General features: G+C 34.5%; 8 protein-coding genes across 10 annotated transcripts in view; 4 read left to right on the forward strand and 4 right to left on the reverse strand.

The window, feature by feature from the left end:
- Nucleotides 1-13423: 13423 nt before the first annotated feature.
- LOC125829121 (agamous-like MADS-box protein AGL29) lies at nucleotides 13424-13828 on the reverse strand. Its single transcript, XM_049508384.1, has one exon. The coding sequence runs from the start codon at nucleotides 13826-13828 to the stop codon at nucleotides 13424-13426; it is 405 nt and encodes a 134-aa protein (XP_049364341.1).
- A 7868-nt stretch (nucleotides 13829-21696) lies between these two features.
- LOC125829122 (uncharacterized) lies at nucleotides 21697-24172 on the reverse strand. The gene is made up of 2 exons (XM_049508385.1): nucleotides 24153-24172; nucleotides 21697-22105 (listed from the first exon to the last, which is right to left on the reverse strand). Exons 1-2 carry the CDS (start codon nucleotides 24170-24172, stop codon nucleotides 21697-21699), a joined length of 429 nt encoding a protein of 142 aa, XP_049364342.1.
- Nucleotides 24173-33121: 8949 nt separating this feature from the next.
- On the forward strand, nucleotides 33122-33598 carry LOC125829123 (uncharacterized). Its single transcript, XM_049508386.1, has one exon. The coding sequence runs from the start codon at nucleotides 33122-33124 to the stop codon at nucleotides 33596-33598; it is 477 nt and encodes a 158-aa protein (XP_049364343.1).
- Nucleotides 33599-33604: 6 nt separating this feature from the next.
- Nucleotides 33605-34225, forward strand: LOC125829124 (uncharacterized). The gene has a single exon (XM_049508387.1). The coding sequence runs from the start codon at nucleotides 33605-33607 to the stop codon at nucleotides 34223-34225; it is 621 nt and encodes a 206-aa protein (XP_049364344.1).
- Nucleotides 34226-46525: 12300 nt separating this feature from the next.
- Nucleotides 46526-65234, reverse strand: LOC125829010 (flowering time control protein FCA). Of its 3 annotated transcripts, none has more exons than XM_049508291.1 (18): nucleotides 64724-65234; nucleotides 60352-60422; nucleotides 59683-59761; nucleotides 56070-56152; nucleotides 55941-55992; nucleotides 55756-55823; nucleotides 55244-55310; nucleotides 54142-54221; nucleotides 53988-54055; nucleotides 53789-53851; nucleotides 53544-53706; nucleotides 52044-52127; nucleotides 51392-51949; nucleotides 50900-51085; nucleotides 50606-50812; nucleotides 50488-50523; nucleotides 47671-47716; nucleotides 46526-46935 (listed from the first exon to the last, which is right to left on the reverse strand). In XM_049508291.1, exons 1-18 carry the CDS (start codon nucleotides 65034-65036, stop codon nucleotides 46880-46882), a joined length of 2280 nt encoding a protein of 759 aa, XP_049364248.1. In that variant the 5' UTR covers nucleotides 65037-65234; the 3' UTR covers nucleotides 46526-46879. The 3 variants fall into 3 exon arrangements, with proteins under 3 accessions (XP_049364248.1, XP_049364249.1, XP_049364250.1); XM_049508292.1 differs by having other exon boundaries at nucleotides 46526-46971; nucleotides 64724-65205; XM_049508293.1 differs by lacking the exon at nucleotides 64724-65234 and adding an exon at nucleotides 64481-64523.
- A 6000-nt stretch (nucleotides 65235-71234) lies between these two features.
- On the forward strand, nucleotides 71235-71861 carry LOC125829125 (uncharacterized mitochondrial protein AtMg01280). The gene has a single exon (XM_049508388.1). The coding sequence runs from the start codon at nucleotides 71235-71237 to the stop codon at nucleotides 71859-71861; it is 627 nt and encodes a 208-aa protein (XP_049364345.1).
- Nucleotides 71862-127753: 55892 nt separating this feature from the next.
- LOC125829127 (uncharacterized) lies at nucleotides 127754-129370 on the reverse strand. Its single transcript, XM_049508389.1, has 2 exons — nucleotides 128659-129370; nucleotides 127754-128565 (listed from the first exon to the last, which is right to left on the reverse strand). Exons 1-2 carry the CDS (start codon nucleotides 129368-129370, stop codon nucleotides 127754-127756), a joined length of 1524 nt encoding a protein of 507 aa, XP_049364346.1.
- Nucleotides 129371-144136: 14766 nt separating this feature from the next.
- The window catches only part of LOC125829020 (galactokinase), a 6034-nt gene continuing 5991 nt past the window's right edge, over nucleotides 144137-144179 (forward strand). Inside the window, exon 1 of the mRNA XM_049508302.1 lies at nucleotides 144137-144179. This exon is cut by the window's right edge and continues 188 nt beyond it. The gene's annotated coding sequence lies outside the window, so the exon portion shown is untranslated.

A 144179-nucleotide genomic window follows, 5' to 3' on the forward strand; every position in this document is an offset into this window, starting at 1 on the left:
CAAACTTAAATGCTACAAAAGGGGTAATAAAGGAAAGAGTAGCCCCTGAATCTAACAAAGCATAAACATCGAGATCAAAGACTCGTAACGTACCAATGACTATATCAGTAGAATCTTCCTGATCCTGGCGACCCTGAAGAGCATAGAGCCTGTTTTGACGTTGTCTGCCACATGTACCAGAAGAGTTACCTTTCTTAGTCGGGCGACCTACTGGTGCTGGTGAAGTTGTAGACTGGGCTCGATTAGCATTACCTCTTTGACCCTGTTTAGAAGGACAATCCTTCAACCTGTGACCAGACTGCCACACCCAAAACATCCTTCTTTTCTTGCAAGACACTCGCCCGGATGGTTCTTACTACATTTCAGGCTAGTTGGGTAGGTTATGGTGCCTGAAACACTTCCCTAAGACTTAGAGCTCGACGCCTTACCTTTCTAATAGTTACGAAACTTGGAGGATGGTACACTAGCTGATGAAGGTACTAGAGTCGAAGACTTCTGCTGATATTGCAAGCAATTTCCACCACCCGATTTCTGTTGGGAATAGTCATAGTTACTTGTCCTGGCTTTCTTACTCTCCTTAACTTGTTCCCTAAGCTTATCACCCTCAACCTGTTGAGCATGAGTCATAAGCCTAGAGAGGCTCATATCTCCCAGCAACATAGCATTCCTACATTCTGTTTTCACCAAGTCTGACACTCCATAGAGAAACTTGTTCATTTGGGCCCTGGAATCTGCCACCATGTGAGGAGGATAACTAGAGAGTTAGGTAAACTTGAGCCCATACTCTTTGACTGTCATGCTACCTTGCCTTAAGCTCATAAATTCCTGAGCTTTTGCCTCTCTTAGCTCTATGGGGAAAAACCTTTCAAGAAAGGTCTCACTAAAGCAATCCCAAGAGATAGGAGCTGCATTTGTACCCGTGTTCTCCTTCCATTGAGTATACCAGATATGAGCTACATCGTTAAGTTAGTAAGATGCTAACTCAACCCGATCATTCCCAGTTACTTGCATCACTTCAAAGATCTTCTTGACCTCAACAATGAAGTTTTGGGGATCTTCTCCAACCTACAATCCTAAAAACTCTGGCGGATTCATCCTAACAAATTCTCACACTCTGGCAACAGCTGACCCAACATTAGCATTTTCTGGAACTAGAGCCCACTGGTTATTCTGGTTGGCCACACTCTGAGCTAACAGCTAAATGGTGTTCCTGAACTCTGCATTCAAGACTTCTTGATCTGGGACTGGAGGAGCTGCATTTGCCTTCCTGGCATTCGCATTCCTGGCGTTAGCTCTATGAGGAGGCATGATCACTGAAACTTATTACGTCGAGTTAGAATGGAATTAGATCATACCTTACGCACGATAAGAGTAACAAGAAAATGAAGATTTTTCCTAAAACACTTTGTAGCCTCCCTCTCATTAGATGTGGTGCACTTCACTCCCATAAAAAGGACTCAACTTAGTGCAGATTTTCAGACATCCTAGAACATTTAAACCTAGTGCTCTGATACTAAGTTTGTCACCCCCCGAGCTACCCCCGAGACTCAGACACGGGACCTAGGAACACAAGTGACCCCAACCTAACCCTGTTGGCATAATCATGAGCATACTAAAGATAAACTGAGAATTAAAACTGATGAGGAAGCTAATCATAAATAAATCTGAAATGATGGGGGATACCCATATACTAAAACTTAATATCAAATCTGAGAGTTTAATACAAAAGAAACATCAAACTCAAATACTAAGCTGAATCTAACTATGTTTGAAATAATCCTCTAAACTGACTAGAAATACTGGGACAGGCCCCAACTAAGTCTAGTAAAATTGAAACTAAAAGACTAAAATACTGAAATGATAACATGACTACTGTCCTCGAAGAATAAGGACTCGCCACTGATACTGTTGAACTGAAAATCAGGAACCGATATAAGCGTGATCTGACTGCTGAGGACCTGAACCTACATCACGAGAAGATGTAGCACAGAGTATGCATTAGTACTTGAAAGGTACTGAGCATGCAGGATTGAGTAAAGCTGAACTAAACATATAACTGAATAAGCAATAAAGCAAGAGCATAATCTAAACATGTCATAGATACTGAATACTGAGCTAACTGAATGTAATGACCAATTTATAACATGCTGAGACTGAAATACTGAATATACTGGTGAATGGTCAATGCAATAGAATCTGACTGAACTATGGGAGCTACTAATAACTGATAATAAAACCACATGAGCTAAATGTGGAGTTCGATGTATATGCCCCATCGAGATGACCCAATATACCCGGCCAAAGGTATAGAGGCATGCTGGCGTGATCACTAAAATGATGACCACAGAAAGGACTTACAACCTACGTGGCTCATTGTTCTGGGACTATTCGGGTACGCTGAACCCTAGTCCAACTCGGTATTATGCTACTCCCAATGGATTAAGTGATTTATATATTATGACTGAATTTCTGTGATATACTGGATAGCTCAAAATGACATGCAACCGAGAATTCACATTAGTAAACTGATAATGACACATTCCAAAACTGAGGCATGTATATCTTAAATAACTGAAATATCTGGCCTAGCATGTATAATTCAAGAACTAAAGAACTTCATACCTAGGGTTCTGAAATTATACAATAAACTGAATAATAACATAATAATCTTACTTGGATCATTCTAACAGCTAAAAACCCAACAATTCTAACATTCAAGAAACCCTAGGTCTAGATAATATGGAGGGAATCAAGAAAATGACTGAAATCTAGGGACCCAATGGGTGAAAGAAACCCATTAGTGAAATCTCACATACCTGGTGACAAATTCCACAGAGAAATCTTTCGATTTCGTGGATAGAACTGATGGAATCTTGTTGCGTTCTTGAACTAGGGTTGGTCACCTCTTTCCCTTCTTACGCTTCTAAATTTCTATGTTTTTGATGCAAGATCTGACTTAGGTAAGTTCTAGTTATTTTTCTAGGCTAAAACTAATCAAAACCACGTGGTTAAAACAATATAGTTTAGAGGTCTAATGAAATAGAAAAAGACCAAAAGACCCCTGCCTTAAAGTTGTAGACGAGCTGACCACGACCCCTTTCACAGACTGTGAAATGGACCACGGACTGTGAAGGCCCTCGTGGTCTTCACTTGATCCTGTGGTTTTGAAGGTTCTGGGGTCAGATCCACGAACCCCTACCATGGCCCGTGTGGAGGACCACAGACCGTGAAGGTCCTCGTGGTCCTCACTTGGGCTGAGGTCTGGAGGCTCAGGTTCGAGGGCTTACTAACTAGCTCATCACGGACCTTCCCACGACCCGTGTGAAGGACCATGGACCGTGAAGGTCCCCGTACTCTTCACTTGGGCGTGGGGGTCTAAAGGATGGCAAAGGGAAGGCCACTACCTAAACTTGACAGACGCCACCATGGCCCGTCGTCAAGACCACGGCCTGTGAAGGGTCTCGTGGTCTGATGTCTGGGCCTGTTGGAGTTCAAGTCATCACCACGAGCAGGTCAACGGACCGTGGTCCCTATCACGGTTCGTGAACCCTATCGTGGTCCACTGCTTCAGTAAGTTCTTCAATTTTTTGCTGGGTCTGGTTTCGAGGTCTTTCAGAATATCTAGACAAATATCATCACCCTCATGTTGCCATTCTTTTGATCAGGACACTCATCTCAAATTCAAGCTTAATGTTTATTACTAAGCCCGAATATCACTATGATTGCTCGCCTACTACACAAATTCACCACTATTATGTGCAAATTTTAGAAACACTCGTCCACTAGGAACTTATAACAAGTAGTTAATCCTCACTTCTTACTATTAATACTTTTAATTTACTATCGCATTTCCCTTCAAAAACTTGAATACTATTCATTCATTAACTATACATCAATGCCTAATTAATTCTTTGAATTTTATGGGCTTTCCCTCAAAATCATAAGCCTAGCTTAGATCTATCACCTAATGAATACTCCTACTCTTCTATTCAACACTTACACTTGGTCATTTCCTACACAATGACACTTCATCACCAACTCATTTCTAGCTATAACACACTCTACCTCATATGATAGGATCTTCACTACTCATCAGTTCTGAGTCTAACCATAAGGGAAAACTCTTAATTAGTAACTTACTAGGTGCATGACTATAGTAAGATAGCTTGCCTCATCACTATCTCCCTTTCTTAGATTACTGAACCTCTGCATACTTTCCTCTAATTCTGGGCACTTTCACTACTAGTGCTCATGATCTCGTAACTCATGTTACCTTTTCGGGCAAAAATACTACCCAAGATCTAGTCATACTTTCTCATAAGGATCTTAACTGAAACAAGGCTTAAGGAAAAGAGTACAACTCAGTTTTTGCTCAACGCATGATTTATATAATATGAGTGCATTCTTTATTCAACAAATAACTCACTCATGGGCTTCTTTCAAGACCCTCTGGAGTCTCATGACTTCCTCAATATTTCTACTAAAACAACTCATCGATAAAGGACTGACTATTATGTTCAACCACCACTAGTATGATGGGTAGTCAAATGAACGAATCTGTGAAACGGATGAGTATGAACAAATCTCTATGACTTTGTTGTATTGAATGATCTAGAGTATGAAAGAACGGAAACTTTTCTTAAATGTCTGTAGTCCCTCATTTATAGAAGTGGGGCCCTCACAAGCATAAACAAAATCCTACTTGACACGGCTTCATAGACACCCTAGGACACTTGAACTTTGTGCTATGATACCAAGTTTGTCACGACCCGAGCCTACACCCTAGACGTGGCCGGCACTAGAGAACCATTACTGGTCCACAAGCGAACCCTCATCATGGCTGACTACAAGCGGAAGACTAACTCAAGCTTACAAAGCTTAAAAACTGAATAAAAATAATATATTCAACTCTCCATAAAATAGGCAACTTAAGTCTTTAAAAGATTTAATAAAATAAATGAAACAGACTTCTCAAACTCTATTATCTATCTATGAAGCCTCTAACTGACAAAGATGGAAGTCGGGAAAAGACCCAGGACATCCTAACAACTGATATAATTGAAAGTACAAGTGGCACCCTCCAAAAACAAGGAGGCTCACCAAAGCTAACTAAAACTGCATGTGGTATCAACGAAATGCCTGTTGATGATCCTGAGTACCTGTATCTGCATCATGAAACGATAAAGGCCAAATGGCTCATTACATTGAATGTACGAGAATGTAAGTGGAATTCTAAAGTATAATATAAACTTGAACTTGATAAAAAGGAATATACTTACCTCTTCTCAACTCACTCAACTAAACCCAACTCAAGAATAAGATACTTAAATCAATGATAAGATATTCAACTTAGTTAAATAAGGCTCAACTCAACAATAAGATATTCAACTCACTGAAATAAGGCTCAACTCAATTATCAAATACTCGACTATAGGTACTCAACTATGGAAACTCAACTCTAGATACTCAACTTTGAATACTCAACTCTAGATAGTCAACTCAATATAAAGCAAAACTACAAATGCAATATATGGAAAGGTTTTAAAACAATAGAAAGCAACTTAATGTATTGAAAAATACAATAGTAACTCAGTTTGTATTCAAGGATATAATATAACCTATGTTCGTATATGAAAATACAAAATAAACTTTGTGTATATAAGAATACAAAATATCTTCTGGGACTTTCTCTAACCGACAACCATCACTTATGCGCTATGTGATGATACATCGTTTTTCCTCACGCTGCAACAGTTGTCTTATACCTTGTCAGGGGTGTAGATACTGACTACTAAGTGGATCCACTAGTCTATATTAAAAAGCAATAAGAATCATCTAAAAAATATGACTCTTTTCTACCCACGTTGGCAATATGGTTTATGGGGGTTGTGAGTTGTCTGAAACTCTTCCATATCGGTGCTCAATACTACTCCAAAAATATAACTAGCTCATATGTTTAAAAACATAACTCTGTCTGTGGTTTGAGATAATTACTCAAAAACTAGCACAAAGTCACTATTGGAAATCAGTGTTTCCACTCTTGCTTAAATATGAAAGCATTTACTTCTTACTGAAAAACTAGCTCAAAGGCTCTATTGGAAATAAGTGTTTCCTTTCTAGTTTAAATGTGAAAACATTTACTCTTTACTAAAAAACTAGCGCAAAGGCTCTTTTGGAAATCGGTGTGTCCTTTCTTTTTTAAATGTGAAAACATTTACTCTATGGGAATACATAGTCCCCATATACTCTTTTGAAGTAATGAACTTCACTTTTTACTCTTTACTCAAGTCTTAAAAAAAGTTTACAGCATTTGCAAAAGACTTTTTAAAATAGAGTTCATGCTGAATTACGTGAACGACTCAATTCAAGGTATTTAATAACCATAAATTGAACACAATATTTGGAACTCAAGAACTTCAATGATACTATTCATTTCAAGAACGCTCAACTCAGAGGGTTTATGCTGACTTATGAGAATGAACTTCTCAACTCAAGAACTAAAAGATATTATTCATCTCAAGACTGCTTGACTTATAGGGTTTATACGGAGTTATGGGCATGAACTACTCAACTCAAATGACCTTCATGGGTAACATGTAGTAGCCCCATGAATAGGAATATAATCACAAAATGATTAGGAACTCAATACTCAAGACTTAGAAGTTGAAGATACTACTCCTCTCAAAGATACTCAACTTATGGAGTTCATGCGGAATTTATGGGTATGAACGACTTGACTCGAGGGTCTACATAACAATATGGAACTCATGTATACAACTTTTCCAATTCTCATACTTACTTTCTAAAAACTTAGTTCAAATCGATGGTTGATCTCAAAGGATTCACAATTGAACTCAAAAGCTTTCTTTAACTCTACTCTTAACTCTCTCTTGAATGTGAATAATGAATTCAAGAGTTAAGGTTCATGATATGAAGGATCTTGTAATGATAAAGTAGACTCATGAATACATTATCCTCATTGTCATACTCACTTGCTCGAGTCTTGAAACAAATTATTAGAAATTCTAGAAGACTCAAAGGGTCTTTCTCAAAATGTTCGAAAGAACTCTCAAGGCTTAAATCTTCCTTGAATTTAAATTATGAATTCAAGGTTATGATTCATGTTATGAATGATTTCTAGATGTTTAGAAGTAGCTTAGAATAGTTAGAATTTAAAGAGAGTTAAGGTACACTTTAAAAGAACTGAAACAGAGCAACTGAGTGCAACCTGGACGGGGCAGGCGACCTTGTCGCATTGAGTGGCATGGGCCCCAGCCGCTAAATGACAGAACATAATTTGGGGTGCACTGGCTAGGACGAAATGACAATCCCCAACTCAAAAAACTCGACAAATTTCTTTGCTCGTTTTCTCACCCTAACTCGCCTAGAATCGAACGGTTTCTTCCCCAATCACTTATATTCGATTACTTTACATAATTACTCTCTAATCTACTCAATAAAGCCCTAAAAACACTCATTTTCATCTCAAGAAATCATCAAAACCCCAACAAAACAAGATTTAGGATGAACTTTAAGCACACTTCTCAAGAACTCATCAAGAACTCTAATCTTTCAACTTCAAGAATGAAATTTTGCTGAAAATAACATGATTGGCGTGTGGGTGAATATACCCAACACTATGGAAGCTTACATACCTCTTAGGAATTAAACTCACGAATCTCGACGAACGCCTTGATCCTTTCATCTTTTCTCCTCTTTTCTCTTCTTGAACTCTCAACTATAACCGTAGGCGTATATTAGGATTACAAAAATGAACCTAATAAGATTAGACCTATAAAACCTTACTAAAAATAAATTAAATCTGATTGGGTAGGGAAAAGACCAAAATAACCTCATTATTTTTGGGTAACTTTCCTTAACTAGACAGCCTGAGTTCAAAAGGGCATATCTATCTCATAAAAACTCGAAACTTAGTAAACTTGGTAGCACTGGTAAGATAATTCAAAAAAATTTCATTTCCATCTTATGGCACACCTAACTCATCTTGTACTAAGAGTTATGGTCGTTTGAAGGTTACCCAAAACTCATAACTAAAGCATAACTTGCAAAATTTCAAATTTTTGGAACTCAAGGTGCTACATCTAGTGAACTTAACACTTAAGAAATTTTAATTCCTTGGTAAAATCTCACTCACTACGAAGAACGGTTCAAACCTTAGTTTGAAAATTTTTCTAGGTGTTACACTTTCAAACATCAGCCCATGACTTTTCCAATTTCCTTCATAGCTGCAAATCATCAACATTTGATTAGAAAAGTACAAAGTTAGGCATTGAGAACACTAATTCTTGAGCTAAATAGACCTTAAATGAGTACAAATCTACCACTCATCAGTAACCGAGCCATTCTTAGTGTACCGGTGTGGTACACACACCAACAATATGTGGATATCCTCATACAAGGCATGGTACCCGAGCTAACCATTAGTATATACTAGGCATTATATTCGATCCAACCATGGGGATATCTTGTACCATGCATGGTACCCGAGCGAACCCAACTATTATAGACAATCATGCAAAATCACATATCATATTGAAAAAGACCACTGTAAAACTATAAATCACAATCATGTAATTGCTTGAGAAATTACCTTTTCTATGAAATGACACTTTTTCCCTTCCCCTCGGTGTTATCATGCTTAGTATGTGTTGTGGGAATGGTGATTGATGTCACTGATGCGATCGGATGAGATTTTGATGGATATTAGCCTTTTTGTTGAGTTTTATTAAAATGGTTGATTTTGGTCAGCATTATGAGATCCGAGCGTTGGATGGTGGTTCTTTCATTTTTGTTTCATTGAGAATGTCAAGTTTTGTCTAGTAAGGTGGTTGGTCAGAGCTTTGAGGCATTAAGTTATTATGTGGGTATTTAGGTGAGAAGTTGACCTTTATCCTAAAGAGAAGTCTGAGAGGGTATTTATCACTCATTGATCCCTAAGGTTTCTCAATTCTCCAAAGTTTAGTTTCTCCAAATTTGATTAGGTTTCTATTCAATTCTTCGTGGGTTCTAATTGTGTTGATCCAATTATTTGATTTTGATATTATTATAATTGTTTTGATTTTATAGATAATGAATGAGGCTTTTAACTTAGAAAATACACCTTCTTTTTCTTACTATAAAAGTGGGAACTCCAAATTAAAAGGTTATATATATGTTTCCTTAATCTATGTGTATCTTTGTTTTATTCAATTGTGGGAAATACAAAGTTGGTTGTCATTGTTAGCTATATCTTCCAAATAAGTACATGACCATGTAGAAGAAAGATCACTTAAATTTGTCATCAATCATTTGTAATAGTAGTATTGCTTTTTTTTATATAGTTCTGGTCTTTGCTTTCTTGGCTAGGAAACTTGATTCCCTACGTCAACAAGATGATACTGGAAATTAAGAGGAATTTGATAGGAATATAACCAGAGCAATAAACAAATAGGCTCTTGAAGTAGTTGTTACCATAGACAGTACTCAAAATATAGCACCACATGATCAAGATGCCACAATACCTGTCAAACTCACCTGCTTTGTTGTAGGAGGGAGATGAGAAGAAAATGTTTACAGGCATATATATTTTCATTCATTACTCATCTTGTTAAGTTCAAAGATAAACATTTTTATTGATGGTGTATCATCGCAAAATCATCAGAAGTTTTCTGTCATCTTGTTCCACAAGTTCTCTTCAATGTTTTCCATTTCAGATTCAAAAAGGCGGGGCGAAGAGAAAGAAACTCTTCTTATCAACTATGTGTTAGTGCTTACTCTCTTTGCTGATGATTATCGTAGTGATCCATCTGACATAGCCAATCATTTGAAAATTAATGTTGTAGCATTGTGGCCTTTCTATGAGTACTTATGTTGCAAGCTTGTTCATGAGAAAATGTTGTGTTGGCTACACTTCTTGTTCCACTTGTATTTACAAGTGTAAGGAGGAAGAGAAGGAGGTAGATTCAGTTTTTACAGTAACCTCAGACATTGAGAGCCCAAGAAATACCAACATTCTCAGATCATCCCTGTTGTCAATTTTCTCATATTTGTTTTTAATAACTATTTAGTGAAAGTTGAAACTTGAATTTCTGATATGACGAACGGTAATGCATGGTCTATATAGCACATCTGATCTGCAGTTTCTCCCGTTAAGTTATGTTAATATGCTTTAACCTATTTTCTTAATAATGGTCTTCAATTTCTTTTTTAAGATCTAAGGGATTTGGGTTTTATTTTCAGCCTTTTCCCTTTTTGATTTACAATAATTTGGTATTTTATAGCCAAACTGTATTAAACTAATTACTATTCTCTTTCTATCTCTCTCCAAATAGTCTCATTTGAGGGATAAAAAAGAATATGAATATTGTCTCTTATTCCCTTTCTCTCTCTCCAACTTTCATTACGTATTTATTTAAAGTTGAAACTTGAATTTATGATATGAAAACTTGTAATGTGTGGTCTATATATCACATTTGACTTGCAGTTTCTCATGTTAAGATAGTCAACACAAAAAATGAAACCTAGATAACACAAAATTATGAAAATGAAATTTGGAAAAATAAGAAAAGAGAGAATATATAATGTAGATGGAGGTGGAGAAGAAGAGGCAATTAAGTAATTGAAGTTTTGTGAATGATGTTTCTTTCTTTAGATTTTTTTTATCTTATATGAGAAGGAGAAGTGGAGATGGTTTCAAAGAGAGGATTAAGTGAATCCAAATTTATATGTGGCTACATATGGTTAAGTTAAATCTATAAAGTAGTTTTCGGGTACATGCATCTCATTCTATTTTTCTTAGATTTGTTAGAATGATTAAATTCTATGAAAATATGTGTTACATGTTCATGGTGGTCTTATATGCTAACTGTGATGATAATGATTGTGGTGGTCTTACATGTTTGGGGTAGTCTTACATAGTTGAGACATTTGATCCAAATCGACACATTTCTCTATATGTTATTCTTTCATTTATAAACAAGGAAAAAAGAGAAATAACTTGTGACTCTTTTCTTCCTACTTTATATCTTCTTTCTATTTTCTACACATTTACTTATTTTATCATAAATTTTGGATAGTTTTTTTTTAAGCGTGCAGAGAAAGGTAAGGACTTCTCTAGATGATTGGATAACACAATATGTACAATTTTACTGACAAATATTAATTAACAGCTAAATGATGAATAAACAAAAATAAGACATTCAAATTAAACACAGAAGAAATAGAAAACAAAAACACAAACTGACTTTGCAAACTTAATCCTAAGAGGAATTATATGCAAAAGGGATCCTCATTTTTGTGACCGAGTATGTGGCTCGTTTTTGTGAGCATTCTAGACATGCTATGACTATTGTTCCTGATGAGGTAGAAAGAGTTCACAAGTTTGTGAGAGGGTTTGCTTTCTCCACCAAGTCATATGTGTTCCAGAAGCTAGAAAGGGGGCTTCCTTCCAGCCCATTGTGAGCACCGCAAAGGAGGTGGAGTTGATGCTTGAAGAAAAATTTGGAGAGCCTAAGAGGGCTAATTATTCTAGTATGTTTTCTGGTGTCTCATTCGGAGGCAAGGGTTTACACCGAAGTAGTGCCTCCTTTCACTGTCGTGGGCCAGTTTATGCATTTTTGCAAGCAGCTGAAACTTGAGAGTGAGTGGTCAGCCTGAGGATCTTATTGTTCTGGCCGAGGTGGCCATGGTATATTATATGGTTCACAGTAGCAATTATCCATATCGAGGTCTTGCTATGGTTATCGATATCTAGGTCATATGATTTGATAGTGTCTTCTATAGACTCACTCAGGGACCCAGCGTACTTATTAAGCTACTCCAACTAAAGATTCAGCACCTCCAACCAGGGGTCGAGGAAGAGGTATTCCAATAGAGGTGGCATGACTTATGGAGGGGTGCTACAACTCTAGAGGGTGGAGGTCGGGGTTCTACTCAGACTACAGGTGGTAAAGAGGGCTAGTGTTATGCTTTTCTAGGGAGACATGAGGCTTCTGATGATGTGATCAGGTATTGTCCCAGTTTGCCATCGACCTATATCTGTATTGTTTGATCTCGAGTCTACTTTCTCATAGATGTTTACCTATTTCGTTGTCGGGTTTGATATGATGTCTAATTGCATGCCAATGCCTATTCATGTTTCTACACCAGTGGGTGAATCCTTAGTGGTTGATCGAGTGTATCGATCTTGTCTTGTTTCTTTGGCTTTGTATGGTACTTGGGTAGACTTGATCATTTTAAGGATGGTAGACTTTGATGTTATTTTCGGTATAAATTGGTTCACCATGCATCATACTATTCTGGATTGTTTTTCTAAGAATGTGACTTTAGCGATGCCAGGTGTCCCGAGAGTTTAGTGGATGGGTGCTAGTGGTTCTTACCCTAGCAAGGTTATTTCCTTCATTAAAGATCAACGTTTGGTTGATAGAGGGTGTTTATCCTACTTAGCTTTCATTCAGGATACTAGTGTTGATCCACCTTCCATGGATTATGTGTCTGTGGTTAGAGAGTTTTTAGATGTGTTCCTTACTGATCGTTCAGGTGTTCCTCCAGATAGGGCTATTGATTTTTCCATTGACTTAGAGTCGGGGCTTGTCCTAGAAACTTAATTTAGTAAAGGCTATCAGATAGTCAATTTAGCTTCGACTTATGTTTCTTCATATGCTTGTCTGCTTGAAGGTGTGTGATCTTTAATAGACTAAATCAGTTTAGCATCCACATTCATTTATTTCCAGTTGTTACTTTTGCGTTTCTTAGTGTCATGCCAAACCATGGTTTAGCTTGGGGTCACTTGTGGCTCTAAGTACCGAGTTACGGCTACGGGTTAGTCTAAGGTCGAAATACTAATTTATTAAATTAGTTCATATGAAATTTAAGCCTGAAAAAAAGTGGAATATAGAAAAGTTTCTCTAAGGCTGATGCAATTGTTTTGGGTGCAATACATACTTGTATTGGGTGCTTATGTTTTCCAGAATTAAAAAAAATAAGATACTCTATTTTGTTACATCCTTGTATCGAGTTGAAAATTCAAGCACAGTCCCTTTTGGAATATGGAATATACTAATAAAAACAATAAATATTAGATAAACTCATATTATAGAGATTCAGAATCTCACAGAGTTAATGTTGATGTAAATTGTAAATGCACTAAACTTGTCAAAGATGGAAATATAAAATAAAATAAATGACTTAATAATAAAGGCAGTCATATTAGCATACTCGATCACTGATAAAGACTTCTTCAAGTATAGCTCTAGCATCAAGAACTTCAGTTAACAACTCCATGAGAATTATAAGTTCAAGAACTCTCATCTTCTTCTGGCTCGGGGACAATATTTAAATCAAACTTGAAATGCTCACCCAAAATAGCACTTTTTGTTTCATTTAAAATTTTCTTTACCCGCAACAGCATTACCACCCTCTTCTCCTACATGTGTTTATCTGGAGGTATTTCTGAGCCAGGGTGCTTAATCTTATACATTAATATTCGTCTTCTTTCTTTCTCATTAAATATTTGCAATTCTTTGAGAAGATCATAAAGTTCCTTAAATCCAATTGATTTGCCCTCAGCATGATCACGTTGGCGATCCTCTAGTTTCCCTTTTAAAAACTTATCAATTATATCTTCAATACTTGTGGAACCGCAAGAAAATGGTTTTCCACCGGGTGAAAAAAGCATAACGCCAACTTCATATCCACTCCGATTTGCAAGCTTTTCTGCATCTTGGAACAAGGTTTTTTTCCTTTTGGAAAAACTTATAGCGCGTGCTCTCTTAGACTCAACTAAGTTCAACTCAATCTTTTGCTTACCTTTCTTGATCTCATTTTCCATTGTAGAAGAAAATAAGATGTTTTTATTGAATAATGTTGAGCAATTCCGAGAGGAACAATTGTATAATTTATAGTAGGTGTGTGAGTTCATTTGTCACAAGTATTGTAACATTTATTTAATGTTTTCATACCACAAGTCTCATTGTTGTCACATGTATTATCATTTTTTTTATATTATGACTTTATTTCACGTGTATTGTCACCTTTAGTTGGTGTTTTGTATTATATGAATCTATTACGTAATTATCATGGTTTCTAACAAATGTTTTCTTCTTATTTATTCGGGTGCAATTGTTAAGTAATAATGTTGAATTGAATCTTAAGATAAATAAAAAATAATTAGTTATTGTAACACCTAGTATCCGAAACAGACCAAAAATACAGATTTTCTAGAAGTTGAAGGTGCGACCCACGGTTGCCACCCACGGATCGTAAGGGGACCCATAGTCGGTTCTGCTGGTTCGTGGTTCGCGACTGCAACCCTTCCCTAGAAACCCCCAAAAAATTTGCCTGAGGGGTCAGCCTACGCCAGGACCTATGGACTGTAGGTCAGACCACAGTCCGTGGTCCAGGGCCGTAGGTCAGACCCTCAGCTTCCAGCTCCCAGTTATGATCAACGATTGACCAGTACGGTCTATCAGTCGATCGACAGTCCATCAGTCTGGTCCGTCATTGGCCCCCGACATCAGTTAAGTCAGGGGTCATTCGGTCTTTTCCTTATGCGTTGGACCCCTAAACTACGTCGTTTAACCCCTAAACTATGTAGTTTTTGTTAGTTTTAGACTAGTAACTTAACTAGAATATACCCTAAGCAAATCATTGACCAAAAACTTGGAAAAATTAGAACACAGAAGGAGAAAGAGTCAACCAAGCCCTAGTCCAAGAACGCAAAAGGTTTTCATCAGTTTCAACCCCGAAATCAAAAAATTTCTCCGTGGAATTCGTCACCAGGTATATGGGATTTCACTAGTGGGTTCCTTTCACCCATTAGGTCCCTAGAATTCAGCCAGATTCTTGATTCCCTTCAGATTATCTAGACCTAGGGTTTCTTGAATGTTAGAAATTATTGGGTTTCAGCAGTTAGAATGATCCAAATTAGATTGTCATGAATTCCGTATTGTTTTGTGTAGATTCTTTCATAAATTCAGAACCCTAGTTGTGTAGTTCTTTTAGTTCATGAATTACACATGTTAGATCAGTTAAACAGATATACATGCTCTAGTTTCGAACGTCACATTATCAATATATTTCAGCATGAACCATATTTTGAGTTATAAATCTTGAGAAACTCTAAATCCAACACTTGAGTTTTAAACTGAGTTTTTGAGAAAGTTAATATGAGTTTTGAGAAAGAGCTTCTAAAACATGATTAGTATGACAATCGAGTAGGCCATCAATGTATGAATAGTATGGTATCTAGATATACCATCAATGTTTATGCAGTATGACTTCCCGAGTCATCAATGATCATAGTATAATATGATTTTGAATTATGTTTTAGAAAGAGTTTTTAAGTATGAGTATTTGCATGTCAGTATTTTGAGCTATTCAGTATTTCAGTCATAATGTATCATATACATGCCTCAGTTAAGAATGTTTCATTATCAGTACTTAATGTTGCATTTTCAGTTAGCATGTCAGTTCTTGAGCTATCCAGTATTACAAAAATTCAGTCATAAAATGTTATTTACATAATCAATTGAGAGAAGGTTAATGCCGAGTGGACTAGGGTCAATCGCCCTCAAGTCCCAGAACTACGTGCCCCGTAGGTTGTAAGTCCCCTCTGTGGGCATCATTTTAGTGATCACGCCAGTCATGCCTCTATACCTCTGGTAGGGTATATTGGGTCCTCTCGATGGGATGTATAAATCGGACTCCACATTTAACTCATGTGGTTTTATATCAGTTATTATTAGCTCCCCTACAGTCAGATTCTATTGGATTGACCATGTTATCAGTTACAGTCAGATTTCAGTCTCAACATGTTATAAACTTGGTCATAGCATTCAGTTAGTTCATGTTCAGTATTCTCAGTATAGTATTGTGCTTATCTCTTATCATTGCTCAGATATATGCTTTGGTTCACTTATGATTATTGTTCCACTTTATTTTATCTTGCATGCTCAGTACCTTTCAAGTACTGATGCATACTATGCGCTACGTCTTCTTGTGATGTAGGTTCAAGTTCTCAGATTCCAGATCATGCATAGATCGGTTCTCGATCTTAAGTTCAGCAGCATCAGTTGTGAGTCCTCATTCATCGAGTACTAAGTGACATGATTATCTTCCTTTGCTTTTAGTTTTAGTTTCAGTTTTTGCTGGATTTAGCAAGGGCACATCCCAGCACTTCTAATCAGTAAGAGGCTATTTTCAGATATAGTTAGTTTCATCTTTAGTGTTTGAGTTTGACTTTTCAGTTGTTGTTGAACTCTCAGTTTTCATTTATTCAGAAGATAGTAAATGGGTATTCCTCATCATTTCAGTTTACATGAGGATGTAGCTTCCGTACAATATTTCTTTACTTTAGTTTATCTTTAGTATGCTTATGATATGCCAACAGGGTTACCTTGGGGTCTCTCGTGATCTTAGGTCCCATGTCCGTGTCCTGGGGTAGTTTCGGGGTGTGACAAACTTGGTATCAGAGCACTAGGTTTAAGTGTCCTAGGATGTCTGAAAAGACGCACTAAATAGAGTCCTTTTCATGGGTCTGAAGTGCACCACATCTAATGAGAAGGGGGCTACAAAGTGTTTTAGGAAAACTTCACTCTCTTTGTTACTCTTATCGTGTGTAAGGTATGATCTAATTCCTCATTTATAACTCGACGTTAGGCGTTTCAGATCATGCCTACTCGTTAGAGCTTATGTATGGAATTCTAATGCACGCATTGCTAACACAGTTCCTCTGGTCCCAGACCATGATGTTTCGAACGCAGAGTTTTGAGTTGCGATTCAACTTTTGGCTCAGAGTATGACCAACCAGAACAATCAGTAGGTTCTAGTTTCTACTAATTGAAATGGTGGATCAGTGGCAACTAGAGTTTGAGATTTTGTTAGGATGAATCCACCTGAGTTTTTAGGGTTGCAAGTTGGTGAGGACCCACAAAATTTCATTGATGAGGTAAAGAAAATCTTTGGAGTTATGCAAGTGACTGGTAGTGATAAGGTGGAATTGACATCCTACCAGCTTAAGGATGTGGTTCACATAATGTTCACTCAGTGGAAAAATAGCAGGCGTACGTTGTCTTTCGTTACTCACTATATAGCAGTCAACTTAGGTGTTAGTCCAGAAACTCTCTCAGAACCCTTCTCAATCTCTACCCCAGTCGGTGACCTAGTTATAGCTAGACGGGTATATAGAAATTGCCCCGTCAGAGTCTCTCAGAAAGTCACCTCAGCAGATCTTGTAGAGTTAGAAATGGTAGATTTCGATATCATTCTACGCATGGATTGGTTACATTCATATTATGCCTCAATCGATTGTAGAACTAGGATTGTTCATTTTCAGTTTCGAGACGAACCAATCTTAGAATGGAAGGGTAGTAGCTTAGCGCCTATGGGTCGATTCATTTCTTACCTCAAGGCCGGAAAGATGATCTCTAAGGGTTATCTCTATCATCTAGTTCGGGTTAAGGATTCAAGCTCTGAAACCCCAACTCTTGAGTCAATTCCTGTAGTTAATGAGTTCCCGGAAGTACTTCCAGAAGATCTTCCCGGAGTTACTCCCGAAAGGGAAATCGACTTTGCAATTGATTTCATTCCAGATAACCAGCCTATTTTTATTCCTCCTTACATAATAGCTCTAGTTGAGCTTAAGGAATTGAAAGAGACTTTCTAGATAAAGGCTTCATCAGACCCAGTATTTCCCCATGGTGTGCACCAGTGTTGTTCGTGAAAAAGAAAGATGGTTCTCTCAGGATGTGCATTGACTATAGGCAGTTGAACAAAGTCACAATCAAGAATAAGTATCACATCCCCATGATTGATGACTTGTTTGACCAACTTTAGAGTGATAGTCATTTCTCAAAGATAGAACTCAGATCCGGTTATCATCAACTGAGAGTCAGAGATAGTGACAGCCCAAAACAACTTTCAGAACTCAGTATGGTCATTATGAATTTGTAGTTATTTGGACTAACCAATGCTCATGTAGCTTTCATGGATCTGATTAACAGAGTGTTCAAGCAGTATTTGGACTTGTTTGTTATCATCTTTATTGATGATATCCTCATTTACTCTAGAAATGAGGAAAAACATGCAAATCATTTGAGGGTTGTCGTGCAAACTCTCAAAGATCGCCAGTTATTCGCTAAGTTTAGGAAATGTGAGTTTTGGTTGCAATATGTTGCTTTCCTTGGCTATATTGTGTCTAGCGAAGGGATCCGAATGGATTCTCAGAAAATAGAAGCAATGAAACAATGGCCCAAACCTACCTCTCTTACAGATATCAGAAGTTTATAAGGTCTAGGGGGATATTACAGACGGTTCGTGGAAGGATTTTCATCCATAGCCTCCCCATTGATTAAGTTAACTTTGAAAAAGGTTAAGTTTCAATGGTCAGATGATTGTGAGAAGAGCTTCGCAAAATCGAAAACTAGGTTGATGATGTTTGCGTAATCAAGACACAACTTCCGATGCAAGTGTCTACAATCGTACAATAGTTTAGTAACCCAACCAAGGGTTGGGATCGTTCCCAAGGGAGTGGTTTTGAGAATTAATAGAAAAATAAAATTTAGTTCTAACTAGTCATAGCTAAAGACATTAACGATTAAAAATATTGTAAATTAAAGGGGACACAAGAGTGTCAATTAACAATGGGGGGTTTTGTCACAAGTAAGGTAAATACAACAAATTAAAAAGGATTTCATAATGAGAGGGAATCCTTGGGATGTGATGGGAATACGGATTAAGCTAGATTATTGGGTACATGTTTTCGATAGAAGATTCATAGAATAATTGTGACTAGGCTAAACTTTAAGGGGGATAAGCTCTCTCTCGATCAACTTACCTCGCTTCAAATGTGTTCCTCTCAGACACCCATTTGTCGCATGAAGACCAACCTACGCCTTAACCCACTCACTCTCTCGAGCTGAGTGTGTGGGAATGAGACTAGGATTCACTCTCTCGAGCTGAACCTCATGTCGACCCACTCCCACCAGCCATCAATTTAGTAGTTTTAGTTTTATGACCTCTCTCTCGAGCAAGCCGAAAACACATAAATAAACTTATATTTGTAACTACAAATTCATTAAATTCATCCACAACTACTAAACGAAATCACAATTAAACTATCAGCAAGCAAGACCCAATAATTATCTTAACCCATATTCTCTAAATCACACCCCAAGAATTAGGGTTTTAGCCACACATGTATAAGAGCTAGAAATTTATACCAAATTGAGCTCGCATTCAACTGCGTATGAAGATTTAAGTCTTGATACAGGCCAAAATTTAAGAATGCAAGAGACCCAAATCCAAATCTTGAAGATGAAACCCTTTGGATCTACAAGTCTTCAAAACACTCTCAAAGTTAGAACAAAAATATCAAAAAGTACTATTCTATATGGAAATTATAATAATTGTTCGACTCTTAAAACTACAACTCTAACTAGTATTTATAGTTTTCACAAATTTGTGCTGCAGCGGATCATTCGGCGTCGTTAGTTGGAATCACAGATCAACTAGACGATTCGCCATTTGGTGTAGTTCATCGCCATCTTGAACCAGCCTTCAGCATCGTCGTGTTTTGGGTCATTGGGCGACATGGTACTGCTTCGCAGAACTTCTCAGCGATGCGCAAACTGCTCCCTTTTTACACCGACTTGATCCTTTCTTTCAGGGCTCAGCACACTGTAACAAAAAATGAGGTAAGACCCTTCGGCGACTCGCCAAGTGGACTCTGCAATCCTCAGGTCTTCATTTCTTCGTTCTTTTCAGCCTTTTCTTTCCTTTTTGCGACGTAGTGTCCATGCTTTCCTTCAAACTTCAAATACCTGAAACTTAAGGGTTTTTATCAGATATTGAGATAAAATAAGCATTTGAGGACACAATTTCTATTAAAATATAGCCCTAAATGAGTCCAATTTGTAGACTCATCAACACCCCCAACTTAAACTTTTGCTTGTCCTCAAGTAAAATTCAAATTCAGTAGTTCAACAAGGATGTCTCAAACAGTGCTACATAAGACTCAATTATGAATGTACACAACAAGACTCAATTTACTTATGCAAGGATCAATTGTGTACTCAAAGATTCAAGTTGTGACACACCATTACCAAAGATTCTCAAGCTCACAATACTTGCTTCAAATGTAAGTTCAAGCTCAACAAAAGCCTTCGAATGCCCTCACACAAATGATGATTCCATTTTCACACACAAAGGTAAAGTTCAGGAATCAGATACAACACTCATACTCACAAAGATAAACACAATGCATGCTTTTCACCCATAGGTTTACTCGTATTTTCCAATCAACATTTGTTTCGACTTTCTCAAGATCACAAAGGTCTTAACAAGGCTTGTAACGGGGCTGAGTGCAAAGGTATGGTCATTTAGGCTCAGTGACTTTTATCCTCATGAAATTTGGTGCTCTCAACACTTCCTTTCATTTTCCTTCATCATTTTCATTAGTGCATCATAGGTCATCCTATTATTCGCTTCCCATGGATTGTTCGGAAACCTATTTATTTGGTACTTTATTCCACAAGTTTCTTTTTGATTTTTTTCTTTTTTTTATATGGAAGGGTTACACTTTTCTCAACACCATGGGTTAAATGAGACTTTCCTTGTAGTTCTTGACTTTCCCTTTTCTTTTTCACCACACCCCCAACTTAGGCTTTTGGCCTACGTTGGCTATTCAATTAACCACAATTCAAGAGGATTATAGGTAATGGATTAAGAAAGGTCTAGTTTTCATCAAGTTTCTTCCAAAGAAGGGTAAGGCTCAAAGGGTATTCAAGAGAGAACACACGCTCACAATGTACGTCACAAAAGAGGTATATGTCAAATTAGTTCACACTCTTCAAAGCTTCCTAAGATCATATCACGATAAATTCTTACTTAGTCAACCGGACCAATAGGGTAAATTCTAGGTGTTGTCATGCATGGTTCTAGGTAAGCTTATCACACAAGGCATCGACACTTAAGTCAAACAAGACTCCACACTTTTGCTAGTGTGCAACGGTCATCACAAGAGAATCGATTTGATAAATGGCTAATCACAACGAGATGTAAAGAGTTCACATATTGTCTATGCAACTTCATTTGGCCTCATCATAGCCTTACATTCATGTCGTTCGATTGTAAGCACTATTCAAGTCATTGGTATTGATCAAAACCGAGACGCAAATTTGCCAAGGAACATCCGCATTCAACACACGAGCATATAAAGGGTGGCAAAAATGTGTGAAAAATTCAAAAAAAATTGGAAGGGTCAAAATCATTTTGCAGTTTAAAATAAAAGAAGCCACAAGCTCAAACATTCACATAAAAGTAGTATTAACACAATTTTAAAACAGAACAGCCCAAATATATACACGAAACACAAACAAAAGTAGCACACAAAGGTGTGGGCCTCACCCCACCACAAACAAAAACATTTGTCCTCAAATGCAAATAAAAGTATCCAAAAGTAAAAGCATATAAGAGAGAGAGGGAGGTAAGGAAAAGTCATGTCTATGCAGTCTCTCCATCTGTCGGGGTCTTAGTGCCCGATGTAGCAATCTGAATATGGGCATCAGTGCCCGCAATAGCCTCAAGAGGAATAGCAGTGCCAGGTCTGCTAGGAGTTGTTGTGGACGTATCAGTCAGAGGTGTCTAGATCGCTGGCTGCAGAACTATCCCCACAAGATCTGACAAATCTCCGAATAGGCTTTATTCTCGACTCTCTACAATCTCCTCCTCAGGTGTTGCTAGTAGCTCCTCATCTGTCCCTACATCTGAATCATCATCTGTTGTGCCACCCCTCTGCACATATCTGGTGGTAGCCAGAGGGATCCCCGAGGTCTCAGGCACGTCCAGGTCGTCTTCCCTTTCTATTAATGAACCGAAGTCAATAGTCTTTAGATAGTCTACATCCTTCCTCAGATCTGCTACTTCGGCTTTTAAAGCTGAAACCTCAGAAGACTTTCCCTGTCTGTTTTCACAAGTTGTGATTCTCACCATCAAAGCATCAACAAAAGTCTGAAGCAGGGTGAGTGTAGCAAGTATGGCACTCTCGATCATCCCTGGAATGGACCTCTCGAGTCGGGCCACTCGTGTATCAGTTGATTGGGCTAAACACCTGTCACAACCCAGAGGTGCCCTCTAGACGTAAAACGGCATACTCGACCCCAAAGGGGTCTAATACAAGCCCTTAGCGTCATCATAACATACCATCATAGAAAAGTAGGGGAAATTTAAAACTTTCTTTAAAACATTCAATCGAAAACATTTCATAAAAGCGGAAGTCTTTCCTAAGTCTGTCTCAAAACCATCTATGAATAACATGAATAAAAGTCTTGGGAAGCAACCCATAATAAGTCTAAAACATAGGAAATGACATAAAAGGAACATAGTGGGTTTGTCCTCGAATCTATGAGGACTCATCAATTCTTCAAGACTTCAAACGCCTTAGAAACCTAGCCTCCAAAGCAACTCAAACTCCAACACTCTACATTTGATTAGAATGTAGGCAATATGCATTAGTACAAAATGTACCAAGTATGAAAGCTAACATACCAACATAAAACATCTCAAAATGGTTAGTCAACATAAGGCATAAGCATAAGAGATAATAGCATAGTCATAACTTAAACTCCAACATAAGCATCATACCATAACAAGTCAACATAAGACATTCATAATTTCATACTTCAATCATTAGTCTTTCATATTCAAGAGAACTACTTCACAAGCCACCTCCAACCATACTTGTGCAAGGCATAGATAGCATCCCATAATACTATCAAAGCTAAGTACCTCTCTTTGGTTATTCTTGGTCATAGTCCACCTTTATAGTCAAGACCTAGGTTTTCATGTCATAACAGCACTATACTCCTAAGTAACGTCAAGGCACACTTGTGCAATGCATGTGGGGCATCCCACAATACCACACACGCTAAGCTTATCTTGAAGTCACCCTATTCATATTTACCATCTCTAGGTGTCACTATAGACCTACTTCATATTGACAAGGAATTATCAACTTAAGTCAATCATATCATGGAAGGCAACTATAGCAACAATCCAAGCTAGGCATACATTACATAAGAGGACACTTCATAAGTAGCTACAAGTCATACTTGTGCCATGTATGAGTGGCATCTCATAATACCACTCACACTAAGTACTCATTTAGGCTAGCTTACTCAATGCTTATTATTCATCATTCTAAACTATCAAAGAATAGCATACTACCATGCTAGACCTATCTACTATGAAAAACACCTTACCATGCAATCAAAGCTATCCTAGGCAGGATACAAGTATACCAACCTAGCTACCATGCTATCATTCAATAGGATGCAAGCTATCCTTAGGGGAGTATGAACCCTCAACCCTAAGTTATCCTTAGGAGAGTGTGGTGTCTCAATCCTAAGCTACCACGAAATGGTCTTGGCCTAACCAAGTCAAGCTACCATGAAGGCATTCTAACAATGCTAGTTCAGCTACCCAAAGGAGAGTATATATCCTCAATTCTAGGCTACCATGAAAAGCATCCTACCAATGCTAATTCAAGCTAACCTTAGGAGAGCTTAATTCCTCAATCCCAAGCTACCATGAGATCTACCATCCCAAGCTACATAATTCAACAATACATGAAGGAATCATAAGGCTCAACTTCAAGCTATTCTATTCTAACAAGCATGATTCATTTTAGGTAATTAGCCTTTCAATCTAGAATCATTTTTTGTGAGAATACCTTTCACATTCTATATATGCAAGCTATCTCCTCATATTAAACTTACCTAGTGATCAACATTATGACTTCAAGCCCTACATTCAAACTTCACTCTATAACCATCATACTAGTCTAGGTCACAAGCCATATTTAATCACAACCCTTAATCATAGACAATTCTAAGCATAATTCATCATAGAGTCCCAATTTTAATCATTCAATTCATATTCTATCATACATGCATAAGTCTAGTTCAATTCATGATTTCATATTCCCATTCTTAGATTAGTTCTATTCATGGTGATAACTCTAGCAAATGAGGTAAACATAGGTCTAATAAGCTTATATAGTTGCTAGGAAAGGAATAGAATAATGTAGGGTCAACTTTGGTAAAGACTAAGGACCCTAAACGTTTTTAACTTAAAAATTACTAGGCTTCACATCTTACATTGCCTTTTGCACCCCCATGGCTCGCCAAGGGCACTAGACGACTCGCCAAGTGGACCCTTGGCTCGCCCAAATTTCTAGCAAGCTCAATAATGGGGCAGCTTCACTAGGCGATCTTGGGAGCCAATGGGCGATATGCCAAGTAGGTTGGTGAGCTATGACTTAGCTTGCCCTTTGTTCCAGAACCAAGGGTAAAGGGACAGCCCACTAGGCAACCTTAGGTGCCCTTTGGCGCATCGCCAAGTGACTTGGGTGATCAAGCTGCCCAATAGCCAACTAGTCACCTAAGAGAATAAGTTATCTTTCACTCTACCTTGTTAGCTTAGGCCCTTGCAACCATATACCATTCCATAGATAGTCTTCTAAACTATGGGGTCTAATATGTATCTTGAAATTCAACTACTAAGACCCTCATTCAAAGTACGGAAAGTCTCATTTACAACTCTATTTCACATACATCAAACCTTAGAACCCTAGCTTGAGGCTCTAGTTTGGTCTACTAGTTTCCAAGGTGTTACAACGCCCCATCTTCAAGATCATGGCCTGAGTAATCCTGGCTGGCTGGGAGGATGATGAAACACCTGGGGCTTGCAAAGAAGAGGAAGGGGTGGATGTACCTGAAGTCTTAAAAGTTGGAGTAGGCGAAGATGCCTCTGCTCGTAATGAGTCAACATTGACCTCTGGAGAAGTGTCTACTGGAGTTGTTCTCCTTCTGTCAACCTTTTCTCGTGTGAACTCGGCCTCAATACGTCAGATATCGGTGGTGGAAGACGGGGTGACCTCAACATCCCTCATAGTGTAACGAGGTACTCTAGCTCGCTGGAACAGCTCAGTGACCAGAACTGGAAAAGGCAGAGACATCATCTTCTGTTTGGCTCTCATGGCCATCTTTTGTGAAATCAACAGCCCCAATTCAATGCGCCTCCTGGCCATGATAGAACCAAGGCAAGGTACCTTAGGATGATGCAATATGGACTCGTTCTGGGATAGCATGATAGTGCTGCTGATGAAGCCAAACCAGAACTTGGCAGCAATGTTCAAGTCATTCTTCTCAATAAGAGCCCATGCATTCATCCACCTCGGGGTTGTGTTAGAAATCATCGGAGCTAACCAACCCTTAAAATCATATAGGGACTGAAAAATAGGTAACCCCTCATAAGGAAGTACTAAATGCAGTGGTCTACCTAACACACTATTAATATGCTTGTTGTGGCACTCAACCGTCTTGCCTCAGACCATAACCGACTTCACCGGTCTAAACTCACTTGCCTTCTTCTTGTTCTTGGGCACCAACTAACCATAGGTTGTGTAAAATTTCCTAACCTAGGAAGGAATGTAAGGGCCTCGGGGTCTTATGAACTGCACTAACTCATGGTAGCGGAGGATGTCCATAACATCGAGATATTTCCCTTCTATGTCCTCCATAGATAGAAGTTTTTCTTCTATGATAGTTCGTACCCTCTTCACCTTTTAACTTGTTCAGCAGTCTAGCTGGAGGAACGATAGGGAGTGCAGGAGTCACTGGGGTGCCTGAGCTGGCACTACATATGATTCAGGAGGAGCTGCAGCTGATGAAACTCTGGTGGGTGTGGGTTGAGGTCTATCTCGGAGCCTATTCTATCAGTGAATCAAGGGTTGATCATCTTTAGGCTCACACCACTCAACTTGGGTCTCTATAGCTACTCATTTCTTTGCTATATGTTTCTTCTTTTTTCTTTATCTCCTGGTGGGATTTCTTCTCTTTCTCTCTTTGGAGGATTTGAACCTCTTTCGTTTATATTAATGCCATTTGCTGCTTTCTTGAGTGGCATGCTTTTATTTGTACGTACCATATCTACAAAGATTGGGAAGAGTTAAGGAAAAAATAAAATAGAAGCACAGGCAATCTACTGCAGGAAGACTTGCCAAGTAGATCGGTGAGTCGCCAAACCTCTTTGGCGAGCTAACTCGGGATCGCCGAAAGGATTGGCTTCAAATTATAGCAATTCGGTGATGGCCCAACATGCCCATTTTCAATCCACTTTCTCGAATTCAATCCCGCAAACCCCAAAAATAAAATTAAAGCATGCACTAACGAAATTCAAACAAGACCCGCACTACCCATTACCCTGGGATACTCAGATTTCTCCCGGATTTGACTAATTTGGACATTTGACAAATTTGCTCTTAAGATTGGTGTCACCGCTCTATCTTTGAGCAAATTTTTGACATTTAGCGCAAACGTGAACTACTCAGACTTCACCCAATCGATCTAATGACACGCAATCACAACCCAATTCATTAAAAAGCACAAAAATTATGGGCATTTGACAATCAAACAATACGGGCAAGATTTTCAAATTAAAATAGGGATTTAAGCATTATAATCCTATCAGAGAGGCCCAGTACACAAAAATACATTACGATCATTGCGAATGAGTACAAAATTTTTGAAATTAATGTTGGGGTTTTAGAAACTAGCCTTCAGTGCCGATTGAAATATGATTGAAATGTTATGCGGCAAAGAAATCCTAGTTCCAAGCACCAATCAATAACTAAAATACTAATTGAAAGCAAGGAGATTAAGAGTACTACCTTGGTGTGAGTTTTGAAGTTTAAAAAGTGAGGGAAAGTGAAGAAGTTTGAATTTTAAGACTTTTGGCCATTATAAACCGTCCAGTTCATGTCCATTCGGTGACATTAGTACTGCTCGCTGATTTAATCAATGATTTGCCAAATGGTCTAGTATCTCGCCAAGTTTTACAGGGCTTCCAGTTTACATAGAGGTCCAAACGGCGGACACTAGCGGGATCGCCAACCATTTCCACGATTCGCCAACTCGATCCTTATTTCGCCAACCTGCACTTTTCAACACATTCTTCATTTTAACCTACAAAATCAACACACCATTATTTATAAAAGCAAACTAAAGCATTTAAAACCTTGGGTTGCCTCCCAAGAAGAGCCTTATTTAACGTCGTGGCTCGACGTGAGCTACCAGTCAAACTTATTCCATGGGGTTAGACCTAATGCCACTAGGCAACCCACATTTACTGCTTGGGTAGAGATGAGGCAATGTGTGGTCCAAGAGGTCTTCAATCAACTTGATTGATCTTGAGTGGGAGCCACTCATCTGATTCAGTACCTCCATGCTTTCCCTCATCGCCTCTAGCATTCTATCTTACTCGTGAAGCTTTTGGAGAATGATTAATAGCGTATCCTCGATACATTTATTTTCATAGCTCCTAGACCTTTCTCGCTCATAAGGAGGTATGTTCCTCCTTTGGCTCTTGCACTGGTTTTCCACCTTTGAGATTTTGGTGGCCAAGTTGTTCAGCTGAGTTACCAGTGCAGCTAACTTGAAGTCACCCTTGACTGCTGGGTTCGCCTCAGCTAACTTGCAACCACTTCCCTCAGCCATGCTCAGGGTTTCTACATACAACAACTTAGAGAAAAACAAAACTAAAAATAAAATCAGAAAAACTACAACTATTAAAGACAGAAATTATATTTAACTAAGAATTCCCAAATAACACCACTCTTCGGCAGCGGTACCATTTTGATGTTTGCGTAATCAAGACACAACTTTCGATGCAATTGTCTACGATCGTACAATAGTTTAGTAACCCAATCAAGGGTTGGGATCGTTCCCAAGGGAGTGGTTTTGAGAATTAATAGAAAAATAAAATGTAGTACTAACTAGTCGTAGCGAAAGACATTAACGATTAAAAACATTGTAAATTAAAGGGGGACACAAAAATGTCAATTAATAATGGGGGGTTTTGTCACAAGTAAGGTAAATACAGCAAATTAAACAAGGATTTCTAAGTAATGAGAGGGAATCCTTGGGATGTGATGGGAATACGGGTTAACCTAGATTATTGGGTACATGTTTTTGATAGAAGATTCATAGAATAATTGTGACTAGGCTAAACTTTAAGGGGGATAAGCTCTCTCTCGAGCAACTTACCCCGTTTCAAATGCGTTCCTCTTGGACACCCACTTGCCGCATGAAGACCAGACTACGCCTTAACCCACTCACTCTCTCGAGCTGAGTGTGTGGGAAGGAGACTAGGATTCGCTCTCTCGAGCTGAACCTCATGTCGACCAACTCCCACCGGCCATCAATTTAGTAGTTTTAGTTTTACAACCTCTCTCTCGAGCAAGCCGAAAACACATAAATAAACTTGTATTTGCAACTACAAATTTATTAAATTCATCTACAACTACTATACAAAATCACAATTAAACTACGATTAAACTATCAGCAAGCAAGACCCAACAATTATCTTAACCTATATTCGCTAAATCACACCCCAAGAATTAGGGTTTTTAGCCACACATGTATAAGAGATAGAAATTTATACCAAATTAAGCTCGCATTCAACTGGGTATGAAGAGTTAAGTCTTGATACAGATCAAAATTTAAGTATCCAAGAGACCCAAATCCAAATCTTGAAGATGAAACCCTTTGGATCTTCAAAACCCTTTCAAACTTAGAGCAAAAATATCAAAAAGTACTATTCTATATGAAAATTATAATAATTGTTCGACTCTTAAAACTACAACTCTAACTAGTATTTATAGTTTTCACAGATTTGTGTTGCAGCGGATCATTCAGAGTCGTTTGTCAGAATCGCTGATCAACTTGATCATTCGCCTTTTGGTGTAGTTCATCGCCGTCTTGCACCAGCCTTCAGCATTATCGTGCTTTAGGTCATTGGGCGACATGGTACTGCTTTGTGGAACTTCTCGGCGATTCGCCAACTGCTCCCTTTTTCCGCCAACTTGATCCTTTCCTTCAGGGCTCAGCACACTGGAAAAAACAGTGAAGTAAGACCCTTCGACGACTCGCCAAGTGGACTCAGCGATCCTCAGGCCTTCATTTCTTCGTTCTTTACAGCTTTTTCGATCCTTTTTGCGACGTAGTGTCCATGCTTTCCTTCAAACTTCTAATACCTGAAACTTAAGGGTTTTCATCAGATATTGAGATAAAATAAGCATTTGAGAACACAATTTCTATTAAAATATAGCCCTAAATGAGTCCAATTTGTGGACTCATCAGTTGACTAAAGCTCTTTTTTTGAATCTAACAAACAGTTCAGACGGTTATGTTATCTACTGTGATGCATTCAGAGTTAGCCTAGGTTGTCTGTTGATGCAGCGAGGTAAGGTTATAGCATACGCTTCTAGACAACTTAAGTACATGAAAAGAACTATCTGAATCATGACCTCCAGTTAACAGCAGTGGTGTTTCCACTTAAGATTTGGAGACATTACTTGTATGGTGTTCACAGACCATAAGATCTTTCAGTATGTATTCACCCAGAAAGAGTTGAATCTTTATCAGAGGAGACAGCTTGACTTCCTCAAGGATTATGATATGAGTATGAATTACCATCCTGGTAAGGCCAATGTAGTAGTAGATGCTCTTAGCAGACTATCTATGGGTAGTGTGGCACATGTAGAGAAAGAAAGAATGGAACTAGCAAAGGATGTTCACAGGCTTGCTCTATTAGGAGTTCGTCTTATGAGCATATCAAATGGTGGTGTAACACTTCAGAATGGATCAAAATCTTCATTGGTAGTGTAGGTTAAGGAAAAGCAAGACAATAATCCTATATTGCTTCAAATAAAGGATGCAGTCCATCATCAGAGAGTTGATGTTTTCTCCTAAGGGGGAGATGGTGTGTAACACCTCGGAAAACTAGTAGGTGAAACTAGAGCCTTACAAGTGAGTTGTTTAGTTTGATGTGGAGTTTTATGTTGTAAAATGGTTTCCTGAGCTTAGGTTGAGGGGTTGAGGGGTTTAGGGGTTAAACGTTAAGGTACGACCCCCCAAGGACCAACCAAGGGTCCTTGAGGAGGACCCTGAAGTTTAACCCCAAGGCTTCCCCAAACAACCAAAACTACCAAATGTTTCAAAACCCACGAATTGAACCTACTGGGCATAGGTCCATCCACGCCCCATGGAACCAAACCGTAGGTCAAGACCCCTAGATGGAGAGTTTCAGACCCCACCCACGGACCTGCAGGACGGGGCTTGAGTCCACTCATGGTCCGTGGGTCAAGGGGTGTGAGTCATACCTGAGTTTCCGCCTAGGTTCGGCCAAGGGAGGGGCAACTTGGTAAATTCCTAGAGTGGTTAGTTAAGTTAGGGGTCGTTTTATATTTGAATATTTAGACTTATTTAAGACCTTTTAAACTATAAACTACCCCTTTACAACTCATAATTCCCAAAACCCAAAAATAGAAACCACCTCCTCTCCAAAATAATTATCTCTCTAGAAACTTCCATTGGAGAAGAAGAAATCAAGGTTTAGAGCTCAAGAGTTCATCTGTCTCACTCAATTTCGTGGATATATTCAATCAAAGTATGGTAGTTTTCATCTATGGGTAGCTTTCACCCATAGAGTCCCTCCAAAACAAGATTTCAAAGCTTCCAATTTCCCCCAAAAGTTAGGGTTTCAATCTAAGTCATGGGTTCAACTTCAAAACGTTTTCAATGATGGATTTCTGACAAATTATGATTGAATTGATGAATTAATGTTGATTTATGATGCATTTCCCCCATGAACCCATGAATCCACCAAATTACTAAATTGTGACTTTATGATGATGTGGGTTGATTGATTATGGAAGTATGTTAATTGAGTATGTCTATATTGATTTAGTTATTGAATCATGATATTCCCCTTATATAATGTATTATTCTAGATGCTTGGGTTGAGATTGATTCACAGCCTTGGAGGGCAAATTATTGAAGATTGATGTATAATCATGATGCTATGTAAATGCTTTGTGATTTCAATGAAAGTAATGTGATCTTGTCTACAATACAATTGTGTTATTATTGAAAGGTTATTCTCAATTATACACTTATGAATTATTATGATATATGTGAAAGGTTTCCTCAAGGTAATGATACATCTTGAATTGGTATGCTTAGGGCATCCTCTTCTTGTGTAAATGAAAGTGATCTTGATTAAGGTACCTAGAATTGGTAGGCTTAGGGAATCCTCTTCTTGTGTTCCTAATGTATCTTGACTTAACAAACATTGAATCGCAAGACCTAATGGTGGCAGCCCTTTCATAAATGATTAATGAAGTATTCTAGGCTTTGTCTTGAATCAGTAGACCTAATGGTGGTAGCACTTGCATGATGAGTCTATGAACTACTATAATGATGTACCTTGGATCGGTAGGCTAACAGAACCCTCTCATGAATGATAAGGATGAACCTTGAATCGGTAGGCTTATGGCACCATTTCATGAGGATTCAATGAGCTATCCTAATAATGTACCTTGAATCGGTAGGATCATGGCACACTTTCATGTGTGTAATATTGTACCTTGGGTCGGTAGGCCAATGGCATCCCTCTCATGAGTAATAATGTCAAAGGAATGAACTACTCTATAGGAATGTAAGCTTAGCACTGAGTGGATATGGTAAGATGGAAGCTCTCCCCATGTTAGGCCGGGTTTCAATAAACATCTTTCTTATCCCAAACTATGTACCCACATAGGTTATTAGCTAGCGGATCCACCTAAGCTAAAATATTACCAGTCCTACCTTAGGCAAGTAGACCAACCCTTTACAGTGTGGGATTGACACCGGATTCCATGATTTACTCACATGGTCTACGTCGGTTAATGATTATTCACATCATGTGAATTACATGCTATGGTTACTCAAGCGGTTCTATGAAGTGTGGGTGGTAGTATGAGATGACATTCATGCATTGCACGAGTAGGCTTTAAGAGGGCTATGGTGTGTTTCTCTAATGTCCTAATGTCTAATGAATGAATGTGCTCATAATGAAGCTAATGAGAATGGTTACTTTAAGGCTTAATGTAATGATGATATCCTTACTTGGAAATGTTATTATGAGTTACTTTCTTTGTCATGACTTATGAAATGCTTATGTTCCTTATCTATGATTATTGACTAAATATGAGAAGGAAGAACGGTAAGTTCATCTAGGGTGGCCTCAAAGTGGTCCTTAGTATGAATAGTAGTATGGGATGTCATTCCTACATTGCACAAGTATAGCTTAGGATTGCTTTAGGTGATTGTTTTAAGCTTTTGTAATGACTTATATGATGATATGTTTGTATCCTATGCCTTTTATACTAAAGTTCATGATGTTTTCTCAAAATTGGCATATAGCATGGTTTTCAACCAAAATGTCCTTTTTAAGCATGATTTTTGCATGGCTATAATACTTAGTACATTAATTGTGCTAACCCATATTTCTTCTATTTTTCTACGAAGTGTAGGTTCCGACATTTAAGGTGATTCATCTAGTTCAAAGCTTGGATTGATTCTCTCCAAAGCTTGTGGTATGTCCTCATGACAAGTACTATATTGTTAATTCATTTCTTTCATTGTACTAGACACTTTTAGACTTTCTATTGTAAGGGTCGTGACCCTATCTTTGATTCAAGTTGTATGAGATGGCCATGTGAGATAAGTAGACTTCCATTGTTTGTGTTTAAATAAAGTTTTTGATTGTATGGATTATAAGATTTCAAATTATGTACCATTTTTCTTATGTCTTATGTTATGAATGTTATGAGGCTTGTATGAGTCTCTTCGGAGTCTTGTACATCGTGTTACTTCTGGGGTGTAGGATGATGTCTCACAAGCCATGTCTAGTACAGTGGTGTTCATAGTGTGAAGCACGCCACATTTATAAATGAGAGGCTATAAAACGTTAGGAAACTACACTTCTTTCATTACTCTTTGAGTTTTGCCATAGAGTTTATCTCTATAAAGTCCTTTTCCTAACCTTTCTCTTTTGTCTATAGGATATGAATACAAGAAGGGAGAATGCAAGAAGGATGGAAGAGGAGATTGTGAATGAGGGAGTTCCTCCCCATGGTCCTCAAGGCAATCAAGCTCCAGTTGATCCTGCGGCCATGACAGATGGGGAAGTTAGGTCAGCTCTTTTAATGATGGCTCAAGCCGTAACTACTCAAGCCTAAGCTATGACAGCTCAAGCCAATAGGGGTGTTGAGACTTATGTGAACCCTAATGTGAGTACTATGGCTTCTAGGTTGAGGAATTTTGTTAGAATGAACCCCCCGGTGTTTCTTGGTTCCAAGGTGGGAGAGGATCCCCAAGAGTTTGTGGATGAGTTATATAAGGTAGTTGATGCTATGGGGGTGAATTCTATAGAGAAAGTGGAGCTAGCCGCTTACCAATTGAAGGATATTTCTCAAATTTGGTTTACTCAATGGAAGAGCAATAGGCCGGTAGGAGCGGGTCCCATAGATTGGGAGGTGTTTAAGAATGCATTCCTTGATAGGTTCTTTCCCCGTGAGAAATGGGAGGTTAAGATGGAAGAATTTATCAACCTTAGGCAAGGTAGCATGGGTGTGCAAGAGTATTCTTTGAAATTTACCCTATTGCCTAAGTATGCTCCAACCATGGTGGCGCACTCTAGGGCTAGAATGAATAATTAGTATGTGATGGGAGTGTCCGACTTGGTAGTTGATGAATGTCGTTTGGAAATGCTTATCCCAAGTATGAATATTTCAAGTCTTATGGTTCATGCCGAACAAATTGAAGAGCAAAAGCTTAAGCGAATGAATAAGGAGGTGAAAAGAGCTAGAACCGGTGATGGGAATTCCTCAAATGCTAGGTCTGAAGAACAAGGTCAACAAAGGTTCAAAAGGAGGTCATCTAACCAAGACTCCCCAATGGTCAACAAGGATGGGGTGTATAACCCTAATTCTCAAGGAGGAAATGGAGGTGGTTCTTCCTTTGAAAGATCTACATGTGCCAAGTGTGGGAAGCAACATTTAGGTAAGTGCCTAGCCGGCACGGATGGGTGTTTTGGGTGTGGAAAGAAAGGTCATAAGATGAGAGAATGCCCAACACTCTCAGCAAAAGGAAGAGAGGCCAAACAAGCTTCTTATGATGGTACAGTTCCTATTCCTCCAAATTATGGTCGTTTCTATGCACTCCGGTCTAGAGAGGACAAAGGAGCCCTTCCGGATGAAAGCACCGGTATGTTGATAATTCCTTATAGATGTAAATGTTTTATTAAGGTCCCTATGCTATTTGGTAGATTTTCATGTTCACCTTAGTATGGGTTTACTCCCAAGGGGGAAATGGTATGCTTAGAAGGAAAGGTTATTGAGAGTTCCGATATCCTTATCTCTTTCTTTCTATTCCTATTCAAGTCTAAGACAAAAAGTTCTTTGTGGCTTGTTTCATGTTTTGGAGTCTTTTGTGATTATGTGTTTCCATGGTCTCCTTATATTATGCATGTTCTTGATGAATTCATGTTTAATGAGAAAATGAGTTTTCATGATTTTTATTTCTCATGTTGATGTGCATTTAGTATAAGTTGTCTATATGCTTCATGAGGTGAATTGTTGAACATGCATAAATGTGCTTATGAGAGTAATTGCATAATTGCTTCATGATGTTATGATGAGCATGCTTTGAGTTGGAGAAGGAAATTCCTCCAATGAAATGAGAAATGTTGAAGTTTTCATGCATAATGAGTTTGTAGATGTAGTACCTACTTCCTTGTGTTGCATTGAGCATGTTCGAGATGGAGTTGATGCTTCCTCCTTGTTTTGTGCATTGTTTATGATGTTTCATGCATGATGGGCTGCTAGTCTTGAATCTTTAATTCCATAAAGTGTTTAAAGTGTCATTCGAGGACGAATGTTCCCAAGGGGGAGATAATGTAACACCTCGGAACACTAGTAGGTGAAACTAGAGCCTTACGAGTTAGTTGTTTAGTTTGAGGTGGAGTTTTATGTTGTAAAATGGTTTCCCGAGCTTAGGTTGAGGGGTTTAGGGGTTAAACGTCAAGGTATTACCCCCCAAGGACCAACCAAGGGTCCTTGAGGAGGACCCCAAAGTCTAACCCCAAGGCTGCCCCAAAGAACCAAAACTGCCAAATGTTTGATGACCTACGGATGGGACATACTGGGCGTAGGTCCATCCACGCCCCATGGAACCAAACCATAGGTCAAGACCCCTATATGGAGAGTTGCAGACCCCACCCACGGACCTGCAGGGTGGGGCGTGAGTCCACTCACGGTCCATGGGTCAAGGGGCGTGAGGCACACCTGAGTTTCTGCCTAGGTTCGGCCAAGAGAGGTGTCACGACCCGGGGTAGCCCCCTAGAATTAACACGGCGTACTCGACCCCGAAGGGGTCTCATACAAGCCCTTAGCATAATCATAGTCATAAGATCATAGGAAAATAGTGCGGGATTTAAAACTTTTCGTTACAATCGAAGTCTTTTATAAAAATGATAGAGTCTATACACTATGTCTCAAACCATCTATAACATTTGAATTAAAACTCTTTGAATATAATCTAAGGGACACGCCATTACAAAACTCTAAAACGTAAAAGAAAGACAAAAAGGACATATGGTCAAGCCCTCAAATATAATGAGGACTCACCAATCTTCTTCTTCTTGATCTACTATGAACCTAGCCACGAGGATGGAATCCAATATCTCCAAAGCCTAAACTTATAGAAAATGTAGAAAAACCGAGTTAGCACAAAAAGTACTAAGTATGGAAGCCATGCACAAAAACCTTAAAACATGCAAAAAAAGGGACCTTTCATTTGAAACCATCCTATATGTCATTTTGAACATCATCTTTGAAATAGTTGGAGAATGCATCTCATAAAGCAACTTACATACAAATCATCATAGCATAAGAGATATCATCACATTACAAACATAGTCTCCAACACAAACATAGTACATATCCCAATCTTCACAAGACATAGTTCATACACATAGTCACATACCAAGATCATCTCATCCACAATAGAACTACCACATAAGCAGCCCTAAGCTATACTTGAGCAATGCATAGATAGGATCCCATAATCCTATCTACACTAAGTACCACTCTTAGGCCACCAACAACATACATATCTTACCTTGCCTTATTCATAACCAACATACATAGGTAAGGAGTCATACATGGTCATAACTTATAACAAGTGAATTCAACCTTAACATTCATACATACCTTTCATACATAATTCATAAGTCTTCATAACATAAGAGAACTCACACCCTAACCCCTTCATAAGTCTATTTGTGCAATGTATAAGTGAAGTACCATACCCCCACTCACACTAATTAAAGCTCATTAAGAAGTCATAAGCATAATTCATATTCATATTCATAATTCATAGAAAGCATACATTCAACTCATAATCATCATATCATGCCCACTCTCAAAGCCTACTTGTGCAATGTACAAATGAAGTCACATACCCTCATTCATACTAAGTAGAACCCCTTGAGGAAACATAGAACATGCCCATGTTCTTATCATAATTCATATTCTTATCATTTAGGGAGATTTAGCCTTAACCAACATAGACTATGTGAGCTACATGGGATCCGGTGTTCTACCCCCGACACCAAAAAGAGGTGTCCTACTTGCCTAAGGTAGAACGTACATAATATCTTATAGGTGGATCCACTAGCTATATATCTATGTTGGCATATAGTTATGGGATATGGGGATTGCCACTAGGAACCCGAACTTGCTAAACGTAAAAGGTTTCAATCCCATGAGACAACATACTTAGGGAAGCCGGACTTGCTAAACGTAAAAGCCTCTATCTCATTTTCATATCCATTTTTCACTAAGCATAATTCCCTTTAAAAGTCATATTAAGTCTTTTACTTAAGTTTATGGTCATAAGAGAATGCACTAGGCACTCAAACCAACATATCATAATAGCTCATGGATTCATTAAATGAGAATGTCCTTTCACTTTAGAATCATCAACACATGAGTAAACCTTTCACATCGTATTCGTAGTGTGTTCATAAGGATAGCCTTTCATTCAACACAACAATACTACTATAATCATAACATATCATACATAATCTTAACATAATATACGTAGTCATATCATATCGTACATAGCCATATCATATTGTGCATAGCCATGTGTAGGGGTAGGAAAGAAGGATCTTGCATCAATACCACAATATAGAAAATAATTAACACCTCCACCTTTCAAGTAGATCATCATGGTCGTGTATATTTCATGCATAATAGTATTTAAAAGTGCATATGAGAACTAGCCTTTCGATTGACACCACAAATACCTCATAATCTTATTTATGCATGGAGTGTGTGTATAATTGTCCTTACAATGACACAACAACAACAACATTATCATCATAGACACTACCCTTTCAAAGTGTTCATAAGCATGTACATAATATAACAATCATGCCTAATTCATATATATAATTCATTCAAGGATCATAGACCATGTAAATCAACACATCCAACATTCACTACAATAGACATGGATGTAAACATACTTCAAGTAATTCATTCATTTCATGTATAAGCTCATATACTCATATTGAAGGTCATGTGGGTAGGTCCTTCCACAATAGTGTCATATAAAATTTAACATGCACAATAGCTCTCTTCTTTAAGCCTTATCATTCTTAACTTGTTCATATTAGCTTTTACCCTTAAAGCCTTAGGAGCCATCTTCATAGTACAAGCCTTACTCTCAAGCAATGCCTCACATGATTATCATATATACCTAATTCTTAAGTTAACCTAACCACATGCCTCATTCTTGATCAATTATAGTCATATAGGAACATATAAACTCAATCCCAATAGTACACAAACATGATCATTCATATAAGCCCTAATCAAGTTAATTCAGGTCTACAAGCTTTACTTATAAACAATTCATGTTTAGGTGATCTAATCTAAGGCAATTTATCAAGAAGTTCACCATTCTTAAAAGGTTACATCTAAACCCACAATTTGCCTCTTTCATGACGTAGCCCTAGGCCTTATCAATTCACCTTAGAATCTTAAATAAATCAAATATACAAGTAGAATTATACTTAGATCATGCAATTACATCATAATTAACTCACATCCAATCAATTGGACCAACTTGCAAAACCATCAAATAATGTAAAGAAGAACCATAGCTAAGGTTCGGGGTCTCATGGATTCTTGAAGGTTTTCGAGTTAAAATCATGTAAACTCAATCATACATTCATAAACCAACTTAATTAAACCTTTTAAAGCAACTTTAAATGGAATCCATGGAGTTGAGTTGAAACCCTAGCTAATTGGGTTTTCTAGAATTGAGTCAAAAGCTTTCGAAATGGCTCCTTGGGTGATAGCTTCCCAAGGATGAAGAACTCCCATACCTTAGGTGTAGAATCCTATCAAATTCGTATTGAAAAGCTCCTTCCTTCAACCTTTCCTTGATCTCCTTCTTTGTTCTTCAATGGGGATTCTAGAGAGAGAAATATTTGAGAGGGAGAAGAACTTTTGATTTGATTTGGGTTTTGGAGAATAGAGGAATAAATGAAGGGTTTTAAGGCTTAAACCTATTTATATATATGATATAAGCTAATTAAAAACGACCCCACACCTTAATTAATTAAAATTAAATTACCTAATAACCCTTAATTTGGGCAGCCCCCGTCAGGGACCACGCCCACCTAGACGATCCATCAAGTGGACCACGGCCCGTGGTGGTGTCCGTGGTCCCTTGACCAGTAGCTCCCTCAACTTTTCAAGGCTCCCAAGTGGTGAAGGTAATCCCACGAGCCTTCCCACAGTCCGTGGTCTTCACTACGAGCCGTGAAGTGGCTCGTGAAGGAGAGCCTTCCTTGGGCAGCCTTGTGAGCACACTGTCTTGCCAACCACGGGTGGCACCACGACTCGTGGTGGCCACCACGGGTCGTGAAAACCCTCGTGGTGATGGTAGGCAGTGGCTAGATGGAGTTTTATGCAACCTTGGCCCTCACAATGCCAAGGCAAGACCACGAGACCTCCCACGATCCGTTGTCAAGACCACGACTCATGGTAGAGGTCGTGGTTCCTAGGCAGTGGCTAGGCCTCATTGCCAAGTCTCACACATGACTAAGGGACCTTCACGAGCCCTTTCACAGACCGTGGTCAAGACCACTGGTCGTGAAAGTGGTCGTGGTCCTTGGGCAGTGTTTGGCCAAGCTTGGGGCAGCCTTGGGCTTTGGCTTAGGCTTGCCCCCTTTTGGCTTGGCTCTTGACCTTGAAACCTCAACCAAACCTTAGAAGGTCTTCTAAACTACAGGGTCTAGTACGTACTTTAACGTTTAACCACTAAACCCCTTAACTCTTGACGTTAACCCCCACGATTAGGCTCTAGTTTAACCTATCATTTTCCAAGTCGTTACATTATCCCACCCTTAGAAACATTCATCCTCGAATGACACCTTAAACACTTTAAGGGATAACGACTCAAGACTAGCAGCCCATCATGCATGCAACATTAAAATGATGCACAATTCATAGAAGGAAACATCAACTTCATCTCAAGACATAAACAATGCAATCACAAGGAAGTAGGAACTACATCCACAACCTAATATGCATAAAACTCATCATTTCATATCATTTTAGGAGGAACTACCTTCTCCAACTCAAACAAGCTCAACACAACCATATGGAGCCAACATGTCATTTTATCCAACTATAACTAAGCATGTTCATCAATTAACCTCATAAAGCCAAATATGCAATCATTATACTAAAATGTCATTCAACATGAGGGACATATACATCACGAAAACTCAATATATGTTAAACATGAATCCTCACAAGAACATGCACAACATAAGGAAATCAAAAAGAAAACTCATAGCACATATGACGTCCAAAACATAACAGAAGCCCAAAAAGGAACTTTTGGTCTCAAGATAGAATAGGAATAGAAGAAAAGGATGAGGATATCAGGACTTTCAATCAGTGTTGCTACTCAAGCACATGATCTCCCCCTTGGGAGTAAGCCCCTTTTTACTAAACCCTCAAACACTACTCATTTCTAACAAACTCAAGAATTACCAAGGCTCATTATAACCTTACCAGGATCTAGAACTAATAGAGGTCTAATAACCATGCATCCAAACCCAACCAAGGTTAACAAGAGTAACTATAAGGGACAAGGGAACCATAGGACACATATATCATCCAAGACTCCAAATCATAAAATGAGTCAAGGTGAACGTATCATCTTTGAGTTAGAGGAGGAATAGAAAGGAACATACAGATATTGGGACATCGCATTGGCCCTTACACCTTCAACTAAAACCCTTTACTAAATACCACTCTTCTACATTGTCATGGAAGCACTTTCTTATTCTTCTATTTCTTAACTTGCCGGTTTAAGATCCCAATTGGTACTTCAAAATTAGAGAGGTTCTCATATAAGCACTCACTCTCACAAGCAACCTTACCAACACCACTCAAGGTCTCACATGCCTACCAAACAGGGACTAAACTCCTCAAACTCACTACACCTCTTAATGTGAGATTATCAAGCAAGCCTAATTCATGAACATCAAGGACACTCAATGACCTTACCATATAAGTACATTATCCCCCACTTGGGGGTAAGCCTATACATACTCTTTACAACATCACTTCCTTCAACTCTAAGGTCAAAGCAAGTTATAACTAAACTTCACACTCATCACACAAAATGATTCTAAACCATGGAGCATTACACTCCTATCTTCCTTTAAAGGAGTCTACTCACCTAACATCTCTAGGCACCACTCAAGCACCACTATTCCATCAATCTATCAACATACCTCAAAACTCATCATGACTAAGTCGGGTTCTCCCAACAACTAAACATTCCTCACAATCACTTTGCTAGGTAGGCACACTATCTACCCCTTAGGAGTAGGCCTACTCAAATTCTTCCAAACCTCTTTCATAACATAATGGCAACAATGAAGCATCATTCCCACTAACGACAATATCATAATCTATTACCTCAAATCTACCAAGTCACATGGCAATAAATGGGTATCACAACCAACCTTTCACCCTCACTCCTTAAAGCATAAACCCTTCTAATAGACACATCCTAAAGACCATCGGATAAGGGATAAGAGATAGAGCTTATAGATCTATGGCATGACTTAGAGAATGAAGAAGTGAAGTTTTCCTAACATCCCATAGCCTCCTATTCATAAAATTTGGCGCACTTCACATTTATGAACAAGACTCTACTAGATGTGGTTTGAGACATCCAAAAATTATCCCAAAATATTATGCTCTGATACCAAGTTTGTCACGACCCGGGTTACCCCTAGAAGTAACACGGTACTCAACCACGAAGGAGCCTCATACATGCCCTTAGCATAATCATAGTCATAAGATCATAGGAAAATAATGCGGAATTTAAAACTTTTGTTTACAGTCAGTCTTTTATAAAAATGATAGAGTCTATACACTATGTCTCAAACCATCTATAACATTTGAATTAAAACTCTTTGAATACAATCTTAGGGACACGGCCCTTACAAAACTCTACAACATAAAAGAAATACAAAAAAGGACATATGGTCAAGCCCTTGAATACAATGAGGACTCACCAATCTTCTTCTTCTTGATCTACTATGAACCTAGCCACGAGGATGGAATCCAATATCTCCAAATCCTACACTTATAGAAAATAAAGTAAGATGGGGTTAGCACAAAAAGTACTAAGTATGGAAGCCATGCACAAAAATCTTAAAACATGCATAAAATGGACATTTCATTTGAAACCACGCTATAGGCCATTTTGAACATCATCTTTGAAATAGTTGGAGAATGTATCTCATAAAGCAACTTACATACAAATCATCATAGCATAAAAGATATCATCACATTACAAACGTAGTCTCCAACACAAGCATAGTACATATCCCAATATTCACAAGACATAGTTCAAAAACATAGTCACATACCAAGATCATCTCATCCACAATAGAACTACCACATAAGCAACCCTAATATATACTTGCGCAATGCATAGATAGGATCCCATAATCCTATCTACATTAAGTACCACTCTTAGGCCACCAACAACATACATATCTTACCTTGCCTTATTCATAACCAACATACATACGTAAGGAGTCATACATGTTCATAAATTATAACAAGTGAAGTCAACCTTAACATTCATACATACCTTTCATACATAATTCATAAGTCTTCATAACATAAAAGAACTCACACCATAACCCCTTCATAAGTCTACTTGTGCAATGTATAAGTGAAGTCTCAAACCCCCACTCACACTAAGTAAAGCTCATTAAGAAGTCATAAGCATAGTTCATATTCATAATTCATAGAAAGCATACATTCAACTCATAATCATCATATCATAAAAGAGACATATCATGCCCACTCTCAAAGCCTACTTGTGCAATGTACGAATGAACCCCCATACCCCTATTCAAACTAAGTAGAACCCCTTGAGGAAACATAGAACATGCCCATGTTCTTATCATAATTCATATTCTTATCATTTAGGGAGATTTAGCCTTAACCGACATAGACAATGTGAGCAACATTGAATCCGGTGTTCTACCCCCCATACCGAAAATAGGTGTCCTACTTGCCTATGGTAGAATGTACATAATAGCTTAAAGGTGGATCCACTAGCTATACACCTATATGGGCACATAGTTATGGGATATGAGGATTGCTACTAGAAACCAGGACTTGCTAAACAGAAAAGGTTTCAATCCCATGAGACAACATACTTAGGGAAGCCGGACTTGCTAAACGTAAAAGCCTCTATCTCATTTTCATATCCATTTTTCACTAAGCATAATTCCCTTTAAAAGTCATATTAAGTCTTTTACTTAAGTTTATGGTCATAAGAGAATGCACTAGGCACTCAAACCAACATATCATAATAGCTCATGGATTCATTAAATGAGAATGTCCTTTCACTTTAGAATCATCAACACATGAGTAAACCTTTCACATCGTATTCGTAGTGTGTTCATAAGGATAGCCTTTCATTCAACACAACAATACTACTATAATCATAACATATCATACATAATCTTAACATAATATACGTAGTCATATCATATCGTACATAGCCATATCATATTGTGCATAGCCATGTGTAGGGGTAGGAAAGAAGGATCTTGCATCAATACCACAATATAGAAAATAATTAACACCTCCACCTTTCAAGTAGATCATCATGGTCGTGTATATTTCATGCATAATAGTATTTAAAAGTGCATATGAGAACTAGCCTTTCGATTGACACCACAAATACCTCATAATCTTATTTATGCATGGAGTGTGTGTATAATTGTCCTTACAATGACACAACAACAACAACATTATCATCATAGACACTACCCTTTCAAAGTGTTCATAAGCATGTACATAATATAACAATCATGCCTAATTCATATATATAATTCATTCAAGGATCATAGACCATGTAAATCAACACATCCAACATTCACTACAATAGACATGGATGTAAACATACTTCAAGTAATTCATTCATTTCATGTATAAGCTCATATACTCATATTGAAGGTCATGTGGGTAGGTCCTTCCACAATAGTGTCATATAAAATTTAACATGCACAATAGCTCTCTTCTTTAAGCCTTATCATTCTTAACTTGTTCATATTAGCTTTTACCCTTAAAGCCTTAGGAGCCATCTTCATAGTACAAGCCTTACTCTCAAGCAATGCCTCACATGATTATCATATATACCTAATTCTTAAGTTAACCTAACCACATGCCTCATTCTTGATCAATTATAGTCATATAGGAACATATAAACTCAATCCCAATAGTACACAAACATGATCATTCATATAAGCCCTAATCAAGTTAATTCAGGTCTACAAGCTTTACTTATAAACAATTCATGTTTAGGTGATCTAATCTAAGGCAATTTATCAAGAAGTTCACCATTCTTAAAAGGTTACATCTAAACCCACAATTTGCCTCTTTCATGACGTAGCCCTAGGCCTCATCAATTCACCTTAGAATCTTAAATAAATCAAATATACAAGTAGAATTATACTTAGATCATGCAATTACATCATAATTAACTCACATCCAGTCAATTGGACCAACTTGCAAAACCATCACATAATATAAAGAAGAACCATAGCTAGGGTTGGGGGTCTAATGGATTCTTGAAGGATTTCCAGTTAAAATCATATAAACTCAATCATTCATTTATAAACCAACCTAATTCAACCTTTAAAAGTAACTTTAAAGGGAATCTATGGAGTTGAGTTGAAACCTAGCTAATTGGATTTTCTAGAATTGAGTTAAAAGCTTTTGAAATGGCTCCTTGTCACACCTCGAACTACCCTCGAGACGTGGACGTGGGACCTAGGACCACAAGTGATCCCAAGCTAACCTTACTGGCATGATCACGAGCATACTAAAGATAGTAATTTAATTAATTATTTTAAAAAGAAAATCAACACACTTTTATCGATTATTTTTCGCACAATAATGTACAGAAACTCTAAACAAAAAATGATATTCATCCATTATTTTTTTAAAATAAAAAAAGATATGACGTTGATTTTTAAAATGAAAAAGTGGAAATGAAGAACATAAATAAAAATGAAGAAACTTGTCATTAAAATACAACATAAAAAGTTTCTTCATTTTTATTTATGTTCTTCATTTTCACTTTTTCATTTTAAAAATCAACGTCATGTTTTTTTTTAAAAAATAATGGACGAACATCAATTTTTTTATTTTTTTAAGAGTTTCTGTACATTATTGTGTGAAAAATAATCGACAAAAGTGGGTTGATTTTCTTTTTAAAATAATAATTAAATTAAATAACACCACAAGTTTTTTTTTCATAGCTAATCTATTTGGACTAACTCAAATACCAGCTTTCTAATTTTTCATTCAATTAAATACGAGTAAAAAAAAAACTCATGTTTATTGCTGATTAATAACACTATAAAAAATGTTGAAACTCGATAGACTTCGTTGGGTTGTCATTGATATTCTTAAGAAAGAAAATCGACGCACTTTCGTCGGTTATTTTTCAGGCAAAAATACAGGAAACTCTCAAAAAGAATTGTTACTTTTTTATTAAAAAAAAAATCAATGACCATCCGTCAATTTGAATTTTTTACAATAACTAACGGATAAACAATGATTTTTAAAATGCAAAATTGTAGTTGAAGAGCATATATAGAAATAAAGAAATCATAAAATTAGTATTTTGTGTTTAAATGGTACATAAAAAAAATAGAGTTGAAGGGTAATTCTTTTATTATTATTTTAAAAAATATTTTTTTTTGTCTTTCACTCTCTTAGAGAAAGTGTGATGCATACACTCTGTCACATCACTTAGAAGTGCCAAAATGAAACTTAGGCACAAGTTTAAGGGTCGGCCAAATTAAAAGCTTTCCAACAACAAAATATTGATGGTGCACCGAGATATGCTTCAAAATCTATTTGAAGAATATTTCAAACCCTTTCAACGGCAATCTATTTAAGCTTGAAGTTTTCAATTTTATTGCAATCCATTTTGAAGTTTGGAGTTTTATCCGTCAATGGTGGTAGAATTTTCAACCACTTTCAAGAGCAACAAAAGTGTAGACCCACTTTAAAGCTTGAAGCTTATTTATCAATGGTGAGAGTATTTTCAATACCTTTTACCAATAAATCAATTCAAGTTTGAATTTTTCGATTCAATTACAGACTCACTTTTAAGCTTGAAGTTTTGTACGTCAATGATAGTAATTTTTGACCCCTTTCAACAACAACAAAAAAAATCAATTTGAACAAAGAATTGAAATGAGTCTCTTATTTTTCATTGAACGCACATTGCTATTGTGTTCTTGTTTTGGTAAAATTTGGAGAAGGACCGAAAATGAAGATGAATTGAAAAAGAACGCAAAATTTTGGGGCGTATTTGTTTGGGCATATTATTACAGTGTTGGTGACTGGGTGGGTTATAATATTTGGGTGAGTTTTTGTTAATCCAGGTGGGTCTTCAATTTTGGGAAAATTTAAGTAAAATATCGGATAGATGCACAAGACTATCCATTCGTTAATGTTAAGGATTCAAGTGCTCCACTTTTTAGATGGCAAGAACTCTAGTATATCAATAGTATAACAAAAGGTATACATATGCCATTTTCGATAGTTAGGGGTATATTTATCCTTTTTCCCTACTTTTTATAAGCTCATCCAAACAGGCCATTAATAGTGGGGATTTTCTACTTCAGTATCCCCAAATCCAGAAAAAATCTTCCCTCCCATACTATGTCTAATAAAGTTTTTGCTCTCACTTTCGAAACGATATTTTATTCAGGACAAGAAGTAATAATAGATACGATATAGAGACTGGAGTTGCCTAATTGCATAAAACGAAACAAACAGGGATCATTTGAAGTCCTCAAAGTAGCAAAACCGTAGAGAATGAAAATGAACTCACAGAAACATAGGCGTCAAGCAGAACAGAAAACGAGACCTAAAAGAGACCTACAACTCGTTACACATGTAAATATACCATAGACCATAGGACACACAAAGCACGTAAAAAAAGCTAATGAATGGTGCCCCAAGTATATAACATAATAATACAAGGCAACGCAACCATGTCATACACAACAAACTATGATTGAATGATTAATTTTCTTTTGCCAAGGTTTGCTGGGGAGGGGATTATTTCTAGACTACAGACATCTTTGAACCCAACCGTGGGCTCTGATATAAATATAATACGATACAGTAAGGAGTATCAAGGAAATGCTGGAAACCTTAAGGAGGCACACAATGGCAATCTCTAAGCATTCAGAGCTAACGCGTAGACTGGCATTTTAGCATTGACTCCTTAGGGCAGTGTACTCAACACTGTTAATTCCTCTACCAAAAGATATTCACAGAGTAATGCTACATCTCCTTTGAAATCAGGCTGCACAATATAAAATTGTTACATCTGCTTCCAGCTAAATGCATCATTTTTGCCGCAAAAACTCAAGCTCCTGTGAACATAAATATTCATAATAATAAAGCCGTTAGTAATAATATTCTCAATTGTAGAATAAAGACGGGCACAAGCATGCCGCTCAACAAAAGATGCATAGGCCTAGCCATTGCATAGCCCCTTTCAAGTAAACTGTAACTTTAAATGTCCAACTCACAGATCATGCCTAAGCCCAACTTCTAGAATGTTTATAGGAAAAATTACTTGGATGGGTATCTTTTAATAAACAATTACTGATTTTAGCAATCTTTTTATTTATTACCATTTAAAGCAATACATAGCAATACTATGATAAATCCGCAATATGTATTAAAAGTGAATTATGTATGCAATATATATGTATTATAATTGTTTTAAAATATATTATGCTTGTTCGGTGAGAAATTTACACATTATATTAAAATGTGTGATAAAATGTGTGACAAATATATTATTATTATAAATTGTTCTATAAATTGTTCCCCATAATATGTATTAAAACTGTATTATAAATGTATTAAAAGTGATTAAATGAAAAAAAATGGTATCACTATAAATGGTAAATTTTTTCTTAATATAGTATATTTATGTAAGTTTCCCATGTTTATATGCTCGACCACCAACCCACCAAAACGAAAGGGTTGCAAGATTATCGGTGATACTTGAGCTATTTCTGGACCAACTTAATAAACTCTGCAATTCAAAGAAAAGAAGAAACCTGCAGGCTTGTTTTTCCACATCCATTCCTGAGCAGCTTGAATCCCCTGTGAAGAGTCAGAAGATGAGGTGATATGGCAGTCAAATGCACCACAAGAAGTTCATCACCCATTATACGTACTGATAGTCCTCAATTTATTCATTAGAGAACCACACCGTAATCAGCACATACAAAATAATTGAGGATCCTTTGATCAATCAACTCATTCCTTACTGTTACTACAGATAATGCATTACTCACACTACATAGTTATACCATATATGTTGGCGATAAAACAAACACCATATAAAAATCTATATCATTAAAGATTTTTTTGGCGAATAAAAGGCCAAAAAAAGTTTAAAATCTAGCAGAAAGTTGGATGGCAGAGAACGTAAAGCAGGATACAACAAATGGCTCTTCTGGCTCAATTGAAGCTTACAGGTTTCTTTGACCACTAATAGAGTGAAGATTGCACCAAACTGCCTTCAAACAAAAGAAGAAAGCCCCGTGAGAAAGCAGATTAGGGGTTGAGGAAACAGACATTGGTGATACCAGCCACTATTTTGCTAATTCAACTTAAAGCCATACTTTAAGTTGACTCTTATTAGATTAAAGAAAAAACAAAACCAAATAGAGACAAGGAGCACTTGGACCCGGAGAAAACACATACCAATAGAACAGACAATTTTCATCTTTTCCCTTCTCAGCAATTGGTTGTGCTGAGGGGGAGAAATATGGACACAGGTATTTTGTCAAGTACTGTGGCAAGGGACTGTAGAAGCCATGCCAGGGAGAATCTCTCATCTTCAGCACAAAGGGTAATGCAGAAGGCAGGTATCAGCAGAATACAAGCACACAGATGATTTCATTACCAAACACTAAGTTTAAGATATTTCTATATTTTTTAGATACTTCACAAGGATTCAAATTGAAGAGACAAGATGGCAATACATGACTTAGTAGCTGAAGCAGAAGAAAAATGCTCTCAGGCACGTCTATCGAGGATAGGAACTAAACTATTTTCGTTTACAAATGACTTCTTTTCCGGGCACTTGGACGTCATGATCCTTTGGAGGAAACTAGTTTTTCTTCAATCACCCGTTAATGATTGTTTAAAAACTATATATTTTTTTGAGAATTAATACTGTTCATAAACTTGTTTAAAAACTAAATTTAAAGATTCAGGTGGATAACAGAATTTATTTATTGGCTGGTGACAAGTCATTCAAAATTATTACTCCCTCTGTCCCTAATTATTGTCCACTTTTGAATTGACACACATATTAAGAAAACAATAATTGACATAGTGAGTTTACCATTTTACCCCTATTAATTATGAAGTGGATGAACTAAAAACTTAAAATTTTCAAGAAGTTCTACCTTTTTCAAAAAAATTAATTGAGGGTATAATAGGTAAAATATTGTTGTCCTTTCTTGATTTGTCAAAATGGACAAGTAATTAGGGATAACTAACAAAGGAAAAGTGGACAACTAACTAGGGACAGAGGGGGTACAAGTTGTCAAAATCAGGAACATGGTACGAATGGTTGGAGCGCAGAAGGAATTTAATCAGGAAGAGTCATGTTGTGGTTTTGTCATTCAATGTATTTGGCCTCGGAGCGGTGTGGCAATCTTCCCAGAAAATGGAATTTCAAAGATCATCTGGCAAACTTCTACTGTTCTCATAAATATAAATAATTTTGGCAATATTAGTCCAGCACTTATGGTCCTCTTTCAAAGCAAATACAAACATCAATGTGGGAATGGAAGATCATTTTGGATAGATAACTGACTTGGACAGGGGTCTTTAAAGATCATGTTCCCTGATATCTTCAGTTTAAGCTAACAACAGGATGCAACAGTAAATCAAATAGGGGCCCATCAGAATCGGAACTTGAACTTCAGAAAACCGCAACAGGATTGAGAGATACACAGAGTTGATGAGTTTATTTCTCTCTGGAGCATTCAAAGGGTTTGAGGAACAAGAGGACAAATTAATCATCTTTTGATGATTTTATCCATACTGGTCAACAAGCTACATTATGGCCTTGAAAACATATATGGAAAGTCAAAATTACATACTATGTAGCTCTTTTTGTTTGGCTAATCACTAAAGAAGCCTGCCTGACTGGAGAAAAATTAACGAGAAGGGAAGGGGTATTCAGTTATGCTCAAAATGTCATCTCTAGAAGAGTCAAAAAGTAACAGATTTGTTTATTCACCGAGCAATCACTAACCAGCTTTGGCAGCTTTTCTTAAACATGAAAGTTATCAGATGAACAATTCCTAGACTGACTAGTGAATTACTGGCATGTTGGAGAAACTTGGGTAGAGTACCAGGCAGAAGAACAAATGGAAAATAATACCTGCTTGCATTTGGTGGACTATTAGAGGAGGGAAAGAAATGCAAGATGTTTTGAAGATATACTCAAGTTCCATTCAGAAAATCAAGTTGAACTCTGTCTTACTTTTTCATTATGTGTAGAGAAGGCTTCATAGAATATTCTGAGTCTATTTTAGAAGTTTAAGAATCTTCGTAAAATCCTCGTAAGTAGAACCAAGGATACACTGATTTTGATGTCACTTTGTTCTGTAAATATGGCAACTAGCACTGCCTTCATTCTGAATTTCTATAATACTCGTAACCTTTATTTTATTAAAAAAGACATGACTTAGCAGTTGATACTGTACATCACAAGATATAAATTCTACATCACCATCCTGGCATATATTTTACTGTGAAGAGAGCCATATTTTCTACAGTTGAGTCAAGAGTGAATGATCTACAAAGATTTAAAAATTATAAGATCAGAACAATGAGAAGCATAATGGTACCTGAATCGGTTGTTGACCTGTCATTCCAACTGGGTACTGGAAAATCAAAAACATATAATAAGAATTCCACTGAAATCCAAGTCCTATAATGAAAAATGGTTAAATAGTAAATACTAACCAGAGTAGCTTGAGAAGCTTGTTGCGATAGTTGAGGAGGGCGGACCTGGGTTGGGACATATGTTGGAAGCTGACTTCGAGGCTGTGCTTGCATTTCAGGAACTTGTTGGGAAGGAAACCCCTGTGGTTGAGCCTGATTATGAGACTGTTGGACCGACAGTTTTTGCTGTTGTTGTTCATATGATATCAGCTCCTCCGGCTTTTCCCACTAAATTTCAAAAGCAGCGATTAATACTTGGTAGGTGGCCTAAAAGTATATAACTCAACCAGCAGGCACTATATAGTAGATGTTTACCCTGCTTTCTCCAGTAGTACTGCTGTAATAGTACTTGAATCCATCAGGAGATGTGTGCTCTGTCCAATTACATTTCACCAGACTTGTAGTCTGGTTCATTCCAGATGTAGCAGGAAGTGCATCTGCTTTTGGTTGGATAGCAGTGGCACTAGGTGCCGCTTGTTGAACAAGCCCAGGCCATGGAGACTGCAGGACAGTATACATTGTCAACAGCTAACCTCAATGTGCACAGTAACATTTACTCTTAATACTCGAATATTATTGAAATATTTATAGTTATGGCAAGGAAAACACAAACTGAGCCCCAACTAGAACTGGCTGAAACAGAACATATTTTGAACCATAGAACACACAGATTTAAAGAGAACAATGGCCAATAAAGACCATATATCATTCCAATACCATGGAAGATTATTTTCAAAAGGAAAAACTTGAGAATCTCAAAAACCTATGTTACAAGAAATTCTATTGTGAAAATATTCTCAAGTGTACCTGTTGTTTAGCATCTTGTGTGCCCTGCTGGACTGCTGAGTTTTGGCTAGATGGTTGCATGAGCTGCAATTGTTGCTGAAGCTGAGTAAAGGTTTGCTGCGATGATTGAAAACTCGCCTGCAGAGTTTGGGTCTGTTGAGACAACATCTGTGCTAGTTGCGAAGGTGGCCGTTGAAGATGTTGGACCAACTGCTGCTGGAAAGGCAGCTGGTTTGCATTTGCAGATGCAGCATGTATTTGCATGTTGTTACTTAAGGGTGTATGTCCAATGACAGGTGTCATATTGCGCTGCACCTGGGGCTGAGAAACAGTTGATTGCCCAGTCAAACCAAGCGACTGCTGCAATGGCGCTCCATGACGGAAAGGACTTTGACCAGCAGAGTGGGACATTTGTACTTGATTTGTCTGCCCAAACAAAGCATGAGATGTTGGTCCCTGTGACATAGGTATTGACGCTGGAGGCTGAAACTGCACGGAAGATGGTATATGCTGTGGTGACCGAAGTGGCTTTTGTAGTGAAGAAATTTGTGGGCCAACAGTGGGGAATTGTTGAGCAGACTTGCCAACAAAAGACACAACTTAGCACAAAAACAACGAACACAACCATTCTTAAGATTGAAATAACATTAAGCAAGTTTCTATAAGCACATACCAGTTGCAGTGTAGGAGCAGAAGAAGCTGCAAGTCCTGTAAGCATCCCATTTCCAGTGCCATTAACACTACTGGAGGAGCCACCCTAAAAGTTTGTGCAGGCAGCATTAGAACAACACACCATTTCTATACATGTACAAAGTGTACTTTATATACATATAGAGAAACAATCTTCAGGATATACAATCAACAATTACTCAATCGAGAATTAGTCGAGGTCGATTTCTTCTGGAAATTGCATTTAAATAAGTTGTAGTCAGTAATCACTCATAAAGTAGTCCAATTAAGTATTGTGATTCAGCCAAAGGTCACAACCATATACATGCTCTTCTACTTGAATTATGCCAAGCAATAAAGTTGATGCCACTTTAGCTCGCAGTTTGCTATTAGAAGTTCAGAAATATCATTCAGATTAGATCAGCAAAACACAAATTGTGTAGAGAAAAACACTCTAAATTAGGCTCAAAAAACACACAATCCTAGAGGAATCAAGCAAAAATTTGAACAGGGAACCCTAAAACCTGACGAGAGGTAAGAACACAATCACAGAGACATGATCATTTTATGCCTCTGTTCTATTAATTAGTATGTTAGCTTCTAAAAAGACATAGTATCAGATATAAATTATAAAGAAAAATCTTTGAATTTAAGAGTAACATGTGTTTTAAAAAAGTATGAGTAGTTAAGTGTTTGAATGCTACAAGGACAGGTAATAAATAAAATTCCCTCATTAACAAAAGCAGAAATCACCCAAAGAAATTTGACCCAGAATGCAATAAGAAAACATGTTCTGCAGATAAATCCAGGAATATATTACAGGTCTAAGAATTGGTTCTAGTTATATGACTAAAGCACCTAGCACATTGGTGCAGCATCATTTTTGGAGGGTCTGAGCAACATAGACCATGAGGTCTCAAATTCAAATCTCAGCGGAGGTAAAAAAACACTAGGTGATTATTTCCCATCTGTATTGGTGGGAGGTAGCAGGTACCTGGTGGAATAATCGAGGTGAGTGAAAGTTGGCCCGGACATAACCGTCATTAAAAATTGACCATAGCATGTATTCATAATAAGGACACTTAATCTAGTTTCCCAGGAAAGGGTAGGTAACAGATGGTGTAGGCCATTTGCAGTAGTCCATCCCTGATGTGTCTCTCTAATTCCAACCTAGCTAGACATTTTCGCAGATACAAATATATGTCAAAGAACTGACTTGCTTCCCTCTGCAACAACTGACCACCAACACATGCAACAATTGACCAACAACATATGCAACAATTGACCACCAACATACTTAGAGGAAGTACATTACCAAGTAACCCCCAAGCTATATATTATATAGCTTTAGAATTCATTTCATATGAAAGCTTTTGAACCAAAAGGACAAGCACACAATTACATCAACACAGTGCATGATGGCAAAATTTAAATAAATATTGCAACTTTCCCCTCATAAACAGTTAATCTAACGGCAACAGAGGATTCAACATGTTTTCCTTACCAAAGCAGAAGGCACTGTGGTATCAGTGGATCTAGGAGGAAATTGATTTCCAAAACCATGCATCCCTTGGTTGGAAATTGGCCTGAAACCTTCAGGACTCATAGGACGCCAAGCATTAGGACCAACTTGTCCTTGCAAAGGCTCGCCAATATTAGGCGGTGGTCTACATACCAGAGAAAACAAAGAGTCTGAGTTCTAAATATTGAGGAAAACCTCAGTTCCAAATGCAAAAACTTAACTAATACCTAATCCCAGGTGTTGGGAAGCGAGGTCCAACACCAGGTCCACCAAAAGCTGGTCCACCACCTCTGAAAGGAGTGAAAAAGAGTGATAAAGCAAACTATAACTAATTAGCAGAACAACAAATGCACTGGTCAAAGCAAAGCCTACTCAGAACATCTTTGCTTTTATTAAAATAAAGAACATTGGTATCTCATGAAATACCTAGGTTGTTCTCCAGGTTTAGGTCTCTTAGGGTCAGCAAACCGAACAGTTAAAGGTTGATCGCACCCCTGGAATTGTAAAGGCAATTACAAATTGATAAAAGGGTTTAATAATGGTATCAAACAAGACAACTATTAAGATATCACAACCTTACCCTCATTGTATAATTTCCACTCAGAGAGTTTATAGCAGCCATTGCCATATCTCTATTAGAATATTTGACGAATCCACAACCTTCAAAGTAGTTATAGTTAATTTAGCGAGGGTGAATATAAACTACCAACAATAAACCCCAAGATTTCATGCTTGAATTATTGTTGCTAATGTTCAGCATCCTTCGGTGCAAGTAATCAAGTACTTAACAGGAACTCATTAAGAGGCTGCTTGATACAAATGGATAAGAATAGTGTTAAATATGGTGTATTAGTAATGCTTGCATTAGTTATGCTGAAATTATTTCTTATGCAGTGTTTGATTTGGTGTATTAAAAATAACATGTATTGCATAATTTCTATCGAAAGAAATATTTGTTTAAAAAAAATACCCTCCATAAAATATGATGGAAAGGATGTGACAACGGTTTTGAGGGGCAACTGTCTTTCATCATGCTAATATATGTGCATTAAAACCCACAACATTACTAATACCATGGATTTCCATGTATTAGTTATACATACCTTAATTCCAAATAGAACTGATGCTTCATTAGTTATACATAGGTTGAAAAAGTGTACCAAACAAGGTACTAGTAATACACAAAGCTAATGCATGCATTATTTTTCTAATGCACTCTACCAAACGACTCCTAAGAGAACAAACTAGGACTTTGGAAAAGCTAAGATTATATTTTTCCCTCAGCAAGGAAACGTCTAATTTTTCTTTTTAAACTGTTAAATTAGTGAAAACAAAAGGAGTGTGTACTTCCTAGTGATATCTAAGAGAATATTGAAAAATGAAGTGTGAAGACAGGTTAACATAACAATATGGCTCCAAAGACCATAATGTATTGTTCAAGATAAAAAAAATATAAATTGGACATCTAAGAAAGGATGAGCCTATAGGTAAATCTTTATAGCTAAAGCACCAATGGAATAGTTCAACAATAGTTTATAAGTCATAAGTTTGCTTCAACCTGAGATATGGAGATCAGAGCCTTTAGGCACTATCAGGGAAAAGAAACTGGGTCTCATCATATAGCAAAAGCACAGGATAAGGTGCACATTCATACAGAATAAAAAGGAATCAATAACACAAACCACGACTTTGCTTCATATCATCACGCATGAGATAGACATCTTCCACACGACCATATGGTAAAAATATCTGAAAAGAATTGAAAAGAAATATTTAGTAGCTGTTTTTCAATAAAATATGAAAAGAAAACAACAAAAGTGAATCATTCAGAAAATTATCAGCATTTCATATTCCATGCCAAATAGGTTTTAAAGAACAAGCTATGTACAGTGTGGTTGTGGTGTCACATTCACATGTCATGATGCAGCTATATGTGCATCACCCAATTGAAAAGTTTTCAGCGCCTCACTGGCAAGCAATCACTACTATAATCAATCAACGAAGACAGATGTACATGTATGCATGTTATGAAAATTTAGTTGGGTTTATAGATACAAGGCACAAGCTTTGACTTGTTGAGGCCGTCACATGCTATGCGCGTAGATAGATAGCTATCTATGCAAAAGATAAAATTCCAAACCGAAAAATAGAACATGTGAAAAGAAAAAAATATCTTGGTAATGCATGTACATACTTCTTCAACTTCCTTCTCTGTAGCTTGTTTGTTCAGTGACCCAACAAATAACTTGTATTCAACTGCACCTATCAATGGGGAAGAACAAAAAATGAGTAACAAACTAACAAGCATAAAGTCCCTTTCAACCAAGTCACACGAAGTACTATCTGAACTAAAATGCTGAGGTACTGAGTAAAAATTACCAAGGCGTTCACGTTCACCATCTGCATACCTGACTTGAATAGGACCAATTCCCTGGTTAAATACACAGATGAATTAAGAACTAAAAAATGAGCCAAACAATTTTCCAGTATCTCAGCAGTAGAATTTACCCCAGGCAAAGTATATTGATTGTGCAATGCTCTTATAGCTCTATCAGCTTCAGCTGAAGTACCATACTTAATAAAACAACATCCTGCAGAAGTCAAGTTTATATCCTGATATTATCAGATTCCACAAAGCTTCACCAGCAAGTACACACCCGCAAAGAAGAGTACATCATTCAGCAGCATAATACATTAGCAAGTAAACAGAATGGACTTTAAGGAATAGCAAAGGGGTAATAAGTCATTAATATAAAGATGAGAAGTCCACGACAACAAATCATATCTTTTTCTGATACGCAAAAGTAATAGTGTAGTTTTAAAGCCCACAAAGCATCGCATGAACACACATATATGATACTCATTCATTCCATCAACAGTGAAGCATACACGCTGCTTGTTTAAGTTAGCCAAACACACCACCCAAACAGGTAGGAATCTCTAACCGCAGATATGAGATCCAACCAAGGTCACCTACTTCATTAACCCCCATATAAGACCATTTGAAGCCCCATTGGCTTTACAATGTTTGACTATTCAAAGAAAAAATTATGATAGTTATCAGCCTCTTCGTCTCAACCTTTCCTCGGTCACTGATGACTGAACTCAGACTTCTCAGAATGCCAATTTAGACAGTCAGGTTGAAGATAAATGGAACTAAATCAAAGAACTGAGGGAACAATATATTCTGCAATTGTAACATCGATCCAGCATTCTTTTTCATTCAGCTAATTAATCACACAAAAACTAAACTGTAGAAGAGAAGCATGCACGCATAATCCTCCCCAAACATTTGAGAAGTTAATTTAACCAAATACATTCTGTAGAAAGTGAGCAGTGAGCGGTGAGCACGATTGATTAACTACAGCATAGAAGCTTGTAATTTTCTTTGTATCTCAGAACATGCACTTCATAAAATCATAAAGATAAAAGTAAAAAATAAGAGCAGTTGCAACGAAAACAACAAGTGTCATCTCAGAAACAAAATTAATAACTAAGGTGGAGAAACAGAGGAAATATTGCAACTGAGAACATCATTTGAAAATTAAAAGTTCAAATAGCACAAAACTTAATATAAATTACTCTAAGTGGGTGTTCTTCCACTTAATCAGACAACATGAATGGGGCTTAACCATACACCACCTTTCATGTATGTAGTACAATCAAAGATTGCATAAATCAGGACAAGGTATGCAACTTATCACCGAAAACATTCAATCAAATATCATTATAGCCTGACGAAGATCAATTAACAAGCACCTATAAAGAAGTGAATGAAGGCTAGAAATGGGGAACTGCATCAAAGCCCAAGAAGCAGACAATGGAAATAACTTAAAGATGCAAAGCACAAAACAGAAACCAAAGTAAGAACCCCGTCACTGAAAATCAGTAACCTGACTCACTAGAGAATTAACTCATCAGCACCACTTTAACTGTAATACCTTTAGAATAAAAAACTTGTACTTCCCTGATTTTAGCCTAGTGACAGGCATCAAACATCTCTCATATCACTATTACTCTTTTTCTGATACAGTTTCTACAGACCCTAGTAACTTTAGTGGTGAAACTATTTTCATCCCATGCAGTGTTGACCAACCATGTCATTCATGCAACTGCTCTGTCAAATTTTTAACTCTAGCCACCTTTTGTAGCATAATGATGACATATGGCAAAAATTAAAATATAGAAATTCTCAAGGTCCAAATCATACACTCACTACCATGTGTATAAAGCAGGACCTTATTATGACGGTCCCCTGCAGACAAAATAATATGTTGTTTGATAGAGCTCAATAAAGTCATGAGCAAAATAATCTGTTGTTTGATGGGATGCATATGAAGCTCAACGAAGCTCAATAAACACACCTACTATGCACCCCATGGGTTTTGGTAATGGAAAAGCATCACAGGGACTCGCAATTAATATACACAATCAACCACACCAGTAGAACGAAGCCAACCATATATAATCTAATATATCTTATGAGAGAAATTGCTAAAGCAGCCTGCATTGATGATGAACTTCATCAAGAAAATTACACATACATATCCATTAATGTACTCAAATATTATATCGACCATGCCACCACACAGCAAAAAGCAGTGTGCACAACCCTGTTTGTTCTATAAGGGTGTCACAACCCTGTTTGTTCTATAAGGGTGTCAGCCCTGTAATGGAACAAAATCTAGAATTTACACAACGTGGCATACGATGCACATGCATTTTGTTAATGCACAACTACCATTACTTCTGACAATTGTTATTGACCATGAAGCCAAAACTCAAAATCAACCACACCAAGAGGATTACATAAATTAATAATTAAATTAAAACACCTTCTAGTGCATTATCATAAGAACCTCATTCACCCATGAACATCATCGAACAAACATTAAGAAGCATTCGGTGAAGAGCTCACTCGCATCGGGGTAAATAATGCAAGATAATTCACAAGGCCCCTATCAGCACAAGCAATAAATTGAAGATGGAATATTAATATCCTAAACATCACATTCATCCTAGTATATGTTTGAAAAATCCTGGGGATACATTCAAATACGCGATATTGCACCAAAAAAAGAGAAAATGGCAATGTCATGTCATCCAGGCATCTACCAACCAGACACACTCATTCACCACGCACCACATGTTGCAAATGATAAGCATACGGATGTATCGAGGAACTATTAACTAAAGGAGGGTGTGGCTTCAAAATCAACCAGACGCATTCAACTGACCAGGATGTGAATGGAGAAGAATAAATGTCTAAATACACATAGCACTACAGAATGATTTCACTAGTATCTCAAATCAGCATCTAGCAGCCATGTCAGCCTCAGCACTCTGATTAAAGAGATACTCTATTTATTTGTTCTGTTGTTTGTTGTCATACACCAACCACTGATAAGATAAGCTTCAGATGAGATCTAGGAAAGCCTCAATAAGTCAATCATTCTCCGGAAGTGAAAAGTAGATGATATTAGACTGTTAATTAATACGACAATTTACCAAGGAAATAGTTTGCAATTCATCACTCACTTCTAAAGAGATATGCTAAACATCCAGCTGGACACACCATTTCTATTTGATGATCCAACTTCACATCCACAAAAGAAATCCACAATTGGATTACTATAGAGTCAAGCATGCATCAACATGATGAATTTTCACATCTACAACAACTGAATAAATCATATCACTACTCCAATGGAATAGAAGTTGGGCACATCACTAGGTAATAATCCAAATGTCAATCATTTCAAGTGATGTACATCCAGAGATTCCACAAAGTAAACACAGAAAACAGTTGCGCTCACATAACCTAATACAATAATCATACTCTAATTTCTCCAACTGACGCCTATTCTACAAAACAAGAACCTTTCTTCACTATTGTCAACTTCCACAGGAAGGTTGATTCACAAGTTTTATTCTCGTCTTCTCTTTGGTTGACAGGATGAACGCAAAAGACAGTTGCAATCAATACCAGGCATCCAGACAATTGTGGAAAACTAACTGACATCAAACATGATCTTATACTGCTCGTTCAGCCCTCAAAGGTCCTGAAAAGAGACATGTAGATCCAAAGCAAATCTGCAAAAAAAAATCTAGCAATACATACCTTGTTGTTGCCCAGTTCTCTTATCTTTGATGAAAGCAACCTCGAGAACTCGTCCTTGTTCCTCAAACAAAGGTCGGATCTGACATCAAACAAGAATGATCAGCTAATTGGACTGAGAGATGAGGAAGAATACCAAGCACATTCTGAAATGATACAGGTTGAATAAAAGGAAAAGATCGGATGGCAGTATTCTTGGCAAACAATATGCATTGACGTGTAGAAGTTAAAGGAAGCATATCCAGTGAAAATGAACTTCCTAGAGCATACAGGTCATGGCAAGCAAAATCATAGTGGCGCCCTTGTCACAGGCATGACCATTGCTCAGAAAATGTTCAGCTCAACTACTTTCTCTTAAGAGAAATCAACATCAACTGCAAGTTATCAATCAATCCGAATACCAACATATTATGTGTCCCTTCGCAACATAGTTTATTCTTCCCTCTTTGACAGGATATCAAGATCAATAGTTTGCTGACACAGAGAACTAAGTACATGCCAATTAGGATATAAAATATGTATGGTAAAGAAGAGAGGTGCATGATCAGGAAATCTAGGAAGCAAATATAGTAGGAACCAGAACACAAAATACTAGTGTCACCTATTATGAGTACTAATAACAATGAGGGAAAACAAGACAAATGACAAGTTTCAAGATTAACAAGGACTTACATCTTCTTCAGTTGCCGTTCTTGGGACAGATCCAACAAAAAGTTTGGCAAAACCAGCTTCATCAACTTGTTCTGAATGAATATGGATAACAATGAATACACTAAAAATAATATTTAAAAAACAAAAACAGAAAAACAAGCAGAGAAAAATTAAGGACCTATCATGTGTTAATTATATACTAAGAGAATAACGAATGTCACAGAACACTAACAGAACAAAGGATCTGCATTACATTGACCAAGCAATATACAATTGCCTTTTAGTCAACAATTTCATTCATATATATTAAAAGAAAAACATTTGACCAACAATATCTTACAAAAGTATGCCTACAAGTATCTACTACATTATATACACAGGATTTCCAGTTAAAAGAACCATGATGCTAGACATTTTGATCTAGGAAGTACATAAGAGACATCTGAATAGTATAATATAACTTAGAATACTCTTCAGGCTCGAGGTGCACATAGAACTAGAGGACAAAGGCGGGGATAAAAAGTTGTACATGTTAGCCAAGGCAAGGGAGAAGATGACACGTGACCTGGACCAAGTTAAGTGCATCAAGGAAGAGGACATCAAAGTACTGGAGGAGGAAACACTCATTAGACGGAGATGATGGACATCAAAGTACTAGAGGACGAAACACTCATTAGACGAAGATGACAGTCATACTTCCATGAACTCTTGAATAAGGGGGGTGACCGAGACATTGCGTTGGGGGATCTGGATCACTCCAAGAGAAGTCGCGATTTTGGGTAATGTAGGTGTATAGAGGTGGTGGAGGTCACGGTGGTATTTGTAGGATTCGTAGGGGAAAAGCATTCAAGCCTAATGAGATCCCAGTGAAATTTTGGAAGTGTCTAGACAGGGCAGGTATGGAGTGGCTGACTAGGTTGTTTAATGTCGTTTTCGGACAACGAAGATTCCAAAAAATGGAGGTGGCATACAATGATACAAGAACAAGGGAGACATTCAGAATTGCAACAATTATAGAGATATCAAGTTGTTGAGTCACACTATGAAGATTTGGGAGAGGGTGGTGGAGCTTAGGGTAAGTATAAGTGTGTCTTTTTCCAAACACCAATTTGGATTCATGTCAAAGCACTCAACTACAAAAGGCATACATCTAGTATGGAGACTAGTGGACCGGTATAGGGAGAGAAGAGGGACTTACATATGGTGTTCATCGATCTAGAAAAGGCATACGACAAAGTCTTACGAGAGGTTCTATGGAGATGCTTGGAGGCTAGAGGTGTACTTGTTGCATATACTAGGGCAATCAAGGACATGTATAATGGAGCCACGACCAGGGTAAAGATAGTGGGAGGAGACTCGAAGCACTTTCTCGTTGTGATGGGGTTGCACCAAGGGTCAGCTCTTAGCCCTATTTTCATTTGCCTTGGCAATGGGAGTTAACGCTAAGTTAGAGGTATGGAGAAAAACCCTGGATTTTAAAGGACCAACATCAAAACAAAATCTATGAAGTTCAAAATCAGTGACGCAATGCATGAGGTTGACATAGAAGTGAAGCTTGATACACAAGTCATCCAAAAGAGGTAGCTCCACGTATCTTGGGTTTAATATCCAAGGAAATAGGAGATAAACGAGGGTGTCACTCACCATATGGATGTAGGGTGGATGAAGTGGAAGCTAGCATCCGAAGTCATATGTTATAAGAAGATATCACCAAAACATGAATGCAAGTTCTATAGGGTGACGGGGAGGAGTGTTGGTCAGTCAAGAACCCTCACATTCAAAAGATAGGTTGAAGAAATGAGGATGTTACGATGGATATGTGATATACTAGAAGTTAGGATTAGAAATGAGGAAATTCGAGACAAAATGGGAGTGACTTTAGTAGAAGATAAGATGCAAAGAGCAAGACTGAGATGATTTGAACATGTGAAGAGGATATGCACGAATGCCCCTGTGTGGAGGTGTGAGAGGTTGGCTATGGATGATTTTAGGAGAGGTAGAGGTAGACCGAAGAAGTATTGGGGAGAGATGAGTAGACATGACATGACATGACACAACTTTAGCTTATCGAGGACATGACCTTAGATAAGAGGGTGAGGAGGACACGAATTAGATAGAAGGTTAATAGGCAGCAGTGTGTTGTCTTGTTGCCCGTTCATACTAATAGTCATAGTATTGCTCATGTAGTTTTTCGTCCTTTTATTTCTATTACTATCTGTTGATTCTTTGTACCTCGATTATCATATTGTTTTATTGTAGTTTATATTTTGTTACTATCTATTGTTTTAGTTATTATTTATTGTTTCTTGTACTTTTGTTACTTCTCTTTTTGGACTGTTGTATTAATCATTTAACCATTTGATTACGTTTGTTTTATCTTGTCTTGAGTGTGATACTAGCTAGTAGGTATACACTAAGTTGCTCGGACTCGGGTGCGGGTATCCGAGACGGATGCAAATCCGTGAGTCAGATTCGGCAAAATTTAAATTTTAAGATTCGGTGGTGCGAATCCGAGTATGGATACGGGTGCGGAGATTCGGCCAAAATTATTCAATATTATAAAATATAGTTATAATGATAATAATAATAATAATAATAAATATCTTGTAAAATGCTATACTTAAAAGCATATCAATTATAGATATACAAATTTAAAAGTATAAATTAATTACTTGTTACTAATTAATTTTAAAAAAATTATAATTCCTTTTATTTATTATAAAAAAAATTAATCATTTATTTATATATATATATATAGAGAGAGAGAGAGAGAGAGTCTAACTTAAATTAGATAGTAGTACAATTCGTTAAAGTTTTGTGTGCTGCCCTTTCTTCTCCCAAGAAACCCTAGCTTGCTTTTTTCCTTTCCAAGAAAAAAGGCTTTCTCTCTGCTTTTTCAAGAAAAAAAACTTTGAATTATTTATTCTTTCCCATGGAGCCCCTTCGCCTCCTCTGTACAAGAAAAAAGATCTGTCTGCTCTCTCTTTATTCTTGTAAGCTTTGTCTCTTCATTATTCTTTTCCATGGAGCACCCAGACATGACAACTTCGTCGTCATCAACTTTCGCCGGCCATGAAATTGATCTCTTCCCCATTTTTTTCTCGGCTTTGGTCAAAGTATCCGGATCGGATTGACCGAATCTGACACCCACCCCGCACCTGCACCAGTGTTGCGTCGAGACGGGTTCGGCCGCAAAAATGAAGAGTCCGCGCAACATAGGGTATACATCACAACCTCAGCCTTAAGGTCCTTAACTATTAATTTCTATTTTATTTAATTTTTATGACAAGGGAAACCGGCAGCCGCTACCCTTTGGGTGAACACAGGGTAAACTTCCGCTCCTATGCAATGGCTATCAAACCACATAGGAGATATAACCCGCACTAAGCAAGCCCAGTGCGACGAGTTCGACCCAAAAGGCAAACCCTTGTTTTCGTTGGCAAGGGGTTTCAAACTTGAGACCTCTAACATGGAAGTCCCAAGCCCAAACCACCCCGAAAGGTACTATTAATTTCTATTTGGGGTGGGTGGGTTTAGTAAGCCTTAAGGTCCTTGACAACCAACATCATAAAGAACATATCAATAATTTTTCCTTTTGGATATAGCGGGACGAGGTTAAATAAAATGGAAATTCTTCTTTTAGAGACTCAAATTAAAATTGCACATAGTAGCAAAAGAATTGTGCTTGAAAGTACAAAAACTAATTGGGCGTTCAAATGTATCCTTCCATCAAATCTATACAAAATCACATACGATTCATGAGGAGATAAAGAAATAGAGCGAACCAAGTACCTGTGTCTTGCCCTTTCAAGGAAGGGGAAAAAATGACATTATATATATAACATATTTAAATAGAAAATAAACAATTCCTATTTTGAGTGGATTTAAAATGAATTAGAATTACGAAATAGGATTTTAGGGATAAGGAATAAATTAAACAAACAAACCATGGATATCCAAGCAATCTTTTCGTAGGCGTTTGCCCCCGATTCAATCGGGGGATCGAATTGATTATAGAAACATGAGTTTAATTAGTCGATTTTTAGTGAACAAGGAAAAATATTATCAAGACGCGTGAATAGATTGACCTTGAAACAACATCGATTAATTACTCTTGCTATAAAACAAGCTCGAATTTTATCTTTGTTACCTTTTCTCAATAATGAGAAACAATTTGAAAGAACCGAGTTGACCGCTAGAACTACTGGTTTTAAAGCCCGAAATAAATAGGCTTACTTTTTCTTCACTTGAATCATAATTACAAGAATCTTAGATTCATCTGTTATCCATTCCACTATACCAAGTAAATTTTGTTCCAATTCTAAACAATCCACATTCAACTTACCAGTAATAAAGAAGAAAAACAAAAATGAGGATAAACTTTACGGTATACCTGGCGACGGGTAACCCCGTTTTTGCCCCGAAAGAGGATGAGGCGGTGGCGGCATCTGGTAACCCGAATGCAACCTTCCAGAATCAACCCCACCACCACCACCACCAGTAGCAGCAGTAGTATCAGTAGGGTGCCGAGGAGGGCTAATGAAGGCGCGGTGGTGACGGGGGCCACGGTATGCATCCGGACTTCGACGATGATGATGTTGAGGGTTCCCAGAACCATCAGAAAAAGTTCTAGGAGATGGAGGACCCCTTGAATGGTTGTATTGAAATGGGTCTGAGTTGTACCTCTCTCCTTTGTGTCTATCCATGGAAATTGGGTTCACGAATACAGCTATTCTTGAGGATTATAGAGAAAAAGGGTTCGAGAATTGGGACTCATAAACCCTAGAGTTGTTTGTGCTTAAACCTATACTGAACGAAGAAGCTATGTATGTACTTTGTGTTTAGTCGATGACGGAAGTGATATCTGTGATTCGATTATCGCAGAGCAAACCTATAATGCATCTTCTCCTTTCCATACTTGTTTGTGATTGTTATTATAAATTGTTTATTTTTAGACATGAAAAAAAAAAGTGTTTTAACATGATGATATAAATATAATCAAAAATATCAAATAAAATAAATTCAAAAATCATTCCACAAATGAACTAAGTTCATATGAAAAATTCAACACAAAAATAAATGAGTATGACATATATATTGGTTATATGCATATATGACAGAGATATTTTGATTTTGAAAAAGAAAATTAATTTGTTGGCTTCTACTTTTGGTGTTTTTTCGAAGCGTAAAATTTAAGTTTTTTTCCAATAGAGAAAATTGTTTCTGCTTCCATTTAAAAACAGTTTTACTTATTAGTCAGACACTCTGATTTTTCAAGAAAAGTGTTTTTTTCTCAAAATAAGTATATAAGCTTTTAGTTTATTCCCAATAACAAAACAATTGTCTGTGCTTCTAATTAAGGGTGTGTTTGGTATGAAGGAAAACATAACATTTTCCAATGTTTTGGAAAATGTTTTCCAAATCAACTCAATTTCCTCAAATTTAAGGAAAATGATTTCCCTTCAAAACTTTAGGAAAACATTTTCCAAAATTTTTTTCCAACTTCAAATTACAATTACTTTTTTGTTGAAAAAATCAATTTATTTTGTCTCTACCCTTAAACCACCCCCTTCCCCTCCCCCCCCAAAAGAAAAAAATAATTTAAAGTTTGTTTTTAAATTCAATTTTTTTAACCCACCCTCACCCCTACGCCCACCCCCTCCCAAAAAAATATTAAAAATTATTTTTTAAAAGATATTTCTAATTTCAATTTTTTATTTTTTTACCCCCACCCACTATCCTCGCTCCCCCCCCCCCCAATCAGTCCCCCTATCAAACCCCCTCAAAAAGAAAAAAATTTAAGTTTATTTTTAAAAAATATTTTCAACTTCAAATTTTTATTTTTTCATCCCGATCCTCGATCCCCCCCCCCCCCCCAAAAAATTGAGCTTGTTTTTAAAAAATATTTTCAACTTCAAAATTTTATTTTTTCACCGCTACACTCGATCCCCCCCCCAAAACCACCCACCCACCCACCTCCTACCCAGCCCCCCCCCCCCAAAAAAAAAAATAATTTAAGTTTGTTTTTAAAAAATATTTTCAACTTCAAAATTTCATTTTTTCACCCTACCCTTGACCCCCCACCCACGCACCCCTACCAGCCCCCCACCCCCCTCCAAAAAAAAAATTTAAGTTTGTTTTTAAAAAATATTTTCAATTTCAAAATTTCATTTTTTCATCCCTACCCTCAACCCCCCACCCACCCACCCCCCTACCAGTCCCCAAAAAAAATTTAAGTTTGTTTTTAAAAAATATTTTCAATTTTAAAAATTTCGTTTTTTCACCCCTACCCTTGACCCCCACCCACTCACCCCCTACCTTCCCCCCCACCACCATCCCCAAAAAATAATTTCAAGTTTGTTTTTAAAAAATATTTTCAATTTCAAAATTTCATTTTTTTCAATCATACCCAGCACCCCCCTCTCCACCCCAAAAAAAAATTTTAAGTTTGTTCTTAAAAAATATTTTCAACTTCAAAATTTTATTTTTTCACCCCAACCCTTGAACCCCCTACCAGCCCCCCACCCCAAAAAAAAATTAAGTTTGTTTTCAAAAATTATTTTCTACTCTAGTAAAAATAAAAGATATTTCTCGAAAATATTTTTCATTCATAAATCAAACACTAAAAATCTTTTCCGAAAAATATTTTCTACTCACCAACCAAACATGAGAAAATAAGTCAAAAATCAACTTGTTTTCCAGGAAAACATTTTCTAGGAAATCATTTTCCTTCATACCAAACACACCCTAAATGTATTTTACTGATTGGTCAAGCATTCTAGTTTTTCAGAAAAAAGTGTTTTTTTTTCAAAATAAGTATATAATTTTTTAGCTTACTAGTATACATGCCCGCGCGTTGCACGGATGATTTAAAATTTACTAATTTCATAATTAAAATAACTAATAAAATGTATTATGCACATATAATATATTTAATTTATAATAATAATAATATACAAATCATTAACTGATTTCTTTGAGCACATTAAATTAATATTATAAATACATAATTCGTTTTATTGTATTAAAATATTATATATATAGTTGTATCAACTACGCTTAAGTTTTATAAGAGAAAATGGCCAAATGACCCCCAAATCTATTGCCGGATTTCCAACTACACACTTATACTTCACGGGGGTCCTATTACCCCCTGAGCTATTTTAAAATGAAATTATTTTCTCCCTGAAATGTCATTACCAGACATGTGTCTTGTGGTGAAATACACGCACTTGACACTTGTATTTAACCATTTAATATTTTTTCTTTAAAAAAATTTCTCCTCCTTCCTCTTCCTTTCTTCCCCAATCATTTTTTCAACCCTGACTATAATAAACATCATTTTTTACCTCAATAAATTTCTATATCTCTAACAATTTATAAAAACGAAAATTCAAGTCACCTTTTCTCTTCCCCATTCTTTATTCTTTCTCCCTCTAAAATTTTCATAATTAATTTATAATTTGAGTTTTTGATTTTGATTCTTCATGGGTTTTAGGAGAACATGTAGGATACTTCTTTAAAAATGTAGAAGATAAATTGTTTTTTTTTAGTTTCTTTTAGGGAAAAGAGTCTGAAAAATACTCCAACTTTAGCTGAAATTGCTGTTACGATACCAAACTTTATGGAGAACCTTTTACCCCCTGCACTATTTAATAGTGTATTTGGACACATTACTATTTCAATGATGCAATATTTATGATGTCCACGTAGGCACATCTATTTAAAATACATTGTTAAATAGTACAGGGAGTAAAAGGTCATTTCCAAAGTTTGGTATCGTAACAACAATTTCGGCCAAAGTTGGAGTATTTTTCAGACCCTTTTCCCTTTCTTTTAATAAGTTTGAAGATATTTTTTAAATATACAATTACTTCACTTATATTTTGTTACTCTTGATTCCATTACTTTAAAAAAAATTAATTAATGGGTATGTTTTTTTAAAAATAAATTTAATTTGTTAGATATGTTCTAAATAAGTCTATTGAAAAATTATTTATTCATAAAATGCATTAGTTGTTGATAATTTTTATACTAAACATCCATTGAAAAAGCTTCAACAATGATAATAGTGAAAAATGTATAGTTGTATAGATAAATAAGAAGAAAGAAAGAGAAAGAAAAAAGGAAATTAGAAAAAAAAATGGAAATTAAAAAAAAAATAGGCAACTCACTCTCTCAAAGATTGGCATATACTCTCTATGCCAATTCAGCACTTAAGGGGTTATTTATTCCATTTTAAAGTAGTTCAGGGGGTAATAGGACTCTCGTGAAGAATAGGTGTGTAGTTGGAAATTTGGTAATAGGTTGGAAGGTCATTTGGCTATTTTCTCAATTTTATAATATATTATGTTTAAATTTTTCTAAGGATACTATTAATTTTATAATTATTTTTTCCTGATCAAATATGAAATACTTTTTAAATATTTTTATGTGTTTGTATTTTATTCTTTTTATGTAGTTTGAATAAAAAAATTATGTTAATAATTTATTAATTTTAACATTTCATATAAAATATTTGATATCATGAGATTAAATGGCATGTTGATATATTTTTTGTATATGTTTTATTCAAAATCCAAAAAAAAATCAAAATATTTTTTCCGTATTAAATTTATGTAAAATTATAAATAATTAGCAAAAACAAAAATAACAATATTCCAATATTGCTTGTTTTTCTGTTATACGACCCTAAATTATAGCATCATCATTTGTACGTACAATTCTCTGCCAAACATTTTGTTAAAATATTGATACAAAAGTTAGGCTAAATTTATTTGTGTTTTAACTCTATGTAACTCTAAACATAAATTTTTAGTTCCTATAGCAGCATTAACAAAAAAAAGAAAAAAAGGCAAACAATTATTATTATTTTTAAAAAATTCTATTTGATGAGGTTTACTAACATGTTTTTTCTTATCTTTATAATATTTTAGATTATAGATACCTTTTAATTCTTTTTTAAAGCAATAAAAACTCTCTGTGCACTTTATAGATTATAGGTTTATTTTAAAAATATTTAAGCAATAGAAATTCTCTGTAAGCAACTATTTAAAAAATACACATGCAAAAAAATAAAAGAATTATTAATCTTAGAAATATAGATACAAAGAAACAGAAAAATATTTTTTTATTGTGTTTAGAGGAAATAAAAAAAGAAAAAAATATATGAGCATCGTAGACCATCTTGTTCTCGCAATGCACAACAATATTCATCAATGTTTCAATTGTGATATTCTTCACACGTAATTTTTATTTTTCACTTGCGTATGTCTTTCTTCGTTTCTTCACAACTGTCAAAACACTTATTATCATCATTCCACTGTAATATGCAGTTACCTATATACAATTCATTTTACAAAAGTAAAATCACAAACAAATAAGGCTAGTTATTATTCATTTTTGATGAACAAAAAAAAAATTCTAAAAATACATGACAACTTACCTTGACAAAATAAAGTTTAGGAGTTCTTTGCCTAATGGAGAGTAAATTCCTTTCAACAATTGCAAGGGAGAAGTTTAAAGGTAATGAAATTTTAAAGTGACCAGTTATATTTAATTTAGGACTTTATATAATTTTTAAATAATCAATACATCCTTCACTTATTTATTTAGTTGACTGCTTAAAATTTAAAATTTAAAATTCAAAATGAATTGATTAATAGTTATCCAATCCTTCTTTTTAGCAACATGGAAAAGAAGTTTTAAAACTCCCTATTTAATTGGATAAGTATTCTTTTTAAAATAAAGATTAATAATTTGTTTTTGAAATTGTAATTTTGCAAGCCTAAATTATTTTCTCGAACGAACCGCACTCCTTCGTATACGTCAGGAGTCCATTGATGAGAAGGGGTTGGGGAAAGCTTGAACCCAATTCCTATGGTAATGAATATGAGCGCAATTGAAATTCCTAGGGAGTTATACATTTGTGTATTGATAAGACCGTTTACTATTTCTTGAAGCTCAATCTCTCCCCCGGATGAACCATATAGCCAAGAGAAACCATGAACCAGAATAGAAGAGCTTGCCCCACCCATGAGTAAATATTTCATAGTAGCCTCAGACCCCTTATGATTCACTTTAGAACTCGTGCCCTAAGCCTGACCTTCAACGATGCTAGGTCTCGGGGTAAGCCCTTCGTCGCTGCGTTCCGGTCGATAAAATCCTCCGAGTGACTGACGACTTGTGAGCTCGCAGGGCTCATAGGATGGGAAAAGCCCCTCTCTTCATTTCATTATTTCATTGACGGGTTTTCACGACGTAAGCCAGTGGAAGCAAATGGGCAATCGGCTGCCTAAAGGACCCCATTTGTGGTTGAAGGCTAAGTTCATTCTTCGATATATCTCACTCCGCTATGCTAGAAGACTGAGCAGCTTCAGTTTATTACCAACCTCGGGTTCAACAACTATTGGGTAAAGCCTAAACCTTACTTCTTTCCTTCTATCGGAACTGGCAACAGATCTCTAGAACCGATGCAACTAGAAGTCAGTCGATTCCGTCTGAGAATGATTTCAGTCTAAACCCTTTTTGTCGAGTGAAACTCCCCTTCTTAAGAGCTTATTTGGATAGACTCACTCCCTTACTCGCTGTCTTATATTCCACTCGCTTCCTTTGGAAAAAGAGTCAGAGGGGGAGAACTGGAAGAGAGAAGGAAAAAGAGCAAAGGATTGACAAGTCTAATGGGGGAAGAATGGCTGACACGGGGGAACGGGAGAAAAAAACCTCGTTTTTCTAATCGGACAAAAGAGTGGAAATCCCTGCTGCAGCAGGAGGAAGCAATTGATCACATTCTCAGTCCCTCTTCCCGAAAGACTTCCTTTTTTGAAACTAAACCCTCCTCCTAAAGGAGAAGGAGGAGGAGTAGGAGCTAGCCTTAGGGGCGGAATCTATTCTAAAATACAAAAATGAACGAGTTATTAGAAGCTGTCGCGCCTTTTGTGACAGGTTTACAAGAAACTTTGAGCGGGAGACAAGGGGCGAACCCGCAGGTTCCCGATGCCCTACCTGAAGCCCCATCGCAGGGTCCCCATTTTCCTCTACCTGAAATAGTTGGGCAAGAAAGGGGGGAACCTTTTTTCATAAGAAGAAATGAAAGTATGGAGGCCTCTATGCTCAATCGAATAAGAAAGCTCGAAAGGCAAAATAGCCTTTTTCTGCTTTCTAAAGCAAAAGGGGAGTATTGGTCAGAAGTAAAGACCACACTCCACAATTGTGGCTCTCAGAAAGAGTATTACAGGTTACTGTGTTTCGAGAACAGAGATCTGCAAATCAGGGAGAGAAAACATGAATGTTTTTTTCTCTTTCAAGAGATTCTTTCTCGGAATCGTGCCTTGAGGGGGGATGCTGCCAATCCTACCGAGGACTTTATGGATTTCTTTTCCGGGAAGCAAGAGGTACTGGACAAAAACCCCGAATGGGGCCCGATAGAGAAAGACATAAAGGAAATTGAGTTCGTTGAGCAAGTAAAACTCGATCTTGCAGCACGCGGGCACGAGTCTCCCTATATAAAGCAAATTCTTGGGTTAGGGTGAAATCCGGAGATCTACGAAAGAACGCTAGCTATATGCTTAACACATGCAAGTCGAACGTCTACGAAAAAGCTGTCGTAAAGTTTCGTTCTTCGTTCTTGCAAATTTTATATCCATACATTTTTTTTAGTGTTTGCAAGTTTAAACTTCTTTATCTTTTGGCATTTTTAAAATTTAAAAACTAGATAGAAATAGATATATAGACATTGAGACTACCGCTTAGATTATATTAATTACTAATATATTTCTTTGGTGCAAAATACATATAATTTTGATTAGTTTTTCTCATCGAGGGTTTTATATATAAATGAATTATTCTTTTTGCTATATATAAAATATTAAACATTTTATATATAAATGCAGTAATCTATTAATTTAAAATAATAGTGAATTAGTATTTTTAAAATATTGAATTTAGAAGTTTTGGAAAGATAGTTAATATATTTCGCATTAAAAATGTTTTGTGTTCTTAAAACAAAATAAATAGATAGTGAAAACTTTGTAAATCCAATATTTTATAAGCTTTTAAATTTTAATAATAAATACAATTATTCCCTAATTTTTATAATTGATTTAAAATTATTTTTTAAAATAATTTTATTTATTTTAAAAAAACAATTTTCTTAGCATTATCTTAAATATTTATCATGAAAGTAAATTTTCATTTTTTTAAAAAAAATAAATTATTTTTTTACTAATTTATAAATTGGATTTAAAAAATATAAAATATGTTTTAAAAAATGTTGACTGTTTTCATTATTTGTGTATTGGCATGTGTCTATTTTCTAGGATACTATTAATTTTATAACTATTTTTTCTTGATCAAATATGAAATATTTTTCAAATATTTTTATGTGTTTGTACTTTATTCTTTTTATGCCGTTTGAATAAAAAAATTATGTTGATAATTTATTAATTCTAACATTTCATATAAAATATTTGATATTATGAGATTAAATGGCATGTTGATATATTTTATGTATATGTTTTATTCAAAATCCAAAAATAATTCAAAATACGTTTTCCCTGTCAGATATTTTGTTATATTGTTTAAAAAAATAGGCTAAATTTATTTGTGTTTTAAAACTATGTAACTCTAAACATAAATTTGTAGTTCCTATGTATTAGCAGCATTAACAAAAAAAAAAAAAAACAAGGCAAACAATTATTATTTTTTTTAAAAAAATCTATTTGATGAGGTATACTAACATGTTTTTTCTTATCTTTATAATAATTTAGATTATAGATCCCTTTTAATTTTTTTTAAAGCAATAAAAACTCTCTGTGCACTTTTTAGATTATAGGTTTATTTCAAAAAAAAAATTAAGCAATAAAATTCTTTGTAAGCAATTATTTAAAAAATACACATGCAAAAAAACAAAAGAATTATTAATCTTAGAAATATAGATACAAAGAAACAGAAAATTATTTTTTTATTGTGTTTAGAGGAAATACAAAAAGAAAAAATATCTGAGCATCATAGGCCATCTTGTTCTCGCAATGCACAACAATATTCATCAAGATTTTAATTATGACATTCTTCACACGTAATTCTTTTTTTTTCACTCGCGTATATCTTTCTTCGTTTCTTCACAACTGTCAAAGCACTTATTATCATCATTCCGTTGTAATATGCACTTACCTATATACAAATCATTTTACAAAAGTAAAACCACAAACAAATAAGGATAGTTACTATTCATTTTTTATGAACCAAAAAAAATCTAAAGATATATGACAACCTACCTTGACAAAATGAAGTTTAGGAGTTATTTGCCTAATGGAGAGTAAATTCCTTTCAACAATTGCAAGGGAGAAGTTTAAAGGTAATGAAATTTTGAAGTGATCAGTTATATTTAATTTAGGACTTTATATAATTTTTAAATAATCAATACATCCTTAACTTATTTATTTAGTTGACTATTTAAAATTTAAAATTTAAAATTCAAAATGAATTGATTAATAGTTATCCAATCCTTATTTTTAGCAACATGGCAAAGAAGTTTTAAAACTCCCAATTTAATTGGATAAGTATTCTTTTTAAAATAAAGATTAATAATTTGTTTTTGAAATTGTAATTTTGCAAGCCTAAATTTTTTTTTTACTGTTTGCAAATTTTATATCCATACATTTTTTTTAGTGTTTGCAAGTTTAAACTTCTTTATCTTTTGGCATTTTTAAAATTTAAAAATTAGATAGATATAGATATATAGACATTGAGACTACCGCTTAGATTATATTACTTACTAATATTTTCTTTGGTGCAAAATACATATAACTTTTATTAGTTTTTCTCATCGAGGGTTTTATATATAAATGAATTATTCTTTTTGTTATATATAAAATATTAAACATTTTCTATATAAATGCAGTAATCTATTAATTTAAAATAATAGTGAATTAGTATTTTTAAAATATTGAATTTAGAAGTTTTGGAAAGATAGTTAATATATTTCGCATTAAAAATGTTTTGTGTTCTTAAAACAAAATAAATAGATAGTGAAAACTTTGTAAATCCTAGCTTTTAAAAAAATTAAAATCGAACTCCAATATTTTATAAGCTTTTTAAATTTTAATAATAAATACAGTTATTCCCTAATTTTTATAATTGATTTAAAATTATTTTTTAAAATAATTTTATTTATTTTAAAAAAACAATTTTCTTAGCATTATCTTAAATATTTATCATGAAAGTAATTTAAAAATAAATTATTTTTTACTAATCTATAAATTGGATTTAAAAAATATAAAATATGTTTTAAAAAATGTTGACTGTTTTCATTATTTGTGTATTGGCATGTGTCTATTTTCTAGGATACTATTAATTTTATAATTATTTTTTCTTGATCAAATATGAAATACTTTTCAAATATTTTTATGTGTTTGTACTTTATTCTTTTTATGCCGTTTGAATAAAAAAATTATGTTGATAATTTATTAATTCTAACATTTCATATAAAATATTTGATATTATGAGATTAAATGGCATGTTGATATATTTTATGTATATGTTTTATTCAAAATTCAAAAAAAATTCAAAATACGTTTTCCCTGCCAGATATTTTGTTATATTGTTTAAAAAAATAGGCTAAATTTATTTGTGTTTTAAATCTATGTAACTCTAAACATAAATTTGTAGTTCCTATATTTTAGCAGCATTAACAAAAAAAAAAAAAGGCAAACAATTATTTTTTTAAAAAAAATAATCTATTTGATGATGTATACTAACATGTTTTTTCTTATCTTTATAATAATTTAGATTATAGATCCCTTTTAAATTTTTTTAAAGCAATAAAAACTCTCTGTGCACTTTTTAGATTATAGGTTTATTTCAAAAAAAAATTAAGCAATAAAATTCTCTGTAAGCAATTATTTAAAAAATACACATGCAAAAAAAAACAAAAGAAATATTAATCTTAGAAATATAGATACAAAGAAACATAAAATTATTTTTTATTGTGTTTAGAAGGAATAAAAAAAATAAAAAATATCTGAGCGTCGTAGACCATCTCATTCTCGCAATGCACAACAATATTCATCAAGGTTTTAATTATGACATTCTTCATACGTAATTCTTTTTTTTTTACTCGCGTATGTCTTTCTTCGTTTCTTCACAACTGTTTGAGCACTTATTATCATCATTCCGTTGTAATGTGCACTTACCTATATACAATTCATTTTACAAAAGTAAAACCACAAAGAAATAAGGCTAGTTACTATTCAATATTGATGAACAAAAAATAATCTAAAGATATATGACAACCTACCTTAACAAAATGAAGTTTAGGAGTTCTTTGTCTAATGGCAGTAAATTCCTTTCAACAATTGTAAGGGAGAAGTTTAAAGTTAATGAAATTTTAAAGTGACCAGTTATATTTAATTTAGGACTTTATATAATTTTTAAATAATCAATACATCCGTAACTTATTTATTTAGTTGACTTCTTGAAATTTAAAATGAATTGGCTAATAGTTATCCAATCCTTACTTTTAGCAACATGGCAAAGGAGTTTTAAAACTCCCTATTTAATTGGATAAATGTTCTTTTAAAAATAAAGATTAATTTTTTTAAAAAATTGTAATTTTGCAAGTGTAAAATTTGTTATTTTTTTTACTGTTTGCAAATTTTATATCCATACTTTTTTTAGTGTTTGCAACTTTTAACTTCTTTGTCTTTTCACATTTTTAAAAGTTAAAAATTAGATAGATATAGATATATAGATGTAGAGACTAACACTTAAGATTATATTAATTGCTAATATATTTCTTTGGTACAAAATAAATATAATTTTTATTAGTTTTCTCATCGAGGATTTTATATATAAATGAATTATTATTCTTATTATATATAAAATATTAAACATTTTATATATAAATGCAGTAATCTATTTATTTAAAATAATAGTGAATTATTATTTTTAAAATATTGAATTTAGAAGTGTGGAAAGATAGTTAATATATTTTGCATTAAAAATGTTTTGTGTTCTTAAAACAAAATAAATAGATAGTGAAAACTTTGTAAATCCTAGTTTTTAAAAAAAATAAAATTGAACTCCAATATTTTTTAATCTTTTAAAATTATAATAATAAATACAGTTATTCCCTAATTTTAAGAATTGATTTAAAATAATTTTTAAAAATAATTTTATTTATTTAAAAAATCAACATTTTTAGCATTATCTTAAATATTTATCATGAAAGTAAATTTTCAACTTTTTTTTGAAAAAGAATTTTTTTTTTTTACTGATTGATAAATTGGATTTAAAAAATATAAAATGTGTTTTAAAAAATGTTGACAGTTTTCATTATTTGTGTATTGGCATGTGTATATTTTTATTTGAAATTTTGAATTTATAATATTTAATTATTTATTATTTAAAATTTAAAAATTTGTGGCGCTGACATGTGTTGTTTTTTCTTCTCCTATTATATTAGATAGATTCTCAATAACAGAAAAATTGTCTATGCTTCCAATTAAATGTAATTTTACTGATTGGCCAAACACCTTGATTTTCAAACAAAAAATATTTTTTTTTCCTCAAAACAAGTGTTTTTAGCCTCCCAATGGCAGTGACAGGCTTTGTAGGGCATCTTCAACCCATAACACCAAATTTAATGTATTATACTAAATTTTAGACTAAAAAAATATTTATTTATATTTTTCTCTCCTTCTTCAATATTATATTATTATTTTTTATTGCATTTATATTTTCTTATTTCATAAATAATTTTTTCCTTCTATTTTCACATATTCACCCTATAATTCATAATATTTTCTTATATAGTCATTTAATATAAATTTATTATGTACCATAGTTTAAATAATTTACATTGCTAGCTAATATTATACATTATACATAATAATGGATAAGACAAATAATAGTAAAATCATTGATGAAATATTATTAAATAAACAACAATTGTAAAGTTTATTTTAATTTTTACATAAATATTCAAATTTCAAGATAAATTACTCTCATAAATACTCTCTCTATTTGTATTATTTATATTTTATTTTTGTGAAGGTTATAATTGTATCTTTATCCAGTTATAATTTATAGTAAATTTAACTCAAATATTATATAAAAATCAGATATACAAAAAAATTGTATACATCAACTTTAAGATCTAAAATTAAAATTATAAAAACATTAAATAAAAAATAATTAAGTATAGCAGGGATTTAATTAAAAATATACAATTTATAAAATATTAAGTGTACGGTAAAGATAATAATAAACTATTCAAAAAGTGATTTGGTGTTGTGTCACGTTCCAAAGTACATTTGAGATGTGACATGGCGAATAGGATCCCGAGAGACCCTAACAATCCACTTGATATAAGCATGACGTGATAAAATACAATTCATGATAGAATCAATATAAGTCTCAAATCATAAGATGACATAAACGATACCAATAGAGTACATAAGAAATACACAAAATACTACTAAGTCTGACATAAGTCTTTTTAACATCATAGGAGCAGTTGTGACGTAACTCATACACTATGTACCAGTCTGAAATACAAATGACCAAAAAACAATAAAAGTGTTCATGGCTTTATCCTCGAACCATGAGGACTCATCAATCCAAGCGATTAAGCTGGGCAATCCCAATCTAAGCACGTCTAGGAGGAGGAGTGTAGAACCCTATAATATGAGACAATATAGGCACAAATATGCATTAGTGCGATGAGTGTACTAAGTATGGAGAAATGCATAAAACATAGGCATTATAATATGAGGAACTTTAAATAATAATATGCATGACCAAGTAAAACTTAGAAAGAACCTTTAAAGAGAAATTTTAAATCATGAACAAGATCAACGCATACTTAAAAATTATAAGGAAAGTTTTCATAAAACCTTTGAAAAAACATAGTTCATTCGTGGGATATTTATTGTTAACCGATATAGACCATGTGCGCTATAACATGAAATATGGTGTCTTCCCCAGAGAAAATGACATAAATAGTCCCCTAACTATAGGATTAGGTCCAAAATGGTCCCTTAACTATACACTTAACAGATTTAGTCCTTTAACTATTCAAATACTTATCAGCTTTGGTCCCTTAACTATATACTTATCGGTTTTAGTCCCTTAACTATAAACTTACCGATTTTAGTTCTTTAAGTATTCAAAAACTTATTAGGTTTGGTCTTTGTCCATTTTTTTAATAAAAATAACTTAGGTTTATATCAATGGAAATCTTCGTGAAATAAAATTTTTAACCTATTTTTAAAGTTGTTTCTCTGTCCCAACCCTTCTTTCTTCAAACTACTCTTATGAAAAGAACAATAACATCACGGGTACAAAATAAAATTCATAAGGAAAGAAGATATAAGTCTTAATTTTATTAAATGGAGGATAAAATTAAGCATATACAGTAAAACCTCTATAAATTAAAACTCGGTAAATTAATAATCTCTTTAAAATAATAATTTCCTCCGGTCCCGACTTGGGCCAATGGAAAAAATCACTAATTTCGATAAAATAATAAGATAGTATATTTCTAGAAGACCCCTATATAAATATATGGTCCCGTTAATATCATAAATTAATAATTCTTTAAAATTACAAATATATCTTAGACAATTTAGTGATATATGATTCTATTGTGTTCTGTTTTTTCTTAAAATTTAAATCTTGTTGAAGCTTATCTCTAACTTTTCTTATTGCATCCAAGAGCTCCAGTGTTGTCTTTTTGAACAACATCATAAAATTGTGAGGAGTTCTAGATGCGATAATTGCTTCATTACACGTAACTGGTTCCAAAGGTATAGTATCATCTTCAACTTCATCATCAACATTGTTTTTTCCGATGGTATCCACAATTTTTTCGAAGTTATGGACCTCTGAACATGTATCACTTTCACCCGGATAATCCAACAGGTTATAGACATCCATTTTATTATGGTAACTGATATCATTAATCATGACCTCGAGTTCATGAATGACGTTTTCACAAGTGGGTTCATTCAAATTCTCTGAGATTGCATCCCCCGAATGAATTTTACACACTACTAAAAAACAGCTAAAAATCGACAAAAGTAAAAGCGACGGACTGCGTCGCTCCAAAAAGCGACGCCATTAGCCACACTGTCCGACGCTTTTTAATAAAAAATTTTTTTTTTGAAAAAGCGACGGACGGCATCACTTAGTCCGTCGCTTCTTTTCGCGGATTTTTGTGCCAAATATATATAATGAATAATTAATTATTTTATATAGATAGCGACGCAGTTCGTCGCTTTCTATTAAAAATAATTATTTATTAATTTAAAAAATCCGTCGCTTTTTGGTCAAAATGTTGGTAAAATATTTTTAAAAAAAAGCGACAGACATAGAGACGTTGTCCGTCGCTTTCTTTAAAATATCTGCTAGTGCAGACGAGATTTTCCCCATTTCTCCATCTCTCTTCTTTCTCTCTTCTCTCCGTTCCTCTTCCTCTCTCTCGATGAAGTGACGCCGTTGAAGTGACGCCGGCGCCCTTGCCCACGCCTCCCGTTGTCCCTGCCCACGTCGTCGCTGCCCACACCGCCACTGCCCACCGCCGATCTCCACCCCGACCCACTGCCCTTCTCCTTTAATTAAAGGTTAGGGTTTATAGTTCCATTTTTAGTTTCTTTCAATTTGAGTATTGAATTTGTTAATTAGTTCATTGAATTTGTTTTTTATTGATTGTTAATTTAATTCATTGTTAGTTAATTAGTAAGTGAATGATTTAAGGTTTTTGAGTTTGTTAATTAGTATTGAATTTGTTTTTTATTGAATATTGTTTTAAGTTTAATTGATTGTTAGTTTGACTTAGGGATTATTTGATTGTTAGTTTGTGTTTCGTGATTGTGAATTGAAAATTTTAATGTTAGGGTTAGTTTGAATTAGGGTATCTTAGGATTTATTTGAATTTCGGTATTTCTTGAGTTAATTAGTTTGATTTTGGAATTGTAAGATTAGTTTGAAGTATTATTGAGATTTTAGGACTAATAGTTTGAATTTGGGATTAGGAATAGGTAGCTAGTTTGAATTTAGGATTTTAGCACTAGTTAGATTTTGGAATTTTAGGACTAGTTTGAATTTGTGATTTTAAGAGTAGTTTGAATTTTGAATTTAGGACTAGTTTGAATTATTATTGAGATTTTATGACTACTAATAGTTTGAATTTGGGACTCTAGCACTTAATTTTTATTTTTATTAGAACATAAAATTAGAATTTGAACTTGAACTTAGAACTTGAACTTGAACTTGAAATTAGAACTTGAACTTGAACTTGAACTTAGGATTTGAAGTAGAACTTAGACTTGAACTTGAAATTAGAACTTGAACTTGGAACTAATTAATTAGCTTGAATATATATCTAATTAAGTTTAGAAATTAGATATGAACTTCAATTGAAAACTTGAACTTCTTAAAACTTGAATATATATATATATATATATAAAAAACTAATATTCTTGGATTTGAATTTTATATTAAACTAATTTTAGAACTTTTCGTGCTAGGCAACTGAGGAAGCTCAACATCTAAAAAAATTGATACAAGACTATAATGTAACTTGAATTTAGAACTTGAACTAATTGAACTTAGAACTTGAAGGTTATATATAACTAATTGAATTTGTGATTTTAAGACTAGTTTGAATTTGAAATTATAACTTGAATTTACTATAAATTGAACTTAATTAGGAATGAACTTGAAATGTTGTTTACTTTAATTTATTAGAACTTAATTTTTATTCTTATTAGAACTTGGATTTTATTTGAACTTAATTAGAATTTTGTAGTACTTGAAAATCTTATTGACCTTAATTAATTTAAACTTAATATAATTTAATTGCAACTATATTAAACTTAATTAATTTATAATAACTTGAAGACTTAATTAGGAATTAATATGAACTTAATTTTGATCAACTAATTAACTAGAACTTGAACTTAATTAATTAGTATTGATTAATTAATTAATTAAGCTTTAACTTTGTAGATCTTGAACTAATTGAACTTAATTAGACCATACAAAGCATATTTTGAAGTTGAACTTAGACTTGAACTTGAAATTAGAACTTGAACTTAGAATTTGAACTTGAACTTAGAACTTGAACTTGAAATTAGAATTTGAACTTGAACTTAGAACTTGAACTTGAACTTGAAATTAGAACTTGAACTTGAACTTAGACTTGAACTTGTAATTGGAACTAATTAGCTTGAATATATAACTAATTAAGTTTAGAAATTAGATATATATGAACTTGAATTGAAAACTTGAAGTTATTAAAACTTGAATATATATATATATATATATATATATATTTTATTTGACTAATTTTATATTTAACTAATTTTAGAACTTTTTGTGCTAGGCAATTGAAGAAGCTCAACATCTAAAAAAGTTGATACAAAACTATATTGCTTCTTTCATCAAAGTAGGAGATAAGGTTGGTGCTTCTAAATTTCTAAAGTTCAAGTACAATTGTTTTCAATAATGTGTTTGTGTCCATCGATGATCTAGTATTGATACTTAGCTTTAATTTTGTGATAATTTTTTTTGTGTCCATCGAGTGTTTGTTAAGCATAAGTACCAACACTAGTTGATCCTATTGATGACAAAATTGATCTTCTTGCAAGATCGATTTGTGTCCATCTAGTGTTGATATTAAGTTTAATTTAGGAATAATGTGTTTGTTTAGCATAAGTACCAACACTAGTTGATCCTATTGATGACAAAATTGATTTTCTTGCAAGATCGATTTGTGTCCATCTAGTATTGACACTTAGCTTTAAATTTAGAAATAATATATTTGTTAAGCATAAGTACCAATACTAGTTAATCCTATTGATGACAAAATTGATTTTCTTGCAAGATCGATTTGTGTCCATCTAGTGTTGGCCTTAGCTTTAAAAAGTTGTTGAGTTGTTAAAGTTAAAAAGTTGTTAAGTTGTTTAAATAAGTTAAAATAAATAATGTGGTTTAGTTGGTGGATTTAGTTGTTGTATTAAGTCAAAATTAAACTAGTTAAAGTTGTTTAAATAAGTTAAAATAAATAATGTGATTTAGTAGGTGGATTTACTTGTTGGAATTAAGTCAATACTAAACTAGTTAAGGTTATAAAGTTGTTAAGTTGTTTAAATAAGTTAAATTAAATAATGTGGTTTTGTTAATGGATTTAGTTGTTGGAATTAAGTCAAAACTAAACTAGTTAAAGTTAAAAAGTTGTTAAGTTGTTTAAATAAGTTAAAATAAACAATGTGGTTTAGTTGGTGGATTTAGTTGTTGTATTAAGTCAAAACTAAACTAGTTAAAGTTGTTATGTTGTTTAAATAAGTTAAAATAAATAATGTGATTTAGTTGGTGGATTTAAGTCAATACTAAACTAGTTTTAGGACTACTACTAGTTTGAATTTGGGATTTTAAGTAATTATTATAAATTATATAAACTATGAATTAATGTAGTAAAATTATTATTAAATTTTATTTATAATATAATTGACTATCTATATTTTTGTAGATGGATCATTGTTTGTGGATGTATAATATGCATTATGAAACTGGTGCTGGTTTGAAACCTGAGTTTGTTGACGGTGTTAGAAATTTTATTGAACATACAATGACACTTGACATTTTCAAGAATAATGGATTGGGTAGGTGTCCTTGTAGTGCATGCAAGTGCTTAAATTTTTTTAAAACCAGATAGAGTTATGATTCATTTGTACCGTAATGGATTTAAGCCTGGATATTTTGTATGGATTGATCATGGAGAAAGTGATGGATTGGATGGTATGTTTTATAATTCGATGCATGTGGATGTATATAATATGGTTGCACCACATGGCCAAATTAGGGCTGAACAAGTTAGGGTTGAACATGATAAGGTTGAACATGATAGGGTTCATGAAATGATCAATGATGCTTTTGGGGTTCAAGGTGGGATGGAACCGGAACAATATTTTGATGAAGCTCCTAATGAAGAAGCAAGACGCTTCTATGATCAATTAGAAGAGTCTAGTCGTCCACTATGTGAAGGGAGTCCGCATTCTGCCTTGTTAGTTGCGGTTAGATTAATGAATATTAAATCAGATTGGAATGTTCCTAATGCGGCTATGGACTCAATGGTTGATCTTTTGGGTGAACTAGTTAATCCAGAGTTTAACATACCAAAGAACTTCTATCAGGCAAAGCGTTTGGTGTCCAAGTTAGAATTGACGTATGATAGAATTCATTGTGTGTTAATGGCTGCATGTTGTTTTACAAGACTGATAGTGAATTAGAAAATTGTAAGTTTTGTGGACATGCTCGTTATAAGAGGACTCCGGCTGGAAAGATGGTCCCAATTTAGGCGATGTATTATCTACCTATCATTCCTAGGTTAAAGAGGTTGTATGCATCGATGAGGTCTGCCTCACATATGAGATGACATCGTGAATATAGAAGGTCGTCGGGTGTCTTGTCTCATCCATCTGATGGTGAAGCATGGAAGCATTTTGATAATGTATATCCTGATTTTACTAGTGAACCAAGAAATGTTAGATTGGGGTTGTGTTCAGATGGCTTCACACCATTCTTTAATAATGCTTTGCCTTATTTATGTTGATCGGTATTTCTTACTCCGTATAATCTTCCTCTTGAAATGTGCATGACCAGTCCCTACATCTTTCTAAGTTGTGTTATTCCAGGTCCCCGTAATCCAAAAAGTTTGATTGATGTCTATCTACAACCATTGATAGATGAGTTCAAACAATTGTGGTTTGAAGGCGTTTTGACTTATGATATATCAACTAAGCAGAATTTCATTATGTGTGCTTCTTTAATGTGGACTATTAATGATTTTCCTGCATACGAGATGTTATCTGGTTGGATGACAGTTGGAAAGCTAGCATGTCCGTATTGCATGGAAAATAGTAAGGCATTCACTTTAAAGCATGACAGAAAAAATACATGGTTTGATTGTCATCGCTAGTTCTTGCCAATGGACCATGAGTTTAGAAAGATGAAAAATGCATTTAGGAAAAATAAGGTTGAAAGTGACCCCCCACTTCCTTTACTCACAGTGCATCAAATTTGGGAGAGAGTTTCTCAGTTACCTAAAGTTATATCTAGACTTCCTGGATATGGTGTTGAACATAATTGGACTAAAACAAAGCATATTTTGAGAGTTGCCGTATTGGAAGGACAATCTGCTACGACATAATCTTGATGTGATGCACATTGAAAAAAATTACTTTGACAATTTGTTTTACACAGTGATAGATGTTAAGGGTAAGACAAAAGACAATCCAAAAGCTAGAATGGACATAAAGGAATATTGTAGGAGAAAAGAGTTATGGCTGCAGGAATTACAGAATGGTAAAATAGTTAAGTCCAAAGCCAGCTTTTCATTCACATTGGATGAGAAACGTGAAATTATTGAGTGGGTTAAAAATTTGAGGATGCTGGAGGGCTATGCTTCGAATTTAGGAAAGCGGGCAGATATGAATGAAGGAAAATTGATAGGTATGAAAAGTCATGATTGTCATGTGTTCATGGAAACTTTAATTCCTATCGCTTTTAGCCATCTACCAGAAAGGATATGGAAACCAATCACAGAGATAACTCTTTTTTTAAAAGATTTGTGTTCTGGAAAGTTGTTGGGGAGTAGTTTAGATAGGATGGAGGAAAATATTCTTGTTACTACTACTAAGTTGGAGAAGATATTTCCATGTGGTTTCTTTGACGTGATGGAGCATCTTCCAATTCACCTTCTACAAGAGGCCCGCCTCGGAGGTCCGGTTCAAACAAGATGGATGTATCCATTTGAAATATTCACTAAGTAATTATTTTTTCTCAAAGTTAACCAAATATTGTAAATTATTATTCTTATGTTAAATCATTTTTTCTAAAAATAGTCAAAATATAGTTTAGTCAAGTCGCAGGTCAATCGCATGTTAGCGGGCACTCCGAATGCTTAAACCCTTATAGAAGTGTAAATTGAACCCCGAACCCTCTTTGGTATTTTCAAATGATTTTTTCTGTTTAAATCTTTGAAAAATTATAAGCTTTCTTAATTTCTTAAAAAAATTAAGTGGCGACTCTTTTCTAAGTATTTTTCTCAAATTGTTTTATACTTAGAACATTTCAAAAAATGATTTTTCTAAAGATAGTAAAATTACGGCATAACATATATCGTTATAAATTTCAGTTTTTTATTTATAGGGAAAAAAATTGGGACGCACCCCCATTGCACCGAAGGTTTTCAAGAAGACTCATGTCAGGAAGAAAGAAAATGAGTCGGATCCGAATGTATGGGTGGAGGAAAGAGCCGAACAAACTTTTGTAAGTTATTTAATATGAATAATATATATTAATCATGAATATATTTATGATATGTATATATATTGATGTCAATTTTTATATTTAATATGCATAATGAGTTTCAACATTACGTCGCTGAGAATCTAGATAGTTCGGTCGAAATGACACTTGAACTTTCCACCCAGATCTGGAAAGAAAAAGTGGTAGGACGGACACACAAGGGTAGAGTCTATGGTCTAGGCTCTCGAAACAATGTGAGACGACTCCATTCAGACTTAGAAGAAATTGGATCGTCAAGTCAAGCCGAGGCACTTGACGGTGTTCAAATTGCTGCTATGTCTGATCAAATAGCTAAACTTACATCGACACTGGCAGAGTCGGAGCGGAGAAGAGTAGCTGAACAAGAAAGCATGAGCAAGACCATTCATCAAATCCAAAAACAAGTGATGAACCTTGCTCGTGGAACTACTATTTCGGCTCCCAAGGAAAGCGACGACTACAGTACTGATAGTGAGGATGATTGTGTAAGACCCACTCCCTAGTTTACATCGGTGAACTTTTATGAATATTTTGTAATTTTGAAACAAATTTTGAACCAAATTTTGAATGACTTTATAAGTCTTTAAATTTTGATTTAGATACTTTCGAATTTTATTTTAAGTTTCTTGTTTTATGTTTTGTGTATATTGTTTATAATTGTGTGTATGATTGGGCCGAATAGTATAGATCAATTGAATTGAATTGAATTGCAGGTGGGCAGGCTGTCAAAACAATTACAGAAAAAGCGACGGACAACATGGTTTTGTCCGTCACTTTTTTGGGTTTTATTTTTTTTAAAACCCAGAAAAGCGACGAACAGGGTCCTTTTGTCCATCGCTTTTCTGGATTTGCATAAAAAATAATTTCCAGAATAGCGACGGACAAGGTCCGTTTGTCCGTCGCTTTTCTGGGATTTTCAAAAATCGAATTTCTTCAAAAGTGACGGATTGCGTCGCCTTTTAGAAGTTTTTTTAAAAAAAGAAAATCAAAATATAGCGACAGAGTTCATCGCTTTTGTAAAAATAATTCAAAAAAAATAATAATTCAAAAATGCGACGCGGTCCGTCGCTTTTTAGCGACGCTGTCCATCGCTTTTGGAAAAGCGTCGAGCCAAAAAGCGACGGACATAATTGCGTCGCATTTTCGTCGCTTTTGGCCAAAAAAACGACGGACTACGACACTTTTGTCGGTCTCTTTTTGGCAGTTTTTTATAGTGACAGTGTCGAAAACAATTTGCTATTGTCTCTTGCTGAACATTTGTTGTCCAAGAAGGGATTACAAAACTGATAGCATCCAAAACATTAATCTTTGATGGATCAGTTTGTCCCACTTCATAGCTTTCTAATATCCTATGATAAAGTCTTTTATGATAATACATCTTGAAAGCTCTTATTATCCCAACATCACAAGGTTGAAATTAGTAAGATATAATGATTTTGATGTATTCGTTGTACTTTATGTATAATAATTTTTTTTTATGTGAAATCAATAAATATGATACATAAATTAGTAAGATACAATGATTTTGCTATAATCAAAATTAACCTTCATTAAATCTCAGATTGTTTAAATTAATAAATATTAATTTATCGATTAAATAATATCTCTATAAAATAATAAAATCTCATTATCCCACCTATATTAATTTATAGAGGTTTTACTGTAATTGTTGTTAATGAATTAAATTTGTACTTGAATATGCTAATCAGTGCGGATTTTATTTAATTTACTCAAATTTTTTGACGTAAAATAAAATGAATAGAATAATTAAATTGATCTATTTAATTTTTTTTGTAAATCTACCATTTTATAAATTTCAATTTCTGAAAAATTAAACAAATTTCGTTCAATGAAGTTGTTGGAGTACAAACTTTGAATTTAACAGGTAATAATTTTTTTCTTTTTATAATAAAGTTTAGCATATTCAAGTCCTTAGTAGCAATAATATGCTTCATTTTATTCTTTGTTGATTACAATTATGACTTATATTTTCTTTCCTCGTGAATTTTATTTTAAATCGTTGAGGTTAAGGTTCTTCGCATAAGGTTAATTTGAAGAAAAAGTAGTGGAGAGAGATAAACAACAAAAAAAATTGCTAAAGGATTTAATTTCTCGAGGCATGGATTCCGTTAATATAAACCTAAGCTATTTGTATTAAAAAATGGACAAAGACAAAATCTGATAAGTTTTTGAATACTTAAAGGACTAAATTCGGTAAGTTTATAGTTAAAGGACTAAAATCGTTAAGTGTATAGTTAAGGGACCAAAACTGCTAAGTTTTTGAATAGTTAAAGGACAAAATCTGTTAAGTGTATAGTTAAATGACCATTTTAGACCTACTCCTATAGTTAATGGACTATTTATGTCATTTTCTCGTCTTCCCCACACCGAAAAGAGGTTCTCCTACTTGCCAAGGTAAGGATCGTACATATTAGCTTATGTGGATCAACTAGCTATGTCTATAAACAATAAATCTACGGGGCATTTAGTTAGGTACAATAAGATTGATGCTGAAGACTAAACATCTACTAACAATAAAGCCTTCATCTCAAGGTCCTCTCGGTGCTAAGTAAAGTTTCAACGGAATAAACATAATCATAATTAAATCATAGAACTTGGAAAGACACTATTAAGACTACCAATCCAATCATAAGTCATAATAGCTTAGCTCCTTTCAAAATCGTGATTTCCTAAAATTTTCATAATAGACACTTATCTTTCTAAGTATCTAAACCATGATTCCTTTCATATGTGAGAAATCTTTCACAAATCTTTGACACTTTATCTTAAAATCATTCTTTAGTCAGAATCATTTTTTCATAAAACATGCATAACTTCATAATCATAGTTCATAAGTTCATAAGAATAGTTCATAACCATAAAATAGGCATGGATTCATGTGAAATCAATGAAAAATCATGTAATTTTATTAAGTCGTGCATAATAAGATTGAATGTAAGTAATTGAATCACAATGAATTGAGCTCGTGGAGAATCAGTTGAAACCCTAAGAGAATTGGGTGAAATCAATTGGAAATTTGAATTTTATTTTGGAAGCCAATGGATGAAAGGGATCCATTGGTGAATTCCCACATACCTTATCAATCAAAGCCCAAATGCAATGGAAAAGAAACCCTTCAAGCTCTTGAAACCCTAGTTATTCACGTTAGAGCTCTTGGCAGAATTCGGAGAAGAAAACTTGGGAAAATTTTGATGGTTTGAGTGAATGGGAGGGAATGAGTTAGGTTTTAAAGAGTAAAAATGGTTATAGGGGTAGTTATAGAACCAAAATGACATAGTTTAGGGGTTAATTAGATAGGAAAAGATCAAAACACCCTTAATAAAAATCTACCGGAAGACCCTACGGGTTGGACCTACAGTACGTAAGAGTTTTTATGGACTGTACTGATCAATTGTAGAATCATTAGCCCGACTTGTCATTAGAGTGTTCTTTTAGACATTGAGAGGAAGGGACCCACGGTCATACCATCAGAGCTAGATTTAACTTAGGATCAATCAATTGCCCCAACCCCATCATCAAATGAGGTTAAAGCATGCCTTTCAGAGACTTTGGGTCGAAACTCGCTGATAGAATATGAGAGAAAAACAAAGTAATGCTAGTGATAGGGCAAAAATGGGGGGAAGGACAAAGGAAGAGCGATGCCACATTAAATCAATTGATTTTTCATGGTAGAGAAGAAAAACGATGCACATATTATTCTCGAGCTTTGGCTCACTGAAATAAAAATTATGGACAATCTCAACGAATCATTTCTATGGGTCATCATCTTTTCTATGGTCTGTAGACCTCTTCCGTAGAACTCAACTTTGAGTACAAAATATCACCAAAGTCAGGATCATTTCTACGGATCCTTCCTACGATGCGTGAAAATTTCTGCGAGCCGTCAAAACTATTTGTAAGCCTGAGGTTTCCAGTTAATTTACTGAACCAACCCTACATGCACTTCTTACGGCCGGTAGGCCCTCCAACGGTTCATTCTATTCATTTGTAGACCATCATCAGAGACTTGATCTTCCTCAAATTCGAGCAGAATCTCCAAATTGCAAAGCTCATCAGATTCGAGCAAAATCTTCAAGTCAAAATGCTCCTCAACACATGAGCCTAAAATCTTCAAGTCAAAACAAATTCATAAAAGAGACCTCATGAGGTCGCTTATTTGTTGTTTGTGTTTTAATTAAAGCGACCTCATGAGGTCTCCATTATGGAATTCAAATAAATTTAATAAAGTGTAGAGACGTCACGAGGTCTCTTTTTGTAAATATAAAATAAAAATAAATAATAGAGTAATGACTCATGAGGTCTCCTTTATTGAAAATAAAAATAAATTACAAAAGAGTGCCATATGAGGTCTCTTTTTTAAACAAAAAATTCGAAAAAATTATTGGCGATCTTGTGAGGTCTCTACAAAAAAAGCTACATACATTATAGCGACCAACCATTGAGGTCTCTTTATAGGTATCCTTTTTAAAAAGGAGACCTCATGAGGTCTCTTTTTATAGTTTTTAAGTAGTGGTGTTGAAAAAAGTGATGAAAATTGAGCTTGATGATGCCGCAAATTGATAATCAACCAACGTAAGAGCATCGATATTTATAACTATCAAAAGTACATCAATTTTGTTCCTATAAATAATGGAAAACTCATAGTTGAAACAAAATTATGGTAAGTTTTCATAGAAACCAAACTATGTAAGTTTTTATAGGAATCAAGTTATGAAAAATTCCATTGAAATCAAGTTATGGAAACTTTTCATTAGAATCAAATATAGAAGTTTTGAAAAACTTCATACGAAAAAATCTATACTTCAATCCTTAAAGGTTCGACAAGTCGAGCACCACAACAAGCCTCGAAGCAGGAGGCACTTGTAGACAGTGAAATTTTATTTATAAATTCATATTAAGTTTTGGATTAATTCATAAATTCGTGATATATTAACCAAGTCAAATTATTGATGAATAAAGTTGAATTAATATTTAATTCAAATTATATGACTTAAATAAAGTCCAAATTACATTTGGGTTAGTCCATTAAGTTGACAAGACGAGTCCAACTCATGCTCTTCAACCCCAAGGTCCTCTAAAATTACTTGAAGACCAAAATACCCCCAAAACCCTAGCTCACAACTATATAAAAGGGTCTTCATAAGACCAAAAGTAAAGAAAAAGAAGAACACACAGAAAAATACATAGAGAATCGTTGTTCTTCTGTTGAAATCTGCAAGAAGTCTTCGCTCCAAGTGTTGAGCTCCAAGTATTTCATCAAATTAAAAAACAGCCGTGAAGAGAAGAATCAGGAGATTACATTTTTTTTCTTAAGATTATATTTTATAAAGATTGTAACCTTCACACAAATTCAAATATAAATATTATTGTTTGCTTTCTAGTTTTCCTTTTTTAATTGTTCTATTCCAGGAATGAAACTTTTGTCGCATACAACTATTAATAAACTAATAAGTAGCTAAATACACATTAAAACTTTAAATTAGCTAACTAATTGAAATATAATTAACAATTGAACAATTGATACAACTATTAATGATTATAAAATCAGCAAATAACAAATAATTTTAAAAAAATAAAGGAACAGCCAAAAACGACAGTAAGGAAATCAAAAGTAAAAAAAAATTGAAACCAAACGGTAACAAAATAGAACCTACAAAGAAAAAATTTAAAAATGTTGGAGAGACATGTATATATATATATATATATATACGAAAAATGGTCATATTTGCCTCTGTACTTTCTGAAAAGGGTTATATTTGCTCTTTGGTCATACTTTTTTTTATTTTATATATTTGCCCATGTCATCCAACTTCAGGTACATAATTGTCCTGTGACCGTTAAATTTTATATCCCCACTTTTATTATCTTACGTGGTGCCTACATGGACCATCTACATGAATATGTATATTTGTTCCACTTAAATTTTCTCCTAGTTTAATTACTATACCCACCCATTTCATCCATAAAATCAAACATCAAAATCTTCACTACTATGACCCATAAAATTTAATTCATTATATATCTACTATCGTCACTTTCCGGAATAACAACAAGACTTTTATAGAGCGCACACATTAGGGCTGCTCATCCATGTTTTAATTCAATTCAGGATCGTCTAAACCATAAGGTCACTAAAGCAATTATTTGGGGCTTCAATTTTTTTGGGATCTCCATTTTCTTCTAAAGATATATATATATATATATAGCTAAAAAAAATTCATGTATTGATAAATTTGAAAATATTTTTTTGTATAGAAAATATAATTGAGAAATTGAATATTGTTTAGCTGATTGTAGTATCTTTTATAGATTCTTATGTGGCTATAATTGTAGTATCCTTTCCAGTTTCTCATGTGGCTATCTATTTTGTTGTCTAGCTCATTTACATTTTGACGATTATCATGAACCAACAATATTGTGTTCTTATACTTACTTTTCTTTATTCTCCTTTCACTATTTTTTATTCTTTCACGATACTAAATTCTCTCAAATGTTCAAACCTTCTACATTATGTAAAATCTATTGTTGTATGTTTATAAAAAGGTCAAATATGTTTTTGGTGTCTTATTCAAATTTCAAGCACCACTATTTATCAAATTCATCACAACACTATTTTAATATCATCATATTTTAAAAAAAAAATTGAGACATGTTTTATTATTCTAACTTTATATTATATAATTTTTATTAAAAATTTACATTATTTGCATTCTTACTTCATAATGTCTGCATATATCCTGTCTCTTCAAACCTCATTTGTAGGATTACACTGAGTATGTTATAATTATTCAATTTATATTTGTCAACTAAAAAAAATAGGGCCTCTTTATGAAGTTTGGCTTTAGACCCCAAATTTGTTGAGACAAACCTGATTCAATTTGACCAATTTGGTGTTGAAATAGTGCAGAAATGGTGGTTAAATAATGTTGATAGGCTACTGAAACTTGTGGTAATAGATTGCAAAAAAAAAAATGTTGAAATTTGTATTAAAAAATAGGGCTGAATTGATGGTTAACTTTTGGTGCATTTTTGTATGTTGAAATAATGTTGAAAAAATGGTGGTTAAATTGTGCTTAATTTGCTGTTGCATTTTTGTGTATTAAAATAGAGCTGAAATTAAATGGTGCTAAGATGTATTGAAAAAATGATGAAATGTTGCTTAATTGTTTGGGACGCGGCTCCTACAGATTTGTATAGTTCAAGGTGGATAGAAAAATTTAAGTAGAACAAATCTATCTATATATAATAGGAGAAGAAAAAGTGCCACGTGTCAGCACCACAAAAAACAGGCTTTTAAATAATTATTAATTAAAAAAAAGCAGTTTTTACCGCTTTTAAAAAAAATTAAAATTTTACAGTTACATTAACTTTTGACTGGTTTTCAAAATTTAAATAAAAATAAAAATAGTAAAAATTGAGGGTAATTTATTGATTTTAAAATTTTAAAAAAAAATCAACGTTAGTCATTTGAGAATTTTAAGGAATAAGTTGGAATCATAAAAACAGAAAATAAAACAGATGTTTTTAATCATTTAAATAATAAATTTTAGGAAAATAATAAATTGAAAAATTATAAATAAAAAACGGTTGTGAATCAACCATTTTCAAAAAATAAATTTTAGGAAAATAATAAATTGAAAAATTATAAATAAAAAACGGTTGTGAATCAACCATTTTCAAAAAATAAAAATTAAAGTTTTTTAACTCTTTATTAATAAATAAAAAGCAAAAATGCCACTAATTAATTAGGAAAAATCATTCAAATACTAATTTAAAAAAGGAATAGATTAAAAAGTATAAATGAAAAAAAAAATCAAAACAAATCAATCATTTTCAATTAATAATTTAACTCTTATTAATAATAAATAAAAAGTAAAATGTCCACTAATAATGTGACTTTTCAAAATAAATAACCAACCCACCTAAAATTTTCTATATTCTATATTCTATATATATATATATATATATATATATATATATATATATATATATATAATAGGAAAGGTAAAGAGCGGTCATGTGTCAGCACCACAAAAAACAAACTTTTTAAATAATTAAAATTAATTATATGTAATAGAATTAAATAATAATTATCATTTTATATTTAAAATTATTTTAACTATAGTGATGTAACGTGTGTGGTTCCCTTTTTTGTGGATTTTTTTTTAACTATCTTTTCATAACCTCTGTATTTATAGCAAAATAATAATAATAATAATAATAATAATAATATTTTTTTTTTGGTTTTAAAAATTAAATTTTAATAATAATTTAGTAATTTTCAATTTAAAATTTTAATATATATATATATATACACACTAGTAAAAGATAGCCCGTGCTGCGCACGGGCCCAATAATATATGTGAAATATTTAAGATATAATTTTTTATCATAAAAAACTTCATAAATTAGTTGGTCCAAACTTTTATCTAAAAATTTAAAAAGAAGATTTGCATTATTTTCAAGCTCCGTTAATAAGCATGAGTTAAAATTTTTCCTTTAAATTTATGTGTTGACAATGAAAGTAATTTAATTTAATCAAGTATTAAAGTAATTTGAATAAGTTATTCTTTATATTTTTCGGTACTACTTTTTTATCAATATTATTAATAGTTTATTTTATTAAATAAAATTCACTTAATTAATTTTATTGATTATTTTGGTAAGTAATTAGTAATTAGTTTTATTAGAAAGTATTAAAGTAAGTGAAATAATTAATTGCAGAGAGGGGGTGGGTAAACATAATAAAATAAGTAAAAATTTAATAATTAATTTTATTAAGAAATTAAAATAAGTCATTAGTAAGTTTATTAGACAGTAAAATGAAACATTGTCATTTGATAATAATAATAATAATAACAATTTTATATTTTAGTAAGTAACTAGTAGGTTTTATTAGAAAGTATTAAAGTAAGTAAAATGAAACATTGTCATTTGATAATAATAATAATAACAATTTTATATTTTAGTAAGTAATTAGTAAGTTTTATTAGAAAATATTAAAGTAAGTAAAATAATTAATTGCAGAGGGGGTGGGTAAGCATAATAAAATAAGTAAAAAATTTAAAATTAATTTTATTAAGAAATGAAAATAAGTCATTAGTAAGTTTTATTAGAAAGTAATAAAGTAAGTAAAATGAAACATTATCATTTCATAATAATAACAATTTTCTATAAATATTTGCAACGGAAAGGATAGACATTGACATTATTATAAGTTAAAGGGAAAAGGGTCAAAAATGCCCTTTAACTATAAGAAAGAAATAAAAATGTCCTCCGTTTGTAGTTTGGTCCAAAAATGTCTTTTTCGTCAATACTTTGGTCCAAAAATGTCCTTATTGTTATTTTGGGTAAAACATGCTCATTTTTTCAAATAAATTTATTATTTTCTTTTTAACACATTCTTTTTCTAATAATATTTTTCAAATTAGCAAATGTTTATCTTACTTCAATTCAGAAAAAAATAAAAATGAAAATATTCCTTATTTTATTCTAATTATGTTTTATCGTTATATAAATATAAATTAATGATGGATATACTATGATCTTATACATATGACATATATTACCTGTCGAAAGGGTACATGAAGTTATTCTATTTTAATTGATAAGATGCGATTAAGAAGAGAAAAAAATATTCCTTGCATTTTTATTTGTTAAAGTGATTTTAAAAGAAAGAAAACAAGAACATGGTTCTTTAATAATATTTTAATTAAGAAGAAAATGTGTTTAAGAAGAAAAAATAATATACTTATTTGGAAAAGGGCATTTTTGACCCATTTAGTAATTATAGGGGCGGTTTTGGGCCAAAGTATTGACGGCAAGGGCATTTTTGAACCAAAGTATTGACGGTAAGGGCGTTTTTAAGCCAAACTATAAACGGAGGGCATTTTTGTTCCTTTCACATAGTTTAAAGGCATTTTTGACCCTTTTCCCTAAGTTAAAATTACCGGAACTGCCTCCTGTCAACAAGCAATCATGTTGACTGAGAGGAGTTTGCTATTCCCTTTATGAAAAATTTATGATAAAAAATAGACTTATTTAAATTTTAAAATTCGAAATGTATCATATAAATTGGACCGGAGGAAATAATAAATTTTATCGAAAGAAAAAGTCATGCGGAGAGAAGTTCTATGTGAGAATTGTTTGGCTGAAGCTTAAAAGTGAGGGGAAAGAGTTGGGTGGGACACATGGTAAATATTAGTAGGCACAATAGATGATGTAACCAAAGGTTAATTATGTCAGAAAATTTCAAAAAAGTCATAAAAGTTGCAACAAGTTGAACATTAGAAACTATAAAATAAAAGTAAAGGACAAAAAAATCCTCAAGCTATTGTAGTAATTCTGGGAAGCACACATTGACAGAGACGTGTGTGCTATTCCCCTTTCTTATACGTAATATTTTTTACACTTTGTAGTATTTATATAACTTATTTGGAAACATGCATAATTAATTTAGGTATAAAATATGAAAATTTATGTATTATTTTATGTAAGATAAAAGATGAAATAACTGAAATATAAATAAGTAATACATAAATAAATATTCATTATTAATATTTACATAAAATTACAAGTAAAAGGAATTAAAAATGGAAATTAAAGAAAAGGATGTTACCTAGGTTCGAAACTTGGACCTTGAACATAAAAAGTGAACCTTTGGCCAGTAAGCCAAGCTGCTTTGATGAGGGAAGCACACAGCTGAAGCAACCATGTTGACGGCCAGCTGTGTGTTATTCCCTCTAATTTAATAATTAATTTTATTAAGAAATTAAAATAAGTCATTAGTAAGTTTATTAGACAGTAAAATGAAACATTGTCATTTGATAATAATAATAATAAAATTTTATATATTAGTAAGTAATTAGTAAGTTTTATTAGAAAGTATTAAAGTAAGTAAAATAAAACATTGTCATTTGATAATAATAATAATACTTCTTTTTTCAGAACCAAAACTAACATCACTTACACTCTGTTGCAGGTTATACAGAAAATTTTTGGTCAAGCAAAGATAAGGGAAAGCTGGAATAGACTCTGTCAAATCTTTGAAGCGGACATCAATCAAAGAACTTCCATCAGAGTCAAATGACTCAAACCACCTAGAAATTTTATTCAGCTCAATAGTGATGGAAGTTGCGTTCAAGGAAGCTGTGGTGGAGGAGGGCTAATCAGAGACAACCAAGGCAACATGATGTTTGCTTACTTTTTAGGTCTAGGCCAAGGTACTAGCAACATGGCTGAAGCCCGAGCACTACTATATGGTCTTAAATGGTGTGTTAATTAGTAGAGGTTATGATAGGGTTTGGGGAGAAACATATTCCCTACTCTTAGTTAAATGCATAAATGGAGAATGAAGAACGCCTTGGAGATTGGACAAATTGATTCAAGAAGCACAACAAATAGTTGAATCTCATGGATTTATCATCAGTCATTGCTTCAGGGAAGCCAACAAACCTGCTGATATATTAGCATCCAGGAGTTATAGTGTTGATGCAATTAATACATGAGTTCAACTCTTTCTCTGATCTCCCAAGGGAAGTTAGGGGATTAATTAACACATATAGATGGGAGCTCCCTTCCTTCAGAATGCAACATGTTAAACCTTCTAATTTTATTTACGAAGCCCCCTGAATCCTCTTTGTCAAGGAGTCACTTTAGTAGAGTAATAGCTATCTTAGACTCCCCCCTTTTTTGGTGTTAACTTGTAGAGTTTATCTAACTCTAGTTCTACCCCAAGATCTTGTATTAAGTTTGGTATACCAAACTTCAAAATGTAACTCTTTCATATCAATGATCATTGGAGGCGGTTTAATGAAAAAAAAAAAAAAATTACAAACAAAAGAAAAAAATAAATAATAACAATTTTATATTTTAGTAAGTAATTAGTAAGTTTTATTAGAAAATATTAAAGTAAGTAAAATAATTAATTGCAAAGGGGGTGGGTAAGCATAATAAAATAAGTAAAAAATTTAAAATTAATTTTATTAAGAAATGAAAATAAGTCATTAGTAAATTTTATTAGTAAGTATTAAAGTAAGTAAACGTTATCATTTCATAATAATAACATTTTTCTATAAATATTTGCAACGAAAAGGATAGACATTGGCATTATTATAAGTTAAAATTATCGGAATAGCCTCCCGTCAACAAGCAAACATGTTGACGGAGAGGAGCTTTGCTATTCCCTATATGAAAAAATTATGATAAAAAATAAATTTATTTGAATTTTAAAATTCGAAATGTGTCATATAAATTAGATTGAAGGAAATAATAAATTTTATCGAAAGAAAAAGTTATGCGGAGAGAAGTTCTGTAGGAGAATTGTTTTGCTGAAGCTTAAAAGTGAAGGGAAAGAGTTGGGTGGGACCCATGGTGAGTTTTAGTAAGCACATTAGATGATGTAACCAAAGGTTAATTATGTCAGAAAATTTCAAAAAAGTCATAAAAATTTCAACAAGTTGAACATTAGAAGCTATAAAATAAAAGTAAAGGAAAAAAAATCCTCAAGCTATTGTAGTAATTCCGGAAAGCACACATTGACGGAGACGTGTGTGCTATTCCCCTTTCTTATATGTAATATTTGTTACACTTTGTAGTATTTATATAACTTATTTGAAAACATGCATAATCAATTTAGGTCTAAAGTATGAAAATTTATATATTATTTTATATAAGATAAAAGATGAAATAACTGAAATATAAATAAGTAATACATAAATAATTAAATTTTCATTATTAATTTTTACATAAAATTACAAGTAAAAGGAATTAAAAATGGAAATTAAAGAAAAGGATATTACCTAGGTTCGAAACTGAGACCTTAAACATAAAAAGTGAACCTTTGGCCAGTAAGCCAAGCTGCTTTAATGAGGGAAGCACACAGCTAAAGCAACCATGTTGACGGGAGTTAAGGGGACTAACACAACACTACAAATTGTTCAACAAACTAAGATGTGTACTTTATATTTTATACTTGGACCCATATGTGACTATTTAACACGTGTTTGCTCTTTAGTGAGAGTAGCACCAAACTAAGCCATTATTTAAACTAATTCACCAAAATAATACGTTTTTTTTTTTTTTTACAAAACTAGTATAAACATATTTCTGAGTAACGTTTTAGGGTATTTTTATTTTAAAAATTCAACGGACAAAAGCTGACGGAGCTGACGACGTTAAATGAATAAACGTACTCATGAATAACATTTTACACCTAAAACGTTACTCATGAGTACGTTTATTCAGAAGCAAATCACGGGCCACTAAATCCAACCTGCAAATGCAAACATTAGTGATTGGGGAGGGTTTTGAATTGGAAACCATGGTGGAAAAAGCCCTAGTTTGGATACTTGGGATCATGGGTATGATCTAGGGTTGTTAGAATTGTTAGTAATCCGGGTAATTAGTGATTGTTTATTGATTCCCTTGTTATTATGATTGTTTGTAGACCAAGAACAAGCGGAACGAATCCGAAAAGGGAAGAATCAAGTTTCTAAGGGTTTCAAGCTTGTTTCGAGGTAGGTGATGGTTGTGATTCTATGATTGTGTGATGTATGCTAATTTGTTCTTGCTTCATTATGATATATGTATGTATGCGAATGTTGCATTATTGATCACACTTGTTGTAATGAGATAGATGAATAACTATATGCCATGAATCACTTCTTGATTGTATGATTATTGAGAATGTACTTGTGATTGTGATTGTGGTGTGTTGACTGGATCGGATACCGCATTCCGGTATACTAATTGGGATCGGTTGCCACGTTTCGGCATAATTATGGGATCAGTTGCCACGTTCTAACATAAACATTGGATCGGTTACCACGTTTCGGTGTGCTAACAGTTTGGGTTTGGGTTCCTTGAGAGGACCAATGACTTGTTATAAATGTATATTGTTGAGCATGTGATAATCAATATTGCATATGTTTGGTATTTTTCATGTTTATAATGTTGTATTGACTTGCTTATGTTACACTTAGTGGGATAGTCGCGTGATCCTACCAGTACATTGTGGTTGTGTATTGATACTGCACTTGCTTTTTCTTTGTTGAGTACAAGGCATCTTCAAGCGGCTATTGATAGACCTCACTTAGAAGATCAGTGATCGTTCAAATTCAAGGGTGAGCCAATTCTTCCGGGCTGCCATGGGTTCTCTTTCGTCTATGTCCACCATTTCAGACTTAGACTTTTTAGTTAGTGGATTTGTTCATTAGTTGGGGTTGTGACCCTTCTTGTTTAGACTTGTTGAACTTTAGATGTTTTGGTACATTGACTTTCAGGTTTTAGTGTTAGATCTTTTGTTTGAAGTTTATGGGAACTTCAGTTTTTAGATATTATTCATGTTTTTGTATCCTTAAATGTTTTAGTTTTTGGTTTAGTTGCTTGGTTTGGGTTGTAGTAGTGGTTCTCCCACCGGAGGGTTAGTGTGGGTGCTAATCACAACGATCTGGGTCGTGACATTTACAATTCTTGATATTTCTCTTATTAGACAATAATGAGGAAAATGTGTATATTTCTTTAGATGTTGCCTTTGTTATATGATTTTGGTGTGTTTTTAACTTTAATAGTTAGTTGCTCATCTGTGACAGAGAAAACAAAAATATAATGTACATAGAGTTCTTATTTTTTTAAAATATATTTTTGTAATTATTTCTCCTATATACGAGTTTATTGATTGGACAATCATATTTAAGAATATGGTTGTAAATTGGATACTCTCGGATGACTTTAGTTTGGTAGAAGGATATGGATCTTCCTTTCCTATTAAAGTGTAGAACTCCACCAGAAAGAGACATGTTAAGCGGTCACTATAATTGGAACACCCATAATGGTGGTAGTTGGTGTTGTCGAATATGTCAAAACACTTTGTGGTATTGTCTCAACATTGTTAGGGATCAATTGAAGACGTTTTACAAGTAGCATCAAGTCCAAGAAAAAACTAAGGAATATGCTTGTGTCATACTGTATGTTGGCTCACACTCAGGTATTACATGTGAATGTCATCCCTCAATGCTTTTTTTTATGTTTGAGATGTTGGTGATAAAGGTGCTATAAGAATTAGTATCTAATTAGTAGTTTGCGCTTCTTAATGTTAAATAAGTCCATTTACGATCACTCTAGCGACTTGCATGTTATCATCTCTTGCTAAGCAATAGATCAGTTCTATTTTCTAATTCATAAATATTGATTATTTAAGCATTGAATTTGTTGATCTTACAGGGCACGAGAATGTGGACAAGATAAAAAAATATCACCTTAAAGATATTTAGGTTAGACCCGTGATGAATATTTTGATTGATGAATACTATTGACTCCTACTGGTCTAAGTTAGAGTGGATAGAAAATATAATTTCTATTATATAGAAATGTGAAAGATGGACGACCAAGGGCACTCTTGAAAATCTGATTGTATTGAAAGGGTAAAATAATAATTGTGTGATTAGCCATTATAAGGAATGTCTAGAAGGATCACAGGAGTTCCTTTTCTTTCTTGACCAAAAAAATCTACTCTTCTGTTCAACACTGAAAATGATTTTTTATACGTATTCCTCAATGTCAGATTCTAGAAATATCAGTTCTTAAGAGCCAAAACATCTAGAGGTCTTCAAAATGCTATATTTTGCTCTTTTGATTCATTTCTCTTGTTCCTGATCTTAGGTAAGCTTTTATCTCATCTCCAATTTTATTCAACTCTTTTCATATTTCCCAATTTCATGGCTTATTCTATCAAAACTTTCCCTTTTAATGTTCTTCAGCATAAATTTTCTTCCTTTGTTTCTCTTTAAAATTTGTTGATATTTATTTTTCTCATGCTTTCAAAAACTATTTTTTCAGTTGGAACTTTATCTTATTTATCGGGTGTTTCAATATCAGGTTCCTTTTTTTTTGTTTTTTAAAATGTTTGCTCAAATTTCTTTCAGTCCTATTTCACATCTAAATTTCATGGTTGATGTCATTATTGTTAGTCCAATTACTCACCAATTTCATGGTTTAAGAGAAGACTCTAAACTCCTCTTCATCTTCTTATTCGATTCTCTATGTATGTCTTCGTTTCATCAACAATTCTTCTCTTCATCTTCTTTTTTCTTCTCATTATGTATGTATTCCTTTTTTAGCCTAATATGAACTTTTGGGTTTGATGGAAACTCTTTATAAGAAACAATGTGCTTGCTTTTGCTATGAGTTTTTAAAATGATTTTTTCGTCAGATATTTTAATCTCTCATTAATTCTTTTTCGCAGTGCTACTTTCAATAAAGGTTCTTTAAGTTCTCTCCATCGTCTCAAGCCTCACCATTTCAGGTAAGTTTTCTATCAATTTTTGTCTTTTTCTTTGTCTGATTATGTCAAATTTCTCAATTTATGGTTTATATCCACATATGATGTCATAATTACACTGATTTCTTTATAAAAAATAGCTAATATGTTTCATATTTATTGCTTACAACTTCTATTTCTGCCGACTCAAATCAGCTGAAGTATTTTATTATTTTTTGGTTATTAGCTGTGTTGTATTTGAATGATATATAGTTTGCAAAAAGATGATGTTAACGTAATTGTTACTACCTCTTAGGCATTAAAAAAAAAATATATAGTTTGCACAAACACAAGAAGTGATACTTTTGGTATGGCTCACAATTTTGGAACCATCTTTTCAGGACAGTTCTTTTGAGTTCTCTTCATCTTCTCATCTAAGTGTTGCGATTTCAGGTTAGATTTTCTCTCAATTTTTGTCCTAATCTTCTCCCAGTTATCATTAGATTTTCCAATTTGATGGCTTATATTCATATTCACAATTGCTATCATAATTATTTTAATTTTTTTTTACAAATAGCTAAAATGTTTCAGTGAGGCTTTCTATTTTATTGTTTACAAATTCAGTACTTTTATCTTTAATTATTTTTGGTATACTGTTGGCCTGAGATAACTTGTTTGGGACTAAGACGTAGTAGTTGACGTGGATAACTGCAACACTGCTAAGAGAGAACATTATATATATATATATATGGCTTGGATGATGCTTGGAAATTTCTTTTACTTCTTGTGTTTGTTCTTTTTGGTTTTGCATCATGTCTCTGTTTTTGCCGCTAAAACTTTGAACCAAATACCAAATATTGTTTGGATGCATTGTATGAATTTATATTGCGTGGTAGGTTTATGTTTTGGCTATAAGCAAAGAATATGAGATGTGTTTAACAATTAAAATCACATCTGATTTTCCTTTCCTATTGAAAATTTATCTTGAACAAGAGTTGGTAGAATATTCAATTGGATAGTGTCTGTATGAATTAGAGAAGGATTGTGATTCAACTTTATCATGACAAATTAATTTATAGGAATAGATTCCATTCGCTTTTAAATTGCACCACTAATTGCTAATATAACTCTCCTTTCTACGATGAATGGGAAGGCACAAATGACCTTCCGTACAAACTTAACCTTTAGTTATGTTCCTTCAAGTTATGTAAAATGTAATCTAATGTGAATTACATATGTATGATTTACTATAACCTCCTTCCAGTTCTTTCACAGTTGCTAGATCTCACTACTCCCTTGGAAGCAGAACCTACATTACAAGCACTCCTTTATGGAATTAATCTGTAGGAGGAGGATTCCTGCATTGTAAATTTTGATCCTTAAGTTCAGTTCTTTCTTCCTTTTCCCCATTTCCGCTGCCATTTCAACTTCCTCTGTTTTTTCTCCTGTTAAACAACTTTTTTTTTACTTTTGTTCATTGCCCTTAAATGGAGTTTTTTCTAAATTCTTAACCCAGATTCAAGTTTCCTTTACCGTTCTTCCGAATCAGTCAGTGCCATCGATTCAGCTATAAACATAAATACCCAATCGATTATCTATAACCATATTTGAGATCTGAAACAAACCAATAGCTCAGAAATTATCATCAATGGAGACTCAAACGATTATGATCACCAACTTTAGCTGCCTGTTAAATTTTTATCATCAAGTCAGATTTAGCTGTCAATCACCAAAAAATCCCAAACTTGAAAATCAAAATTTGGAACCAAACGTCAACAATGGTGAATTTCAAAGCTTTCCACCAAAAAGTATTTCAATTCAGTATGAAAATTTCAAATTCCAACCTCAAAAGACCACACCAAATAAGATCTCCATATTCCAAATTCATTTTCAGAGGTTCCAACATTTTGGAGTCTTGAAATTCCTACTGATACGAAGTTTTTCTGGTTAGTTGCTGTTGAGTTACTTTCTAAGGTACACTTATTTAGCTATCCATAAGTTTGAGAGTGTTTATATTAGATACATTTAGTGTTCCCTTAAGAACCTAATAATAATATAAGTGTACTAATATTACTGTAATTAATTTTCCTACATTGAACATCGATAATTCATGTTATAAGATATTGGTACAATATCTTATAATTAAGCAATACCTTACAATATCCTTATAATTAAAAGCAATTTTGGAGTTAAAACTATAAGATACATATTAACATAACTTTAACCATTACAAGCAAAATTATTACTCGAATTCTTTTGTATGAGAGAAGAAAATTAGATTTTCATTTAATCTTCTTCATAAATGAGATAACTAAGCTTGAACTTGATGTTGTTTATAATTACAACAACAACAGAAAAACCCAGTGAATAGTGAATCCCGATTTAGAATATTAGAGTGTATGTAGACCTTATTCCTACCTCAAATTCTTTATAATTCACAAGGCTTATTAATACAATTTATAGGAGCTATAGTGCATCAATGAAGTACAAAGGATAAGCTAGATTTCGACAAATTATCACAAATAATGTCATAATTTTCAACTATTTGGCCTGATTTATTGTGTGATAGGAATGTTTGTGCCTTCTCATCAAGCTTTTGGCATGTAGTTGCTGCAAGTTTCTCCTTTCCATTCTCTTTCTTTCTTTCATATTTTGGCATTCAGGTATTGTATCTTTGTAGTTGCTCTCTATCAAATTGTGACCCCCCTTAAGCTCTCTAAATGTCCACAATGTTCTATTTTAACTAACCATATTGCCTCCTTAAAAAACGTTTCTTTTGAAGGTTAATATGACTCAATATGGTTTCCATTTTTCCCTTCTCTTCTCGATCATGCATTTACATCCTCGGTTTAAAAACTTTAATGTTAAATAATTTTGCATAAAAAGTTATTTTGAATTCCATATGATTCTTGCTTATTTCGACTTGTTATACGAGTAGACATATAGTACAGTGTGACCTAGCCACCTGAAATTATAAGGAGGTGTGAATTGTAAAAAGATGTTGTGTTTACATATTTTATATTCAAACAATTGCAACAAAATTGTGCTAGGAAAAGATGATGTTAACAAAATTCATATAGGAGGCATAGTGTGCCAACGTTACGAGCACTTGTCTAATATTTCGTTTAATTATATTGTGCACAAAAAGAGAATGAACCAACGTTTTTAAAAATATATAATAAGTTGTGATATGACTATTGTTGATGGTCTTTGGCAGTATGAATTGTTTCCCTTCTCACATTAGAGATGATCCAATACTTTCCGAAGACTCCACATCAAAGATGAGGATTATATGGATAGCTTAACATCAATTCCACTAGGAGGACTATGTTCCTGTTATTTTTGCACAAGATGTAATTTCCAGTGATATGCTAAGGAAAAAGGAATGGTAAGATTGACACTAAGTAGTAAGTACTAATTAGTAAATTATTGTGCCAAGCTTTATTTTGATGGCTGATCTGGAAACCGTTGTGCATTCTCATGTTCAACTATGCATTTTAATTATTTTTGTTAATCAAATTGTTATTTTCTGCTATTTCTTTCTGTTTTGTTTTCTATGTGGGTACATTAATTTGTAATTTTGATGTTTGTTCTGTTTCTATGTGGGTTTAGTCTTTTTTAATTGTGAGTACTATAGCATATGATCTTTTCTGCAAATTTCAAACTTATATTTTCAAAGTTTGTCCACTCAAGCATTTGTCTACGATCAGATTGTGTTTTTGTTATCCTTTCGAATAGTATAAGTGGTTAAAAATTTAAGATCGGGTGAACCGTGAATTGCAGGAAGGAAAGTGCCATTGAGCTTGCATGTGGAGTAAAATGTTCATCATGCCATATGGCATGAGGTAATGGAACAAAAAACATTGTGCACTATACCAAGGTAAATCATCCTTTCTTGAGTTATCTCAATCTTAGTCTAAACATTTTTTCATTTTTTTGGTTTATTAATGTAGGTTGTAATGATGATGAGGAGTGCGAATCGGAAAATCCAAAGATATATAAAAAGGTCCTTGAGTCCTTCTAATATATCTTAAATCAAGTGAAGTGTACTTTCAACTCCTATAGCATAATATCATTGGTATCAGTCCATGCCCAATGGTATTTGAAGCCTTATCAGGCTAACTGTCTTTCATTCGTGCATATCTGATATTTAGGCACGTAGAAACAGTGACTGTTTGTGGTTTTAGGTGAGAACTTCACTTTTCTTTTAATTTGATGATTAATTGTTATAATTTTTTGTAATGCGCAAGTAATAGATTAAATATATTTACCAAGTGTAAGAATAAATGTTGCTTTAATACATGAAAGCTAAATTCGTCGGGTCTGTGCTTAGCACATGTATATTCTATCTAGTATCAAAAAGGTTTGATTTATTGGTGGTCTTGTGCATTTACTGTGATAAAAAAAACAATTATTCACATATTATTCATAGACTATTACTTGATCTTCGTTATCATTATCTATTTAAACTTCAGTACAAATCAATATTTTAGTTTCATCTATGTTTATCTACTATCTTGATCTACATAAGACTCAAAACAACTCAATCAATATTATTCAAAGACTAAGGTGAAAGGTCATCTCAACAAACTTGTATATATATAAAAATGGGAAAAGGGTAAAAAATACCCCTCAACTTTGTTTTATTGGTTGACTATGTTCTTACCGTTAAAATGAAGTTATTTTTACCTTGTCGTGTCACTAATTTCACCATTTATGCCTCTCAATTGGATGGAAAACCCCAAATCAATCAAAATTACTCAACTTTAACCCGACCCGACCCACCTAATATTATAACCCATTTTTGTTCATCTTCTCCCTCTTTTCTTCTCAAAAAACTCGTTCTTCTCTTTTTCTATCCACTTTATTAGCCTTAATCATCTCTTTTTTTATCATCATTATTCTTTACAATGAAGTATTTTCTTTCATTTTTACCCAGTCTCATCCCAAACTCTCCAGCTCTAATTACAATTCCATCTCAAGATTAGTCAGTGAGTAATTCAAAAGCACACAATTTTTTTTGCTACAAGAATATAGCCACCACCTACGCCGCTGTAATCTTAGCCGAAATTTTTCTCTTCCACCAACAGTACAGTTGTCCACAAGTAGAGAAGATGACGGAGATGAAATGGTAGAAATTGGAGGGTCTTCAACCAAACATCCTTCCTCTTTCAGCAACCAAACAACAACCACCCCCACTGACTTCCAAGCCACCACAATCCTCTCATCTCCTCATCTCTATCTCCGACGAGCCACTACCAATCAACAACCAGTAAACAAACCCACTCTTTCGACTTCCTCCAGACCCACATCCCGAACAGTGTCTATCCACCTCCGCGAAATCCCAACTCCGATAGACTGGAGGAAATCAACAACGACGAATTAGAGCTCCAAGATCCAGTAATATCGACAATTGTTTAGATCTAACTAGAAAATAATGCTCCGATTACCTATATTTAATCATTGTTGTGTTCTTGTGTTTTTGGATTCATAGTCATTATTACATTATTTTCGATATTGTTGGGCTGTGTCGGATGATTTTGTTGTTTTTGAAAATGAACACAAGTTTAAAGATGAAGATGAACAAAATGGGTTGTATTTTCGGGTCGGGTTGTGAATAATTTAAATAAAATTGGATAATTTTAATTGATTTGGGGTTTTCCATCCAATTGAGGGGCACAAATGGTGAAATTAGTGACGGTAGGGGTAAATATAACTTCATTTTAACGGTAAGGGCATAGTCAATCAATAAAACAAAGTTGAGGGGTATTTTTAACCCTTTTCCCTATAAAAATTTCATGTCCATGATAACACAAAAATTGTATAAGTTGTATTATAAAATCAAGTAGCCATGACCAATCTAGTATATATATATATATATATATATATATATTAAACAAAGTGTTAGTCGAGACAAATTATTGTAAATAGGTATTGTTTTCAAAACCGATAAAAGAACAAATAAGTTAACACTTTAATTGAATTCTACTATATTAGAAGCATGGGTAGCAGCATGGTATCAACCTGTCTGCTTATGGTCATTTTTTAATTTACGAAAGGCATTTTCGTCATTTCAGTCATACCCTTGCTTCCATCCTTACTCCACGTGGTAATGTAGTCATAGCTTCACTGCACGTGGCATTCATGCCTGCTTCCACGCAGCTCCATCTTAATGCTCACATCTATCCATTGATGAAGAGGAAGATAGAAGTTTCTGCCCTGCACAACCTTACGCTTCCCATCTCTCAGTGCAACTTCAATTTTCAGGTAATTTGTTGCTTCCCTCTTCAATTTTTGGCTACGATTTCTTAATTCTTCGGATGCTTTCACCTCCATTGTGTTTTGGTTTGAATTTTTCATTAGATTTTTTTCGATTTAGTTTTATATATATTGTGATGGTTAATATATATTGTGATGATTTTAGTTTTATATATATATTGTGATAATTTTCTATGGTTTCATCTAATCTCCCAATTAATATAGTTTCCATGTTCAAGTTTTATGTGCTAATGATTCTATGGCTATAGAGATTTTTGTGGACTACTCTGCACGGGTACAATACTTTACATTGTTGTGATCAGATCTTCTCAATTCTGCTTTTCTGTTTCTCGATATGTATCTGCTTCATTTTCTGATTATGTGTTCTATTTAGTGATTGTTGTGCTTTTGGGTCTGATTGTTTGGGTTGGAGTTCTCTTTATGTGTTCACTAATATTTCTGCGTTTAAAGTGAAAAGTATACTTATCGTCCTTAAATTTTGTTGATTTTCTATGTGCGAAAAACGAAATCATGGGATTTCATTTTTACTTATATTTGCTAATTGATTGTTTGGAGTTCTGTGTGATTTAGGGGAAAATAAATTATGAGGTTATTTTTTTAATTCGTAATTTCTGTTATATTCTCTGTTGGTTTAGGGAAAACAAGCATGCTACTTTTGCATATTTCTTATTAAAGTCAACTATTGTTCTCTAGCTGTTTGTAAAAATTCTCCAAAGAAGCAACCTCTTTCGATTTCAATTCTCTAATGTAGGTTCTTAATTTTTTTTATTATCTGGAAAGCAAATAAATTGATGTCTTATCCAGTGTTTTCGATTTCATGAGAAAGATTCGGGAAGAAAGTTTGAAATTCTAAACATGCGCCTTAAACATAGCATAAAAATGAAGTTGTAATCTTGCCTAAAAACGTCATGAATAACAAATTAGCCTCTTGTTTCTGCTGAGAATTGGCATTTATCAGAAGTTAGGACCCTTATGTGGGTAGAATTTGACATAAATCTATTGCGCCAATATCCTTACAAATGTTCTCTACCGTTATTTTTATTTTTTGCTTCAATTTCCTCTTAATTTGCGAGTTGTTGTAGTGCATGCTCTGTTTGTTTCCATTGAATTATTGGGACTTATGGAGTGACTGTTTAGTCTCCTGCAATTTGTTGTTTCATTAGCAACTTTAGTTTTTATTATCGCCTAGCTTGAATCTCAGCTTCAACATTTATTTACTATTTATTCACACTTATACAATCCAATGCATTGTAATTCTTCCTCGGTTATTGATACGTCCAAACTTACACTCCAAATAAGAAGTGTAAACAATCGTTGTCAATTTACAGAACTCAATTAGAGTTGAGGTCGATCCCACAGATAAAGTTTCACTGTCGCGTTTACTCAATTGTTGTTACTATTTCCTAAACAAATAACACGGAAAGTAAATTGGGTTGATTGAAATGTATTTTACCACCAACACTTGCAGTCAAAACTTAGATACACAATTAACAGGCAATCTTGTTGTAAGTTGATTTAGTTAATTTAAAGAAACCAGGTTTTGTGTTCACTATGACATCAATTATAATGCTCTCCCGAAATGTGAGTGTCAGATAAGTCAATATTTATAAAATCTTTGCGAGTTGAATTAATCTAACGCTTATCAGCCTAATCAGATAATATTCACTCTAATTCACTCGAACTTAAATTGTTATCAATATTGGACTTCACTTAATTTGATATAGTGTTAAAGATCTCTTCTCTCGAACTCCAACTTTAACTCCAATGCATTAACTTAGTTTAGCTTTTTCCTAACTCGTGCTTTTCTCTCGAACAAACACCAGCTACATGCCTGTCTAAAGCGTGTACTCAATAGACTGAAATGATAATGAAAGCTGTAAACTACAGGTTGTAAACAAAGACTACATTTTACTCGTTTTACGGAATCGCAACTAGAATATCGTCATAGATCTCACACACCCAGATGTGATATTTAGCCACTCATGTTTTCAAGTAAAGAATAAGTACTGGATAATGAAAACATGTTAAGAAATATTTACGAAAATAATTAGTAAATCAACAACCTCTTGATAATTTGATAATTGAAATCCAAACTTCAAACTGATCAGAATAATCTGAATCCAAAATCTAAAGCTAAGAATAATACTCTATTCTTAGTCGTAAAATGTAAGATAATGAACAATCCTCCAAAAATGACCTAAAGTAGTTCAAAACTAGAATGTTAAAAGTGAGTCCTAATCGAACCAGGACTGAATTGTCGGGAACTGTCACGATTACTACCACGACCCGTCGAAGGCTTCACGGTCCGTGAAGCCTTCCGTGGTCTTCCCTTGGACTTCCCAAAATTTGGGTCTTCAATGATACTCACTGGAACAAGGACTACGAACTGCACCACGGTCCGTAGCGAGGGCCACGGCCCGTGATGGTGTCCGTGGTCTTCACTTGGATTCCAACATTCTGCCAACTTCCTTTCTTTCACACTGGTTCAACTCTACGGTAGGTACCACGGTCTGTGGTAAGAGCTACGACCCGTGGGACCTTCCGTGGTTGTCACTAGTTATTACTCTTCTTCATCTTCTCAAGGCCAGCACTACTTCACTTTCACGAGCTCAACCACAGACCGTAATGGAAGTCACGGTCCGTGAAGTTGTCCGTGAACTTTACTTCAACCATCATCATTTTGCAGCTTCTTTTCCATTTTCTATACCAACCAGACTTTTGCCTACACATTCAACAAACCTATCAAATCGTACAAAATTTCACTTAATTCCAGTGTTAGTTCATAGTTCTTAAGCATCAAATGTGCCATGATTTCACGGCACATGAACACCCTCAACTTAGAACCATTACTTGTCCTCTAGTGATGAGCTAAACAAATACAATCAGTCCTCACATCATTTACATGCTTATGACCCTACGCAACAACTATTTCAAGCACAATTTGTATCCCAAACCTCTGAATCTAACATGTAAGGATCGATACATGACATCTCATTACTTTCGGTCAATCATGCTTATACATGCGAATTATCAGCTCACACAATCTACTTTCAAATGCAACCACTGTGTCCTTACACCAAAGAAGTCCCTCACTCATAATGGTAGGGACTGAGTACTACGCTCACGCTCTCAATGAATTTCTAACACTAACAACAAACTACCATAGGCTTGCCCTTGCTTTCTATGCTTTACCTTTCAAACACCCGGAATAGGATCACTGTAGGACTTTGTCGGCTTGTAACATAGGCTTGGGGCTAGGGAATGGATATTTGGTTTTGTGAGTGACTAATCCCTTGGTTTTCCAACATGTCGTTTTCACATACTCTTTTCTGAGTGATTCCCTTTTTTTCTTGTTTCAGCCCGATCCAACAACTATTATATACATATATTTTTTTATAAGCAATTTTGATATGCACTTAGCTCACTGGTCGAACCTCATTTTTCCCTTCTTCTTTCTGTTTGGGTTGAAATCACCCTCAACTTAGGCTTTTGGCCTGAGTTGTGATATCGTACCTTCGGAGAACCAATGATATGATATATGTTAGGTAAGAACAAAGACTGATTTAAGGCTCAAATTGGGTTCAAGTGATAAACTTTTCATTTGGTTCTTTTATTATTTATTTATTTTTTAAATTTTTTTTTGGTTTAAAATAAATGGCCTACTAATCCTTTCCTATTCGGTTATTCTCAGATTTCCAACATCTCTGACCTTGTTCCAAGAAGATCTCATTTTGCCCTCTGCGAGACAAAGATCACGAACATCGTAGAAAAACGTCCTAACTAACCAGTCAAGGGAAAGGGGCAAGACTACTTAGGCAAGTTCTAGTTTCTGCTCCTAGTGTTATACTTCAATCAAAACTTACACACACTACACATGATTGCATTTTGTTAGTTTCTTGGTTTACCAATTAATTTGTCAAATTAGCCATGTTCAACATATCAATGTCTAAGATGTCATCTAAAGATCTTAACAGTCCAACTCAGAAGTAGGTTCTCAATTTTTACAGAGTAGCTGTTGCACAGCTCAACACATAAAACAACCAAAACAATAATAAACAGAATCAACCTCCATTTTTCTAACAGTTATGGCAGGTTGTTGACCGTCCCCTCCACAAATAAAAAGGACTTTTCCCTCAAAGTCGATACAGAACAATCAAATACACCGGCTATGAGGAGGGGTCATACCTATGGCGCTCTAGGCGCCGGTCGTCGAATCAGCATTGGCACCTTTATCAATGGGTGCACTCCCAGAACTTAGGACATGATCAGTTTGGTCCTCATTAGTCAGAGCAGGTGCGCCACTACCAGAAGTTCCAACTAATGCTGCATCTCGCTGTTGCTGTTCAAGGGCTTCATTTTCCCGAGCTTCCCTCTTTGATGCTCTACGAGCTCTCTTTTCTTGCCTTCTTGCCTCTCTATCTGGGTCAGTAGGGCTCTCCTTATCAAGTTCTCCAGCTTTGTGTTTTCTCTTGCCGGATTTACTCGTAGGGGGTCCTCCCCAAAGATCATCGAGTGATTGGGTGGAGGGTGTCTGACTTAACATGTGCATCAACCACTCTGGCATGACCGGAGTGGGCACATGTACTGGCTTTTCAGTCAGCTTAGCAATTTGAGTGCGCATCTCGCCCAACTGGGCTCTGAACTCTTCAGTATCTGCTGAACCGGTAGCCGAGAATTAATCCTAAATAAGGTTCTCCAAACCATCCATTATGTCTTTTAAGACCGATAGCCCCGTCCTCATCTCATATTTGATCTCCTTTTTCGCAGCTAATACCTTTGTCTCTATCAGCTAGGGCATCCGGAGCATAATTTGGTCTATCAATGTCCTACTCTGGCGCTGATCTGCAACTAGTTTCTCAAGAAAAAACATAGGGATAGTGACAAAGGTACATGGGGTCTGGGAGGCTGAAGCTAGAGGTGGTGGTGGTGCCACTGTGGACGGCCGTGATGACTTTCCCTATTCTGGACCTCTATCTGCATGTGGGATGTCAAATGGGACATGTGGAACAACAACTACAGTACCCACAGCGGCAGACTTCGCGCCAAAGAGATGGTTCACGACATCCTTGATTTTAGAAAGCTGGGTTAGTCTGAATGCTTCACCCCATCTGTCAATTAGGCTGTTCGGAGGAATGTTCGCTCCTCGACATAATTTCCTTATCAGACAGGGAAAAAAGTGCAGTTCTCTCATTTAGAGCCCTGTCTCTCATCTCGATTGCTATAATCCGTCTCGCATTGACCGAGTAACCTACCATAAGACATGCTACCAACGAGGCCAGAGAAGGTGACAAAGTGTTATCATTAGCTGTTGGTCGCAATTGCGCTCGGACAACAGCCCACCAAACCTTGGCTAGAAAAGACAGCGAAACTTTAGTGATGAATGTTGGAGTTGTGGTGACCCAAACTACATTTTCCCCATCTATGGTAATCTGCTTTGCAATCCAGCGTAAAACCCTTTCTCGAGAAGTCTGATCTTCCATTGAAGCATCACTAGTGACCTCATGATGTTTGCCCTCGAAAAGGCCAATTGAAGCTGGTGCAGAGTATTTCGGGCCATACAACATTCTGTTAATCGACGCCTCAGAAATATCTATTAATTTGCCCCTAACTATGATTGAGTTGAGTGGACCCAGGTAATAGCTATGTCTTTCTGTCCACGTTTCGTGGTTTCTGTATCCGTAGCAAAATTCATCAATGTAGCTGCATAAGTGGAATAAAATTCTCTGGTGAGTATTCGCCAGGTGCATTGTCCATCTAGTCGAACTGATGGAGCTGAAATATCTGATAGATGTCCGAGAATGCTTTGATATCAGCTACGACCACCCTAGTCTCAGGCATGATTGCTCGATTCTTGAAACCCCCAGTTTTATTCACAATACCATTTTCGACGAACTCTTTAGACCGGTTGACAATCCACATGGAGCGATAACAAGCAATCAGCTGTGGTCTCAATGCAAGGTTAGGTTCTTGAGCGTTCACATACATCACCATGGTGTCATCAGTGATTTCCTCCTCATCCTCTCTATTAACTGCTTCCTCTCGTACTCTAGTTTCAGCTTCCGTGGTAGCCACAGGTGGAGAGGTACTTGTGTCGCTTTGAGAACCGCTTTCAGATTCAGCACTACCCCCCGCATCATCCGCAGATTGGCTGCCAGCATCAGCATCAAATTTACTTCCCGAGGTTTCTCCGTTATTAGAACTACTACCTCCCTCTTCAGCTTAAGGATGAGAGTCCTGGAGAATAGCTCTCCTAGCCAATGATCTAGTAGCCCGAGGCGAGTGATCTTCAGGTGTAACATTTATTTGCACCTCAAACCCACTCGCTTCGGAGTCATCATGACCCTCTGATTGTGAAGCGGTGACGGGGGCAGGTTTGTTAGCATTCTTTCTTCTGGGACCCATTGTTCCTGAGAACCAAAACATCAATTCAGTACAATCATCAATAAAACGACAAACTAGCGGGTATTCAGACTTCCCCTGTGTAATATCATCGTGATGCCTTGCCTTAAGAATGTCGTCACCCAATCTATCATCGGGAAGGGCCACATAATCAACAATGAACAAAAACTGAATATAGAATTTTTTTTTAAAAATTGTACAACTAAAGTAGATCGAACAAGAACTTTTACGGGCCGTGGTATGCACCACGGACTGTGAAAGAAATCGTGGGTTTAGGATAGAATCAGTATGCAAGATGAACTGTGGGCCTTTTTACCAAGGGATGTTCACAAACTGCTTCACGGTCCGTGGAGTGCACCACAGTCCATGATACTGCCCGTGAACTTTAACTGACGGCTGGGTTGAGTTCAAGTGTGGTCTACGACAACTTGCACGACCCATGATGTCTTCCACGGTCCGTACAACCTATCGTAGTCTTATACTTGGGGTAATATGTCAGTCCCCTTCTTCCCAACCTTGAATTTTAGCTCTTAACCACCATATTTACACAAATTCAAACTCTTCCTATAACTAAAACTTTACTCTACTTCTTACTCAACTAAATTACTTAACCTAACGTCCACCACCTACTAACATACTCGACCCTCTGTCATACAATAACACACAAGAACAACGAAAAGTTCCCAAATTGACTGACCCACTTGTAATTCATCACAAATCACAAGTAACTCGTCACATACTTATACTAAACTCGACTAAATCGAAGTAACTCAACTCATTGTCATACAAGATCAACCTTAAAACAAGCGATGAAAGAACTTACTTGGAGTTCAGAAATAAATTTCGCTCAGAAGGATGAATCAGTGATTGCTATTTGAGGTTCTTGAATACTTAGGGTTATGGCTTGGAATCGTTGATGATTTTAGGAATTATGGATGATGGGGATGGTTTTAAACCTCTTAAGAACCGTTATGGAAGAGAAGAAGCGGAAAATCCCCGACCTTTTGTGCTTTAGGAATTTTATAAACCATTCTTTTAATTTTGATGCCATCACGGGTCGGGTATTTGTAGGACTGGGTTGTGGACGATGGACCGGGAAAGTGCCCGTGAAGGTCACCACGATCCGTGTTGTGGTCCGTTGAACTGACTTCGGGAGCAACTTACTTACCTGTGACTCACGAGAGGCTAGACGGTCCGTACAAAACATGAAGGACCGTGAAACCTTTCGTGAACCTTTTTCTTGCAACTTCCAGTAGCTCCTTTAGGTTGATGCTAAAATTGACGGATCGTGAGCTTGCCCGTGAAGGGCACCACGATCCGTGAGACTGCCCGTGAAGGACAGTCTTCACCCAGTTCCTGCACTTGATAACCCATTCTCTCCTGCACATATCAACACACAGTGACTCTAAAAAAACAAAGAGAAATAGGAAAACGGAAAGTATCTACTACAATTACATCTTGGGTTGCCTCCCAAGCAGCGCACAATTTAACGTCGCGGTGTGACGCAAGTTACTTGATTACTCAGACTTCATCAAGTTTGCATTCCTCGACAATTTTTACATCATCAGGGACACCCAGATATGCCTTGATTCTCTGGCCATTAGCTTTGAAACTCCCGCCTTTATCATTCTCTAGCTCAATAGCACCAGATTGAAATACCTGTGTGACCTTAAAAGGTCCAGACCATTTAGACCTTAGTTTTCCTGGAAATAGACGCAGTATGGAGTTGAAGAGTAACACCAAATCACCAGGAGTGAAGCTTCTTTTCTGAATATGCTTGTCATGATATGGCTTTATCCTCTCCTTATACAGTGCAGACCTCTCATAGGCCCTCAGACGGAACTCATCCATCTCATTGATCTGATACAACCTCAAATTTTCCATTTTGTTCCAATTTAGGTTCAACTTCTTCAACGCCCAGAGTGCTCTATGCTCAAGCTCAACTGGCAAATGACATGCCTTTCCAAACACCAGTTGGTATGGAGACATACCAATAGGTGTCTTGAAAGCTTTTCAATATGCCCATAGAGCATCATCAACTTCCTAGCCCAATCTGTCCTGTTGGCATTAACTGTTTTGGCTAAGATTGCTTTAATCTCCCTGTTGGAAACCTCCACTTGTCCACTGGTTTGTGGGTGATAAGGTGTTGCCACCTTGTGTTGTTTTACCCCATACTTTGTCAGAAGCGTGCTGAACATTTTGTTGCAGAAGTGAGAACCACCATCACTGATAATGGCTCTGGGTGTTCCAAACCTTGAGATGATGTTGATTTTCAGAAAACCAGCAACACTCCTTCCATCGTTTTCAGGTAACGCAATAACTTCAACCCATTTAGACACATAGTCAATCGCAACCAGTATGTATTTTTGACCATATGAGCTCACAAATGGGCCCATGGAATCAATACCCCACACATCAAACAATTCCACCTCCAGAATATGTGTCATGGGTAACTCACGGTGCCAAGAGATGGATCCTTGCCATTGGCACACATCACAGCTCCTGACTATGTCAATTGCATCTTGATGAACTGTGGGCCAGTAGTATCCACACTGAAGTATCTTGTGGGCTATTCGAGCACTACAATGATGACCACCAACTGGAGATGAGTGACAGGCCTCCAAAATGTGCAACATTTGGACTTCCGGAACACATCACCTAATTATATTGTTAGCACACACCCTGTACAGATATGGTTCATCCTAAAAGTACTTGCCTACATCATGCATGAACCTTTTCCTTTGCTGATATATTAGCCCCTCAAGCATCAAATCACTAACCAGAAAATTAGCATAGTCAGTAAACCAAGGAGTAAGGTTAAGAGTCGCAGCTAATACCTGCTCATCCGGGAATGTGTCATCTAGCTCGCGCTCAATTTCTTCCTTCTCTGCAGGTTCCAACCTAGATAGGTGATCAACTACTCGGTTCTCACAACCTCTCATGTCTTTCACTTCGAAGTCAAACTCTTGGAGAATCAATACCCATCGGATCAGCCTAGGCATGTCATCTTTCTTTGCCATGATATATCTCAAGGCAACATGGTCTGTGTGAACTATCACCTTAGTGCCCAGCAGATAAGCTCTGAACTTTTCAAAAGCATACCCTTCAGCCAATAGTTCCTGCTCAGTGACTGTGTAGTTTCGTTCTGCCCCATTTAGTGACTTACTAGCATATTAAATCGGATGGAACATCTTGTTGCGCTTCTGTCCCAACACAACTCCTAAAGCAGTTCCACTAGCATCACACATCACCTCAAACGGCTCTGCCCAGTCTGGACCAATAATCACTGGTTCTGAAATCAACTTCTCTTTTAGGCACTCAAAAGCTTTAGGGCATGCTCCATCATGAAACGCCTACAGAATCTGGCGTGTCCTAGGAAGCTTCTGTCACGACCCGAGAGTACCCCCTAGTCGTAACATGGCGTATTCGACCCCGAAGGGGCCTTATACGAGCCACATAGTCATTCATTGCATTCAATAATGAAAATAGTGCGGAATAAAAAAAAACTTATTTACATCCACACAATTGAACTTCATTAAAACAACTTTAAAAACACACAGCGGAAGTCTAAGTCTCACATGACCATCTTAGACACAATCACAAAACATAAGTAGGGACACGGCCCTTTACAATCAAAAGAAGTCTATTAAGTCTATTACATGAACAAAAGGACTTAAAAGTCTTATCCTCGAATCCATGAGGACATACCAAGTCTTGGAGGAAAACAATCCAACACTTCAAACTAGCTAGGAGTGATCACTTGCCGGAACCTACACTTATAGAAAATAAAGAAATATGGAATTAGCACAATTAAGTACTAAGTATGATGACCATGCAAAACATGCTTTAAAAGGGACATTTTGGTTAGAAACCATGCATTATGCCACTTTTTGAAGTACCATGAATAGTTGCATAAAAGGCATACAATATAAGCATAAACATCAAGTAAGTCATAATATTACATTTAAACAATTTCAACATGAAAACCTTTACCTTGGACCTTCACCTCAAGAACCCTTATGTTATACCTCGTGCAATGTATGGATGGCGTCCCATACCACTATCCATACTAAGGTACCACATTTAGGTTACTTAAAGTAACTTATCATTCCTTTCTTTCACATTTCCACAATATTCATACATAAGAGGTATATCATTAATTAAGACATGACAAGGGAAAATAACTCATAATATAACCCAAGTATAGCATGCATCTCATATTAAACATTCGAGAGCCAATATTCTTTAATAACCTCATTTAGGGCACATTTGTGTCACATACATTAGGATTTAGAGAAACTCACTATGACCCTCTCCAAGCCTACTCGTGCAATGTATAGGTAGCATCCCATACTACTACCTACACTTTGTAGAGCTTATCAAGAAACCATAATAAAATCTCACATGATGGGAAGTAAGCGTTTAACCGACATAGACCATGAGAGTTTGTCATGGAATCCGGTGTCATAAGTCCCCACACCGTAAAGAGGTGGTCTACTTGCCTAAGGAAGACCGGTATATAGCTTAATGGATCCACTAGCTACCTATGCGGGCACATAGTTTATGGGATAAGGTAGACGATCATTGAAACTCATGCCTAACTATTGGGGGAGTTTCCATCTAACCAAATCCACTCGGTGCTTAGCCTACATTCCCATAGAATAGTTCGTTACCTTGACATTATCACATATGAGAGGTGCCATTGGCCTACCAACTCCAAATTACATTCATTAACATGTGAAATGGTGCTTTAAGCCTACCGTTTCAAGGTTCATTTAGGAAAGCTCATTAACTCCTCTTGAAAGGGTGCCATGGGCCTACCGGTTCAAGTCTCATCATTAACCTTCATGGAAAGGTGCTATAGGCCTACCGATTCCAAGGTTCATTATAAGCTCGTGTGGAATGGTGCCACTAGCCTACCGATCCGAGGATTCAACAATCAACAATATAATCATTTATACAAGAAAATAACGCATAAGTCTTACCAATTCAAGGTATACTTTATATTGAAAAATCCTTCATATTCTATCATCAACATTCATGAGTGTCAAATTGAGAAATAATCTTTCAATAGCAACACATTTACGTTCATAACATGATCATATTATCTTCATTGAATTCTCATTCATATAATGTCATGATAACACTCCAATTTCTCATACTATGCCTTTAAGGCCATGGTCACAATACATTTCATAATTAAACACCTCCACCATAAGTGGATCAAACCAAGCAAGAATAATTTTTATCCATAATATGAGATTAATCTAACTTACCATCCTCCAAAGCCATAATCAACAACACTCAAGTCCCAGCCATTTTTCTTACCACAAGAGAATTCATCCATAACTTGCCCATAAGGCCACAATCCTCAATTCATCCATATACCAACAATACACCATAAAATAAGCATGGGTAATGACATACTCCAACAATCTAAAGACATTTAAACAAAGTTTGATTCATATACATTCATTATCAAGCAACCCACTTCATAAAGGCATAAACTAGGAATAGAGAGAAATCATGGGTTCTTGAAGAAGTTTCATATAAAATCATCTTAAAATCATAACTACAACTTCAATTCACCAATATAATGACTTTGAAAACATTTTACCCATGAACCCATACCTAGAATAGAAAATAGAAATTTTGTTCTTTGAAGACTTTTGAAACCCTTTTTAATGGACTCCTTGAAGGAAAGATAATCAAGGATCAAGGGTCACCATACCTTTGCTATGATTCCCCAAGAAAATTGATGAAGAAAGCCTTGAATCCAAGCCCTAGCTCCAAGTTCTTCTTCTTCTTAATGGAGGATTGTAGAGAGGGAAATGTTTTAGGGATGGGAATTGAATTAATGGTATCTAAGAAATAATATATGCCCTTTGGAAAAAAAATTCGTCCAACACTTAGAAAAAAAAAGGGGCGGGTGAACAGTAAAATTAGCTACTGGAAATTGCCTTTTTCTGCCGGACAGATTTTATGAAAATGGGCATAACTTCTTCGTCCGAACTCCGAATGAGATGAAACGAAGTGCGTTAGGTAGCTAACTCAAAGGGCTTTCCATGGATATATTATTGGCCACCCAAATAATTTGTGTGCTAGGAGATATGACCCTCCAAAGTAGACCCTCGAAAAAGGCTTCACTTTGAAATTTCGGATTTTGATACGGTTGCTCTAAAATTTGGGTTAGACCCATTTCCCACTCAATTTGACCCCCTAAACAAGAATATGAAGTCGGATTTTCGAAAAACGAAACGGATCTTTTTATATACAGCTAAACAAGTTTCCGGTAACTTCCGAAGCACATTTTTAAGAACTTTTTGGGTCAAATTCAAATATAATCATTTCATTAAGTTCTCGACTCCAAACTCAAATGTGAGGCTCTAGTTTCACTCTATCATTTTCCGGGTCGTTACATTATCCCCCATTTAGGAACATTCGTCCTCGAATGACACTTTAAACACATAAGGGGTAACAACTCAAGTATACAACCCATCAACATGCATACAACATCAATACAAGTACATAAATATCGGAGGAAACATCAACTCCACATCAATGAGGCTCAAACAACTTCATGCAATTCAAGAAATTAGGAATACATCTACCAATTCCTTATGCATCAAACTTTACCATTTCTCATTTCATTGGATGAACTTCCTTCTCCAATTTACATCACACTCATTCCAAAATTATTAGGCACATTATGCAATTTTCTCATAAAAGTACAATTATGCAACATTTAAGCATGTTCAACATTTATCCTCATGAAGCATATAGACAACTCAACTAAATGCAAATCAATATGAGGAACACATTTATGAAAACTCATTTTATCATTTAACAAGAATTCAAATAGAACATGCATAACATAAAGAGACCATGGAAACTCATTTTCACCCAAGACTCCAAAATATAAAACAAGCTACTAGAAACTCTTGGTCTCAAGCTTGAATAAGAATAGAAGGAATGAGATAAGGATATCAACACTCTCAACAACCTTGCTATTCAACATAGCATCCCCCCAAACCCAACTAAGGCAAACATGAGAAACAACAACATAGAAACCTCATCAAGATATTCATGACCATAAGGAACTAAAACTTACCGGCGCCTTTTCTCGAATTAGCCTCCTTGTCCTTGCTAGCTTGGAGAACATAGAAACGACCATAATTTGGAGGAATAGGAACCGTTCCATCTTTAGAAGCTTGCTTTGCCTCCCTTCCTCTAACCGTAAGAGTAGGACAATCTTTCATCTTGTGATCATTCTTTCCACAACCATAACACCCATTAGTACCGGCTAGGCACTTCCCATAGTGCCTCTTGCCACAAGTGATGCAAGTAGGTTTAGAAAATTGAGATTCACCATTTTTTTCTTGGTTAACCTTAGGAGCACTTGAAGAATCTTGGTCTTGAGCCCTCTTCTTGAACCTAGGTTGACTTTGCTCATCGGATCTACCCCTCTTCACATTCCTATTCATCCTCTTGAGTTTGGACTCCTCAATGGATTGAGCATACACTATGAGCCTAGAAATGTTCATGTCATTATGGAGCATTGCCGTATGGCACTCTTCCTTGACTAGGTCGGATACACCGGTCACAAACCTACTCATCTTATCCCTAGGGTTTGACACCAAAGATGGAGCATATTTAGACAATTGGGTAAACCTCAAGGAGTACTCTTGCACACTCGCATTGCCTTGTCTAAGGTTGATAAACTCTTCAACCTTACACTCCCTCTTCTCACGGGGAAAATACCTACCAAGGAAAGCTTCCTTAAACTCCTCCCATTCCATAGGATCCGCTCCCACCGGCCTATTAGCCTTCCATTGAGTGAACCAAATTTGGGCAACATCTTTCAATTGATAGGAGGCAAGCTCCGCCTTTTCTTTTGAAGTCACCCCCATAGCACTCACTACCTTATACACTTCATCCAAAAACTCTTGGGGATCCTCTCCCACCTTAGAACCTAGAAACACCGGAGGATTCATCCTCACAAAGTCTCTCAACTTAGAAGCCATAGTACCCTCATTAGCATTCACCCTAGGCCCCATATCTCTAGTCGCTTGAGCCGCCATGGCTCGGGCCAAGATTAAGAAAGCCGACCTAATCTCTTCATTGGTCATATCCGAGGGAACCACCGGAACCTCATTCTCTTGCTCACCTATAGGAACTCGATTGCATTGCACACCTTGACCATTATGCACAACTTGGGGAGGAACTTCCTCATTCACATCCTCTTCTCCTACTCTCCTTGCGGGTCTCCCTCTTATATTCATATCCTATAAACACAAGAGAAGGATAAGTATAAGAACACTTATAGAACCACACTCTAAGGCACGACTTCAAGAATAATGAAAGAAGTGTAACTTCTACCGTCCTATAGCCTCTCGCTCATAGATGTGTCGCGACTCACACCGATGAACAAGACTCTACTAGACGTGGCTTGTGAGACTTTGATCCTAAAAACCATTCCCAAAATCTTATGCTCTGATACCATGTTTGTCACGACCCGAGAGTACCCCCTAGTCGTAACATGGCGTATTCGACCCCGAAGGGGCCTTATACGAGCCACATAGTCATTCATTGCATTCAATAATGAAAATAGTGCGGAATAAAAAAAAACTTATTTACATCCACACAATTGAACTTCATTAAAACAACTTTAAAAACACACAGCGGAAGTCTAAGTCTCACATGACCATCTTAGACACAATCACAAAACATAAGTAGGGACACGGCCCTTTACAATCAAAAGAAGTCTATTAAGTCTATTACATGAACAAAAGGACTTAAAAGTCTTATCCTCGAATCCATGAGGACATACCAAGTCTTAGAGGAAAGCAATCCAACACTTCAAACTAGCTAGGAGTGATCACTTGCCGGAACCTACACTTATAGAAAATAGAGAAATATGGAATTAGCACAATTAAGTACTAAGTATGATGACCATGCAAAACATGCTTTAAAAGGGACATTTTGGTTAGAAACCATGCATTATGCCACTTTTTGAAGTACCATGAATAGTTGCATAAAAGGCATACAATATAAGCATAAACATCAAGTAAGTCATAATATTACATTTAAACAATTTCAACATGAAAACCTTTACCTTGGACCTTCACCTCAAGAACCCTTATGTTATACCTCGTGCAATGTATGGATGGCGTCCCATACCACTATCCATACTAAGGTACCACATTTAGGTTACTTAAAGTAACTTATCATTCCTTTCTTTCACATTTCCACAATATTCATACATAAGAGGTATATCATTAATTAAGACATGACAAGGGAAAATAACTCATAATATAACCCAAGTATAGCATGCATCTCATATTAAACATTCGAGAGCCAATATTCTTTAATAACCTCATTTAGGGCACATTTGTGTCACATACATTAGGATTTAGAGAAACTCACTATGACCCTCTCCAAGCCTACTCGTGCAATGTATAGGTAGCATCCCATACTACTACCTACACTTTGTAGAGCTTATCAAGAAACCATAATAAAATCTCACATGATGGGAAGTAAGCGTTTAACCGACATAGACCATGAGAGTTTGTCATGGAATCCGGTGTCATAAGTCCCCACACCGTAAAGAGGTGGTCTACTTGCCTAAGGAAGACCGGTATATAGCTTAATGGATCCACTAGCTACCTATGCGGGCACATAGTTTATGGGATAAGGTAGACGATCATTGAAACTCATGCCTAACTATTGGGGGAGTTTCCATCTAACCAAATCCACTCGGTGCTTAGCCTACATTCCCATAGAATAGTTCGTTACCTTGACATTATCACATATGAGAGGTGCCATTGGCCTACCAACTCCAAATTACATTCATTAACATGTGAAATGGTGCTTTAAGCCTACCGTTTCAAGGTTCATTTAGGAAAGCTCATTAACTCCTCTTGAAAGGGTGCCATGGGCCTACCGGTTCAAGTCTCATCATTAACCTTCATGGAAAGGTGCTATAGGCCTACCGATTCCAAGGTTCATTATAAGCTCGTGTGGAATGGTGCCACTAGCCTACCGATCCGAGGATTCAACAATCAACAATATAATCATTTATACAAGAAAATAACGCATAAGTCTTACCAATTCAAGGTATACTTTATATTGAAAAATCCTTCATATTCTATCATCAACATTCATGAGTGTCAAATTGAGAAATAATCTTTCAATAGCAACACATTTACGTTCATAACATGATCATATTATCTTCATTGAATTCTCATTCATATAATGTCATGATAACACTCCAATTTCTCATACTATGCCTTTAAGGCCATGGTCACAATACATTTCATAATTAAACACCTCCACCATAAGTGGATCAAACCAAGCAAGAATAATTTTTATCCATAATATGAGATTAATCTAACTTACCATCCTCCAAAGCCATAATCAACAACACTCAAGTCCCAGCCATTTTTCTTACCACAAGAGAATTCATCCATAACTTGCCCATAAGGCCACAATCCTCAATTCATCCATATACCAACAATACACCATAAAATAAGCATGGGTAATGACATACTCCAACAATCTAAAGACATTTAAACAAAGTTTGATTCATATACATTCATTATCAAGCAACCCACTTCATAAAGGCATAAACTAGGAATAGAGAGAAATCATGGGTTCTTGAAGAAGTTTCATATAAAATCATCTTAAAATCATAACTACAACTTCAATTCACCAATATAATGACTTTGAAAACATTTTACCCATGAACCCATACCTAGAATAGAAAATAGAAATTTTGTTCTTTGAAGACTTTTGAAACCCTTTTTAATGGACTCCTTGAAGGAAAGATAATCAAGGATCAAGGGTCACCATACCTTTGCTATGATTCCCCAAGAAAATTGATGAAGAAAGCCTTGAATCCAAGCCCTAGCTCCAAGTTCTTCTTCTTCTTAATGGAGGATTGTAGAGAGGGAAATGTTTTAGGGATGGGAATTGAATTAATGGTATCTAAGAAATAATATATGCCCTTTGGAAAAAAAATTCGTCCAACACTTAGAAAAAAAAAGGGGCGGGTGAACAGTAAAATTAGCTACTGGAAATTGCCTTTTTCTGCCGGACAGATTTTATGAAAATGGGCATAACTTCTTCGTCCGAACTCCGAATGAGATGAAACGAAGTGCGTTAGGTAGCTAACTCAAAGGGCTTTCCATGGATATATTATTGGCCACCCAAATAATTTGTGTGCTAGGAGATATGACCCTCCAAAGTAGACCCTCGAAAAAGGCTTCATTTTGAAATTTCGGATTTTGATACGGTTGCTCTAAAATTTGGGTTAGACCCATTTACCACTCAATTTGACCCCCTAAACAAGAATATGAAGTCGGATTTTCGAAAAACGAAACGGATCTTTTTATATACAGCTAAACAAGTTTCCGATAACTTCCGAAGCACATTTTTAAGAACTTTTTGGGTCAAATTCAAATATAATCATTTCATTAAGTTCTCGACTCCAAACTCACATGTGCGGCTCTAGTTTCACTCTATCATTTTCCGGGTCGTTACAGCTTCGAACACCCTTCACACAGATTGGTGGAGGTAATTTTTCAATTACCTCAATCTTAGCTTTGTCGACCTTAATTCCTTTCTGTGACACCTTGTGTCCAAGGACTATGCCCTTGTTTACCATGAAGTGACACTTTTCCCAATTTAGCACTAAGTTGGCTTCCTCACATCTCTGTAAAGCCTTGCTAAGATTAAACAAACAGTCATCAAACGTATCACCTACTATAGAGAAGTCGTCCATAAATACCTCTAGAGTGTCCTCAACCATGTCTGAAAAGATGGACATCATACACCTTTGGAATGTGGATGGTGCATTACATAGTCCAAATGGCATGCGTTTAAATGCAAAGGTGCCATAAAGACATGTGATGGTGGTCTTTTCCTAATCTTCAGGTGCAATTGATATCTGGTTGTAGCCAGAGTATCCATCTAAGAAACAGTACCTTCCTTTACTTGCCAACTTGTCAAGCATCTGGTCCAAGAAAGGCATGGGGAAATGATCTCTCAAAGTCCACTAATTCAGCTTCATGTAGTCCATGCACACTTGCCATCCAGTGACTGGTCTTTGCGGGACTAATTCATTCTTGGCATTTGCCACTACAGTCATACCTCCGTTTTTAGGCACACATTGCACTGGACTGACCCAGTGGCTATCAGAGATAGGGTAGACCACCCCAATATCTAACCATTTGATTATTTCTTTCTTAACCACCTCTTGCATAGGTGGGTTCAACCTCCATTGGTGTTCAATACTCGGGTTGCAGTCTTCCTCAAGCTGAATCTTATGCGTGCAAATACCCGGAGGTATCCCAATTATATCAGCAATGATCCAGCCAATGGCTCTTTTGTATCTTTTTAGCACCTTGATCACCTCTTGTACCTGATCTTCATTCAAATCTGCAGCCAATATCAATGGTAAAGTGTTATTAGCACCCAAGAATACATACCTGAGATGAGTGGGTAACTGTTTCAGCTCCAACACCGGTGGCTCCTCAATGGATGGTTTCGCTGAAGGGCTTGGCCTATTTTTCAAGTCCAAGTCCAATTTCTTTGGAGCATACGAATGTGCTCCCATACCCTGCAAGGCTCCCATACCCTGCAAGGCATTCATGGTCTCTACATAGTCAGACTGGAAATCAGCATCAAAGTTCATCAGTACTGCTGCTAATGTTTCAACGACCATTCTCTCTTCTATGGGTACTCTCATGTCTTCATCAGTGACCATCTCTATTGCAGATATCACATTCATATCTCGTGGTTGTTTCATTTACCTGCAAATATTGAACCTTACCTCATCTGTGTTGAGTTTGAACTTCAACTCTCCTCTCTCAACATCCACTAAAGCTCTTCCTGTGGCCAAAAAGGGTCTTCCCAAGATGATGGGAACCTCAAAATCCACTTCGCAATCCAGAATCACGAAATTAGCTAGAAAGATGAAAGTGTCCACCTTTACCAGTACATCACACAAGATTCCCACCGGCCTCTTTACTGACCTATCAGCCATCATCAACCTCATTGCTGTAGGTTTTGGTACTCCCAAACCTAACTTTTTATAAATGGCTAAAAGCATCAAATTTATGCTACTCCCAAATCACATAAAGCTTTTGCAAACTTGATTGGCCCAATGGTGCATGGTATTGTGAATGCACTTGGATCCTCCTTTTTCTGAACCAGAGATCTGGTAGCAATGGCATTGCAATGATGAACATCGTTAAAAAAATCATGACTTACAACTCTTTTCTTGGTAACCAAGTCTTTCATAAACTTGGCATATCCTGGCATCTTCTCCAGAGCTTCTACCAATGGAATGTTTACTGAAAGTTGTTTCAACATGGTGATGAATTTCGTAAACTTTCCATCTTCAGCTTTCTTTTTGAGCCTTTGAGGGAAATGAGGAGGTGGCCTGGGAATCTGCTGTAAGGGCAGGTCTTTCTGAATCTCTTTCTCTTTTCCTCTCACAGGTTGTGCTTTAGGTTGAGCCTGTTGAGCCTCCTCCAGATCATCTACCTGTATAGTCTCATCTTCCTCTCTGCTAGCTTGGTCTAAGACTTGTTCATACTTGGTACCTGCAGAAATAGGATCAGAAAGAACTTTACCACTCCTGGTGGCGATGGCCATGCAGTGTCCGTCCTTCTTGGGATTTTGAATGGTATCACTTAGTAGTGATCCATTCATTCTCTGATTCAGTGAGGATGAGAGTTGCCTCAACTGCTGCTCTATTTTTTTAATAGGGGTGGTGTGAGAGTCCACCAACTGACTCATGCTCGAGAAGTCACCTCTCATTTCTTTCACCCCTGCATCGGTTGACTCAATCTTCTGAAGTACCTTAGCCATCATGTCCTCAAGCTTAGACCCGCTAGAACTACCACTCGCCCGGTCTCTATTACCTGGAGGTATATATACACCACTGCGATCATTCTTATACCCATCTCTGTTTTGCCAATTTCCTTGATCTCTATTTGCTGGCCTTTAATACCGACCATCCCTAGCATAACTCCGACCTGCATTTCCAGAATTGTAACCCTGATTTCCAGAGTTATAATTATGTAAACCTCCTTGGTTCCCCAAATAGTTAGCTTCCTCATCAATGTCAATATCTGGATCTTCATACCTTTTCAACTGTCCCACAACATTCACCTTTTCAGACTTGGCGACAATGTGCTTTGTGAGCAGGTCTATTTGAGTCCTCATATGTGCCTTGTCTTGGTCCCTTTCTTCTTCTCTCTTCCTTTGTTTAGTTGAAAGCTCAAATGTATACCCAAGCTCTCCTACCTCTGCATCTCTAGTGTACCATGCTCTGTTGTTCTTTGAGACCTCATCCAATAGCTGTATGCTCTCGGCAAATGACTTCCTCATAAATGATCCTCCACAAACTGCATCAACAACATATTTAGTAACATAATTCAGAGACCTATAAAATGCATGTTTAAGATGCCTTTCAGTAAGATCATGGTTGGGGCATTTCTTCAACTTTTGGCTGAACCTCCACCAAGCATCATGCATTGCTTTTCCTAGTAGCTGCTTGTGTGTACTAATCTCGTCCTTCATCTGCAACTCTTTTGATTCTGGGAAGAATCGTTCCAGGAAAGCTTCTTTCAACTTATTCCAAGTTCTGATGGAGTCATCTGGCATTTCATTCAACCAGTTACTCGCCTCTCCAGTAAGAGACAATGCAAACAACCTCAATCTCATTGTTGTTTGGTTGACCCCAAGAATCTCTTATGACTTACAGATAGCCACAAAATTCATCAAGTGTTGATTCGCATCATCACCAGCTGTACCCCTAAACATACCTTTAAGGTTCAACAATTGAATCATAGTGCTGGTGATTGTGAACTTAACACCTGGAGGTAGTGCAGGTAACACTATCGCTCTAGTGGCTTCAGCTCCATCCAAATCTGCATCATCTTCATCATACATCATGTGCGCTGGATGTTGAGCTTTACCCCTTAGAGCTATTGGTTGGCACTGGGGATGGATCAATCCATCCACTCCTCTATTCTCATCTACCACCCTAGGTTGGTTGTTACCACCATTCTGCTGAACACCTTTCGCAGCGGCTTCAGCTTCTAGTCTTAACCTTTGTCTTTGTGCCTCCAATTCTTGTGCATTCACCATTTCTCGAAGAGTCTTTTCGAGTTTTGAGTTGTAAGGGATCAATGGAGCTCATTTACTCCTGGTTCTTGGCATACACAGTAATACTCACCTGAAAGAGACACAAACACAGAACAAAATGTTAAATTAGGAAATATAACTACAAATCGAATAAAAGCTAGTAAAACACTTCTGAATAGAAATTCCCCGGCAGCGGCGCCAAAATTTGATACGTCCAAACTTACACTCCAAATAAGAAGTGTAAACGGTCGTTGCCAATTTACAGAACTCAACTACAATTGAGCTCGATCCCACAGAGAATTTCTTTACAGATAAAGTTTCCCTGTCGCGTTTACTCAATTGTCATTACTATTTCCTAAACAAATAACACGGAAAGTAAATTGGGTTGATTGAAATGTATTTTACGACCAACACTTGCAGTCAAAACTTAGATACACAATTCACAAGCAATCTTGTTGTAAGTTAATTCAGTTAATTTAAAGAAACCATGTTTTGTGTTCACTATGACATCAATTATAATGCTCTCCTGAAATGTGAATGTCAGATAAGTCAATGTTTACAGAATCTTTGCGAGTTGAATTAATCTAACGCTTCTCAGCCTAATCAGATAATATTTACTCTAATTCTTCCAAACATAAAGTGTTATCAATATTGGACTTCGCTTAATTTGATATGGTGTTAAAGATCTCTTCTCTCGAACTCCAACTTTAATTCCAATGCATTAACTTAGTTTAGCTTTTTCCTAACTGGTGCTTTTCTCTCAAACAAACACTAGATACATGCCTGTCTAAAGCATGCACTTAATAAACTGAAATGATAATGAAAGCTGTAAACTGCAGGTTGTAAACAAAGACTATCTTTTACTCGTTTTACGGAATCGCAACTGGAATATCGTCATAGATCCCACACACCCAGCCATGGTATTTAGCCACTCATGTTTTCAAGTAAAGAATCAGTACTGGATAATGAAAACATGTTAAGAAATACTTACGAAAATAATTAGTAAATCAACAACCACTTGATAATCTGATAATCGAAATCCAAACTTTAAACTGATCAGAATAATCTGAATCCAAAATCTAATACTAAGAAAAATACTGTGTTCTTAGTCGTAAAACGTAAGATAATGAATAATCCTTCAAAAATGACCTAAAGTAGTTCAAAACTAGAATGTTAAAAGTGAGTCCTAATCGAACTAGGACTGAATTGTCGGGAACTTTCACGGTTACTACCACGACATGTTAAAAGTGACTCCTAATCAAACTAGGACTGAATTGTCAGGAACTTTCACGGTTACTACCACGACCAGTCAAAGGCTTCACGGTCCGTGAAGCCTTTCGTGGTCTTCCCAAAGTTTGGGTCTTCAATGATACTCACTGGAACAAGGACTACGAACTGCACCACGGTCCGTAGCGAGGGCCACTGCCCGTGATGGTGTCCGTGGTCTTCACTTGGATTCCAACATTTTGCCAACTTCCTTTCTTTCACACTGGTTCAACTCCACGGTAGGTACCACAGTCCGTGGTAAAAGCTACGGCCCGTGGGACCTTCCGTGGTTGTCACTTGTTATTACTCCTCTTCATCTTCTCAAGGTCAACACTGCTTCACTTTCACGAGCTCAACCACGGACCGTAATGGAAGTCACGGTCCGTGAAGTTGACCGTGAACTTTACTTCAGCCATCATCATTTTGCAGCTTCTTTTCCATTTTCTATACCAACCAGACTTTTTCCTACACATTCAACAAACCTATCAAATAGTACAAAATTTCACTTAATTCCAGTGTTAGTTCATAGTTCTTAAGCGTCAAATGTGCCACAATTTCATAGCACATCAATTATGATTAAAAGTAAGGACCTATATGCTATCCTTCCCTTTTCTTTCTATTATTCGGGAAGCCTCAGGTTTGTTGTACTAACTTTTTGCGGGTTACAAGATCCAAAACTATTACAATATGTGTTCTTGACTTCTATTTTACAGCTTGTGTATACATAGTGTTTTTCTTCTTTTGGACCTTTTCCTCTTTTGGATGCTCTGCACGATATGATTTGGGCTTATGGAAAATGATATATGGTTTTTGAATACATTTTCATGTCACCAGCCAACTATCAACTACAATTGGAAGTGTTCTCTGTCAATTCTCAAACTTGGCTTTGAACAACTTCACACAGCAGACCTAATAGCTCCAAGCCTCCGACTAATTTTAAATATGATCTACTCCTAATTGTGCTTGATCATATATTCTTTCAAAATCCATCGAGGGCGTGGCTGAAATGATGAAACATTCACTGCCTTTTGAACAAACTTGAACAAGAATATGCACAATGTCGATGCTTTAACAAGATAAGGTACGCCACAGCTAATCATACTTCATTCTTACTACACACTACATCCATAAATTACAGCACTTCTCTCAACTACAGGTATTTTGTCAACTACAGCGTGACAACAAGATGACTGCCACCATCATCTGTTTTGCAATATGTGGAAACCATCTTCCGTTAAAAAAATGTAATTATGGAAATAATATGCATACATCACATAGGCAGCACAATCGTCTTCTTTAACTAATTTACCACCTAATAGTATTTGTGACATTTATCGTCTAATATATATTGGGCCCGTGAGCGCACGGGCAACACGTCTAGTTATTATAAATTTGAAATTAGATTAAATTTATCTATTTATAGATACTAGATAGTAAGAAAGACCAAATCTATCACATAAGCACCTTAAACTTAGAAATTAAAATTTACTTAAAATTTTAAAGAACGGATAAGTTAACACTTTAATTTAATCATTATAAATTTAAAATTAGATTAAATCTATCTATTTATATACAGTATGAAAGACAAAATCTATCACATAAGCACCTTAAACCAAAAAATTAAAATTTAATTAATTTTTTTATTTAAAATTAACGTGAGTTGTAAAGAAAATAAACGATTTAATTTTTTTAAAAGTTTTAACATTAACAAAACTTAAATGACATGTGTGATTCCTTATTTTGTGGGAATTTATCATATTTTTAATTTTAATTATTTTAAACTATATATATAAAAGTGCCCACGTATAAACAAGTTGTAAAATTTATTATATATAAAAAAAAATCGGTATTTTAAATTTGAGGTGGAAAAAAAACTTCAAAATCTAAACAAATAAAGCTAAATAAATTATTATTGAAATATTTACTTTGATGAAAATAGTTAAATTCAAAATCTAACCGTAATATAAGATTAAGCCAAATATTTAGGGATACGTGATAACAATTATCTTAAAAATGGTAAAAGAGTAACTTATTTTTCAATCTCAACTTATTTATAAATACTTTTATTGAACATGTGGAAGGAAGTTCAAAGGATGATACAGATACGGTGGGCTGATGTGATTAAAGAGAGGAGACAAATGAAAGATTCCCATTAGCATTTATGACAAAGTAACTTTGAAATTATTTTCTCACAAAAATCTAGACAGCTTTGAAGCGGTGAATTATGTTGATCTCTTTTAATTAAAGGTGCAGAAAAATATCAATTTTAAAGTTAGGTTACTTCAACACTTAATAGTGAAAGAAAAGAAAATTATTTTACAAAAAACTATTTTTGATGTTTTATCTTTTCTCTTGGAGCATTTGAAACAAAGTTACCAAATTATCAACTTTAGATTTTTTTATTATTTAGTAGTTCGTATGATTTTACCTCCTTCTTCTTTATTATTAACAATCGATATTATATATAGTTATTTATATGACAGGATTTTGATTTATAAAATAGAAAGTTTGTTCATCAAAATTACTGTTTTTTTCCAATTGTCAAAAATTAGTTGCTCCTTTTATAGCAAAAATATTTATGCATTAACTTTGTACTAGATGATTGCAGATTGTAATTAGTGGGGAAGTTGGCAGATTGTAATTGGTGATGAAGATTGTAAAGGTTAGACTTTTTTTTTTTTATATTTAAGAAATATCTTAATCCCAAATAGTGAAATTTAATTCAACATTTTTTCATTTTTTTTTGTATTCTTTTGAGGATAAATGTTATCACTAATTTAAAATGACAGTTCACTAGAAGAAGAAACTTATGAGAAGTTTGAAAGTATTGTATCCAAATTTAAAAAAAATAAATATAAATCATATCAATCAAACCGCGCATATTAAACAAAATGAAAGGAATAATAAATAATATGACAATTTATATACTATATCACCCTTAATATCACAAGCCATCTCATTCATTACGATGAAGAAATACTTAATAAAAAGGAATAAAATCGATGTAAAATGATAAATTATCTCTTATATTTTAATTATATAAGTGAAATAAATATTTATTTTTTATAGTAATCAACAAAAGTGAATGGAGGAGTATATTTTTATGAGTGTTCAGCATTTTCCCCTCATTATCATCAAAATCAATAAATTTTGTATAGTCTTTCTTCTATATATACTAGAAAGTAATGGCCCGTGCCAGCACGGGCCCAATATTATTATGTAATATTCCTTTTATTTTTGTGAAATTTGTTTTTACGTGAAATTGGAGAAATTTTTTTGATGAATCTATCGGTGTGTTCTGTAAAATGTTAATTTTCTATATTTGATGAGCTAAAATTTTTGCAACATATTTCCTCTAGAAAATAAGTTTTTTTTTCTTTTGAAATGAGGAAATGATTTCTATAATAAATATCATAACTTGATATCAATTAAAGGTTGGATTACAAGTATGTAGCGTAAGATAACCTTGCATATTAATCGTTTGTTGATATTTTAAGGAACTAAGTTTTACAAGATAGTTATGTACACTTATTTTACATAATAACAAAATGTGATACATTGTATAGACAATTAGTTGAGATGTAGATTGAGTTGTTTTGATCTTTGATCAAAAGATTAAGACTTGATACATATGAGAGAAGAAGAAAAAATATTATTCATAAATTACAAGATTGGAAAAAGAATCAAATAGCAGTTGCTTGAAATAGGAGGTATGTACATACATGAAAGAAAGTGTACAATTACTTCAATATAATGGCTTAAGAACCAAGTGCAAGGTTGATAAGGCTAGGTAGATAGCTATTGTTTCCGAGGTCGACCAAAGCAGAGACAAATTGATAAACACAAATACAAGTAAAGTTGTCGATCGAGTTTATTCTTTAAGTTCACAAAGAAAACACAAGCAAAAATCTTCTTGTGGTTCATCTAGGAAAATGACCGCAGACTGGCACTACTTTGACTTGAAGTTCCTTCATCATTCAGCTCTTTATTGGTAAACTAAGAAGTGATTGACTGTACAGAGAACTATCTCCAAACTACCTCCAATGCATCAATTAATAAATGAAAAGGACAAACGTAGTTGTTTTACACAATTCAAGTAGCTCATATATCATAATACTCTGAAAAATTATATGAGCTCTAAGGAAGTATATTGATCACAATAATCAAACTACTTTCACTGCTAGTAATATAAGTAAATGCAACAAACTATCAACCACAACTACACAAAGGCCAAGATATATATATAAATATGGTCCCAGCAAAATCTATAAAATGGAAGATTTTTTGTACTATAATGGAATAGTCTAGTTTTGTGACTTCAATTGTGGCTTAAGATTTATAGTCTTTTATCATAATTTTGTGCTCTTTTAACCGAAGACCTTTTGAGGAATAGATTATAATGCCCAAAGTAAAGACACCCTGCACATACCGAGAATCACTTCAAATGATACATTCAAGAGTTCAAAAAAAAAACTTGCATTGAATCGCTGTTGAACTATGTCTTGAAAGTGTTAAACACTTTAGCCTGTTTTACCTCTTCTCAAATCTAACTCGAACAACGGAAAAAAATTGTGTGGGACATCACAAGAGCTTAGAATCAATAAGTTTAAAGGAATGATATTGCTACTTATACGCAAGTACACCAATATATGATAGGCTTATTGTATTGATTAGACTAACCAATAGTGTATATGCAATCACTTACGGTGCTCACTTGTTTTTATTAAAAATCAACGGTAACATCGAAGACAAATTTGAGGCGAAACAGAGAAGAAAGAGCATCTCAAATTTCTGAATTCAACAAAGACGCAATTCTTATAGTCCAACCGGTAATCCTACAAATCTAAAACAGAAGAATCGAATTGGGTCTTGATTTTCATTAAAATTTATGAAAGATGGAGAGAAATTTCAAAACCACAATCCAAAAATATAACCAAAAAGTAGAAAAAGATAACAAAAAACTACACATTTCTTAATAACACAATATAATCATTTACCTTTACAACAAGAACACATGCAGGAAAATCAGACAGAAAAACTTGATTTTTTTTGCTTTGCAAAATAAAGAAGAAAAGAGACAGAGCATCAACTCTCATAGAATGTCCTAAATGCACATCAGTTTGGCAGCATTGCTACGTGTCTCTTCCAAAGCAGTATTAAGACACGTATGCAGCCTTTATTGATGAATTTGGTAGTGTAAATGACCAAAAGACCCTTATTCTTTTATAAAGATGGCAAAAATCAGTCATCTTGCTGTCTCTTCTATATAAGTAAGCAAAAGTAAAGTATAATAAAAAGAAATAATTTAAATTAATTTGACGTTTTTCTTAATAAATTATTTATTAGGAGTTTGTTTAAAAAAATAATTTTATTAATTATACTTTAAAAATATAAATATGACTATTAATAATCTTATATAGTTATTTAATGATATATTTAATATTAAAAAATAATTTGTTTTGAACATAAAAGCTAAATAATAAAATTTTATTAAATTATTTAACTATATTAAATTTAAACAATTTAATATGTAGAGAATAAAAATGAAAATATATAGAAACTCAATAAAGTTGTCATTGTATAGGTGTCAATTGTAAAATTAAATGGACCCCACTATACTCAATGATAGAAGGCATAATATGTAATTTAGTAGAAAAGTGTAGGGTTTTTTCTAAAGATGTTAAGAAGGTCCAAATAATAAGGCTCATAGTACAATTTTTTCTATGCAATACTTATCCCTTTGAGAAGTTGGAATGACAAAAATATCCCCACTTGCCAATTGAATGACCAATAAGCAGCCTTTGAAACTCTCTCTTCTAATATATATATATATATATCAGGAACAATAATGCTCCCCAATGATAGTCGGATGCATCAGTCTGTAAAACCAGATTATCATTGTCTTTTGGTAATCTCAGTTTTGGCAACTTAGCACATTCTTCTTTTAGACTTTTGATACACTGCGTGTGTTCTTCTGTCCATCCAAGTCTATTGGATTTCCTTATTAATTTTTGTAGTATATTCCGTTTTTTAGCTAAATCTGGAATAAATTCACCTGCGTAATTTAAACAACCTAGAAATCTTTGAATTTCTTGTTTTGTTGTTAATTTATCAGGAAATTCTATAATCTTTTTTGAGATGTGTGATTGGAGTTCAATTCCATTTTTTGAAATAATCATTCCTAAGAATTCTATTTCATTTTTATTGATGTCAGCCTTCTTTTGACTGAACACAATTCCATTTTTTAAACAAATTTGTGAAAATTCTTTCAGATGTCTTAAATGTTCTTCATATGTTTTAGAACATATTATAATGTCATCTATATAGACAATTAAAAATTCTTTTTCTGAGAATATTTTATCCATTTTTCTTTGGAATATTTGTGGCGCATTTTTTAACCCAAAAGACATGACCAACCACTCATAATGTCCATTAGGAGTGCTAAAAGCAGTTAACTGAATGGAGTTTTCTGCTAATTTTATTTGCAAAATCCACTTTTGCAGTCAAATTTTGAGAAATAAGTTTTTCCTTTTGCAAGGTTAATCAAATTATTTTTATTTGGGATAAAATATCCATCAAATAAACAGTTTTTATTTAGCTCTTTATAGTTTATTACCATACGAGCTTTTCCTCTTTTTACTTCAACATGGTTTCTTACCATAAATGCTGGGCTACTATGAAGACTTTTACTCATTCTTATTAATTTTAAGTTGAGTAGTTCTTTAATTTGAATTTTAAATTCAATTTTATCATCCTCGTTGTAGAGCATGGGTCTGACTCTAATAATTATGCTAGGGTCTTTTAAGGTTAAAGTTGCCCTTTCATGATTTTGTTCCCATTTTTCTAATGGATTTTCTCCTTAAGATTTTTGTAAATTTTCTTTAATCTTTTCTAGATTAAGACACTTACATGTAATCTTTCTTAGATTTTCTAAGTATTTCTTTTTAAAATTTTCATTGTCTTTTTCAAGATTATATGGATTTTGTTTTCTTGGGACTTTTATGAAATGTCCACAAGGAGTTTTAAGATTTATCATGTATAATGTTTGATGATAATCCTGAAACTGTTGTAGAAAATCATTTCCTAATAATAAAACTGTTTCCAGTTTATCATAAGCAAACAATTTATTTATAGAAACAATCTTAGATCCTAAGATTATCTCTACCTTTTCTTTAGACTTTGAAAGTTTTTCTTTATCTCCTGTGATTCCAATCATTGATATGTTATTTTTGTTTATCTCCCAGTCTTTTATTAAAAAATATTTTGATAAACTTGCTTAAGATCCATTGTCTATTTGACAACATGTTGTTATTTTTGTATCATAGAAGGTTATTTCTATGAAAACTGAAACCTTAAAATTAGTTTCTTTTGGAATTTACATTTTAGGTATGAAACAAGTTTCACCCTTATATAGCAATTCTATGCCATTTTTTCCTATACTGTAATCTTCTAATTTATTTAGGAAAAGATTTCCTAGGATTAAATCCTGATCACTTTCATGATTTGTAATATAACATGGCATTGCTATTCTTATTGTATCTAGTTGTATAGGTAAGTCTACCATATTTTTACAACTAAAGTTATTTCCTTCGAAGGTTTTATAAGTATATTGTTTTCCTTCGTATATTGATATTCCCTCTAGTAGAATGCCTTTCACATGGTTTGCAGTTGCTCCTGTTTGTATCAAGATTTCCTGATGTTTCCATTCAATCCCATTGAAGATTCTTCCTTTTATTTTTGTAATGTCTGAAGTTTCTAAAACTTTTAAAGGATATATGTTAGATATACTTTTTCTAATGGAATTCCTTCCATATTCTATTGAAAGTCTAGGGTTACTAGTACTTCCTATTTCTTGTGTTTTTCCAAACTGAATCTCATATTCATCTGGAATTTGAGCTTGCTGAATTTCTGCTTCAACAATTCTTGCTATTCCTGCATATTCTCGATCTATTTCGATCATTTCTTTATTTTTATATACTTTGCCGTAGTTTGAGTTTGTAATTGTGTACAAAGCTTGGTAATAGATACTCATTATATGATTACCTGGTTTGAATAGATCTTTCCTTTTGATCTGGAAATGTAAACTCAATGCGTTATTGAAATCAACATCTTTGAGAGAAATACAATAGTTTGGGTAGTATGTGAAGAGGAGTTTTGTATAGGCTAGGTTTTCCGCTACTATACCAAGATTTCCTTCTCTTGCATTAATAAATCTTTCATCAGATAGATTTATTACTATTGGACAATTGATTCCTTCTTTAAAAGTCGATTTGACTAATATTTGGATTCCTCCTACATGAACATAATTCATTTTTTTCCTTTTTCTTTCAGGAATTTTCCTAAGAATTTGATCTATCATAGGTTTTGTTAACATGTTTAGTTTATGTTTTCCTGTTGTTCGAGTAATTTCTATTACTTTTTCTATTTCCTGATATTCATGATAGGAAATTTTGTCTCTTACAAACATTCTTTGCATTAACTACTTAATAGATTATCTTCTGTTTTAAGATTTAATTTTAATCCTTGGATTTTTCTAAATGTCTCTCCATCAAAGGTTGCTTTTAAAGCACATCCTCTGTGATCTTCTTCAATTTCTAGGATTTGAACTGAATCTTCTCTTTCTTGAATTTCTTTACTCATCTAGTCAGAATCTTCTGAACTGGTTGAGTATTCTTCATAGATTTCATCAAAGAAATCTTCACTTCCTATTGATTTTATTGATTTGAGATCAGAATCAATCTCTATTCTATCAAATTTTGAGATTTTTACTCTTCTCTTGTTACATTTGTAACTTTTATGGCCTTCTTCTCCACAATTGTAACACTTGCAATTTTCTGCAGGTTTTGTTTTTGTGAAACCTTTTTTCTTTTTATAGTATTTTTTTCTAGGTACATAATCTTTTCTAGAAAAAATATTTCTTTTCATTAAACCCTTTTTAAGTTTTCTTTTCTTATAAGGTTTATCATTACATCCGCATTGGGTGGTTGCATTTGTATCTAGACAGTATATCTGTGTATTTATTTTTTTAGCTTTTCTTTGTATATTATGTGACATACATAATTGACCAAGTCTATTTTTTAAGAAGCCTATTCTTTGACCAAGAGTATCTCCTTTTTTATTTTCTTTTTCATATTCTTCTCTGAAATATTTTGCCCAAAAGCCTGGTAAGTTTTGATAGTATTTTTCAAGGTATGACACCATTTCTTTTTCACTATCAAAGATTTTGTAGTAATATTCTTTGAATTCATAAGTGTATTCTTGAATATAACTCACTTTACAAATTTGTAATTTTTCTAATTGCTCCTTAGCAATTGTTCTTGTTCTTTCTCAATTATCTGGAGGACTTCCTTGTCCACCAAAGAATTCATTTGCAACATATTGCTTAAGGTTTGTGATACCTTCTTGTAATGACCTTTTTAATCCTTCTAAGGTATCATTTTTTATTATTTTTTCTGAATCTTCTATTAATCCAGAAAACCAGTCGTTTACTTTACCTATAAAGGTATTTATCATGATGATGTATTTTTCTTCATCAATATAATTTCCTTTTCCTAATAGGAAATATAATAACATAATTTGGGACCATAAATCTAGACTTGTTTCTGGATCTCTTTTACAATCTAGATCTAGAAATTGGGTTTCAATATCTCCTGTTGGAAGTCTATTAGGCATGAACCTGGATTTATATAAAATTTTTGTTCTTTTTTGCTTTATTTGTAAAATTTTATCATTCTTTTCTAGCTCTTGCCATTCTTCTTTAATAGATTTGGATCCATCACCATCTTCAAATCTTCCTTGGGATCCTCCTGTTTCCCCTTTATTCATAAACACTTTTAATTCATGTTCTGAAAGATTAACATCTTCCTTAGCATATACTAGCTCGTCTAGTTATTCATTCATCCTTTTGTAATTCTGTTTCTAATTCAACAGATTTATTTTCTGTTATTTCTAGATTTTCTTTTTCAATTTTTTGTTTTTCTAGGAATTTTTGGATTAATATTTCATCCATACTTCCTTTTTTATAAGTATTTTTACTTGCAAATTTCTTTGCTAATAATTCTTTTATGTATTTTTGACTTATTCTTTTGTCAAATTTTTCCGTTTTTTCAATTATGTTTGTAATTCTTCCTGGAAGATTTTCTTTTATAGAAATTATTTCTATTTCTATCATTATAACCTTAAAGATAATTGTTTTTGACTTTCTATTAAGTCTTTTAATAATTCAGAGATTTCTTTTAGGCTCATTTTTTATTTATTCTGAGAAGTAATAGTCAGAAGTATCCATCATATCTATAATTTCTTCTGAAAAATTATAATAATTCATATCTTTCTTTCTCAGATTTATTTTTTAAAGTAATTATGGTTACTATTTTCCTTTTTAGATAATTTTTACAATCACACCATACATATTATACTTATACTCACAACATATATAGAAAATACTTTTCCCTGGCGGGAAAAGTTACTACTCACTACTCATACTCTCGAAGGTACCTAACATTTTTCTTTCAAGTCTTTTTCTCTCAGAAAATGTAGTCTGCCTTTAAAGTATATATATATATATTGTACGTGCAATAATGACAGACACCTTTTAACATCAGAAAATTCAAATTTAATTAAATTAAAAGTTATACAAATTTAAGTAAAAATGACTAGATTTTATAATCTCAAAAAATATATTACGTTATTTTATTCACGGAAAATAAATATTTTTTTAATATTTATGTTTCATTCTTGAATCTTAATAAATTCAAAACTTTAACTTAAATGTATATTTTTTTTTGAATTTGGGTTTAACGATAAAAAAATATCTCGAAATGTTTTTAAAAAGTTAATTGACAGATTAAGGTTTAAAATTTAAATTTAATACTAAAGAATTTTTGAGATGGTTACAATGTTTCCACTTTGTCTTGATTGTAGAAATTTTAAAATTTCAATTTTTTTACTAGATAAACATAATATTGATAGATAAAGATTTAAATTTTTTAATTTAATACTTATAATTTCAAAGATGGTTATAACTTTTCCTGTTTATCGTAATTGAAGAAGTTTTAAACTACAAAAAATATCTTTTTTAAAAAAAAGTTATTCTAATCAAATATAAGTAAAAATAAAATTAATTTTAGGACTTTAACATATTTTAGAAATCAAGCAAGTTATACGGTAAAAATTATTATGAACAAAGAGTCATTTCAAAATACAAAATCCTATGAAGAGTAATAAAGCAAACATGGTCTTAGGATCTTATTGCACCAAATATGTGCATGTGCCATGTCTGGTATTATGAAAATGATGTTATATAAATATTAATTTAATGTGCTCAAATAAATAAGTTATTGATTAGTATTATTACTTTTAAAATATACATTACTAAATAGACAATAAATCTTTATTTTTTAAATTTAAAATATTATTATAATTTAAAATAGTCGCGCAACGCGCGAGTACGTATACTAGTATACATATAGGTGTGCCACGCAGGATAATAATACTGAGGATATAAGACTTAATTGTCCAAGGAAAAATAAGTGTCTAAAGTTAGATGATAGGGGCAAATATATTTAAAAAGTATGACAAAGTACAAATATAACCCTTTTTTCGAGAGTACAGGGGAAAATATGACCATTTTCCGTATTTTTTTATAACACACTAATTTAATGCGCTATATAAGTTTCATCAACATAACAATCCCAAAGCCTAGTTCCTTAATAAATTTTATATAACCCACTATATTAGTACCCCGCTTGTCGTAATTTACGTGACACGTTTTGAAATTTTGAAATTCAAACAAGTTTATTTTTTACTATAAATTTTTCATATATCTTTTAAATATTTTGAATTGTCAATTATTATTACTTATAATACTTATTGTTAGAGTTTTGCCCTGATTTTCTTACCATATTTGAGTTTTATTTTTTCTCTTGAAGAAAAATTAAAGCATTACAATAATTGTTTTAGTTTTCCGAAAAAATAATAATATAATTTTCTTTCATATTTGATTTTTTTTTCTTAGGGGGAAATTTTGGAGATCTATAAATTGAAGATCTCATTCTCATAGCATAACACAATAGAATCCACAATGTATGTATTCCTTTAGAAATTTTTATTTATGAGAAGATTTTCTCTCTACATGCTTTTAATTAGTTTCTAATTATGTAGGCCAATTGGTCATATCATATAATAATTTTATGTCTTTTAGTATAATTTTATGGTTCTCTAATTTATGGACATATGATTTACAATTGTAAGCTTTCGCATGACGTCCTAATTACTTTCGAATTCAACATATTTTACTTAATTTACAAATATATAAATTTTATTTTAAAAAATTTAAAAATTTTATGAGCAAATTCTCGACCAAATAGGATACATCATATAAAAAATTTAGATGAGTTTTGTAAAAGGAACTCTTACACTCTGTTTGGATCATTGTTACCCATTGTATTGTATTGTATCGTTACTATACCTACAATGTTTGTTTTGATTGTTACTTAAAATGTATTGTATTGTATTGTTAAATTTCGTTGTTACGTAACAATGAAAACCCCTATTTTATGGAACAACCGATTTGGTGCGTTTTCTATTGTTACTTAATTTCTTTTTCCAATTATATCTTTACATAATATTTCAAAATACTATTTTACCCTTTACCTTATATTATTTAATTCTAGTCAAACCTCTTATCCTAGAATAATTAAGGATATTTTAGTAAATTTATAAATTACAATACAGAACTATACAATCAAACCAAACAATTAATATGTTATTAAACAATAACAAACAATATAGTCTAGCCAAACATTGTATCTACCATATAATACAGTACAATATAATACAATACATTATGAAACAATGGGTAATAATAATCCAAACAGAGGGTTAAAGGAAGTCAAAAAAGGTAAACCAAAAAAATGGTAAAAAGTAAATTGAGTCACATGATTTAGGAGTCCCACGAATTATCCAAAAATCTACTTCAATTCCTTACATTATCACAATACAATCCCATTCAAAAAGACAACTCTCTTATCAACTTTTTATATAATAAAATATCATCGAGTCTCTTTCTCTCTTTTTATTATCTGTATATTCCTTGTCAATTCTTCATCAGATTTCACTGTTG

The sequence above is a fragment of the Solanum verrucosum genome, unplaced genomic scaffold (genome assembly GCF_900185275.1).
Source record: "Solanum verrucosum unplaced genomic scaffold, falcon-dt-bn FXZP01000007.1, whole genome shotgun sequence".
NCBI lineage: Eukaryota > Viridiplantae > Streptophyta > Magnoliopsida > Solanales > Solanaceae > Solanum > Solanum verrucosum.

Bases quoted from the DNA above. Each gene is read 5' to 3' on its own strand.
- LOC125829121 (XM_049508384.1), bottom strand. From the start codon at position 13,828: ATGGAAAATGAGATCAAGAAAGGTAAGCAAAAGATTGAGTTGAACTTA.
- LOC125829122 (XM_049508385.1), bottom strand. From the start codon at position 24,172: ATGGGGGTGCAAAAGGCAAT. The intron at 22,106-24,152 runs GTAAGATGTGAA...GGGTTGTGACAG, and splicing joins ATGGGGGTGCAAAAGGCAAT to GTGTTTAGCCCAATCAACTG.
- LOC125829123 (XM_049508386.1), top strand. From the start codon at position 33,122: ATGACAGCTCAAGCCAATAGGGGTGTTGAGACTTATGTGAACCCTAAT.
- LOC125829124 (XM_049508387.1), top strand. From the start codon at position 33,605: ATGGGAGTGTCCGACTTGGTAGTTGATGAATGTCGTTTGGAAATGCTT.
- LOC125829010 (XM_049508291.1), bottom strand. From the start codon at position 65,036: ATGGATAGACACAAAGGAGAGAGGTACAACTCAGACCCATTTCAATAC. The intron at 53,707-53,788 runs GTATTAGTTAAG...TCTGGTATGTAG, and splicing joins TTCCCAACACCTGGGATTAG to ACCACCGCCTAATATTGGCG. The intron at 51,950-52,043 runs GTATGTGCTTAT...TTTGTTGGCAAG, and splicing joins CTGCTCCTACACTGCAACTG to TCTGCTCAACAATTCCCCAC.
- LOC125829125 (XM_049508388.1), top strand. From the start codon at position 71,235: ATGAACGAGTTATTAGAAGCTGTCGCGCCTTTTGTGACAGGTTTACAA.
- LOC125829127 (XM_049508389.1), bottom strand. From the start codon at position 129,370: ATGAGATTGAGGTTGTTTGCATTGTCTCTTACTGGAGAGGCGAGTAAC. The intron at 128,566-128,658 runs GTCGGTATTAAA...ATATACCTCCAG, and splicing joins TCGGAGTTATGCTAGGGATG to GTAATAGAGACCGGGCGAGT.